This window comes from Larus michahellis, chromosome 14 (assembly GCF_964199755.1).
Source record: "Larus michahellis chromosome 14, bLarMic1.1, whole genome shotgun sequence".
NCBI classification, from domain to species: domain Eukaryota; kingdom Metazoa; phylum Chordata; class Aves; order Charadriiformes; family Laridae; genus Larus; species Larus michahellis.
Window position 1 is genome coordinate 6,313,386 of NC_133909.1, and position 122,453 is coordinate 6,435,838.

At 53.7% G+C, this 122,453-nt stretch overlaps 4 protein-coding genes across 7 annotated transcripts; 2 read left to right on the forward strand and 2 right to left on the reverse strand.

Moving 5' to 3' along the window:
- The first annotated feature begins 2,461 nt into the window (after positions 1 to 2,461).
- RHBDF2 (rhomboid 5 homolog 2) lies at positions 2,462 to 25,220 on the forward strand. Of its 3 annotated transcripts, XM_074607807.1 has the most exons (19): positions 2,462 to 2,564; positions 12,975 to 13,096; positions 15,361 to 15,510; positions 15,616 to 15,740; positions 16,282 to 16,474; positions 16,546 to 16,758; positions 17,384 to 17,512; positions 17,864 to 17,997; positions 18,254 to 18,466; positions 18,615 to 18,726; positions 19,668 to 19,742; positions 20,160 to 20,321; positions 20,473 to 20,573; positions 21,070 to 21,133; positions 21,271 to 21,365; positions 21,574 to 21,649; positions 22,145 to 22,245; positions 22,478 to 22,631; positions 23,302 to 25,220. In XM_074607807.1, exons 3-19 carry the CDS (start codon positions 15,385 to 15,387, stop codon positions 23,719 to 23,721), a joined length of 2,493 nt encoding a protein of 830 aa, XP_074463908.1. In that variant the 5' UTR covers positions 2,462 to 2,564; positions 12,975 to 13,096; positions 15,361 to 15,384; the 3' UTR covers positions 23,722 to 25,220. The 3 variants fall into 3 exon arrangements, with proteins under 3 accessions (XP_074463908.1, XP_074463906.1, XP_074463907.1); XM_074607805.1 differs by lacking the exon at positions 2,462 to 2,564 and having other exon boundaries at positions 15,361 to 15,740; XM_074607806.1 differs by lacking the exons at positions 2,462 to 2,564; positions 19,668 to 19,742 and having other exon boundaries at positions 15,361 to 15,740.
- A 453-nt stretch (positions 25,221 to 25,673) lies between these two features.
- On the reverse strand, positions 25,674 to 28,320 carry AANAT (aralkylamine N-acetyltransferase). The gene is made up of 3 exons (XM_074607216.1): positions 28,017 to 28,320; positions 27,103 to 27,257; positions 25,674 to 26,703 (listed from the first exon to the last, which is right to left on the reverse strand). Exons 1-3 carry the CDS (start codon positions 28,171 to 28,173, stop codon positions 26,398 to 26,400), a joined length of 618 nt encoding a protein of 205 aa, XP_074463317.1. The 5' UTR covers positions 28,174 to 28,320; the 3' UTR covers positions 25,674 to 26,397.
- An 11,557-nt stretch (positions 28,321 to 39,877) lies between these two features.
- On the forward strand, positions 39,878 to 106,896 carry UBE2O (ubiquitin conjugating enzyme E2 O). Of its 2 annotated transcripts, none has more exons than XM_074607217.1 (18): positions 39,878 to 40,328; positions 75,609 to 75,668; positions 80,861 to 80,971; positions 81,919 to 82,016; positions 83,530 to 83,593; positions 85,310 to 85,453; positions 86,111 to 86,220; positions 87,017 to 87,167; positions 87,977 to 88,479; positions 91,329 to 91,483; positions 92,959 to 93,071; positions 94,156 to 94,281; positions 95,484 to 95,573; positions 97,958 to 98,615; positions 99,567 to 99,703; positions 100,212 to 100,415; positions 101,137 to 101,194; positions 102,818 to 106,896. In XM_074607217.1, exons 1-18 carry the CDS (start codon positions 39,921 to 39,923, stop codon positions 103,579 to 103,581), a joined length of 3,954 nt encoding a protein of 1,317 aa, XP_074463318.1. In that variant the 5' UTR covers positions 39,878 to 39,920; the 3' UTR covers positions 103,582 to 106,896. The 2 variants fall into 2 exon arrangements, with proteins under 2 accessions (XP_074463318.1, XP_074463319.1); XM_074607218.1 differs by lacking the exon at positions 39,878 to 40,328 and adding an exon at positions 75,394 to 75,458.
- A 2,371-nt stretch (positions 106,897 to 109,267) lies between these two features.
- SPHK1 (sphingosine kinase 1) lies at positions 109,268 to 117,418 on the reverse strand. The gene is made up of 5 exons (XM_074607909.1): positions 116,908 to 117,418; positions 111,947 to 112,096; positions 111,481 to 111,575; positions 111,122 to 111,237; positions 109,268 to 110,554 (listed from the first exon to the last, which is right to left on the reverse strand). The coding sequence occupies exons 1-5, from the start codon at positions 117,323 to 117,325 to the stop codon at positions 109,771 to 109,773; spliced, it is 1,563 nt and encodes a 520-aa protein (XP_074464010.1). The 5' UTR covers positions 117,326 to 117,418; the 3' UTR covers positions 109,268 to 109,770.
- Between the last annotated feature and the right edge of the window lie 5,035 nt (positions 117,419 to 122,453).

Genomic DNA, 122,453 nt, shown 5'->3' on the forward strand with positions numbered 1-122,453 from the left:
CTCGCCTGTCCCCAAGGTGCCGGGGACAGATCCCACCCTGGAGGATTTTGTGGGATAACAGGGAGGGATGGTGCATGAGCCAGCATGGGCAGGACGCAGGAATAACCACAAAACCATGGAGGAAATGCAAAGAGTAAATTTAACCTCGATACCTGGTGAGCGGGAGGATCTCCGAAGCAGTGCCAGGGCAGACGCACGCAAGCAGGAGCGCAGGCACTGCAGGGCTCGGTCCTTGCTAGAGAGAGTTTGTCAGTGAGAGAGTCCGGACCCGCTGTTCTTCTCTGTATATGGGGGATTCAAGCAGGCGTAGTTTTCCACTGTGCCTTGATCTTTTCCGACAGCAGGGCAGGAATCTCAAGCATGTTCGATAAGGTGCCCCTGAGTCCGTCACAGGCCCGCGTTATCTGAGCACAGACGTTCCACTTGTCGAGCACACAAGACTAAACAACGCTTGGTGTGATATATGTGTTTTGCGACACCTCAGCTGCAGGTCGCTTCGGCATGTTTACAGTCCTCCTCGCCAATGTTCTGTTATTTTCCCACATCTCCTGCCGAGATGTCCCCAGGCCTTGCACATCGCACCGGGGGCTCCCACCAGGTCACACATTGCCACTGCTCCTGGGTGCCTCCTGCACAGGACGTGTCTCCTAATGCCGGGGTGCACAGCACTGTGTCCCCTCCCTGCTTCCTTTGGGGACAGGCCAGCCAGGACATTTCTGGCCAGGCCGGGCTGCGGGGTGGTTCGCACCGCAGAGGGAAGTGCTCTGCAGAGCATCTCCCTGCTGTGCTGATGCAACACCCTGATGCTGCTGCCTTGGGCGTTTTTTCGGTCATTTCTTTCGCTTCCTTATTGCCCAACGCTCCACAGGGTTTGCACAGGTGGCCGTCACCGTCCTCTCTTTCCTCCATAGAAGGACACATCCCGCAGGTTGGAGCCTTGGAGCGGGATGCAGGCAGAGCCGCGGCAGCGATGTCTTTTGTTGGCCGATGTTTGTCCCAGACAAAGACAGTCTCATCTGTCCCCACCCAGGGAGAAGTCAGTGCCTGGCATCTTGGCATGGATCCCCGCTTGCCACCTGCCCCAGCTTGCAGCAGGGGACACCCCCACCTCACCGCTCCCTCACCCCTGAGTCACGGGCAGAGAGCACCCGCCCTCCCCGTGGCACAGCCCACGTTGGGGCACCCGTGCCCAGCCACCCACCCCAGCACGCACTGGGCTCTCCCCTTCTCCACCCGCTTCAAAACACAACTTCAAAGGAGCTGGGAGGAACCGAAAGATTTTTCCAGCTTATTTTTTCAACCAGGAACAGGAGTGGATTTGCTGAGCAAGAACTCATGGAAGTGGAAGGCGGAGGGCCACCGCAAGCACGAGCTCAACACCCTACTAGATGTCAGCGAATCCAAGCTGGACCCAAGCCGGACCCAAGCCGCAGCACCCAGGGACAGCTTTAGCACAGCAGGGCAGTTCCCCGAGGCTCTGCCAGGCTCTGGACGAGTCACCGCTGGCAAAGCCAACAGGACCGGCTCTGCAGCCGCTGCCCCAGCCTCGCTATGCGTCACCTGGATTTGGCCTGGCCGGCGGGACGTGCCTGGGCCCACGGTGCCCTCTGGGCTGTGCCAGCCCACGCCGTGCCCACCACGTTGCCCAGCACACCAGGGTCCCCGCTGCTTGGAATGGGGTCCGGGGGGCCATGCCCTGGTGTCCTGATAGTCCTAACAGTGACTGGTCCTAATAGTAGCTGGTCCTAATGGTGACTAGTCCTAATGGTGACCAGTCCTAACAGTGATTTTTCCTAATAGTGCCCAATTCTAATAGAGCCTGGTCCTGACAGTGACAAGTCCTAATAGTGATTTTTCATAATAGTGCCCAGTCCTATTATGAAAAATAGGATAGTGTCCTATATCTATCCTGATAGTGCCCAGTCCTAATAGTGCCTGGTCCTAATAGTGACAAGTCCTAACAGTGACCGGTCCTAGTAGTAGCTGGTCCTAATGGTAACCAGTCCTAATTGTGACCCATCCTAATAGTAACCGGTCCTAATAGTGATTTTTCCTAATAGTAACCGGTCCTAATAGTGATTTTTCCTAATAGTGCCCAGTCCTGATAGTGCCCGGTCCTAATAGTGACTGGTCCTAACAGCGACAAGTGCTGTTAGTGCTCGGTCCTAACAGTGCCTGGTCCTCATAGTGCCTGGTCCTAATAGTGACCAGTCCTAGTAGTGACCAGTGCCGGCAGCGCCGGGCCCCGGCAGCGCCCGGTGCCGGCGGTGCGCAGCTCCCAGCCGCCAGTGCCGGGGCGCGGAGGCGGGGGCAGGCGGCAGAGCTCCCTCCCCGCCGGGGGCCGGCACCCCCAGGGGCCGCGGTGTCGCCGAGCGGGGCGGGGAGCGGCGGGGACACCCACGCGTGACGCGCCGGGCGGGGACCACGCCCCCTCGAGACCACGCCCCCCTCGAGACCACGCCCCCTGTAAGCCCCGCCCAGGCCCCGCCCGGCCCAGGTGGAGGCGGCGGCCGGTGCCGCCGGGAGCGGGACGGGAACGGAACTGGGAGCGGGACCACGCCGAGGTGAGCGGGGTCGAGGGTAGGAGCGCGGCGGGGGGTCCTGGTGCCTCCGCGCCGCTTCGCTTCCCGGCCGCCCGGTTCGTGGCTGCTTTGTGACCGGCCGCGTCCCGCCAGCTTCCTCCTCCGCCCCACGCCTCCCGCCTTGCGGCCGCCCGGCTCGGCCCGGCCCCGGGGTACCGGCCCCGCCGGCGATGGGCGCCTGCCGCTGCCCCCCCGGGGGGCTCTTTGCCGGGGTGGGGATGGCGGCGAGGGTCCCCTTGCTCGGGCTGCGGCCGTGCCCCGCACCTTCCCCGGAGCCGGCACCGCGAATGGATGGCGGGGAGGACCCTCCTCTTCCTCCTCTTCATCACGGAGGGAAGCGGGTGCGTGTCCCGGCGGGGTGACCCGGCCGTGCGGAGGGGAAACCGTGGGGCGGGGGGGCCCTGCCTTCTCCCCTGCCCGGGCCGGGGAGGAAAGCCCTAACCTACTTTCTGGAGCCGATGGCCCGATAAACAAGCGTGTGTGCGGTTTTATTTTTGTTTTGTGGGTTTTTCCCTTCCCAGGCGACCGGGGCTGGCAGTGTCCTTCGGAAGCGGCGGCAGGCTCGAAGCCACAGGCGAGGGCGGGCAGGCCAGGGTGCCCGGGTCCCTGCCCGCTCCCGCTCTGCCCCAGAGCATCCTCCTCCTCCTCCTCCCCTGCCCGTGCCGGGGCTTTGTTGTTGTTGCTGGTTTGAGGTTTGGTTTAAAGGCTCTGGCAGGCTCGCACGTGCTGCCTGAAGCAATGAGTGCTGCCGCCAGCCTTTCGCAAACAAAAGCCTTCGAGATCAGAAGGGTCCGGGTCATCCCACATCCGTACCTGCATCCCACAGGGGGATGCCGGGTGTGGATGTTTGAGCCAGTTGTTCTTTTAGTGTTGGCCCTCAGCCGTTTTGGGGCAGAGGGATGAGGCTGGGCTTTACCCCGGTCCTGCCCTGCCTCGCTGCCAGGCCAGCAGCACCAGGCAGAAGCCATCCCTCCAGGTTTGCCCACAATAGGCCGAGGGCTCTGCTTCTCCCCTCTGAGACCCCACAGCTCTCGCTCAGCTCCCCATGGCCGCGCTCTGCAGGGGGAAGGGGACCTGAGAGGCTGCGTTGTGGCCGCTGGGTCCCTGCAGCAAGAGGAAGTGCCTGCCCTCTTCCCCAGCGCGGCGTCATCCTTCCCGCCGCAGGGAGCTGGGACGTCCTCCTGCCTGCGCGCGCCCAGGTCCTGGATGGTCACTCCCTGGGATTTCCAGGGTGAGCTCATCGTATTGTCAGGGTTGCAGGACGTCAACCCAGCTGGAGGGTGTGGGAGTGCACCCCACCACTGTCCCATGGCTGTGCTGAGCGGGGAAATGCCACCCGGCTTGGCTCACTCCATTGTGCCCTCTGAACAAGGGTCCTTTGGCTCCTGCCTGTTTTCCAAGTGGAAAATCTCGCACAGCTTGAAAACATCCTACCTCCAAAATGAGTTGGAGGGTTCAACTCCACCTCTGCCCCAGGTGCCATGGGCTCTGCACCACAACTGGCTTCGCAAGGGGCTTTCTGGGCCCCTCAGCTGCCATCCTTGGGCTCTGCCATTCTGGGTTCGTTTGCAATTAATGGGGCGGTCAACACCTAGTCCTGCTTGCTCATTTGGAGGGTGGCTTCTGCCTGTTTTGCTCCTGCTTGCTGGTGACCAAAACAAACCTCGGTGGCCTCCCTCCATCCCCGGCTTGGGGGTTTCTTCAGCACCGCTGCAGCTGCGCTGGAGACTGCACCCGGAGGTGCTGCAAGCCACAGGGTGAGAAAGGATAAACCACAGCAGGCGGAGCGGGGTTTGACACCCAAACAGCTGCCCTAGTACAAATTTTGCAAGCCGGGGCCGAGGCTGGTGTTGCTCTGGGATGCGTGTGCGAGTGCTTGATGCATTTCGTGTGTGCCGGGAGAGAGCGGTGCTGCCGGAGCGTGTCCGTGGAGGCTGGCAGGAGGAACAATAGATGCCGGCGGGTGCTGGGGGAGCAGCTCAGAGGCTGGGGTTGTGGGGCCCGGGGGTGGGAATCTGGTGGGGAAGGGGGCTGGCTGGGCCATCTCTCCTTGGGGGAGCTGTAATCCCTTGGGATGCGCTGGGGGATTCGGGCGGCATTTGCGTTGTTTGGCTGCTCTGGGCTGGACGAGGAGCACATGGCTCTTCTGGTTACAGACCTTTTTGTCTTTGATACTGCTCCTATTTAACTCTTGTCGTGAACTTGAGGGATCCCCCAAATAAATCCGTATTCTTTCCCTTGGGTTGTTGGTCTCGATCCAAAAACAACCCTCAGGACTGGAGTCAAAACAGCTTTTTGTCACCAAAGAAAGCGGGGGCAGGTGATGGAGAACCGGCTGGTGGGGCATTCCGAAGGGGGCGGTGGTGGGAGCCCTGCTCCCACATCCTAAAGCATCCATGGCAGCGTGCCGTGCCCTGCGAGGAGGGGACTTGTCCTTCTCCTGCTGTCCCTCTCCTGCTCCGTGGGAGCTGCCCAGGTCGGCTCAGGACTCCCAAGACACTTCCACACTTCCCACAGGCACTGGGAGCCCTGCTGGGACTTGGTGCTGGCAGGGGCCCTGCACCAAAGGAGTCAATTAGTGAAGGCTAAAAACTAATTACTTAAATCTATATGAGCCCACAGGTGATGGGGATCATAAACTCCTCTCTTCTTGAAGAGGTTTTTATCTCATGGCCGCTGGTCCCTGCTGTCCTGCCAGGCTGGGAGATGTCTGGGAATGTGACAAGCCCCCGCTGGGGATGGGCACGGTGTCTTTTAATTACGAGGATCCAGGAGTTGTGGTCGTTTGGGAGCATGCGGTGCTTTGAGTTATGGTAGTTTCCCGGCTTCCGAGTGAGCACTGAAAGCCGTGTGTGTTCTTGCGAGTATGGAAGAAGCCCTTGGCGCTGGTACTCTTTTTCTCACTTAATCCCCATTTCTTAAAAAAACAAACCAAAAAGCAGTTGATCGGTGGCTGCTCTCTTAATGAGGCATTTTGCTGGGAGGGGGGGGAAATCGACTCGGGGGGATGCCTTGGGGAAGGTCCAAGTCCCGGGTGGCCCTGGGACCAACTCTGCCCTCTGCTTGGCCACCGTGCAGGACCCCTGTGTCCCCCTCGTCCTTGGGGACCTGCACCCTCAGGGCTGGCATTATGGGGTGCAGGTCACATTAGCTCAGTGAAGGCAGGGGAAGCCCCCGAATAACTGCCTTGGGAGGGCAGGGGGGCAGCCTGCACCCCTTGTGGAGATCAAGCACTTATGGGGTTTGCAAGTGAGGGCTTCCCCCCCCTCCTCTTTTGTCCTCCAGTAACTTAAATCTGAGAGAATTGTAAGGGTTTTATTGAAGTCCTTTCAAGCTGCCCAGGGAAGGGACCAGGTCTCTGCCTGTGGGGGCAGCGGGGGCGGTGGGAAGGCAGGGAGTCTTGTTCTGTTGCCGTGCCTCAGTTTCCCCACCTGTGAAATGCCACAAATGACTCAGTGTGAAGGTCTCCTGTGAAACCCACTGCTTATCGCCTCCAGGGCAGTTTGAGCAGCCCCTGGCTCAGGACTCACTGCTGTGGCCATACCCTGAGAGGGGGGAGCGTGGGTGCAAACCGACTCACTGGACACCTGCAGCGCCGGAGGCTGCGGCAGGGCACGGGGCAGGGGTGGAATTGGGCAAGTGCCCAGCGATGCTCCTCGGCCTTTTCCCAGGCTGCTGCCATCAGGCAGGAGGGAGAAATCTTCCAGTGTGGGAGGGACACGGTCCCTGTGCTGGATGTCCGGCCCTGTGGTGACCCGCTCAGCCGGGTGACACGTGGCCGGTCACTCCTCGGCGGGATACTCCTGCCCTCTGCTCCCACCCTGGGGATGTGCCCCGCCATCCCTCCCATCCACAGGTGCCTTTTTGGGGTGCTGCAGTTCCCAGGGTGATGGTCCCCTCCTTCCATCAGTCTGTGATTTGTTGGGTTTTTTTTAATTGGCCTTTTGTTTAAAAATAATAATTCCTGATGCATTTGTCTGGTCTGACAGACCTGCTCGGAGCAGGGGAGATGTGGCTGATGCCCCCCGAGATGCCTGATGTGCCGGTGCCCCCTCCCGCACCGCGGGGCTGCCTTCGCTCCCTGTGCGTCATGCGGCAGCTTGTGATGGGGATTTGATGTGGTTATCCCTGTAATTCGCCGGCCCGCAGGAATGCCGGGGCAGGGCTGGGAGTCACCTCCCGTTATGTGTAAGCCCGAAGGCTGCACGCCACGCTCACGGGCAGCCGGGGAGAATCCCCGATGCTCGGCGTTGGCGTGTTCTGCCCTTTCCCCGTCTCCTCGGCAGCGCGAGAGCCTTACTGGGACCGGCACAGGGCTTTTCCATGGGTGATGCTGGAACTGGGGCTAAGTTGGCTCATGCACATGGTGGCTTAACCCAGTCCGAGCGCTCCTGGGGCAGGCATGGAGATGGCTCCTTGAAAATCAGCATCTCCAGCCCCTGCAGTGAGCTGTGCATGCAGCATCCCTGGGGCGGGATGGTGGGCGGGATGGTGGGGGAGACCCCACCACCAGCTCTTGGCAGCTCAGAGGCTGCAAAGTGCGTTGCTGGCACAGGTCCACGGCGATGCCGCGGTGCGGGGAGAGCATCCCATGGTTTGCGTAGGCACCGGTGGGTGTAAGATCCCCCGTGCTGGGCTTGTGCTGTGTTGCAGGGGACGAGCTGCTCCTGGTCAGGCTTTCCTCTGCAGGGTGCAGACCTGGGTGCTTCTGGCCTCGTGGCAATCGGGAGTGAAGGGAACAAAGCCGAGGAATGGCCCGTGTTCGGCTGCTGGTCCTTGGGAGGAGGGAGAGGTGGGCATGGGAGCAACCTCCCTGGGTTGCCGCAGGGAGCCCTGAGGCTTTCGGGGGTGGTTAGCCTCTGGTTTTCCTATCCCCAGGGATGCCTGGAGGGCGGTGAATGGGGAGTGTCAAAGGGGCGGCCTCCAGCCCACTGCCAGCAGAGATGCCACCTTCATCCATGACACAAAGGGAGGCCGTGAAGTCCTTGTCCCCCCTCCTTAGGGGAAATCGGAGGCTGCTGGTGTCCATCCGCACCTCTCCCTTTGCACGGGGGACCAGTGGGGCGAGCAGCCGTGTTGCGTGAGCCTTGAAACGGCTGCGTTGAGATAAGGAGCCTGTCGCTGAAGATAGGGAGTTTTAGCCGAGGGGGATCATCTTGCTACCAGCCTAAGGCTCATCTCGTGGGGCTGAGCACCACCTTCCCGCTGCCGCATCCCCCATGGCACAGGGGTGCTCAGAGCTCACGGTGAGGGGACCCTCCACAAATACCGGGTGCTTCTCCTAGCCCAGTGCTGGTCCGGGTGGTTTGATGGTCTCCGAAACAGGCAGTGGAGGATTGGGGAAGTCTGCAAGTCCGGCCTGAGCCCTTGCACCAAGAGTTGTTTGTCAAAATGAGTGTTTTGCAGACGAACTGGGGGAAGCAGTGTGTCCCCATCACGCTCTTGCACCAAGAATTTTGCTTCGAAGAGGGAAGCGAGAATGAACTCGGTAACAACGGGCGGCGTCGGGATCGCGGGCAGATGGCCTGCAGGCAGGCTGCCCGCCCCTCGCCTCGGGGGAATAAGGACCTGGGACCCCTCAGCCCCTTCCAGAAGGCACAGGAGGAGCGGGAGCACTCCCACCATCATACTCATACACCTTGTGGTTAAGCCAAGATAACGAGGAATTGGAGTAGCTCTGAGTAATTGCGCAGCTCTTGGATAAAACCAAGTTAAATCAGTGCTGGTAGCCTGAGGAATCTGTGTGGCGCCTGGAAAAGAGCTTTCCTTGGGTCTGGAGAGTGCTGCAGTACTGCTGGGGAGCAGCCGATCCCTCCATGCTTTCACCGGTGGAGCTGCCCTTGCTTCCCTCGCTGCCGGCAGAGGCTTTTGCCCTTTGCTCTTCCCGAAGCCGTTGGGGTGACTCAAAGCCTCCACGTGCGCGTCCCCTGCTTGGCTTGGGCTGCAGCACGGGGCCAGGGCTGCCAGGCTGGGGGGAGTCCCCCCCCCCTGTGCTGCCACGGCCCCTCCAGCAGCACACACACCACCCTACCCCGGCCGGTGCGTCCCCACTGTGGGAAGTGGAGTGGGTTCGTGTGGCGTCGCCTGTTTGGGGTTAGTGTGATGTGAGGGAGCGGGGACCCCCCTGGAGGGTCCCCTGGGAAGGAGGTGCTCTCTTCCTGGAGAGCCCCCCAGGAGGGGGGGAGCAGGGATCCCCTGGAGCCCCCCAGGAAGGGGGGAGCAGGAACCCCCAGAGCCCTCTGGGAAGGGGGGGGTGCAGAGCCCCCACAGAGAGCCCCCCGGGAAGGGAGGAGCAGGGGCCCCCAGAGCCTTCCGGGAAGGGGATGCAGGGATGCCCCCTGAAGAGGCCCCCCCGCCCCAGGAAGGGGGGTTCAGGGACCCCCCTGGAGCTTCCTGGGAAGGGGGGAGCGAGGAGGTGCTGGGGTGGGTGGGCAGCAGCGCAGAGGGACCCCGGCTCACTGGGGCTCGCCGCCCACCCCAGCGGGTTGGGAAGCCTCTGGGTGCCGTCACTCGCTTTGCTGGGTGCTGGGGGGGGATCATTGTGCTGGTAAAAAATCAATGAGGGTGGGGAACGGGCTGTGGGTGAGACGTGGGAAATCCTCCATGTGGCTTTTTCCACCTGCTCCCACATCCCGCGGGCAAATCCTTCCCTTTCCGTGCAGCTACCGGTGGCGTCACCCAGGACTGATGGACACACCGGGGCCACGCGTGCTCCCGGCGATGGAGCCCTTGGCCGGGGGAAGCCCAGCACGTGGCCGCTTTGTGCAGCCATGCGAGTGGCCCTGCGCCCTCCCCGGCCCTCGCTTCCCCCCCCCGCCCCGCCGTGGGCAGGCAGGGCTCTGCCTTTATCGGCGGCACCCAGCGCAGCCCTGTGCTCTATCTCCCCTGGTAGTTTTGCTTCCTTCCAGGGTGTGCCGCCGGCTCCTGGCTGGCCCGGGCTGAACAAACCCGGCTGCAGTTGCCCAATGTCCTGCCCCGACACAGAAAATGGGAGAGGGATTTCCTCATGGCAGCACGGGCGAGGTGCGCGGCCGGGCTCTTGCCACCCATCGGTACCCCGTCTTGCCTACCCCAGCAGCCCTGACGGGGATTAAATCTCCTGTGGGTGTCGGTGCCGACCAAGTGGGTTAGTGATGATGGAGGGGGCAGCTTCGGAACCCCCAAAACACAGTGGTCCCCTCTCAAGACTCAGGGTGAAACCTGGCGTCTCGGAGGTTTGCCGTCCGGTGCCCTTGAGGAGGGGTTGGCACGCATTGGGGAAAAGATGGAGTTGCCTTCTCCGTGGTGGGGGTAGAAAAAAAAAAAAATCAACCTGATGTCGTGGTGCCAGAGCGTGAAATGGCCGTGGGGGGGGTGGGTGGTGGTGGTGTCTGTGCCATGGGCACGGGGCTGTACAGGGACATGGAAGTGCCCTAGGGACAGGAGGGTTCCTGCCGTGATGCTGTAAAGTGTATTTTGTCCTTTTGAAAAAAAGCCTAAATACTCAAAGCACAAAAAATAAGTGGAGGTTGAGAGGAGGGGGGCAGTGGATGGGGGTTTGCGGGGTCAGTGCTCTCCAGGTCTCCCTGTTTGAGTGGGTCCACGAGGGACACACGGGTCTGGGCTTTCCAAGAAGAAATATCCTAAGAGATTTAGTTCCCCACCCCAGAAGTATTTTTTCTTTTTTTTTTTTTTATAATATCTTTTCATTTCAAGAGCTGTTTGTCTTGGGCTGCTTCTCTCAGATCGGAAACTTGATACTGGAAAATGGTAAAAAAGCTTTTAGGAAGGGAGCGCAAAGGGGGGGGAAGGTGCCGGGCGGCCGCTCGGGGTCCTGTGCTGGGGTGTGAGCCTGCGGGGGCTCGACGCTCGGAGCGATTGGACCGATTGACTTTTCTATCCAGGGCTCTTTAATAACCGGGAGCACCTTTTAACGAGGCTCCGGCCTTGAGAGAGGTCTTTAACGCGCTCGTGAATCATTTATGGGCAGCAGCAGCAGGCTCTGCCTAATGGACTCTTGGGTGCGAGCTTCAGCGATGGCTGCGGGGGTGTTTCGGGGGTTCTATGGCATCGCTGGCCCCTTTCTCGCTCCCCTGCGGAGATGGAGAGGGAAGAGCAGGGGCTCGTCGTGCTCAGGGTGATGCTCGGAGGGGTCCCACTCCCGACCCCGCACCCTCGGGTGGCTCGGAGCTGCGTTCTCCTCCCGGCTTAATTGCACCAGCCTGATGCACTTTTGTTCTAGCGCTGGTAATGCTGCCTCCCCCCACGCCAACAGGCTCGGGAAGAGCGATCCTGATCCTTCTCTGAGCCTCTCTGGCACTGCATACATCCCCCTCGGCCAGGGCTGCTCTGCAGGGTTGTCTCCAGTGTCTTGTATGATGGTTGTGCTTGTTTGTCCCCAGCTCTGCCCAGCAGGTTGGTGCTTGGCGTTGCTGATGGTCCCTCTGCGTCACTCGGAGCATCCTGGCGTGTCCTATGGTGACGCCTTGTACAAGCCACATCACTTTTTCCATCGCTTTCCTCCTTGGGCGTGCTTCCTTGGGTCACGTCTGTCATGATTCACCCTGGGGCCGGAGCCAGCCCTGGTCGCCCTCCCCGTGCCTTGCCTGGGTGAAGACTAAAACCTCATCCCAGTTGCTCACCAGTGGTCCCGCACACGCTGCCCTCTTGGGAGGGGATGGGGCCTGGGACGCAGGCAGTGTCCCTCGCTGCTGGATGTCAGGCTTTGGCGAGCCTTCGGACAGCTTTGAGAGGGAAGATGGTGGGGGATCTCTTCTTATTGACCAGACCGGGTTACCCCCCTACACCCCCCAACCAATTCTTGCTCCCCCATGGGTGATGGCAGTATCCCCAGTGCATTTTTCTCTTTCCCTGGAGATCTTTTCCAGCCTGAAGTGACACCGTGCTGTCCTGGGGACCCCTCTTCCAGCTGGAAGCACAGCTCCTACCAAGCTCGGGACGTGGTCGTGGGTGCCGAGTCCCGTGTCCGTCACCCCTGCTGGGCTGCTGTCATCACAGAAGCCATCTCCTCCTGCCAGCTCAGCACGTTGCCTCTCACTTCCCTTTCCTGTCCGCAGGGCAGAGCCACCATGGCCACCCCAAGTGCCTGGGGACCCGCAGCCGGGCATGGGGCTGCTGGTGCCGGGGCTGCCAGGCAGAGAGCGATGATCCCGGTGGCAGAGCCCTCCATCTCGGGGCTGGGAGGGCGAAGGGGACCCGGAGGGCTGAGCTCACCGTGAGCTTGCTCTGGATGGAGGCACCAGCTCGCCTGTTCTCAGGCTGAGGGCGCTGGGCCAGAGCGGTGCCAGCGCCGCAGGGGTTGGGTGCCAGCGCTAAACACGTGGGGAGTTAGAAAATGCCTTCCCAGCACCATTCCCGGGGGGTTTTCTCTGGCTGGCATGGGGTAGAACAACTTGTGGATCAGGATACATGCTGGGGGGGTGACCGCTGCCCATGTAGCCGAGGGGACTTCAGCCCTCGGGGGCTGCTCCCTTCCTCCCCCCTCTCTCAATGCCAAATATTGCGTTAATGCACAGAGCCGTGAAAACTGCTCCGGCCGCGCCGCGTGACCGGGACGGCAGGTGCCTGCCGGGCTGTGCCAGCTCCCCCCGGGAGCCGCGTCACCGCGCCTGCCGCTCCGTCCCTCCACCCGTGCCGCACGGGCAGCCGGTGGGGACTGGCACCGGGGTCTTAAACCTGCCTAACTGGGAAGCACGGAGGCCCCTCACCAAGGGCTGCCTGGGGTGTGATGGGAGCAACTGGGGATGGGATTTCAGGATAGGGAGGTAAGAGCGGGGCCATGCAAGAGCACGGTGTCCTCTCGCACCTCGGGATAACACAGTTTGGCTCCGATTTCTGTGCTCCTGGGCTGTGTCGGCTCCCGCCGCTGAGAGCCATTGCCCGGGGCTGGAGGTGGATGCGGGTGTCCCGAGGCTTGCCCTGAGCCCAGCGTGTTCCCGTCCCTGGCTCTCTGGAGCAGCTGCCATCTCCAGATCATTGCTGGCTGCCCTGGGAGGAAAACAAACAGCGTCTCCAGCTTGGCAGCGGGACGGAAAGCTTGGCTTGCTGGGGCTGGACCGCCCGGCTGGTGTTCTCCCAGCTGACAGCTATTAAATACCTCGGCGAGGCACTCGCGGTTCCTGCCCGCTCTTTGCCGATGTCTCGCTTCCCGAGAGCTTCGGCTGGCAGCAGCGGGTGCAAACTCCCTGCCTGCCCTGTGCAGTTCCCCTGCCACGGAGCGAGGTGCATCGCTGCAAACAGCGGCTCTTTCTCCGTGTCCCCAGTGTCTGGCCACCGGTAGCCCTGTCCCCAAGGGAGCCACTGAGCTCAGCTCTCCCTCCATCCTGGATGCTCCTGCAGCCCTCGCCTGCTTTCCCACACGTGGCTTTTCATTGCAGTCTCTCTCCCCTCCAGGCGAGGCAGGAGTTCGGCCGTGCTCCCGGGCGTGAAGGACAGAGGAGGAGGAAGAAGAAGGCGGCCACCACGGGTGTTTGCCATCAAGACACGCTGCGCAGGATCCCTGACACTCTTATGAGGTAGGGAGACCCTGGCGGGGACCGGCACTGGCTGAGTCCCCAGCAGAAATTTGGGGGCTGGTTGCTCCCAGCTTTGGTGCTTAATGGCAGCGAGGGGTGAGGGAGCAGCTGAGCTGCTGGCAGCACCCAAGGGTCCCCATGAGACCAGCACCCAGGGGTGCTGCTTCCATGCCTCTGGGGAGGAGGGGAGGCAGGCAGCCTGCCGGGATGCTGCCTGCGATCACAGATGCTGCCTCCAGCAACATCTCCCCTAGTCCTAGCTGCATTTGTGTGATGGTTTCCTTGCATCTTCCCCACTGGATCCCCACCGTGAACTGATTTATTGCCAAGGCTGGAGAGGAGCAGGGTTAATTTGGGCATGAGGACCCTGCCCTGCCGCCAGCCGGTGCCCCTGGATGGAGGGGTCTCTGTGACAGTATTGCTTGGGCTGCATCTGGCATTCCCCCACCACACACGTGTCTCCTATCTCCAGCATCCAGCCCCGTCCCTGCCCCGCAGTACCCCAGCCGGCCCTGCTGGAAGGGAGCCCAGCACCCATTTTCATGCAGGAGCAGCAGGCCGTCACCTGGCCCCGGAGCTGACGGAGAGCAGCGATGCCCTCTAGTGACACTGGCCTCAGGATCCCATGTCCCCATGGAGGTGGTCCTGGACTCCTGCATCTCCAGGGAGCTGCTCCCATGGGGACCCCGCATGCCTAAAGCCAGGCTTTGCTTGTGGTGGGGTCTGAGGGGAGGGTTGTGCTGGGGGAGCTCCAAAAGTGCCCCTGTGCCCGACTCCCGCTTTGGGGACAGGCTGCCAAGGGGGACCCTGTCGCAGAGGGGGCTGGTGGGGTCCCAATAGCTCAGCTGGTTGCCCATTACCTCAGGAGAGCGGGGCCGTACGAGGCTGGTCGTTGAGATCCTGGGCAGAGAGAGGAGCCAGGGCTGTGGATTGAGCTGGGGTTTTGCAGCCAGTGGCACTGTTGGACCCTGAGCTCGACTTGGGGGCGGGGGGGGGGGGCAGCAGAGGAGCCCCAGCAGGATTCCTGGTCCCCCCAGGGGACTCTGCCATCCCTCGGGTGGAGAGGGCCAGCTCCCAGATCCCATGGGGATGCCAGTCCTTGTGGCCAGCCCGTGGCAGGGCTCGGTGCACGCCACAGGGGATGGATGCGGCAGGTGGCACCATCCCCATGGCCATGCCGGGAGGATGAGGGATGCTCACGAGACCTGTGCGAGTCCCCTGGGTCCTGGCACATGGCCGGGGGATGTGGAGAGGTCAGAGGGGGCCGTGCCTCCCTTCGAGAGCCCCCATAGCCCCTAATAGGATCTGGCACTCCCTTCCTTGCACTCGGATGGAATTACCTTTCCTGCGAGGTAGAGCCGGGCTGCAGGGACCCTCGGGAGGGGATTGCTCGAGGAATTAACCACCTCTTGGCCATTAAGCTTCCCCCTCCTTGCACGTGGTGCTGGGGAGGATTCAGTCTCCCAGCCCGGTGTGTGCACACACGTGCCGGAGGGGAGCATCCCGCATCTCCCCTCCCTCGGGCCACCCTGGTCCCAGCGCCGTGGCTGGAGGTGGCACGGGCTGCCCCAGCCCCTCTCGCTGCAGCAGGAGCCGTCCCCCGCTGTGGGGGCTGTGGTGCAGGTGGGGATGCGAAGAATTTACTGAGCATGGGGTGTTTTCAGGCTCTGTGTGTCCCCTGCCCGGCTGCGTCCCCTCCCTTCCCACCGCTCGCCCCTGCACGGGCAGCTCAAGCTCTTTGCAGACCCCCCAGGAGCATCAGTGATCCCCTTTCAGCTCCTGAACCCTGGGGGCCGGTCCCCCCGTGTCCAAGAGCCCCGGCTCTCTGTGTTCTGTCGGCCCAGCTGGGGCTCACAGGGGACACCCCCATATTTCCATGCATGTGCCAAGTGGGTCAGGCGCATCCCGATGGGATGGGGAGTGCAGCCTGGGCGTCCCACAGGCACGTGATGGGGATGCTCTGACCCTCTCTCCTGCCACCCCTCGCTCTGTTCCCAGTAGGTGAGGTTGGTGCCAGTGGTCCCAGGGGGCCTGGGAGTGAGTGGGAGATGGAACCCACTGTCCACCCAAACCCAGGGAGGGGGAACGGGCATCAGGGACGTGGTGGCTGGGCTGATGATGATGAGCTCGGCAGCATGGGGGGCTGAGGCTGGTGAGACCCCGCTGATGAGGCCCCATCTCCTGCTGGGACTCAGCCTCTCCCCGTGCGTGAGCTCCTGGGGGGATATTTCTTCTCATCTCACTAACTTCTTGTACCCTGCCAGCCTGCCGACCGCCGCCGGCCCGAGATGTCAGCCGGCGACAAGAACGGGGGCAGCCGCTCCAGCAGCAGCCGCCTGCAGAGCAAGAAGCCCCCCAACCTCTCCATCGTCATCCCCCCCCGGGAGGCAGAGGAGGATGGCGCCCGCAAGGAGGTGAGCGATGGGGAGCTGCATCCCATCGCTGGGCTTGGTGGCCTGCCGTCCATGGGGGACCCCCCATATGCCATCCCGTCCCTAATGCCCTGCTTTGTCTTCCAGCCCTCCAAAGTCCCCATCTACCGAAAGAGCAAGAGCCTGCAGGAGCCACGCTCAAAGGGATCCGATGGCTTGGAGCGCCGGCCCGGCTTCCGCCGGCAGACTTCCCTGTCCCAGAGCATCCGCAAGTGAGGGCCGGGCTGGGTCACCAGAGGGGTCCGTCGGTCCCCGTGGGGGTGTTGTGGCTGTGGGTACCGGCAGAGGACTTGGGATGGGGCTGGAGACTCCCAGCTTGGGAGGGAATGCCTTGGAGGGTTCCATGCGGCTCTGCTTTGGCTCACTAGTGTCTGCCTGGGGATAATCCTGCAGCAGAATTGTTTAGTGCTAATTCACACCATTGTTTTGTACGCTGGGGAAATTTCTCAGCCCCGTTTATGTAGGACTTTCACAAGCACCTTGAGCTGTTTGTCTGCTGCAGCCCAGAGCTGATGCACTGTCCTGTGCAAGGCGTGAGCCTTGATGGAGATACCTCTCCAGAGAGACCCGAAGGCCCGCAACCTTCTGCAGCATCCCTTCCCCGACCCATAGCCACGTCAAAACTTGCCCGGCTGCGGGCTGAGCTGAGACACCCCAACCCAATTCACCTGCTGGAGGGGATGCCCAGGCAGGATGGTGGTACCTGGGGTGGGGGGACCAGCTGGGTGACAAGCGTGCCCATCATGTGTCCAGAGGCACCGCGCAATGGTTCGGCGTCAGCAGCGACTGGGAGGGCAAGCGACAGCAATGGCAACGCAAGAGCTTGCAGCACTGCAGCATGAGATACGGCAAGCTGAAGCCTGCCTACCGCGACATGGAGCTGCCCAGCCAGGAGGTGCCCTCCTTCCAAGGCACCGAGTCCCCCAAGCCCACCAAGATGCCCAAGGTAGAGCTCGGGGCGCAGGGTCCTGCTCCCAGCCTTGCTCTCCCACCACCGACACCTCTTCCCTCCTCCAGATCGTGGACCCGCTGGCCAGGGGCCGTCCCTTCCGCCATCCCGATGAGACAGACCGTCCCCACACGCCCCACCACGTCCTGCCCCCGCTCACCCCTGGCGTTGTCTCCTTGGCGTCCTTCAACAGCATCCGCTCCGGCTACAGCCGCCTGCCACGCAGGAAGAGGGAGTCCGTCGCCCACATGAGCTTCAAGGCGGCCGCAGCCCTTCTCCGTGTGAGTTTTGGGGAGCTGGGGTGGGGGTGTCATCATCTTCCCGACTTGAGTTCCAGCTCTATCCCTCACCCGTCATCTTTCCTTCTTGGCTTTTTGCCTTGTACAAAGATCACTGTCTCCCCAGGGCAGGTTTGAGGGGGAGGGTGTGGGGTTTTTTTTTTTAGCCTGACTTCTGCTTAAAAAGAGAAGATTTGGTGAAAATTGGACCACCAAAGTGGTGGAACTTGCACGGCATCCCTATAAAAAAAGCAGCTTCCTGGTTTCACTGCTGAGGAGCCGGGAGACCTTTTATAGGAGACCTTTTTTGCTGCAGGGGAAGCTTCTCCGGCGGCATTCCAGCCCCCGGGGAGCCCTGGACGAGCTTCGGGTTTGGATTTGTGGGACCAAGACCGAACAGGGCATTCAGAGTTCCCTTGTCGTGCTGACTAACGTGGTGGTGGTCCGACGCTGGCTCTGAGGAGCTGAAGGCAGACACTGCTGCCAGCTGCTGCTGCCTGCCCTTCCCACACAGAGGGGAAAGGTGGCTCCTTGGGATTTAATCCTTGCCACCCAGCTTTGGGGAGGGAAGCCACAAGAAACTGGGGGTCTTCTGGTTGTTTACCCTCATTTGCTTCCCCTGCCAAAGGGACGCTCTGTCTTGGAGCCTCTGGCTCCCAAGCCAAGGATCAACAGGAGGACCTTCGTGTACCCCAGCTTCATGGACGAGGACATGGTGGATGCTGCCGATACCCTGGACTCATCCTTCTTCAGTAAGGCAAGCGCCGTTCCACGCTGGTTGCCGGAGCGGGGAGGGGTCCCGATGTCCCTGCATGGGGACTGGATGCAAAGCAGGGCTCTGATGGGGCATCGGTGGCTACTGTGCCCAGCGCTGCAGAGCCCTGGTCTCGGTGATGCTCCTTGGGGGTGGCAGGGAGCAACGCTGCCATCATGGGCACATTTTGCACCCTGTGACATGCAGTTAATGGGGTGTCGATGGGGATCACCCCCCTCGCCAGGCTCCGGGGCCAGGAGGAGCCAAGCTGCCCTGGTGATGGACATGCTTGGTCAGAGGGAGGTTTCTCACCCATTGCGCACATCCAAGAATGCGTCTCCATCCTCCTTCCAGATGGACATGCATGACGAGACGTACTCCATGCCCGATGATGTTTTCGAGTCGCCGCCTCTATCTGCCACATATTTGCGCATGCACCCGGTGGGGGAGGATGCCAGGATGTCCCCCGAGATGGAGCAGCCCACCCCGTGAGTACCAGCTCTCGGTGGGGACTGCCCAGGTCCTCTGCCACAGTCAGGACAATGTCCCCAGCTGTCACTGCCGTGTGGCACTGGGCACTTTTGGCATGCTCCTAGGAGGATGAAGCCAAGAGGTGTCCCTAGCCCTCATCCCAGGCATCCTCTGGCCTTCCCCAGCTCTGGGCTGTGGTGGTGAGGTTGCACCGGGGTTACTTCTCGGCTGGCTCCTTTCAGCAGATGTGAAGGGTTTCTCCTCTCTCTGCAGGCAGGAGGGTGTCCGGCTCGCTTCGGCCTCCACCGGTGCCGACTCCGCTCCCCAGCGGGGCAGGCGCATCGCTTCCAAAGTGAAGCACTTCGCCTTCGACCGCAAGAAACGTTACTATGGGCTGGGGGTGGTGGGGAAGTGGCTGAACAGGACGTACCGCCGCAGCCTGAGCAGCATCGTGCAGTCGCAGCTGGAGATCACCGACAGCCACCGGTGAGGGGGCTCTGGTGGGACAGGGATGGGCTCAGGGCTCCCCAGCTTGTAACTCAGATGTGTGTCCCCCTCAATGCTTGGGGGACTGCAGCATCCCATTGCCCAGCCAGCCTTGAGCTGGTCAAATCTGTGGTCTTTTCCTCCACAGGCCGTATTTCACGTACTGGATCACCTTTGTCCACATCCTCATCACCTTGCTGGTCATCGGCACCTACGGCATCGCCCCCATCGGCTTTGCCCAGCACGTGACGACAGAGTTAGTAAGTTTAAGAGCTGCCGGCTGGGGCTGTCCCCTCCCTGCTCTCCAGTGACATGTCTGGCTCTGAAATGGCAACCAGCTATCTGCTGAGGAAAGCAAGGGTGTCTGGGGGTGCCTTCAACACCCGTGTGGGTTGATCCTCCCTCTGGGATTAATCCTGGGAACCTGCAGCCGTTTGTGTTGCTCCCCCGGTCCCCTGGCTGGAGAGAAGAGCAGGCATCCATAGAATCATAGAATGGTTTGGGTTGGAAGGGACCTTAGAGATCACCCAGTGCCACCCCCTGCCCTGGGCAGGGACACCTCCCACCAGCCCAGGTTGCTCCAAGCCCCGTCCAGCCTGGCCTTGAACCCCTCCAGGGATGGGGCAGCCACAGCTTCTCCGGGCAACCTGGGCCAGGGGCTCACCACCCTCACAGCAAAGAATTTCTTCCTAATATCTAATCTAAATCTCCCCTCTTCCAGTTTAAAACTGCTACCCGTTGTCCTGTCATTACACTCCCTGATAAAGAGTCCCTGCCCATCTTTCCTGTAGCCCCTTTAGGTACTGGAAGGCTGCTATAAGGTGTCCTCGGAGCCTTCTCTTCTCCATCTTCCTGGGGGGACCGTGACCATCACTGTCCCATGCTATCATGCTCCCTGCGAGGGCTGGGAGCATCTTGGGGTGCTGCTGGCTCCTGCTGTTTGAGAGGCTCCATTAAATAGCCCAGGGAAGGGGTCCACGTCCGCTGGAGGAGCAGTGGCGTGTGGCAGCAGCGTGCGTGCCAGCGCAGAGCGTGCCGGCTTTGCAGCAGAGCTGCCCTCCCTCTCCTCCTGCATCGCTGGAGGCACCCCGCAGCCCTTCCCTGTGGATGAAGGGGGCTGCTCAGCCCCCCGTGAGCGGAGGGAGAGGGGGCTGCACCCCCACACATCGCCCCCCCAGCTGACCCTGGCCTGGCTTGGCAGGTGCTGAGGAACAAGGGTGTCTACGAGAGCGTCAAGTATATCCAGCAGGAAAACTTCTGGATCGGGCCCAGCTCGGTAAGGGCTTTGCTGGACCACTGAGGCTCTGCCCTCCGCCAGCCCCTGCTCCCCCTGCCCTGAGCCTACGGGGGTCCCTGGGGTGCTCCTTTCCCGGGGGGGCAGAGCTCAACCCTTCATCCCAGCCTTCTGTCCCGGGCTCTCGGTGCCCCAATCCCTCTGGGACATGCTGCCTGGTCCCAGCCCGGGCTGGGGGCTCAGCAGCGCGTCCTAGATCTGCGGCATCATGGTGGGATGGTCTGAAGAGCCCCCACCCCCTTCCCACCCGCCTTCCCCCCATGGGGGTAACGGAGACTCAGGGCTATCGCTTGTGGGGACCCCCTGCCCCTGCCGAGCTCTCCCCGGGCGCAGCTGGAGGGAGGAGAGGTGTTGAGGGTGGGCCACGGAGCATCCTCTGGACTGGTATCTCCCTCCCAGATCGACCTGATCCACCTGGGAGCCAAGTTCTCCCCCTGCATCCGCAAGGATCGGCAGGTGGAGCGGCTCATCCAGCGCGAGCGGGACCGGGAGCGCAGCTCCGGCTGCTGCGTCCAGAACGATAACTCGGGCTGCATCCAGACCCTGCCGCAGGACTGTTCGGTGGGTGCCACCACCCCCGCGGGCACCGCTGGGGATCCCTGGGGAAATGGGGGGGAGACCATGTCCGCCCTGCACAGCACCAGGGCGGGATGCGTGCGGGGTCAGGGCGGTGCATTCGCTGCCCCATCCTCAGTCTCTTTGTCCTCCCCAGGAGACGCTGGCGACGTTCATCAAGTGGCCGGGCACCAACGCGCCAGCCATGGGCCGGGGTGAGAAGCGGACATCGGGGGCTGTGTGTCACCAGGACCCCAGGTAGGAATGGCAGCTGGGGACAGGCACTGTGGTCACCCAGCTACATGCAGGGCACAGCAGAGGTGCTGCGTTTCCAGCTTGGATGCCTTGAATCCTCTTGTCCAAGGGGCTGGGGGGCTCTTACACACTGTAGGAGAGTGATAAGGAAAAGGGAATCGGTGGGGAAACTGAGGTGGGGCCTGTCCTAAATGTAGGCAGCAATGGGTGATGTCGTTGTCTTGCGCTGGCCCCTGCCTGCTGGCACGCTGCGAGGGGTCAGGGGAGGATGCTGCGAGGGAGAATCAATGGGGTTGTCCGACGGGTGGGAGTGTCCCAGGGTTCACCTGCAGTAGGTGCTGCGGTGGGGTGTTGTAGGACACCAATGTGCAGGATCCCTCCCAAGCCCAGGGAAGGGGCAGGTCCTGGGCATGTCTGTGCCCAAAGCGGATTACTAGTCTGACGGGAGGGATGTGTTGGGGGAACCTGCCCTGACCCCCAGTCCACCTCCTCCCTCCAGGACGTGCGAGGAGCCAGCGTCCAACCCACCCCACGTGTGGCCAGATGACATCACCAAGTGGCCAGTAAGAGCCGGGTGCCACCGCGGGCTGGGTGGCACCATGGTGGCAGCCTCCATGGGAGGCAACAGGCCAGGCTGGGGGGCTTCGGGGAGAGCTTGGGGCCAGACCCTGACCTTGGCTTCTTTCCCTCGTGCTTGTAGATCTGCACCTACGAGACCAAAACCAACCACACGGGCTTCGCCCACATGGACTGCCAGATCAAGGGCAGGCCCTGCTGCATCGGCACCAAGGGCAGGTGGGTCACAGCGATGGGGACACCCAGCCCGGGCTCGGCTCCCCCCTCTACCCTGCGTCCTGTGCCAAGGGGAGAGGGGGTTATGGATGCTTGGGGGGGTGGGAAGCATGGTGGCAGCAGGACCGGCTGCTGGGAGTGGAGAGGGATGCTCGGGGGAACGGGGAGCGAGCCCTGCCCCGAGTGAGCCCGCTGCCTGCCCTCTGCCCAGCTGCGAGATCACGACGCGGGAGTACTGCGAGTTCATGCACGGCTACTTCCATGAGGAGGCGACGCTCTGCTCGCAGGTGAGCGGGGCCCGGGACGCGGGAGGCGATGCTAGCAGCTGGGTCCCGCATCACCCTGCGGATCCCAAGGGGTTTAATGGTATCCTGGGATGTGGTTGGGATGGGTGTGAGCAGGGGGAATGCAGAAGGCAGGGACTTGCCCGAGCTATGGGCCGGGCTCCGGCTGCCGCTGCGTGCCCGCCTTGCCGGTGTGGGGCAGGAGGAAACGTAGGAGTTGAGCCAGCCTCACGCGGGCAGCACCGGTGTCCCTGGGAAAGGCACATCCTGGGCAGGAAAACGGCCCTTCAGCATCTCCTGGGGCACTGGGGGTGCTCGGTTGCTCCCTCCCCAGCACCCGGGCAGTGCGGGTACCCCACACCACCGAGGGTGTCCCCCACAACTGACACATGTCGTCATCATCAGCCCACGCATCCCTGTGACCCATCCTTTGCTCCCGGTGGCTCTGGGGTGTGGGCTGAGCCCCCGTCACCCTCCAAACCCCTCCTGCCCTTGCAGGTGCACTGCCTGGACGAGGTCTGCGGCCTCCTGCCCTTCCTCAACCCGGAGGTCCCCGACCAGTTCTACCGCCTGTGGCTGTCCCTGTTCCTGCATGCCGGGTGAGCCACGGCCCCCAGTGTTCCCAGGGGGTGGGGGGTGACACGGGAGCGGGGTATCCGTTGGGAAGGTCTGTGATCCCTGATGGCTTGGGAGAGAAGAGCGGAGGACACCGCCAGGCTACAGTGACACGTGCCATCGGTGGAGGGTGTCTTGTAAGACGTCTTGTGCCCCAAGGGCTGGGCAGGGGCTCCGGCAGGGCAGGGGTCTCTAACGCAGGGTCTCTTTCCCCAGCATCATCCACTGCCTGGTGTCGGTGACTTTCCAGATGACGGTGCTGAGGGACCTGGAGAAGCTGGCGGGCTGGCATCGCATCTCCATCATTTTCATCCTCAGCGGCATCACGGGCAATCTGGCCAGTGCCATCTTCCTGCCGTACAGGGCGGAGGTGAGGGCTGGGGGGGCGGGGCAGGGGGGGGCTCTGCCCACACCACCCTGACCCCAGCCAGCTCCCCAGGGACCAAGGGGAAGCTCATCCTTGTCCCAGCAGAGGTTTGGGGAGGGGGCTGCAGCCATCAGCGCAGATCTCTGAGCCCCCGGCAGGTTTTGCTGCGGGGGTGGTGGGAGGCTGGTGCCCCCGTGGTGGGGATGGCAGGGGGGTCTCTGCCCCACGTGCGGGGTTCACACATGCTGCGTGGGTCACGGGTGGCCACGTGTCGGTGTGCGTGTGGGGTCCCAGGGCGGGCAGATGGCTAATCTGCTGGCAGCGAAACCCTGCCAGGCTTTAAATGAGATCACACCAAGCACCCTAATCCCCCTGGGGGTGCGTCAGGACGGGGCCCGCGGTGGGGGCTGTGGCCTGGGAGGGGGTGATGCTGCCTGGCTGCTGAGTCACCAGAAGCGCTGGCTCTGCCAAAACAGCGCTGGTGGACTCGTTTCCTCTTCCTCCCATGCCGGGGCTCCCACCCCTGAGCCCTGGGCTGTGGAGTGCAGCCCTCAGAGGGTGGCAGGAGCCAAATGCGTTTTCCGATAGGAGGAGACAGTGCCTGGGGACATGGGGACATATCTGGGGTGACGTACGCAGGCTCTAGCCGTGACTTCTTCCCCTGTCCCCCCAGGTGGGCCCCGCTGGGTCCCAGTTTGGCTTGCTGGCCTGCCTCTTCGTGGAGCTCTTCCAGAGCTGGCAGGTGCTGGAGAAACCCTGGAAAGCCTTCCTCAACCTCTTCGGCATTGTCCTCTTCCTCTTTGTCTGCGGCCTCTTGCCGTGGATTGATAACATCGCTCACCTCTTCGGCTTCCTCAGCGGGCTCCTCCTCTCCTTCGCCTTCCTGCCCTACATCACTTTCGGCACGGTGGACAAGTACCGCAAGCGAGCCATGATCATCGTCTCCTTGCTGGTCTTCGTGGGGCTCTTCGCCTCGCTGGTGGTCTGGCTCTACGTCTACCCTGTGAACTGGCGCTGGATCGAGTATCTCACCTGCCTGCCCTTCACCAGCAAGTTCTGCGAGAAGTACGAGCTGGAGCAGGTCCTGCACTGACCCCGCCGGCGGGGACGGGGCTGGGAGAGGCGCCAGCAGTGATGCTTTCCATGGTTGGTCTTCGCCCTCCCTGCTGGGATGCGGCAGGTCCCGGTCACGGCTTCATCCCCGGGGCTGGTGGGTTTGGGCTCACCCCTGTTAAACGCCGGGGATGCAGTGGGGAGCGGGGCCGGAGCCACCCTGCCTTACACCCCTTTGGGGCTGCCTCTTGGCTTTTCAAGCCATAACTGGTTCGGGGACCGACCCAGGACCCCAGCTGCTGCCTCCGTGGGGAAAGGGACATGAAAGTGGGTTTTTGGTGCACCCTCGGCCAGGCTGGGCTCCCGGCCCCGGGGCTGAAGCTGCCCAGGTCTCCTGCCTGTGCCCCTGCCCCGTCCCACCTCGGTGCCCCTGGGCGCTGCAGCTCATACTGTGAACACGACCCCCTTTTTTGCAGGGGCAGTTTTTTGTTTTTTGTTTTTTATCCGCAGCTCTTTGGCCCGAGGGTTCCCCCAGCTTTGGGCTCCCTGGGGCCCCTGCCATGGCTCTGAGGTGTTCAGAGCTGAGCTTTGAAGGTATTTTTTGGCCGTGCTCTGGCATCTGATGCTCACCTGAGGCTGTTTAAGGAGGCTTGTGCTTCCCCACGTGGGCTTCTCACTGGATGGAGATGCAGGACTTGGTGCAGGGGGGCTCCTTTTCCCCTTATCTCAGTGAAATTCCCTTTTTGGAAGCCAAGAAGCGGCATGAACAGTCTTTGTAGTGCCATACTGGGAGGCAGGTATGGAGAAAAACACCCTGGGGGGCTTATGTGGCTGCTCCTGAAGCTCGCAGACCCCTTGGGAAGCCATCAGTGCTCCCACCTTTCACTTCTGCCTCAAGTCCCTGCTGTTACCCCTTTCCTTTTCTCAAAGCACAGAGACCCAGGTGGCCTCCCTGCCTCAAAGGAAATGCGCAGGACGGGGCCAGTTGCCTTCCCTGCCCGAGGCTGCGCATCCCTGCCTGCCACCAGCCCTGGGCTGCTGTTCCCAGCATCTCCTCCTCCCTCCCACCGGCCCCAGTGCAAAGGCAGGTCCTTCCTGGGGTCCGGGTGACTCCGCTGGGCTGGTTTGGAGCAGGGCTGGTGCCGGGCTGTCTCTCCCCTGGTATGTGTTGCTTTGGTGCTGGTGGGTCTCAGTGCTGTTAAATGGGGGAAGGTGTGAATCCCCCAGCTGGGATGTCCCGCGATGAGTATTCAAGGGCTGGGAGCTTCGCTCCCTCTGTTCACAACCATGCTCCGGCTGAGCTCCAGGAGCTCTGTGGTCCCTCCATCCTTCCCTCCATCCTTCCCTCCATCCTTCCCTCCATCCTTCCCTCCATCCTTCCCTCCAGCACGGGACCGTTTTCAGCCCTGTTCCATCCCTCTGGTCGCTGCTCCAGCCTTAAAACAGACACTTCACCTCATTTGTCTCTTTTTGATACTTTTTTTAAAAGCTGTGGGTTTTTTTCCCCTCTTAATAAATTTCTACTTGTATTTAATGAGACGCACGAGGCCTCTTCTCCCTTCTTAGGCATGGGGCTGTGGCACTTTTAGGGGATGCTGGTTGTTTTGAGGATGGTCGGTGTGGCAGGGAGGGAGGATGAGCTGGCAGTGCCTGGGGACAGTGCTCTGATGTGCAGGGCTGTACTGTCCCCCAGTACCTCTTAAAACCCCTCTGTGGGAGGGGGACAGGGTTTGGAGGGTCTCAAGCAGAAGGGGAAGCCGAATACCTGGAAGAAGATGACGCACGGAGCCTCCTGACCCTTCCCAAGGGCAGAGCCGCCCCTGCCTGCATCCCACCCTTCATCGAATAACCCAGGGCTGGATTTGTCCCCTCTCCCCCAAAGCTGGGATGTCCCAAGGGGTGTTGGATGGCTCCTGTCATCCTGGCTGGTGCCCTCCCTCCGGCTGTCGCGGTGAGGTGGCAGTGAGAGCGGGGCAGGAACACACGCGGGCTGCGTAGAAAACCACCACCATGTCTTTATTTGGTGCTTCACAACAGCCGGAGGCATTTTCAGAAGGCTTGTCCTGGCCTGGTCATGGATTTTGGGAGCTGGGGGGGAACTGGTTTGGACTGGCCCCCCAGGGAGGCTCTGCAATGTGTGGATGGGGGTGTGCTCCAAGGGGTCTGGAAAGATGTCTGCGGGCAGCAGGGGGGGCTGCCGGGACCCCTGCCTGGTCTGGGAGGTGCTGGGGGGGAGGGGGTTTGGCCGTGGTGTGGTTCACTCGTGGTGGTGGCGGTGGGAGGGGGCGCAGGGCTGGGGACACGTGTGTGTACGGGCTCTGCTGGGTGTCTCAGCAAAACGTGGCTGTGAGTGCCCTTAAATCAGCAGAGCCCCGCCAGCTGCTCCGAGGGGGCCATCCCGGGGCCATCCCGGGGCCGGGGGGGACATGTAGCCCTGCAGCCCACCCAGGCTTGCTGGCACAGCCGTGGTGGAGACCAGGGGGGGTCGGTGCTCCCAGTGGGGCCAGGCTAGAGATTTCTGTCCCCAGCCCCACGGGGATGGGACCGGGCTGGTCTGGCTGGAAGGCAGATGTGGCAGAGGGGACGGGTTGTAGCCAGGGCTAGCAGAGGAAGATGTATAGCCACGGCAGGGATGGAGAAGGGGTCACAGCCTCTTATCCCCTGCCCCGGCAGCCTCTCTCCAGCCCCCCCCGGCAGGGCCAGACCAGCGGGGGGCTCAGCAGCCACTGTTCCTGCGCATGAAGGCATGTCCTCGCACGGGATGCTGCATCTCGATGAAGGCCAGGTCCCCCACCGTCACCTCGCAGGGACCCAGCGCCTCGAAACCGCACTTCTGGTAGAAGGGCACGAGGAAATCTTCGCACATGAGCAGGGCGCGCCGGGCAAAGGGCAGGCACCGCAGGTACTGCAGGTACCGCCACATGAGGATGGAGCCCTTGCCCTGCTGCCGGAAGGTGCGGTGCACGGCCAGCACGTGGATGTGCACCACCGTGCCCTGCGGCTTGTGCAGGGTCAGCGCCGCCTGCCGAGGGGGGAACGGGGGGGGTTAGTGTGACCAGGGGGGGTCCCATCCTTCATGTGTCTTGGTTCCCCATCCCAATGAAACAGCATCCGCATCCTCCCCTGCCAAAGGGAGAAGGGTCCTGGTGCCGTCCCGCCCCCCACCCCATCATCCCTGCAGGCTTTTTAATTTTAAAATCAATGTTGTGGGGAATTACTGAGCGTATTTTTTTTTTTTAACAGCATCAGTAAAATTAATTAATGAGAAAGTTCGTTTCCACCAGAGCAGCCCTGCAGCAATGAGTCTTGGGAGAAGACTTGGTGAGTAGCCTCAGGGCCCTGGGGGGCTTCTCCTTGTCCCCAGGCCCTGGTGGTGCCTCTGCCAGGACACGAGCTGGGAAGAACCGGGGCTGGCTCTTACCTGGCTGAGCCTGTCCTGGTCCCAGAGGGAGCCAATGATGAACGCCACAAGCCGCCCTTCCTCAAACCAGCCGAGGGAGAGCTCCGGGCACAGGTTCAGAAAGTGACGGATCTCATCCAGGTGGAGGGGACAGTCCCCGGAGACAGATATAAAGGCTGGAGAGGGACGGCGGTGAGTACAGTAAGGGGGATCCTGTCCACCCCCCAGCATGGGATGTGATGGGGAGAGACGGCATGTGTGCTGCTGCCTGCTTGTTCTGAAGGAGCTCTAAGGGACGCGGATGATTCCAGGCAGCAGCTCTGCTCCTCCGGGGGCAGCCCTCCCCAGCCCAGGGACCGGCTCCCCGCTCTCCTCGCTGACTCCAGGGCTGCAGCAGCGGGTGCTGAGCTGAGCCCTCCCGCCTGCCCCTGCCCTTCGGAGAGGAGGGAGAAACGGGCTGGTGAGTCTGGGTGAGGGGCGCTGGGGGGTGCCTGGGGTGGATGGAGGGGCGGCGGGGGGTGTATGTTGCTGTGGGTGCATCTCAAAGTGCCCCTGTGCAACTGGAGGCTGAGCACGGTGTCCTTCCTCCCACCTTCCCCTTCTCCTGCCCGCTCGCCTCTGGCAGGGCTGTTTTGGGAGAGCTGCTCCCCACTCTCCTGGTCCGGGGTCACCTCCCATTCTCCCCACCCTGGGCAGCTGGGGGCTGTGGTTCTCCATCTCCTTAATTACGGCCTCCCCCACCTTGTTAAGGAGCCCATGGTGGCCTGGCCACGAGTCACAGCCGCTGTCTCCCTCCCTCATCGCCCACAAGAGCGTGCATGGGGGTTTTGCCACCCCGGTGTGCCCCCAAGGAGCACAAGGGATGGGTGGAGGGAAGAGATGGGGCATCTCCAGCTGATGCCACCAGGCAGGACCTCCCTGGGGCAGCCCCTTACCTTCCCGCTCGATCTCAAACACGCTGATGGCGTCCTCAGGGCTGAGGCAGCGAAACTCGCTAGCGGGCAGCGTGTGGCGGCGCTGGCCCCCGGGCGAGCTCCGGGGGGACCTCAGGTGAACGGGCTTCAGGAAAGGCAACGCGCTGAGTGCTGACATCCTCCTCCTCCTCCTCTTCCTCCTCCTGCTCGGCTTCCCACCGCTCCCTCCGTTTGTGGCAACCTCTGCCGGCTCCTGGCCCTGGCAGCGTCACGGCACCCTTTATTTCAGCCAATCTCCTCCAGCACTCTTAGCCGCCAAAAATACCTGTTGATCACACACAGGATTAGGCTGCTTGCCACTCTTTTCCTATGCATAGTGGTGTGCGTGTATATATATACATATATATATATACACACAGAGCAGATACCCGCCCACAGTGACCCCATTGCCCATCTGCTGTCGCTGTGAGCTGTGGCCAGTGGAGGAGCCTGGCACGGGCCGTGGGCTGTAGCAAACTTGGGGACACAGGGACATGGAGGACAAAAGTCTTGTGACCAGCTGCCAACATCCAGGCAGCGGGACAGAGCAGGGACAGGGGCTGTCAGAGCTGGAGCAGGGGGAACAGGCGTGGGGCTGAGCATCCCACCCTGGTACCCTGCCCCGCATCTCCCGCCCCAGCCCGTGGCAAAGCCAGGCAGCAGGACGGGCAGGAGAGCCCCGGGGAGAGTCCAGCCCCTGCCCTGGGGCGAGGCAGGGTGGGATGTGGCTGTGGGAAGCTGAGGGGCTGCAAAATAAGCATCTCTGGGTGAAAGCTCTGTGCGGTGCTGCATGGTTGTATGCGAGTCAGTGCTGGGCCACCATACGTGCACCGCGGTGTAGCCTGAGCTGCTGGGATTTACTCCCTTTTCCGGCTCACTCAGTGGGTAAGCGACACAGCTTAGCCCCTATTGGGCTCTTAGGTCATGTCCGTGCTCACAGACATAGCTGAGATGGGTCAGCGGCAGGACGAGCAGGTTCCTGCTGCCACAAGCCTCGAGCATCCCACTGGGTGAGGTGTCCCCAGGCTTTGCCTCCTGCCCCGGGAGCTTTGGGCAGTGTGATCCCCCCGGGCACAGCTCACCCCAGGCCATGCCACCGGCGATACAGAACCCCAGGCCCCTTGGTTCCCCCCAAGAGGGTCATTGGCCCCCAAGCTCATCCAGCAGCGCCCATCCTGCACAGCCCGGCCAAATCCCTCGATCTGGCTCACAGCCTCTGGCTTCAGTCTGCCTCCTGTTTCATGTGCGAGTAAACCAAGTTAATAAATCCAGAGAGAACCACAAACTGAGTTATTAACTTTGCTGAGCACACACCTCCCACAGGCAGAAATAGTGGGAAGAGCTCCCTGAGCCGTCCGTCTGTCCCTGCTCAGCCCAATATTCAAGCAATTTGCAGCAAAGCCAGTGCGAAGCCAGGTCATTTTTGATTATTGTTTGAGAGGTGCCGGCTTTCCCTGCTAATTATAGGCTTGCCTCCAGCTAATAGGATTTATAGAAACAAAAGCGTTACCAGCACAAGCATTGCGCAGGGCATAACCGGCGCAAGCTGGGAATTTTCCATCCTGAAATGCCAAGGGCTGGGCGCTTGAAATGCCTGTTTTATCCAGTGCGGGGTGAGATGGGGTGTCGTCGTGATTTATTTCCAATGAATTGCGGGTTTGGCAGTGGATGTGTATCCTAAGGGATCGGGTTCCATCAGGGAGAGGGGGTTTCTTTGGCGGGGGGATTATTTAGCATCCCCAATGCCGTTTCTGGTCACCAAGGGGTGAGTGCAAGGACTAACTGAAATGGTGATGGGAATCCTTCTGGGAACCACGTAGGAGAGAAGCGAAGGGGTGGCCAAGCTGGGGGGGAGAGCAGGGTTCTGGGGGGTTGTAGAGCTTCTTATCAAATCTTCTGGAACTCCTCATCCTGCTAATTGGATTAGGGGCTCATCCACCTGGATAAATCCCAGAGCAGGCAGGAGGGTAGGCTCTGGGCACCTAGAAAACGCAGGGATGGTTTGATCCTGGGTGGCGCTGAGCGCCTGGGGCAGGTTTTGGGGGTGCTGGGCAGGGATGGCCGGGCAGAGCGACCAGCCGAGCGCGGCCTGGAGCAGGGCTGGTGCTTTGGCTGCTGTTGGAATTATGGAGTGGGAATTATTGCTCACCGACAGCTGCTGTTAGCCAGGTCACTGTCCGAAAGCAAGTCTTTATCCCAGACAGTTTAAAGGCTGTAAAGTACTGAACACTGGAATGTCTCTACAGGGACATCCACAGAGCTCGGGGGGGCGGTTCAAGACCCCTTGTGCAAGTGGCTGCTCAGTTCCCCTTAGAGAAGACTGGGAAAGGAGAATCAGATCCCTCCAGCTATTTTTAGAAATTTCTTGAGACCCCCCCCCAACCAGCAGCATCCTGGAGCAGAAGGCGGTGATGGGAAAAGGCTGCTCCTTAGCTTGTTTTCCTTCTATTTTTTTTTCCCCTCCGGCACTTTATTCCTGGCAACACAGGTTATACAGCTGGAGGGCTGGTATATCTGCCTCTGTTTTCTGGAAATGAGCTTTTTGCTTTGCTTCTCAGCAGCCTGCAGATGCAAAAGTCTGCTGTGTGGGGGGTGGGGGCATACATGCAGCCTGCAGAGGGACCAGCCGCCCTCCCCAGACCGACCCTGGGCCCCGCGGGCCCACGGGGGTCTCAGCAGTGCAGTTACAGCTGGGCAGCATCCCACCCGCAGGGGTGAAGGGAACTCCCCCTAAGTCACAGAGTAAGAACCAGAGCGAGGAGGAAAATCCTCTCTCCCTGGCTTCAGGTATCTGCCTTCCAATGCTCCAACACAGCCTCCTGGATGTTGCTCATGTCACTTATACCCCAAGGTAAATTTTATGCTGTAGCTCCTTGACAAACCTGCCTGAGATGAGCCCGATATATTAGTGTGCATGTAGCAGCGTACCAAAAGCTCCCTCTGTAAATTTTTCCCCCCACTTGTGTTTGTGCGCTAGAGATCAAAGCATCCGCATGGCCCAGAGAGGTGCTCGCGTGTAAATAAACAGGCAAGTCTACAGTAACCCCCTAACAGCATCTTTTTATTATGGCTGCTTGGATTTGGAGCTTGAATTTTCAATTGAGTTGATAGTGAGGAGTTATTCACCCAGTTTTGAAGCCAAATATTCTCTGCAAAAAAGAGCCTGAGCTCTTCCCACACTCCGAACACGGAGGGTTTCAGTGAGAAGAATCCCTACACCCAGGTTTTGATAGAACGTGCTGGGACTGTAGGGATGGGACAGGGGCTGTGATGAGAGCCACGCTTTTACCTCCACCAAAGTCACTTTTCAGGCAAGCTAAGCTCCTCCGTGCACCAACCTCCCTCCCCTTTGGGGCAATTCCCCCCATCCTGGGATACTGGGGCTGGCAAGTCACGGTGGCCTCGGGACCACCGGTCGTCCCCAAGGCTGTCAGTACTGCCGGGATGCAACAGAAAGGTGGGTGCTTACCAGAGGGGACCCCGCGCCGCTCCTCTGCCCGCCTGGCTCCAGCGGTGCCGTCCCGGCAGGAGAGGAGGACCCGGGGTTTTGCCTCCCCTCCTCTTTGTCTGCCGCACCCTCCGCAGCCCCTGCTTATATATTTGTTATTTATGGAGCACGTGATGACACCCTAAGGAGTTTATAACCCCGATGAAAGACGGGGAGAGGTGAGAGGCTTTAAGGTGACAGGCCAGCAAAAGGATCCCATTAGGCTTTTATTATTTTCCCCCCCCCCGGCGTGACCGCCTGCAGAGGGATAAAGCATTTAGCTGATTGCTCTGCGCTGAGACCCCGCTGCAAGATGGGCAGGGAGAGCAGAGGACTTAGGGAGGAAAGGAGAGCAACGTATGGTGCCTGATCCAGACCTTTCTGACGACACCGGGAGCCCATAGGAAGCTGAAGGCAGCCCTGCCGAGCGTGGATTTGATTTCTTTGTGCCGAGGATGGGGAGGCTGCTGGCTGTGCAAGGTGTGATCACCCCTTGGGCTTGAGTGGTGGTGGGGGTTTTCAGGGGAGCTGGCTGGCTTCTTCTAGGATAGAGGGACAGATCTAAGGTTTTTGTCCCAAGGAGCTTGCTCCAAAGACCAAGCATCTCTTCCCTCCACAGCCCTCCATCCCCGGGAGCTATTACATAAAAACCTGGACAGGCAAAGCCAGCACGATTTGTCCCCAATCAGGACATGAGTAATAAAAGGGGGATTATCCCAGGCATGAGCTCCTAGAAAGGAAATGACTGGGAAGGTCAGCAAAAATAATAATTAAAAAATGTTGGCATCATCATTATCATCATGAACCAGACGCAGCCCTGGAAGAAGCCTGGAGCAGGAGGCAGAGCTGGCTTGCTCCACTGGAGACATTTCCAGGGGAGCTCAGGACCTGGTTTAGTTTCCAGCCATGGGCAAAGTGACCTGGGGCTACCCCCTTATCTCCCTCTTTTAAAGTTGTTTTTTTTCTCATGGAATCGAAAGAGAAATACAACCCAGCTCTTCAGAAACGGCATTTTAGAGCAAATCCCAGCCATTAAAACTGAGCCCAGCAGAGCAGAGGCTGGCCCGTGGCTGGAATAGTCAAGCAGGGATGCTGCTCTCGGTGGTTTTAGCTGGATCCGTCTCTCCCTGCTCCTACACAGCTGCAGAGGGTCAAAAACTCCATTAAATGAGAGCCACAGCAGCGTGCTGAGATTTACATATTTAGCAGCTCTCTCAGCATCTTCAAAGAGCCCCGAGCTGTCACTGCAGCCCCGCAGCCCGGCTGGTCCCTCCGCTGGGGTGCTCGCTCAGGAAGACGGCAATTATATCTGGGCAGGATTTGCATCGAGGGGCAGCACGTGGGAGGCAGATGAATCGGTATTTGTCCCCCACGCTCTGCCGGGACTTGGGAATGAAGCGACACACTCAGCCCAGGGGCTGCTCGGCTGTGCCGTGCTCTGCCGTTGTCCCCACCACAGCGCCGGGTTATCCCAGGGCTCAGGGGGATAAATCTGCTTTTGGTGGCTGCAGCCTTCGTAGTCCCTTGGCCTCAAGGGGCAGGGTCTGCCATCACAGGGGACGCAGGTGGCATTAGGGTCCTCCCCTGTATGGCACCATCTGAGGAGGTTTACCTCCCAAACTCACATAAATACCAAGCTGGACACCCTGCTTACATCCCTGTTTTACAGCTTCCCCTGGCTTAGCCGTGGGGACCCACATACCCAAAGAGGGTGACGCTTTTCTCCTGGCGATGGCATAACACAGGTGGCAGCAGGGCTCTGCAGTTTGGCATCGCTGCAAGGTCAGCCGCAGGCTCTTATTTCATTCTCCCTTGTCTCCTGCCTTTCTGTCAGCTGCCATCGAGTGGTAGCATGCAAGCGCTCGTGGTCACTGTAACTTCGCAGCAGGGTGCAGCTCTTTGGCCATACTCGGTATTCTCAGCACTTGCCAGGCTGGTTACTTGCTGCTTTTATCCCTTGATGCTCTCCCCTCTTGAGTTGCTAAGAGCAGTTTAAAATCACCAGCAGGCCCTGCAAAGTCAGGGTGCCTCCAGCCTCTCCGCTGGAGTGGGTATTTGGTGACTTAGGAACCTGCAAGATGATGCTTTTCCAAAATAGCAACACGGGGTTTCTATGGATGGTGCCCAGACCCCAGCCCCAGGCTCTAAATAGACCCTAGAGGGGCTGGTTCCACTCTGTACTCTGAAGTGTTAGTGTGTGTGTGTATGTATATATCTCTAAAAAAAATATGCAAATATGCACATATGTGCATTTCCTCTGGCATGTTCCTTTTGGCCCACCAGTGCATCCGAAGCCTCTTCTGCGAGGGCGCGGGGCTGATTCCCTCCACAGACAGTGGTGGGGAGCTGGGGAAGGGATGAAGGGATGCTGCTTCACAGCTGATTTGGGATCCCAGCGATGGTCTGGGGAAGCACCTTTGAACTCTGGCTTTGGCCTGCACTAGATCAACACATGCCTTTGCAGGGCTGGGGGTATCTTACTCCTCTGCGTGGGCCTTTGAGGAAAGAATGCAAGCAGAGAGGGAAGCAGTTTTGCCCATGTCTGCTTGGTCACAGCAATCTCAGCCAAAAGCAGGAGGTGGGGGGGCCAGAACCTGGCTGGGACCTCTTTTATCCCCTCCCTGGAACACAGGCACCAGTGGTGATTAGCCTCCTTTCCTTCTCTCTGCAGGGCTGTGGTAGTTTGTAACTAGGTCATGGCCACTCAGGACACAATCCCCGGGAAGATGGGTTTCTGCGGGGGCTCCTCTGGGAGGAGAGGGCCGGGCAGATGGGAAGGGGCTCAGCAGAGGCACCCACCACCCTCCAGTCCCAGACCTCCCGGCAGTTTAGCTCCAGTTCTGACTTTGGGAAGTGGCAGTTGGGTGATTGTCACTGGGGCATCCTGCTCCCTACAGCTTGGCAGGAGCTCTCCTGCCCTTGGTCCAGCCCCAGCCCACTGCTGGTGGGGAGCCAGGGTGACCCCATGGAGACGGTTGGGGACCAGATGCCACCGACGGGGAAGCCAAATCCTGCATCCCAGAGCAAGGCTGGGCCTGGACCAGCCCCATCAGGGAATTTGGTCTCAGTGAAGAGGATGAGAGAGTGTGGAGGAGGATTGTGTTTGCATAAAGTTATACATATACAAAGTGATGTCACTCTGAGGCCATTCTGGGGGGGGGACGACAGAAGTGTTTGATGAGTGCAGCACAAGCAACAAGGGAAGGGCCGGGTAATCTAGTGCAGGATGGGGGCATCAGGCACTGCTAGGGGCCCCTCTCGCAGGGGAGAGGCTTTCCCCTGCCTGCCCGGTCTCGGGAGATTTTCTGAGCTCACCAAGACAGGACGAAAGATTTCCATATGCTGCATCACTTGCTAATGTTTCTGTTCCCTGATGTGACCAGGACACAGCAATTCCCGCTAAGCTGTTTGTCTGCGCGACAGCGATAAACTCACAGCCTGTCCCTGTGGGAGGGTCTGGAGCCATTCCCTGGGACCCGAGCAGTGAGCTCGACTCCAAAGCACCTTTTCTGAAGGCACCAGCTGTTCTGAGAAGGTGGTGGAGGGACGCGTGTGCCCCTCGGAAGCAGCAAAAGGGAAAATTTTGGGAGGATTGGCCAAGGAGGATCTGCGCAGCAGAGCGGGGGGGGTGCTGAGAGCTCTCCTGCCTCTCACCCAGGAGCTCCACCAGCCGCCCCAGACCCTGTCTGCAGGCGCCGGGGCTGCCCAGCAAAGTTTCGCCCCCTCCGGACCAACGAACCGGCTTCGTGCTCTCCCCTCGCCGGGCCGGGCCCTGAGCGGCGGCGGGAGGCGACAGCCCACGAGGTGGCACCAGAGCCCCGCCGCAGCCCGGGTACCGGGCACCCTCCGGGCATCCCCGGCACCCTGTGAGCATCCCTTGGCACCCTGTGGACATCCTGGTACCCTCCAGGCGTCCCGGCACCCTGTGAGCATCCCTTGGCACCCTGTGGACATCCTGGTACCCTCCAGGCGTCCCGGCACCCTGTGAGCATCCCTTGGCACCCTGTGGACATCCTGGTACCCTCCAGGCGTCCCGGCACCCTGTGAGCATCCCTTGGCACCCTGTGGACATCCTGGTACCCTGTGAGCATCCCTGGCACCCTGTGGACATCCTGGTACCCTCCGGGCGTCCCGGCACCCTGTGAGCATCCCTTGGCACCCTGTGGACATCCTGGTACCCTCCAGGCGTCCCGGCACCCTGTGAGCATCCCTTGGCACCCTGTGGACATCCTGGTACCCTGTGAGCATCCCTGGCACCCTGTGGACATCCTGGTATCCTCCGGGCGTCCCGGCACCCTGTGAGCATCCCTGGCACCCTGTGGACATCCTGGTACCCTCTAAGCATCCCCAGCACCCTGCGCGCATCCAGCACCCTGCAGGCATTCTGGTACCCTCCAGGCATCCCAGTACTCTGTGAGCATCCCTGGCACCCTGTGGGCATCCCAGCACTCTGCAGGCACCCACTACCCTCCAACCATTCCCAGCACCCTGTGGGCACCCGGCACCCTCCGGACATCCCCATCACCCTGCAGGCACCCTGGCACCCTCTGGGCATTCCCAATACCCTGCAAGTATCCTGGCACCCTGTAGGCATCCCTAACACCTTGCAGGTATCCTGGCATCCTGCAGGCATCCCAAGCACCCTGTGGGCACCCGGCACCCTGTGAGCATCCCCGGCACCCTCTGGACATCCCAGCACCCTGCAGGCATCGCAGTACACTCTGGGCATCTCCAAAACCCCGTGGGCACCCAGTACCTTGTGAGCATCCCCAGTGAGCATCCCAGCATCTGACAGGCTTTCCAGTACCCTGTAGGCACCATGACACCAAGCAGACATCCCCGACACCCAGCAGGCATGCTGGTACCCTGCGGGCATCCCCAATACCTGGCAGGCACCCCAGCACCCTGCATCCCGGAACCCTGTGGGCATCCTGGCACCCAGTGGGCATCCCAGCACCTGCCCTGCAAGGCCTGTGCAACGATGGCCCATGAGAGATGCACCCGGCTCCATCCCGGTTCCAAGGAGGAAGGACGGGGATTGCTTTCCACCAGTATCTCGACAGGGAGATACTGGTGATCTAACTGCCATAACGGGGAGGAGCTGCTTGACATGTGTCACTTTGCAGGAGTCCTGGCTGTTCAGATCTCCTGCTGAATCAGTCTCATTCACCAAAAAAAATCATGCCCTGCAAAACGTTTCTTGGGTTTGCCTTAGTATTTTGCAGGGTGGTCTGACTTGCTGAGGTCCCTCAGTGGAGATGTGAACAGCTCGGCGTGTGGAATGGGAGATGATCTTTTTGACACCCAGGGACTGTAACATGCCCAAAGCACGTCGGTGTTGTGGCAGTCCAGGCCCCAGCCTGTTGTGTCCTGAAAAAGTGATGATTTCTCCTTCAGTGCCATGATGGAAGCATGGCAGAGCCCCAGCTGGGATCACAGTGCAAAAACACACCCGGCTCAAATCCTGCTAACGAGCAAACAGCCCTGACTTGTCCCCATTAAAATCCCCCTGCTGTGAGCCCGCCGGTTGTATAACGGGATTGTTTGCGTGGCTGTTTGTGGCTATCTGAAATCCCACCGCTGCTCTTCAGCATGTAATTGCTCCGAGGAGGGACAGTTTCCACCTACGCACCTGCTTATGCCCATTACGCGTATCTATATTTTATTAGCAGCCGTTATGATGTATGTTAAGGAGATGACGAGAAGCATCACCATGCTGGAAAAAGCTGTGCTTTGAAACCTTGAGAAGAACATGCCACCAGTTCCAGTGGAGCCAGAGGGCACCCTCTCCCCATCCCAAGACCTGATCCCCTTCCCACAAAGGCACAATTCTCCCTGGCTTCAGTGGGAGGGGGGGAGGCACTTCACCCCCAGTTCCAGGTGGGCTGGGAGATGCAGTGCACTCCCTGCTCCAGCACAGTGATGGTTGGAGGGTGAAATCCTCGTGCTGGTGGCATTCATGTGCTGCCTTTCCAGTCCCCACCTCCTCCGCTTTATGGAGGTCATGGCGTGCAGACGGAGGTCTGTACTCCCAGATGTGCTCATCCCTGTAAAAATCCGTATAACCACGTGGCACTGAATGGATATTTAAGTTGTGTTTCCCCAAGGGCTTGCTGCTATTTTCCCACCCAATGGTTCCTTTTAGCTCTATTCTCTTCCTTATCCCTGGGGTTGATGCCGAGAAATGCTCCGGCAGGGAACCATGTCAACACTCTACCCCTCTGATTAAAAGGATGCTGTAGCGAGGGATTAAATGCTGGCCTGGAGGTCGGGCTGGCCCGGGGGAAGGCTGGGAGTGCTTCCCCGCCTGATTTGGAGGCAGGACGGGAATAGTTCGCGCTTCCCCATCACTTAGAGCATCCCGCTGCCCTCCTGTCCGCACCTCGGGATAGCCAAGGAGCCGGGCAGAGCCGAAACACCATCCGGCACCCAGCGCATCCCTCACCCACGCACCCACCCGTCTGCCCCAGCCCATTCCCAGGGTTTTCGGGCAAGGTTGGAAAATCCCAGCAGGCCTGAAGAGAGTGTCCCTGCTCTCTCGTGGGGCGGTGAATCTTGGAGGTGGGCACAGGCAGACCTGTATCCCGGTTGCTTTTCCTGAAAGGAGAAACCCTGGAAGGAGCAATGATAGCCAGCTGGACGACCCAAGCCAGGCAGAGCAGCTCTGCGTTTTTGGGAGGGAGAGTGCGAGAGAGAAAACACTGTTCAGCTGCTCCTGGGGTCTGTCCTGCACCAAAACAAGGCAGACTGAGGATCTGGGGCATTTTCCTGATATTCCAGGCAGTGCTACACAGGTGGGGATATCTGTGGAGCAAAGAGACAGGATGACTTTGGGTAAAGGACAGGCAACGAGGGCTGGTTTGGAATCTTTTAGCCTTTTGCCCACTCAAGAAACCATTTTATTTCAAAAATCCCTGCAGATAGAGGGGGGAAACCCCAACATTCGAGTCACTGAAGCCACATCTTTGGCTCACTTGCCAAATGAGGGCTTCTACCAGCCATAAAATCAAGACTGGGTTTTGCTGTTGGCTGGAGGGCAGTGCGCAGTGCCAGGGTGGACCCTCACCCCGTGCCCAGGGCAGATGTTGGGGCAGGGCAGGGGGGGCCCAGGTGGGAGCAAGGGGTGGTGGGTGGGTTTTGTACCCCCTCCCCGTGAGAATACCCAGCACACAGGCTTCTGAGGTGAGACCCATCGGCCACTCCAGCTGGGGGCATTGGGACTGGGGACATCTCTGCCCCCCCATAACTGGGGATGCTGGGGATGATGCAGCGCAGCCCCCCCGTGACCGAGGACCTGGGGATGATGCAGCACAGCCCCTCCCAGGACCAGGGACCATGGTGATGATGCAGTAATGCCCCCCCCACATAACTGGGGGCACTGGGGGCGATGCAGCATAGCCCCCCCATGACCAGGGACCCGGGGACAATGCAGTAAGGCCCTCCCATAACTTGGGACACTGAGGATGATGCAGTGAAGCCCCCCCATGACCAGCGACCCCAGGGTGATGCAGTGCAGCCCCACCATGACTGGGGACCCGGGGAAGATGCAGTGCAGCCCCCCCATAATAGGGGACCCTGGGGATGATGCAGCGTAGCCCCCCCTCAGCCACGACCAGGGACCTGGGGACAATTCAGCTCAGCCCCCCAGGGCCAGGGATGACGCAGCGCAGCTGTCCCTGCCCATGACCGAGCACCCCGGGGATGATGCAGTGAAGCCCCTCCATAACAGGGGACACTGAGGATGATAGAGTGCAGCCCCCCCATGACTGGGGACTCAAGGGTGATGTAGCGCAGCCCCCCAAGACCGGGGACCCAGGGATGATGCAGTAAAGCCCCCTCATAACAGGGGATCCTGTGGATGATGGAGTAACACACACACCCCCCCTCAAAACTGGGGACACTGAGGATGATGCAGTGAAGCCCCCTCATAACAGGGGACCCTGCGGATGACGTAGTAAAGCCCCCAACCCCATAACTGGGGACACTGAGGATGATGCAGTAAAGCCCCCCCCATAACAGGGGACCCTGGGGATGACGCAGTGAAGCCCCCCCCCCCACCTCGGGACACTGTGGACGATGCAGCGCAGCCCCCCAAGACCGGGCACCCCGAGGACGACGCAGTAAAGCCCCCCCCATAACTGGGGACTCGGGGACGACGCACTGAAGCCCCCCCATAACCGGGAATACCGGACACGGTACAGCGCAGCCCCGCCGAACCCCCGGCTCCGGGCCCCGCCACCCCCCTGCCCCTCCCTCCCGGTGGGCGTGTCCCCGGCGGTGGGCGTGTCCCCCCGTGCCGGGCCCCGCCCCCGGGCCGTTACTTGCGCGCGGCCCGCGCCGCCCCTCCCCTCCCCCAGCCTGCGCCGGCGGCCGCGCGCTCTCCCGCTCAGCCCGGCGCCATGGCGGACCTGCCCGCTGAGGCGGCCCCGGCCCCCGCCGCCTCCCCGGCCCCGGCCCCCGCCGCCTCCCCGGCCCCGGCCCCCCCCGCCGCCCTGCCCCTGCCGGCCCCGCCGGGCGGCTCGCAGCGCCTCCTCTTCTCCCACGACCTGGTGTCGGGCCGCTACCGCGGCTCGGTGCGCTTCGGCCTGGTGCGCCTCATCCACGGCGAGGACTCGGACTCTGAGGAAGAGGAGGGCGGACGCGGGACCGGCGGCGGCGGCGGCGGTGCCGTCAGCTCGGGAGGCTCCGAGTCCGGAGGCCCCGGGGCCGGCGGGGCGGAGGAGGGCCGTGCCAGCCCGCTGCGGCGGGGCTATGTGCGGGTGCAGTGGTACCCGGAGGGCATCAAGCAGCACGTCAAGGAGACCAAGGTAACCGGGGCGGCCCCGGGCTCCCCCGCTTCCCTCAGGGTGGGGGCTACCCGCGGCCTGGCGGCCCTCTGTGTGTGTGTCCCAGGGGGGCCTGGCTCCGGCAGCAAGGCCTTGGAGGCCTCCCGGGGCAGGGGCCTGCGCGGCCCGCTGGCCCCCTCCCCTGTGGGCTGTGGGGTTTGGCCGTTCCGGAGGCACTCAAAAAGGGGTTTTTTTCTCCCTTTCTCCTATTCCCCCCACCCCCTTCGTGCGCCGTGCAGCAGTCTGAGCGTGGTGAAGGCGGACGGTGTCCTCCGGGGTTTGAAATCCCGTTCCCTTCCTCCATCACGCTCCTTCTGGAAGCTGCTGGTGGCAGAGCCCGGCTGTTCTGCTGGGATTTAATGGCCCAAGGCGAGGCCTGCCTGTGAAGGTGATTTGAGCCAGTTTCCAGACCCCTCTCCCTTGCTGGGGATGTGGGCCAGGATCTCTGCCTTTATTGGACAGTGTCGTCATCGCCTGGTTTAGGGGAGTCAACAGCCGAATAGGGAAACCTCGACTAGATAAAGATTTCAGGCGGCGAGTAACCATGGTTTGGCTCTGCCCTTGTTTACGTGAGCGTTTAGCCCCACCGCTGACGAGGCATACGTGAATCTGTGACCTCTTAATTATAACCGGCGAGCCACAAGGCGCAGGTCTGGATGAGGACGTTCCCACTTCCCAAAGTTGGTCTGGCGTGGGGTTTCCCCCCCACTGACTGACAGTAGGGAGACAAAAGCGAGCGAGGGGGCACTGTAATATAGCACAAAGGGGGCCTGCGAGGGATGGGCGTTGCACTGAACAAAACAGGCGGCCTGCGCTCTCCTTGCAGGTCCGAGGGCTCTGCTGGGGTGGCAGGCGAAAGCGGGAGACTTCTGGTATGGTGTCTGCTTTGCCATTTCAGAAATGGTCCTGCGCGCCCAAGGGGGGACATGGAGAAGAAGAAAGGTGTGTTGCAGTCCTGCAGGCAGCGGTAGGATTGCAAGTGCTAACAGAATGAGCTAAATTTAGGTGGTAGTGTCATTAGCCACGTGACCGGTTGGAGATAAGGAAAATGAAAACAGGTATGCAGAAAAGATACTGCTGTGTGATGTATTTCTACCTTAAAGAAAAAAAGCTTGCTTTCTCCAAAGAACCACAATTCAATCACTGCAGCCTTCCAGTGAAATCTTCGTGTGCTGTTGCAGTAAAAATTTGTCCCAAGTTCAGTGTGGTTTTCAGCATCTAAACAAAGCCGCCTTGATTTGGGTGAGTAAACACAGATTTAGGAGTTGTTATTGGGTTCCCAAATCCAGAGGTGTTAGCTCTGACTTTAGTCGCTTGGTAACTGTATCCTTTGCAGTGTTAGAAAAAGCTAGACTGGGGAGGACCAGCAATCAAAGACAGTTATGTAAATAAACGCTCTGTCTGTCTTTCCTTCTTGTTGTCCTCCTTCTCTGGTGTAGGCGTCTTTACCACTCGGGTGGTAATAGACCCTGGGGAGAAGTTTCCTAAGTGCTTGAGGAATTTAGGTGTACCTATCATATTGATTTTTCCATTTGAAAAGCTGCCCACTGACAAAATTGAGAGGCATTGTGTACAGTCTGCGCTGTAGCTCGGGGTTGCTAAAGACAAATCTGATGCCATTGGAAACATGTCGTGGGACTTACCATTTTGTGGTTATAAATCAGGGTTTTTTGCTGTCTGCTGACCCAGCCCTTTTTGGGTTACGCCAGTATGTGATAACCAGCCAGGTAAGCCCCTGACCTGCTTGTCATTATCCACGCTGGGAGGAGTATAAGCCATTGGCACCACAGAGTTGTCCTGGGCCTGAAGTTCGGTGGCTTTTGGATGCTGTTGCCTGCTGTTATCTGCAGATGCATCTTTTAACTGTGACTGTGACTCTCTAGCATCTTTGGCTGTGAGATTCTTGTTTGGCATCCTTAAAAATGTTAACCTGTTCTGGTCGCCGCCAGACCATGGATTAAAGAGGGTGCTTGTGGCACCCTTTTATTACCCTGAGCTCTTATTTCTGCAATGGGATGAGGATAAAGGTGCTCCTGGGGCCAGGGCTTTCGCATATTGTGCCATCATGTGCCTGTTTTGTATGTTAGATCCCATTTCCATGTAGAAGGCTATGTGCCTGTCTGTCTCCTGTTTGTCAGGCACTTTAAGATCTATGGACCCTGTCATGTGTATTGGATAAAGCGAATGTTGTAACCAAGGAAGTGGAGAAATAAAGTTGCTGCAAATTTTGAAGGTAGTGAAACATCACCTTTAGCTCCTAGTGCAAAGGTCAAAATCAGTTTTCTGTACCTATTTATAATCCTAGAGCTTTCCTGTCTTTTCTTTAAACTATGAGGGGGTTAAAATAATTTTTTTTCAGCTACGGAATAGATAGGCTGTTTGCTTTCACTGTTGCTTCCACAAGTCTAACACTTGCTGTTGCTCTTTCCTGTTGGAAACAGTAGGCAGAATGCCACCCAAGCACATGATTACTGATGTTAATAAGTAATAGAAACTTTCTCTTGAAATAGAGCTAGCATTTGGTACAAAACCCCGCTAGCTCCTCCAACCGAATAAATGGTTTATGCGAGTGCATTCCTGCCTTTGATTCCCCTGTTGATAGTCGTTAGCAGTATCATCCAATGATGTGAATAAAAGAAGAGCCAGGATTTCTTACCCTCTGGCTCAGTGTGCTCCTTTCCTGCCTTTCCACATTCAGAACTTTCCACATTCACCACTTTCCCCATTCAGAACACTGGGAAATCATTGTTGCTGTGTATTGTAAACCCCAAGCAGTCCTGTAAGCAGAAAGCTTTCCTTTTCCGAATATGCCATCCATGTCTTGCCCAACCCAGCAAACCCAAAGAGCAGTTCCTGTGACTGGCTAAAGCCATATTTCTTGTCTTCATGGTATCCTTTGAATGCTAGATGTAACTTGCAACTCAGGTTGTGAAAGTACCGTGAACTGGTGTGAGCACTTCATGCTTTTTCTAACAAATTAGCAGGAGTACTTGAGACCCAGCTGAATTTTAATTCCAGGATTTCTCAGCTGCAGGTCTGGTGCACACTTGAGCTGCCTTTGGGAACTTTATAAAAATGCTTGAATGTATTAGATAGTAGTAAGGCTCATAGAGCGCCTTAAAATGCTGCTACCCTTCCTCCTGCCTTTCATCTGAAAGCCTGAGAGTGCTCTGCCACCTTTAATTTTCATAAAGCCTGTGCAAGGCAGATATGCCGCTTCTGCAGCTGGGGGAGATGGGAAGCGCAGGTGTTGTGTTTCAGCACCTTATCTAAAGACCTTCAGCCGGCCGGGCTGCTGAGCTCCCTGCTCTGAGTTGTCTGCCTTGGGTACCAAATGGTTGCACTGGTGCCTTGGTGTGATGCTGTGGTACGCATGTGTGATGCTGATTAATTTACATGTAGGGGACCCTGTAGGGCCCCAGGATTGCTATAAGAGTCAAGGTGAATTATTTCTTTTTTGAAGCTTTTAGCAGCCTTTAGGTGCAGAATAGAACTTGGTTTGGGTGGCTCTCTTACTGCTTTGGAAACGGATTCAAATGATCAGGGCTCCTCAGACATAATCCAGTGGCTGATCAGCTTGTTAGCTGGAAATGATCTGATGTTATCTCTGCAAGTCTCTCTCTGAATTCAACTCTGCTTCATCCCACATGGCCCTTCTGTTCCTTCCCACCCTTCACTGCTATAATTTCTTGACCTCAAATATCGAGTCCTGAACATAAGGTTGCAGGAGAAGTCTGAAGATGTTCTACTCTCATCGTTTCAAACTTTTAATGAACACTTTGTATCTTGTCTGAATTCTGACATGTAGTTACTGCTGTGACCTAAACTTTTAAGTTGCAGTCTTTCTGTGCTTATACTTTGGAGGAAGGAAATATTTCCTTTTACAGAAGGTCTGTGTTTTCCCTCTGTCCCTTTACAGCCACTCCCAGCCCTTGCTGCTGGGATCCTAGCCCACCAGCCTGTGCTCTTCAGATGTTAATCCCAGCTAGTGACTCTGTGGAACCTATTTGCAGTTGAGGCGTGAAAACAGAGTGCCCTAAAAGTCTTTTGTCTTCCAACCTGGCAAGGCATTCGCCATCTGGAAGTGTGATGGTGTAGCGTAGGTACATTACAGCTGGTGGAGAGGGACAGCAAGGTCCTTTTCAGGAGCTGTGGGGAAAATGCTGGTCAGAGTGCAGAGCTCTGGTTTTGTTGCAGCACATAAATTCAGTGCCCATAAACTATTAATACTGGTGTTTATTGCGTGAGGAAGCTGTATCTAACCCTCTTCTTGCATCTGACATTTCAGTTATTCTCCTAGGGGGGTTCTTTGAAACTGCCTGATGTTTCTAGCTGTTAGAGACAGGACAAGAGAAAGGGCTTACTGGAATTTTTGCAGTTCTGTGTAAAATAGAACCATTTTAATGGGTGACCTTTCCATCCTGTGAGTATCCATTGCCAGGTTATGTACCATTGAGTTGATTCCCTGTTTTACTTTGACTTCTTTGGCTTTTGCAGTATAGACTTGGGGTTCATCATTAATATTTTACTGCAAAAGTGGAATCCGGCACAAGTCGCTGCATGGAAATCTCAGGAGTACTAAATAGTCTACGCTATTACTGTATGGAGAATTGCTTTGTGTACAGCTTGCAGAGTGAATTGATAATTCAGGAGTTGCAAGCGGCCACCTGGGCTAAGCAATTAATTGTAACTATTCCAAATCTAGACAGGAGTGTTATTTTTAAAATGGACGAAACCGCTCCCCAAGCAAGCAGTTTTTGTGATGTGCTCTCTTCCAAGGTGCACTCACTTTCAATGTGCTGGCATAGCTTAAAAAAAAAAAAACAACCCCAAACTAAATTAGTAATGCTCTTAGGACTAGTAAACAAACTAATGTGCACTAAAAGCTTTAGAAGGAATCAGTCAAAACCTGTGACAGGCCTTAAAATACCTGGATGAGTAAGGCATTGTGCTGCAATCTTCTTGTACAAGTTCTTCCTTTGCTGATGTGATGCAGCTCCAATGCAGACTTCTGCAGAGAAGCTGCTTTAAGCAATTTGGTAAAATTAGGTTTTTTTTGGCTGAAGATTCTTCACTGAAGTTAAATGGCAGAAGCTTTGACAGATGTTTTTTTGGGGTGAGGTCTTGCTTACTTATGGCAGCTCTCCTCTGCTCCCCTCCTCTCTTCAGAGGAAAGACACTATTTTTAATGTTCGGCATCTGTGTTGGTGCTGGGAAATAATTGGCATCTGTGAAGCTAAAAGCCTCCTCTCGTTTGAGTGTTTGATTGTTTAATTACTTGGGGGATTTCAAAGGCTCAGAAGGTGATGACACCTTCCTAAATGCTACTTAGGAAAAACCTGCCTTATTGTTTCCATTCTACTGTTACCTCCCACCATGTGCTGGGGTTTTGCCCAAATGGGTCATTGTAAGCACAGGAGCTGATACTTTCATCTGAAATCTTTGCATTTACTTTTGAGGTTGTCAGTCCTGAGTTTCCTGGAACTGAGAGATGTGAGATGATGGCTTGGGTTTCTTACTTCTTTTTAAGTTGTGCTCTGGAGCACTTGACCTTGTAATTCAGCTCAGGCTCTACCTTGTGTAGCCGGTGTGTCCCACTCTTGAGAGTTTTAGACCTGTGGCAAGTTAGGAGAATGCTAACTCATCTTCTGGAACAAAAAAAAAACATAGGGAGACTCCATGGTGATATTTGAGCTTTTTTCCATTTGCTGTTAGACTGCTAAATAGATGTGTGCATATATGTGGCTGAAACTAAAATATTCTGCTAACTTGAATTTGCAAAGCTACCAAACTTCAGCAATAGTCATTTTCTCTTAATGGTCCTGGGACTAGGCGGGGGATTTACCTTTGAGAAATCTAAAATGTTTATCAATATCTGTCAATGTGAAGCGTTTCTGTGAAGGGAACAGGAGACTACGTGGGGGGTATGGTGACAATGATTGTAAGGGGTAATTAGACACATCAATGAAAAACATGGGGTTTTGGCAGTAGAGGTGGTGGGGATTACTGCTAACTGTAATAGCTGCAGTGCTTTCAGATGTGCTAGAGTTTCAGTTAACAGGTGTCCTTTTAGTTTTATTGCTTTTTTTTGGTCTGTACTGAATGAATTGTGTGGAGGATCTTACAGCTACAGTGGTAACCCACAGCACACCTGGCATCATGCAGTTAGGTGTCCTGTGGGCTTGGCTGTGTTTCTTGATAAAAAGCATCTCTTACTGTGCATTTCAGGATTATTCTTGCCTACCTTGTGCATTGGACTGTGCGTATGGAGCCAGGTCTGCTGTGCTCTGCCCCAGCCTTTGGGGATGCTTGGAGCAGGCAATGGAAGTGGTCCCAGTGGAAACTGTGAATGTTTACTGGGCTGAAAGCTACAGAGCATGGTACGGATGGAAACAAAGATATTGATGGTGAATGTGGAATTGATAACTGTATCTTGGGAGAGGTAAGGGAAAGGGCAGGTGATGTTACGCTTGTCTTCTGCCCTTAATTGTGTAGGGTTTAAAGCAGCTTAATGAAGAGAGAGATCCAATAAGCACCTGCAGCTGGAATTCCTGCCTCTTACATAGTATGACATGTAGGTTGTGGTCAAAAACATGGGTTGAGAGTGGTCAGATTTTAAGACTAAGAAATCTGTACCTCTGTACGATAGTCTGTGCTTTTTTTGCTTGTTTTTAAAGAAATTACATCACCTTTATGCTTTGCTCATCCTTCTCCATTTGTCAGGTCCATGTTGCACCTGAGAAGCCCTGTGACTTTGGAGGGGGTTGCTGTTATGGGCAAGACGAGCTAAATAGCATTGCTGTGAGCTTAGGGCGTGCACCGTGTGTCTACTAACCTGCTGACTTAAACTCTAACAAATTAATAGTTAGAGACCTATGGAAGTGGTGTCTAGAGCAGTATCTTGGTAAGACTCTGTAGTTTCGGGTGGGTTTTTTTTTTGTCTTGCTTGCTCTATTAGCTTCTGGCGTGGCGTAGAAGGTTGCTTGGGTATATAAGGGGAGCAAGTGGAAGCCAAGATACAAAATGTTTTTTGTGCATATATGTTGAGATCTTGAAAGTGAGATGCATCAAGCTACATCTTAAATAATTTGCCCAGCTTTTCAAGGGGTAGCTCCCTGCTATAGAATAGGTTGGATGCTCTAGGTAGGTAGTTAGGCTTCTTTGTGATTACAAAGCTGCATTCGTTCCCTGCTTTTGCCATAGTTTTTAAAATCATGACCTCTGTTTCTTTCCTCAACAGCTGGTGCTGTAATTCGTTGTGAAATGAACGGGCAGCGTGAAGGCTGTTGGTAGGAGGTGAGACCAAGGACCTGCAAGAAAGCAGGGTAGGAGAGGACAGGAGCACTTGGTATCTTACTGTAGCTTCCAGGCCAGGAAAGAATTTAATTCATGGGAGTAAATTTGAAACAAGGAAACCCTGCTCAGCTTGCATTTGCGGTGGTATCACTTCACAGCCTCTGGTTACACTCTTGAGTTGAAGAGAAACTAGGTAGCTGTGCCCTTGGTCCATTAAGCAGCATTCGTTTTGTACCGTAAAATTGCAACAGCGGTACCATGTGGTTCTGTATTCAGCACACATCAAACACAGCCTCAGCGGTTTGTTCTTACCGCTGCCTGTAAAGCTATTAGCTTTTCTGCTTGTGAGGGAGGGGTTTGGAGACTGAAAAGTGAAGAGGGATATTTAATCACCAGCTGAAAAGAGGAGCTTAAGGCTTTTAACTGTGTTTCTTAGCCCAAAGCTGCGAGTTCCTGGTGCCTCATTCCTGTTGAAGTCACTGAATACAGTTTTCATTTGTCAGTGGACGATGAACCTTCTGCTCAGTGAAATACACTAATTCTGGGAGAGATGGAATTAGTTCCATCATGACAGATTTATTTTTTTACCAACTTTGAAAGGATATAACTTCTTTGAGAACAGAAGACTTTTGTGTATGAATCATTTTGCTTGTCCGAAAGGGTACTGCTTCTCTGCTGATAAGGATACTTAGCAGGTAAGTAGCACTTTTCATCTTCAAAGCGTTTTCTGGGCTCTGATGTGGCAGTGCCTGTTGGAAAGGTGACAAAAAACTTTCACCTCGGGTGACTCTGGGTAAGACAGCCTGCATCATTGCTGCCCGGCCCTGGGCCCTGGTGTGTGCTCCGTGCCTTCTCTGTTTGACCCTTTCTGATCAGGGATGGAGAGCACAAGCTGTCGGCTTGGTAGAGGGAAAACTTGTGATGTTGCTCAGTGCAGTTACAGCTAAAGAATTCTGTCTGGGCAAATTATTCTCACCCTGAACCATAATACATTGGTTATTCGGCATATGGGATGCTTGGAAACTAGATGGCATACTGTGTCTCTTGCTATTGAGGAACTTGTGTTTGGTTTGATTTTACTCATGTGAGTAGCTAAATCGAGTAACCTAGTCTCTTTAAAAGTTAGTAAGTTAGTTTAGGTATAAATCCAGTGAGCTGTGGGTTTTGCAGGGCTGGGTTAGAAATGTAGTTAGCGAAGGGCAGGCTAGGTATAGTTCATAGGGGTGTTTCTAGAATCAAGTGGGTGTTCCAGGCCTCTTGGCTCAAGATATGTTGTTAAATAACTGGTCCTTGATCTCAGTCCTCAGTGAAATTGTTGGCAGCAGCTATGCTGAAACACAGCTGGAGCTTGAGTAGCATCGATCACCAAGGAGCCTTGGTATTTTCCTTCATCCGGCTTTGCTCCGCATGGCACTAAAATGGCCACTTCTGCCCTATCTCCTGCTGCAGAGGGGTTGGAGGGTCTCAGCCCCTGCAGTGGGGGGGCTCAGCCCTTCCCAAGTGTCCAACGCTGCCACTGGCCTCTGCCCTCACACCTTTGCTTTTCTGTATTTGAGGTGAGTGTGCATAGAGCACTGCTTAATGTTTTTGTTCAGAGTTGATCAGATCATAGAATGGTTTGGGTTGGAAGGAACCTTTAAAGGTCATCTAGTCCAACCCCCCTGCCCTGGGCAGGGACACCTCCCACTAGACCAGGCTGCTCAGAGCACTGTCCAACCTGACCTCGAGTGTTTCCAGGGATGGGGCATCCACCACCTCTCTGGGCAACCTGGGCCAGGGTTTCATCACGCTCATTGCAAAAAAAATTCTTTGTTACATCTAGTCTAAAACTACCCCCTTTTAGCTTAAAACCATTACCCCTTGTCCTATTGCAACAGGCCCTGCTAAAAAGTCTGTCCCCATCTTTCTTATAAAACCCTTTTAAGCACTGGAAGGCCGTAATAAGGATTCCCTGGAGCCTTCTTTTCTCCAGGCTGAACACACCCCCAGTTCTCTCAGCCTGTCCTCACAGCAGAGGGGCTGCAGCCCTCTCATCATTTTTGTGGCCTCCTCTGGACCCGCTCCATGTCTTTCCTGTGCTGAGGACCCCAGAGCTGTACACAGCACTGCAAGGGGGGGTCTTACCAGAGCGGAATGGAGGGGCAGTGTCCCCTCCCTTGACCTTCACTTCACAAGCCTGTCCAGGTCCCTCTGGATGGCATCCTGTCCCTCATGCATGTCAACTGCACCACTCAGCTTGGTGTTGTCTGCAAACTTGCTGAGGGTACACTCCATCCCACTGTCTGTGTCATTGATTAAGATGTTAAACAGTACTGATTCCAATACAGACCCCTGAGGGACACCTCTTGTCACCAATTTCCATCTGGACATTGAGCTGTTGACCACTACCCTCTGGATGCAGCCATCCAACCAGTTCCTCATCCACCAGACAGTCTGCCCATCAAAGTCATAGCTTTCCAATTTCCAACAAGGCCCTATTTGTCCTTTGGCTTTGCCCTTCTGTCTGCTTTTGAAGATGAAAATTGTTTTTTTTCCTTGGAAGGTGTGTTACGTATCTAATCCAAGTGAATAATTCTCATGACTATTGCAAGAAATATTCATGCTTCTGTTCAGTGTCTGAGTCCAAGTTCCTTGAAACAGCATTAGTCTTGAGACAAAATAGCCACAATTTCTAAATTTAGAGTTACTACAGAGTTGTGTAACTGGCTGGAAATGGTACATAATGAACTGCCTCTTCATATTTGTTTTGTCCTTAACACATGTGACTTCTGCCAGAAGCCTCTTCTCTGTCCTTGTGCCACAGGTTGTGAAAGTTGCTCTGGTTTCCCATGCTGGAGTCCCATCTTGTCTTGGTGAATTGTCTGTGGGCTTCAGTTTAAAGCAGCAAATGGGAGCAGGGGAGAGGGAGGAATCTCCATCCTTCCTGGAAAACTTCTGGTTTTGTTTTTTTTTTTAAAGTCTGCAGATGTGGATGATTCATTTGCTTCCTGTAAGAGATAGGCTGGCCAACATCTCGGGTGTGTTCCAAAGAGCTTGGGAAGCTCTTCCTGAGGAGGTGTAGTAGTATATAATGTTTCCTCCGTGGGGTATATTTAATGCAGCTTGTGATTGATGGACATAGACCTGAATTATCCTGACTCTGGAAGCTTTCTGAACTGGAGCAAACTTCAGGGGATGAAGCAAGCTGCATCCTGGATGAAGCAAGTTGCTTCCTAGACTGTGCAGCTCTGTATATTCCTGAAACATGAGAAAGAAGAGAGCACCTTGCAGAATTACACAGTGGGGAAGGTGGCACTGCACAGAAAATACCAGGATTCCTGGCTGCTTAGATTAAAAAGATGAAAATCCTGAAATTTCTTCTTAATACATTAGTTGATATTTTTATCATCCAAATGTGCCAGCTGTCAATGTTTTGAGATCTCACTTTATATGTAGAAATTAGACAATCAGATTCGGAGTGTGTATTAGCTCGGTAACTACCTTTTAAACAGAACATCTGACCTGTGTAGCTGAATTGGCTTATTTGCCCTTCTGTCTCTCAGGCCAGAAACTTCCTCGATTTCGTTTTGTGTGGTGGTGGGGATTGTGCTGGTACGTGACACAGAAATGTCTCATTTGGTTCACGAACAAAATCTGCCCTGTAATGATAAAGCAAAGTGCTAAGTACAGGGTGACTTTAATAAAATACGTGCCAGGCAGGAAGGCCCTGTGATGACTCGTGAGCACTGCGGGCTAGCACTAGCCAGGGCATCCTGAGCCAGGCCCGCTATCACTGCAGCAGCTGTGTATCTCCCTCAGGGAAGGTCTGTCATAAAGAGTTAACTGTTTGCTTTGATTTCTTGAATTAGGAAGCTGTTCCCATCTGGATGAGAAAATTTGTAATTTCTAGCATAAATGTGCGAGCAGTTTACACCCATCTCTTCCTGTAAAAAGCAAACCTGACTCCTAAATAGCTTCTTGCCGTTCTAAATGTGCTATTATGTGGTGAAGCGCAATCATTTTCTCCCTTTTCACCCTCAGACTGTATATCACTAACTTCCTTCCCAGATAGGCTCTTTCCCTGCTCATCTTGCAGCCCCTGCTCCAGCTCGCACCGTGCTTTCTTCATCAGAATTGGCTCTGGCTGCCTCGATCAGCCTCGAGAACCTGCTTGAATGGTATTCATGTTTCTTTCCTGAGGCTGCTTTTATCTGAGCCCAAGTGTTAGATGAAAACTCAACGCTTCCCCTATCAAGCACTCTTTGTATTTCACAGGAGTATTAAGTGATCAGCTCTCATATGTCTTGTTTTGTTGGGGATCTTAGGAAAAGGCTAATAATTTTTAGGAAATAAATATCACAAATGCTGTAATTGATGTGGTTGCTGTAATGCATGTGTAAAATCTTTAATTGGAGGAGTCTATCTGGTTTTTTTCCAGTGTTGACACTTTGAACTTTGGAAGGAATCCAGGCTGAATTCCTGGCTTCCTCTTAATCATTCTGTCTGTATTTTTTTTTTCCTCTATTCTCAGTAACATAATTTAGTACCAGATTGCCACCCATAGATACTGGTTACCATTTGGAATCTACCTACTCTTGCACAATGGTTATGTTAGTGTAGTGACTGTGGCCTGAGTGTGTACACTAATTCTGTGTATTCTGCTGCTTAATTGGCATTCAGGTGCAAACACACAATGTGTATTCACACCTCCTGTCCTCTCTCCCAGGGATGCTTTGGCTGCTTTTGTTTCTGCCCCACGCAGTTGCTTTCTCTTCAGATTACGGCAGTCTTTCTGATTAGCATTTGTACAACCATGCAAGCCAGGCAGTTTTGTAGAGAAAACACTCTTATCTGAGAACTCCCTTAGCTGGCATACTTGCTGCAAAGCGAATACTCGCTGCAAAAGCTATTTTCTTTTCCCCCTAGTGGTTGTGGAGGTGGTTGGAAACTGATGGTGTGCCTGACCTGTTGGATTTGACAAGCTGCATTTGACCTTCTTGGCCATAGTTGGGTGGACCGCTCTCATCACCTACCCTACATCTGATAGTTACTGTTGTGTGTACTTTACTGCCCATGAACTGATGTGAACCTTAACTTTCTCTTGTGATAATTTAATTAATCTCTTCTAATCTGGCATTGATAAGTGTTTGCTGTCAGGAAAGCTGGGATGAGAAAGGAAGGGACTGAAAAGATCAGCTTTTAAAGGTGGTTGCAGGGCAGATTCCCGTCTCCGTACTCCTGTACCTGCTTCTCAAAGTGAGTGTTGTGCTCTTATGCTACTAAGGGTGGCAACAAACTCTTTTTTGCAAGAGTTCTTGATTTCCAGAGCTTGGATCTTTGACTGCTTTGTACCGTTTGGGCCAGCAAGCCATTTTGTAAAAGCACTTATGAGCAATCTTTGAAGTCTGCTCTGCGGCTCCTATCTGCATCTCCTGGGTGCTGGAAGAATCCTGTTGATGTGATGATGGCACCGAAGTGAGCACCCCAGGAGCGGGAGAGTCCGTGAGTCTTGTTCTGGAAAGCAGCTGAAGAAATCTTTGTGAAATGCTGTTTGTCCTCATTAGTGCTGCTAACTTAGCTCAGCTACAGTTCAGCTCGGATTGCCTGCCTCTGATCTACAGTGCTGGCAACGCTTGAATGAAGGCTTAAAACAAAAGATCAAGGATTAGACGCAGAATGACATTCCGAGCATCATTGTCCAACCTGTGTGTACTACTGAGCACGGTAGAAAAGACACCAAATTGCAGTTCTTAGGTATTTGCCAGCTTGGCTCTTGGCTGGTTCCTGCTGTGCTGTAAGAGGATCAGGTGTGTTACTGCTGCTGTAGACAAAAGTTTGTTGTGGTAGCAGGGCTTTTTTCATAGCCCTTTCTTTCATTTTTATAGCATTTCGCTGCTTCAGAGGCCCTTGAGTGTTCATGCTTTTTGATTAGGTTTAGCTTTCTCCCCGCACCAGGATCTCTGGTGCCTCAAAGACCCTTTCTCCTCACCCATTTATCCTCACATCCCTTATCTTTGCTATTTTCATTTTTCTCTGGGAATTAAGTTATCGAGGGCAATAGCAAATTTGTTACTCTTAAGTGAGTGGACCCTACCCTGCTCTGGAGGGTGGCAGACCTGTCCCATGCTTTGCCTTCCTGGCTGGTATGGCATCTATTTGCCCTTTTGTTTTTGCCAGTTTAATCAGAAAAAAAATCCCTGTATATTCTCAAAATCCTTAATTGGTTAAGTCTGACCTTCTAGCCTGGGAGCACTGCGTCTGAACTGAGGAGTGATGTTGAGCTGGGGTTTTAGGTTTTCCTGCTAATGAGCAATGCTGGCAGGTGAGCTAAAAGGGCTTCCCACCCCCACCCCCCCCCAAAATGAGGCAGGATTATCTGTGTTCTGAAGAAGAGTAAAACAAAAGATGTTTATTGTGTTCCCATGTGGAAGTGAGTCTCCGGTAGGAACATTACAAGGTCAGTACGTGCTCCGTGCATAGCTAGTACTGCTGCTGCCAGCTCAGCCTTGTCCAAACATTGCCTTTGAGTTTATCTCACGCTTTCAGGAAAAGCAGGTACCTGTCACGTTCAGCTATGCTGTGATTTAGCAAAGTGGCAAATCTCCATTAGAGCCCAGGAAAGGGAAGAGCTTTTAATCATAAATGACAACATGCGGTCTGTGATTTGCACCCAGGCCTCAAGTTGATGGGTGAAATTGCCCTTCTTGACACCCACCTTTCTATAAATAGCTATTTCTGACTGGGGGCAGGTGCTACTGAAATGTCAGTTGGGTGAAACCTGAGTGATCTGTTGGATGCATGTCTCTGAGCAGAGGGGCATTGTCTTGTTCGGTGGATGGATCATGAGCCGTGCATCTCTGCCGAGAGACGTTGTAATGGTGGGATAGCTTTTTTTCAGAGCTTCTCTTTGAAGTGGTTTGAAAGTCTAGTATTTTCTTGAATCATCTTGGTGCTCCATTCACAAAAACCTGCTGTTGTAAAAATGTCACACTGACAGATGCGTATTGTTTTATCCCACCTTACTTCCCCACCATAAGTGATTTATTTTTTTCAGGAAACACTACTCTTTCAGTTCCCTACTTTTGTGCACAAGAGTGTTTTTTTTCCCCATTATTATGAAAAGAAGTGTTGTTTGAGTGCCCAGACCATTGGTAACATCTAGCAATATGCTTTTTGGTGCAGTGTTCAAGTGTCTTCACAATTCTCTTTTTATAATTGTCCTCTGACAGAGTAAGCTATGGTGACTTCCCCATTGAAATATTTATCCGTCGCATGCTGTCTCTGCAGTATTGCTGTGGGACTGGCCTTCTGATGCTGAGGTTTTCCGCAAGAGGAAAATTGCAGTTTGTCCTGATGTATTCAGACCTGAAGTGTTACTTGAACTTTGTGGAGAGGTCTGTGAATGGTGCATGTGGTAGAAGAAAAATAGGATTCAATTGCAAATTTTACTTGCCTTTATCACGATCACTTTCTGAGATGATGAACTCTACCCATCATTGCTTACTCTTGAAATATGAGCAGCAGCTTCTTTTCAGACTTCATTGGCATCTGTGTTTTTTTTTTTTAAAGCTACTGTATCAAGATCAGATTGAAATAGATCCGGGACTCTTGAATTATAGGCTAAGTTTTAAGCCAAGCCTTCTAATCTTTAGGCTATTCCTGTTCAAGAGGTGTGTGACACTTAAATGCTTTAACACTGAGGTGCTTGGAGGCTTCAGGTGGCTGGATGGAGCACTTGACTGGAGAGTGCCTTTTTGCAGTTACCATTATTGCTTTAATTGAGCTAGTAAGGTATTGGCAAAAATCTCTTAACACCCAAAGCCTGTGGAAGTTATCTCTGCTTTGTGCTGCTTGTGACTGTCAAGGAGGCTTAGTGCTGATGCCTGTGGGTGGTGTAATTGTGGTGACAGTGTAATCCCGAAAAGGTTCTGGAACGTGGCTGTGCAGAGGACTCAAGCGCTGATGGAGGGACAAGCACGGACCACCACACTGCACTATAAATGATTTTTAGTAATTCCCATTTTTGTGTTACCATCTCAGCCTAGCTTACTGACCAGACTGAAAGCTAGGAAGAACTCATAATTTGGGGCTGAAACAACATGTATGCTTTTTCCATGAAAGACACAAGTATGGTAAGAATACAGTTGGAGACTCCATCCTCAGGCATGCAGAGATCAGGGTGGTAAGAGTTGGAGTTTCCTTACAGTCATTTCAGCCAGAAAGGTGGCATTTGCTTCTTCCCTTGGGTTGAAATTGCAGATTTCTGATAGCAGGCAACCATAGAGTTTTCCTATTCAATTAATAATTTACTAATTATTGCAGTACTTCAATACAAACAATCCATCAGTGCAACCTTTGCAGGCAGGGGATGGTTTCAGAGGTGACTTGTATTTCTGCTGGGACTCTGCCACAAATGGTATGTGTTACTGCTGATCAGGTACACAGAAGGGGAGACCCTTCTTGTTACATTTCAGCTTAAATACAAATGTTGGCCTAAATTTCCCTTAAAATCTGGGCTTAAAATTTGCTTCTAAAACAAGTAAATGTTCCTCTATTGGATCTTCATATTTTTAGGTAGTTGTGAAAAGTAACTTTATCTTTTTCTAAAGTCTGAACATGGACAAAAGTAAAGAGATGAGACTGGTTTACAGTGTGCTTAGTATATTCAGTGGCCCTTGAGGATGTCATACAACAGGCTCTGTAAAGTCTTCTGTATGGATTTGCAGTGAGATTGGTTAGTTCTTGTGCAGAGAGTAGTAGCAATGTGGGCAGGCAGTCCCTCATGGGTTGAAGCCTTCGGAAAATCTGCTTGTCCTGTCTCCAGGGCTCCAGGCCAGAAGCAGTTAGTTAATGGCTTTGTACTCCCAGGTTATGCTCCTCTGGCTGAGGTTTGAAAACAAAACACTTGAAAATGGCAAGGGAAATGACAGTTCCGCAAAGGGCTGCGTGAGGAGAGGGAGGAAAATGAGCAGATTTCACCTCTTCATCCCTTGCCTCCTTGCCGAGACCATCACGCTCTGGTAGAGTACAGCGTGAGAGTGCATGCTTCCACGCACCTGAGTTTGGGATCTTCCCTTCACTTCCTCAAGTCTGGCACGTGGGATGGAAAAATTTGAGAGAAGAAGCGATGCTGAGCGGCACCAGCAACTTCAGAGCTGCTGGTGTTGCATCGAGGGAGCGTGGTGCGGTAGGAACGGTGCCTGTGGTGGCGGTGGGTCCCGCTCGGGTCTGTCCTGTGGTATTTAGCCTGGATCTGGATGCGGTTTGGCTGCCAGCCCTGCCCAGGCCACTGGCTTGGGGCAAGAAAGGCCCTTTTCACGGACATCCCCAGCCTGTATCCCAGTATAGCTGCACTTGTGAAGAAAATGAGTTTATACCATAACAAAGAAGAGGGTGTGCTTGTTTCCCTCCAGCTGGAGGGAAGTTTAAGGCTGATCCTCTCCTTAGCTTGTTCTGTTTGGGATGATGTGAACAAAAGGGAAAATCGTGGGATTTTATCTGTGGCTTTCTTACCACGCCCCTGGTGATCTCATATCTGTTTAAATCTCAGACCTATTTCTGTGCAGTATAATCCTTGTCGTTTTGTGACAGCTTATTGTATGCACATTCTCCATACACCTCCCGATCTTAACTGCTTTAGTATACCGAAGCGGGAGTTATTTTTACTGCTGTCAGTATTGTGGAGCTTTGCAGCGTTGGGCGTATCCTGTTCTGCATCAACAAAGCTAACAGCCTTCGGAAGTATTGGGGATCTTTATTGCTGGTGGTGACGGAGAGGGCAGAAAAATAATGTGGGTTTGCCTGTAAAAAATGTTGGTCTTTTTTAAATCTCTAAAATTGATACGGGATTGAAAAAGTGTAAATCTGAAATGCTTCCTGATGGGAAGAAAGCACTGATCAAATTAGTGTTTTCCAAAGGCTGTGGCACTGAGGTGTGTTTATTCTGCCACTGCTTTTTCTAGCCCTTCCTGGTTCCTGACGCAGCCCTGACCCCTGGGCCATTGTCCCTGTAGCCGGATGCCCTGCAGGCAGCCTGTGGCCATGTCCTTGTGCCTGGAGGGACCCCGAGCAGCCCAGGCTCAAGCCCCAAGGGATGTGCCTGGCTCCCTGGACATCCTGCCCCAGAGCAGCTTTGCAGGAATTCCTTCTCTTTCGAGCCTTCTGTGGCTCCTTTCTGGTTTGGGGGGCGGGGGGTGTTTTAGGGGGTTCTTTTGTTGCTGGGTCTGCATTGGTAGAGGGGAGAAGCTGTATTGTGGAAGCAGTTTGAAATGACTGGTTTCAACATGGGAGAAGCTTTTGGACAAACAAAGGTAATATGTAATCCTTAGATGTGAGTTGCTGCTCCCTTTCTGTATTGCAGCCAGCGAATCTGCTTTTCTCTACATTCTTTTTACTAACGGCTCATGGGCTCCTTTCCTCTGGAGACAAGAGTTAAGGTTGCTGACCCACCCCGAAGACTTCTCCTAGTTTTGTCTTCCTCCTCAAACCTGATCTTGATGGCAGTTTCACCAGGAGACACTCCCTTGCACAAGATAAAGCAGCCGGCCAGGCTCGCTGGGGCATGTGGAGGCTTTGGTGCTCCTCCTTCCCAGGATTCAGATCAGGCTGCAGATACTGCCTGCCCTTATTTGAACTTGATGGCTTTTTCACCACTCTCTCCTGGAGCTTCGGTAAGCTGTGTGTTATCTGAAGAGACATGAGGCTGCTCCAGCCATCCCTGCTGAACTCCGAAAAAATGCTGGAGCTGATTAAACAGGCACATTCCCTCTGGAGATGGGCCTCCTTCGAGCAAAGGAATGTAGGTCATGGTTAAGTATATAAAATGAAAAAAGACTCCATTGTAATGGCAGCATTTCACCTAGATAATCCAGTGAGGTCCTCACACTAATGGAAAACCTGTTCTTACATATACTCTATTTAATATGACTCATTAAGCAAACCTAATTAAATAGCAGCTTCAGCCCTCCTAAACGCTGTGGCACGTGTGATTCTTAAGGCTTTAGAGCTGGCGTCGTGACCAGCGCATCCTCCTGTCGGCTGTGTTTTCTCTGTCCAAATCGGTATTCTCAGCCTTCAGAGCCCAAGGCAAGGGTAAAGGAGGAAAGCAGCGAGGTGTGAGGCACGGTTAAGTACCTGATAGGATAAAGGTAATGTTGCATACATGGCCGTCTGAGCCAGGCACGTAGTTTCGGGGTAATGAGAAATGAATCTGGACAGATGAATTAAGTGGGATGGAGGCCGGCTCTGTGTGGAGAGGGGGGGGCTCTGCGTTCACTGTGTGAATCTGTTGCGAAGGCGCATGTTGTAACATGCAGGAGATCTCCTAACCCACACCTGATAAGGGGTGTATTGAAAAAAAATCTGACAGAAAGACAACAAAAGCCTGCTGGCAGCGAGTCTAAGGCTGGTGGTTACATTATGCAGATGTTCATGGTTGAGGACTTTTCACTACAGGATTCTGCTGCGTCAGGTGCTGTCTGGACTTTTTAGTTTGGGGTAAGAACAGTGTGTCAATTCATAGTCACAGCACAAGTATCCCTTTTGCTGCTTTTTCTGTATACTCAACGTACTTTTTAATCTTGACAGTATCTTGAGTATATGCAGAGCGTACACCTTCAAATGGGGAAGTCCTGTGTTCTTGGCTTATTATTGTCTACTATTTAACGGTGCACCTGATTTTTTTCATAGCTGCCATGTTCAACCCCAGTGCATTTCAGTGGCTGATGACACAGTATGTTTGCATATGCATGGGCTGCAAAGCTGGGGAATCTTTTTCAAGTAAAAATCACTGTTGTAAGCGTAGGAGCATCCTGGTGGTGGCTGCTCTGACTTGATACGAGTTGCTGCTGGAGGTTACACATCCTATTAGGAGCCTGCCAAATCGGAGGAGCACACAGTAGCAATTAACGAGTGGGGGCAGTTTTAAGGAAGAACCTAGTTTGTATGTTTAATTAAGAACGACAGGCCATATGATGCAGCCTAAGGCTTATCAACCCATGGGCCCTTCCCAGCACCTTGGGGCGGTTCCACTTATGGCCGTGCTAATGCTGTTCAGTTCACGCCACGTGGCTTTTCAGTGCCTCTGAAATCTGCTGTCCGGTCATTCCTCAGTCACAGGCCTGCAGCTTTGTCCCACTTTCCAAGGGTTTACGGGACAGTCCTCACCGTGGTGTTTTGGCAGTGCTCCTTAGAGCTGGAGTTGAGTTAACCTCCATTTTTGCTGGGAGCAGGAAGGAGGAGGAGGTGGCAGAGCACAGCTCCAGCTGTCAGGGTAGCAGAGCGCTCTAAATCATCTTGCGAGGGGATTTTTATAGTGTTTGCAAACCTGCTCTAACTGTGTTTACGGCCCCATGTTTCACTGGGGTTGTGATGGGCTGAAATCCCTCTATTATAACTGAAGTCATTAAAGCAAAGAACATGTTATGTATATGGCACATAACAAAAGAGTCTGGTGTTAAAGAAAAAAAAAAACCACTTTCCTACTGCGTATGTGCATAGCAGTATATCCTCAAAAAAAGGTCATTTTAGGAAGTAGGCATCAAGTGAATTACAGTTCCAGGAAATATGGGGCTCCCTGTCAAGGATAACTGACTTGGTTTAAGAAGGTAAAATGTATTTTGCAGATGGAGCTATTGATTAGTTGTTCACCAGACTGTTTTTATGCTTTGGTGTGTAGATGTGAAGGCATCCAGATGTACAGAGCATACATTTGGAGTCATGATACTGTAGGGACCGGGATCGGTGGCTTTGTAATTGATTAGATGCATCATTTGTCCTTAGTATTTTTTCTTCTTGATATTCCCAAGAGACTGTTAGCACAGGTACAATGCAAGGCTCAGTGTCACATCTGTGCTAGGAAACAAGTGCCTTTCTGCTCTGAAAGGCGGATGCTTTTTTACAGGGAAAAAAAAAGAAAAAGCCTCTCACTGACTAGCTGTGTGTCTTTTTGGAGGCAGAACTGCTGACTTCAGGCAAACAGGCTTTTACTGCTTTTTGCTCACGCTGTCTGGAGTGAGGCACTTATTTCTCTAAGGGCATCCTCAGCAGCAGTACTTACAGCCAGTCAGGTTACACCTGAGAGAGTCCATGGAGGCAGTAAAGATGCTGAAGAAGAAAGACCTCAGCTTATCTCAGACCTTAGTCTGAGCTGGCAGGTCTGAAGGAGGGGTGGGAAGGACAGGAGGGGGAGGACAAATGCACGTTATAAGTGTGCAATATTGGACAGAGCTGCTGAGTCAAAAGTGACATCCTCCAGTGCCATTTTAGCATCTTTTCTAACCAGATCTGCACTGAAATATCCTGCAGGTGATGTAACTATCTGATGTTTGTCATATTAGGCCAGGAAGAGAATCAAGACATGTTACCATGTTCCTGCTAAAGGTGTACAAATTCAGAGAAGGCTTTCTTAAAAACCTGCTAGGAGCAGCCTGCTGATCTGTATGCAGAGATGAGGGATGCGGCAAAGTATCCCTTAAAACAGAGTTTAACCCCAGTTAGGAAAATTCTAAGACTTTAGTCTTTGATGTTTATGGGAAGGTAGTCAGCTCTGAGGTGAGTTCTGTTAACAGTCAATCTCCCCTTGCTTGCCTGTAAGAGGTGACCTATTAGAAATGTTTTTAGTGGAGGGGCAGTTCCAGGTTTCTCTGAGATTCTCCTCTTGTTAAAAATGGAAGGTTTCCTGGTTGGCCTGGAAGTGTGTCACTCCCCAGGGGACTCCTCTGATGCTGAGTCTCCTAAATGCCTAAGCCATTCTTGAAAACTGGATTTGAGCATCTTGGGAAATATTTTTTACCAGTAATTTGTGATCGCTGTACAGCTGTTGGGCTCTGTTGTGCCGTAGAACATGTGCGGACTTGAGGAGATTAAAGATGTTACTCCTGCAAGGAGTTTACTGTTGCCTGTGTGCTATGTCCAGAAGAAAATTAGGCTGTCAAGGATTAATGCAGGTATAAAGGATTTTGCCCTGAAAACCCGTGTACAGGGAGGTACTTAATAATCTAACTTCAGCAGGTTTAGAATGGCAACTGTGTATACTTAATACAAAACCAGGGAACATGTGGCTTTATCGGTCCTCTGGTTTCAATGCCATTATATTTACTTATACCAGTGGCTCAGTGACTTGTGTGAGCCATCTGTGTGTGTGCTTTTTGGTTGCTCAGTTGCCAAGGAAGGGATGGGGGGAGAAAAGAAGATTCCCGGAGCTATAATCCTGAATTATTGTCACATCAAACGTGCTGCTGAATAACTGAATGGATACCTGTGGAGTAATGCGGAGAGGAGAGTGGTGTTTCCACGCAGATGTTGGACGTTCTGCCGGGCAAATGCTGTGTTGTCTGAGGTTACTGGCACAAATCTGGAGAGCTTATGATAAACGGTTTAGAAGTCAGCCTGGAAAACACCTGAAGGGAAAAATGATATAGTAGCATTGTATGATCGCATTGATGGGTTTTAAATATGCTAAAGCTTTCTTTGTGCTCTGGGTGAGATGGTAAGGAAGAAAAAATGAGTCCACTAAACTTAGCTGTGCAAGGCGGGGGTGAAACAATGCTTTGCTGCAGGAGCATTAAGTCAGACTCTGAAGGGCTTTTACACTTCTGTCCCTGTTGCATCATTGCTGTCACCAGTCCTGGTGACATTTTCTCGGAGTTATTGAAGGTTGGTTGTTTTTCTATTATAGGATGTACAAACAGGAGGCAATGAATGAAACCTGCTTTGGCTGGGAGATGTTTTAGTCTTCCCCCAGGCATTCCGCAAGTGGTGAATTCACCCCTTGAATAAAAAGGCATGTAACAGTGCAGGGGTTGCAGAAATTCAGTCATTAAATAACTGGGCTTCGCTAGCCTGGTGTATGGATTCATTAGGGGCTGTTCCTCCTTTTTGTAATGGCCAATACAGCATTTATGTAGGGGGGGGATAATTGAAAGTCCTTCAGTGAATAGAAAATGCAGCTGAGGTTTTTTGGGCAGTGATGCAATTGTGCTGCATTGTCCCAGTAGCATTCACACACTTGTCTGCAGTGCGAGCGGGGGGAGTGGCTTTGCTGTTTATCAGGAATAAATGCATGCACAGGGTACCCACGCTGTCACTGAATTTTGGGTGGATTCTCTGTAGCATTCCAGAGGCTGCTTGAACTGGTTGTAAAGGCTTTGATTTTTTTTTTTTAAAGCAAAATCTGACGTAACTGTGGATACAGCTGGTTTGGAAGGCATTTTATTTAACAGAAAGCCTTTGCAGAACGCTTACTATGTCTTGCAGCTACCTTTAGCCATTGTACCTCTTAAAACAGCGCTTGCCTTTGCTCTGCGTGAGGAGGGACTGGAGAGATGCCCATAGCTGCGTTGTCATGAGGTGGCAGTGACACTGGTTTCCTTATGAGCTAAATGTCAGAGTTTCCCCTGAGCACATTTCATCGCTAGCTGTGGAAACTGCCCTCATCTCCATCCTAACCATCCTGTGTTTCCCAGCTAAGCTAGCAAATTTGCCCAGGTCCCGGTCCGCCTCGTTGAATTCCCTGCTCTGCCTCTTCTCCTTGGCTTCAACCAGCCCGTCTGCCCGTGCAGCGTTCCTCATCGCAGAGCACTGAGGCACAGTGGTACTGCGGTGTGTTTGGGGAGTGTGTTCTGCATCTCAGATCAACCAGGAATATTTCTCCAGGGCGATGCTCTCATTTCAGAGCAGGCATGAAGCTCGGAGAAGATACAAGAGAGAGCGGTCAGCTGGGTGTACTCGCTGCCCAGGACTGACTTGGGAGCGTAGCATGACACAGCATACGCCGTGCTTTCAGTTAGAGCTATTTATACATTGCTTTTCAGTGTTATTTTGTCTCCTCTAGGAGATTCTGTATCTGATAAAATAATCCCACTTAAGTTTATTAAATTTGCTATGGTTTCTAAAACCTAAATTAGCATTTTGGCTCTGTCAGTGCTGTACCTCTGTGTCCAAACATGGCTGAATGAGGGAATTTCATCATTAAGGTATGTCTGGATTCAGTCCCCTGAAGTGATTTAACCTGCAGGCTGGACTTGCATTGGGTCTTAAGTGTGAACCAAAACTGAAATGCTAGGGATTTAATGATAATAGGCTAATATCTTCCCTCTCTCCTAGGAGAGAAAATTGCAGCAATTGTGAAACATTACTGTCTGTGTTTGGGGGAAGGGACTCCTGTGAGGGTGGTGGTGGAGGCTCTGGGTGAAAGAAAGGGAAAGAAGAGTGGGCTGTATTACACTAACCATCCTGTGTCAGCCTCCTACGTTCGTTCGGGTGTCGCATGGCTGACATCCTATCAAAGAGCTCCGGCTGTGTCCAGAATTTTAAGCAGCTTTATAAATAGTGTTGCTCAAACTGCCTGTGTGTGCAGAGACTGTGAACGACTGGGGTAGACCAAAATATTATTGGTTTAATTTTTGAACCAGTCCAAAAACTGGAGCAAGAAAGAGTAGAAAGCTGAAGTGTGGAAACACCCGTGAGTTCTATTCCTCTGCAATGCAAAGCATGTATCTGGGGGGGCTGTTAGAGAGGCAGCATTGATGGAAATTGCAGGCTGGAAGACTCACAAAGCACGAATATATGAATCTCGTTAAGGCATCTTAAACCATTCTTCCTCTCCTACTTGCCTGTCGTCTTAAAGCTGCTTGCAGGTTTTGCTGTCTCTGAATAATTGTGAACAATTAGAAGCTAATTTAAATGGCTGGTTTGTATTCACAGCAGTAGCATATGAGCTAACCAGCTGGAAAGCAGACACGGTGATTTTCTGTTGATATGTCTCCCTCTTCTTGTTCCCTGGCAATTTTTGCAAGGTGGATTTTTTGCTGCGGGCTAATAATGAGTTCTTCCTGCGCACTGCTGACCTGATTGCCAGGGGAGAGGGGATGCTTCGTTCCCTAGCACAGAGATACCACCAACCCAGCAGAGTCCAGTTTTGGCTCAGCAGAAGAGCCCTCCCTGCTCTTCTGGAATGGAGCAGGGAATATTTCTCATGCCTATACTCTTTATTCCTAGTCCCAACGACGTAGAAAGGTGTGGTGGACTTATTGTGCCTCAGGAGTGGTCAGCAATAGTCATGCAGATTCACAGCATCCTTTTTATCCTCTGGAAAGGCAGATGGAGGTTCGAGCAGCCCCACTCTTTCCCTCCAGGCCTGGCAGCGTGCCCCAAATGCCACTCAGAGTGGCCAGTGACTCGTTTCTACAGCGCTAGTACTGTCCAGATGGCAACCCCAGAGTGGTCCAGCCAGAAGGTGGAAAACCTGTTGCATAATAACTGCCGTCTCCCTCCCAAGGCAACAATCTGAGGAATCCTTTTGCTTCAGGTAAATGAAAGAGCTACTGAACATACTCTTTTTTTGCACACAAGGAGGAATGTGACTTAATTGTCAAGCCAAAACAGCGGGCTGTTGGGAATCCCAGGAATCTAGACTGGTGGCTGAAATGGGCTTCTACTCTTCCGCTGTCAGACCGGTCGGTGTTAGCATCCAGGTGAGCTTCTCCTTAGGGAAGTCTCTTCTGTCAGTCCAATGCATCTCACTGAGACCTTGTTAGATACCACCAAAAAGCTCAGCACAACCGTCGCTTTCACCCTGGATGGTTAGGTGTTCACCGAGGCTTCCACAGCCATCCCCTTAGGTCCTGTTTGAACTGGGCATCTCTCGACAAGCTGAGCTTGGATGTCTGTGGAGGTGCTGTGCTCCTCAGGGCTGTTTTCCTCTTGGTGTGGGGATTGCAAGCTCTGACCTGTGTGTTCAGATGAGGCTTTACTGAGGGAGTGCAGAGACAGCCTGTCTGTGAGAAGTGTTGGCTGATGTATAGGCGAAATGTTGTCTGCTTTTCTGCTTACTCCTTCCAGCCAGCTTCTCCTGTCTCTTACCACAGTCTCATGTGGGTTTTTTCAGGTAACAGTGCCATCTGGTGCTAGAGCACTGCTCTTTGTCAAGCCTTTCTCACATTCTTAAGAGGTAGTAGGACAGTATTGCTTTTAATCAGCCATCTTACCATAAGAAAATGGAAGGGCGTGTGTGCTGTAATAATCTGCGTTGCTGGGACGTTGCACTTGGAGAACATCCTTTAGGCTCATCTTGTCTTTTCTATTAAGCAACTGATTTTCCTACAGCTGCTATACCCAGAAGACTGGGTACATGAAGCAAGAAGTGTAAACACTGAGAAAGGGGATCATATCTTTTACTATAAACTGCTGCTGAGAAGAAAAATCCTATGTTTACCTTAAATCATGTAATTGGGGACATCTTTGAAAGATGCCCCATAGGACTCTAAGTGGCTTACTGCTAGACTTACTAGTCAGTAAATCTTATAAGATCTTCCCATATTTTGTAGTCGTAGCCATCTATTTTTAAACTTCAGCCTTCCGGATCTTTGTGCTGAGCATCATTATCATGTTCATTCTTTCTGAACTATTTTTCGGGTCTTCTCTAAGGTTTTGTAGGCCTTTTTTGCACACACAGGGATTGCTTTGCATTCCCAAATGGAAAGACCTGGTTACTGGTTGGTGTGAGCGAGTATATGGGATGTAAGCCTGTTGGAACAAATAATCCAGCAGCACTTGATGACAAGGTTGGACAAAGTCAAACTTTTCTGTAACTTTTCCCAATTGCCCTGAAGATTGTTCTTGCCTGTTGAGTCTAGACGGCTCAGTAGGCTTTTAGAGACCCTCTTGCTTCAAGCCAGAGCTGGCACTTTAGGTCCCAGGTTGTCTAACCCAGGCTCACGTGTGAGTGGGTTCCCTGTTGCCGCATCCCTTTTGTGATGAGTGGTGGTGCTCAGCTTTTAGACACATGAGAGGGAAATGCGAGACGCAGGATGCTGAAAAGCTGCGAGTTGCTATCACTGGTTATAGGTGGGATTCACCTTCTGAGCAAAGTGGATTTGTGCAGCTCTCCTTGTTTTACTTCCAGGATCCTCCGTTTTCCCAGCTGTGTTGCTCCCTCTGCTGGGAAATGCTCCCAAACCTACTTCTCTTCCTTTAAATAATAACCTAGTAACCTTCCTGTCGCCTTGTCTTCTTTGCCTTGAATTACTGCCTTGTACTTTGTCTTTGTTTTCAGATTGGTATGTTCACCAGGCCAGGGAATGTGTCTTGCAGTGTTTTCCAAAATGTCATGTACATTTGCAGAGCTACAGAAGTGATTTGTTGGCAATATAATAAATAAATGCTTGTCAGTCTTGGACAAGGGAAATCCAAGTAAAAGATTTACTTTTGCTAAGCAAAAGATTTATGTTAAAGCCAGATTCCTCTGCTCCAAAGTACAGCATTTACCCACATTATAATTAAACTGAACTTTTGTTGCATACAATGATTTGTTCAGACTTTTTAGCCAAATTCCACTTTTTGGAGAAGGAAAGTAGAGCCTTTCAGTGTCTTTCTGATGGAAGGCTCAAAGGTGATATTTGCTGGGGGGTGGGGGGGAAGATGCATGTGGCTGTGAGTGGAGGACAAGAACTGTGTGGTGGAAGGAATTTTGTACCTACAGAGGATGGAAAGATATTCTGCCACCAAAGAACTCTACTATCCAAAAATAATGGGGGGCGGGGAACCTAAGAGGTAGGTTGATTAGAAATGTAGACAGGGACAAAAGCAGCTACAAGTCCATTGCAGGTAGGTGTGTAGATAGTGGAGGCTCAGGGAGCTTCAGCCTGAAGTTGGAAGGAACTCAGCTGAGTGGCACAACTTCAGGTTTCTGTGTCTCCGTAATATGTCATAAAGATAAATTAAAGAGCTGTCAGTTTGTCTTACAAGAGCTGCAGGTCCCCAGGGAGGCTTGCTCTGTTGGGAGATCCTAGGAACTAATGACACAGCTGGATTTTGAGGCTGCCTGCATAACAAGCCTTCCTGCACCACTAGCGGTGTTAAAAGGAAACAGGGATGCGGAACCAATGATTCAATTCTCATTTTTCAGCTTGCCTGATGGCCTGTGGGTGTTGCAAAGGCTTCCCCTCCTCTGCTGCCCTCCACGCAGTCACCTGCTGGGTTTCCTAAATGGCTCTTCAGAACATCGCAGGCATTGCCTGTCTCTGGCAGTCCAGGAGACAATTGGTCTGTAATTTAATAAAAATTCATGTCCCCTTAGTACAGCGGCTTTAAAGCTGTTGTAGCCATTCAGCTGGTGACTGGTAAGTTTATTTTAGAGCAGTGTGTGACGGCCTGAGGCTGGAAGTTGTGTGCTCATCCCTACCAGCAATGAGGTCTTAGTGAGGTAAATTAGGAAATCCTACTTTAGGTCATGCCTTTTGCTTGTTTTCTGAAAAAAGTGTGATGTCCACACCGTACAATTAAATCCACAGTAGTTTGCTGGTAACAGGCGCTGTTTGGGGTAGGCTGAGTGGTGAATCAGAGTTTGTGCTGGTAGTTGTGAATGTGCTGAGTGGCAGATGATGGGCAGATTCAGATCTGCTAGTTGCAAGAACAAAAGAATTGTAATATGTTATCAGGTAGTGCTGCACATGATGCAAAGCTGTCTTGATTTCATCTTAGCTTCTGTGAAGTCCTTTCAAGCATTTATTTCAGTTTTGAGGAGCATTTTAGCACCTCCCTACCTCATCCCTGCTCTGTTCTTTCTACAGATGAAGTTAATAGTCAACGTGACCTTTTGCAGGATGGTGTTTTGCGCTGCCCAGAGCAGCCTCATAAACAAGCTGTTGGACTGTTTTTTAGTGAATATGGGAAACAAAGATGCTGCTCGCTGTCCTTCCCCCACTTTGACCAATCCAAATGGGGAGCTGCATGTTCCTGAGTCACTCAAGGTTTTTGAGACTTAGTCTAACACAGGCCACATTGAACAATATTTTTAATCTCCTGGTGCAATTCCGAAGTAACTCTGAATGTTTCCTCCTTTTGTAATTCTTCGAGTGCTTTGAGATGACAAGTGATACCATGATATTATGAAAACACAGAATGATGTTAAAAAGCGAAATGATTTAAAAAGCTAAATGCATCTAAAGGCATTAGTTATGTGACAGAGCAGTGACCGACTCTGTTCTATGGTAGGGTGTTTGGAGCCACGTACCACTCTTGACATCTACTGCTTGATCAGGCAGAAGCCTAGACCTTGTTCCAGAAGGGCATATTCTTCTGTAAGTGACACGGGAGTCTCCACAACCTCCTGTCTCAAACAGATTTTGAACTTTTTGTCTGGAATAGCCACATGCTTTCCACATAGGAGTAACCAGGAGCTGTCACAGGCAGAACTTCTGTGCCAATCAGTGCAGACAACTTATACTTGTATTTTCACAGCTGCATCCCGCCAGGGTTGTTAAAACCCTCTGTATTGTCTAGCTCATTGTTCAACTCTTCTAGGTAGTAGAATTTGGGTTCTCATGAGTCTTTAGTTTCTTGTAGTCTTTCTTCTGCCCCATTCTCACATCTTGCTAACCCAGTGTGGTTGGAAACCTCCAGATGTTAAAAGTGAAGCAACATGTGCCACTTCAACTGTCGCAGTGTGAACCAAGCCGGAGCTTCCATGGGATTCTCTGCTCTTGCTGCTTTATCCCCTCTCCTCCTGCTTTTTAGACGGCTCGTGCGCAATGCAATATGATCAATGTAACAGAAGTCTTTCAAGGCAAGTGAACTTCGTATGAGAAACATATTTTCCCAAGAGTAGTATGCGATGCCACTGGTAGTGTGTTGATACTGAAATATTAAAAATGTCTTGGCTTCAGATCCTTCTGGGCCTTTGAATTTCTGAACCTTTGTCATGTAACTCTGTGTATCCATGCTATATTTGGACAGCTGACATGCTATTTTAAACACCTCATTTGGAGTTAAATAAAAGCAGCTTGTGTTGAGATGATTGCTACACTACTGTTTTAGCTGAAGTGAATTTGGGTGTGCAATCAGACCTTAGAGTTCAAAAAAAAAATAATAGAAATTGGGGGATGGTGACTTGGGTTGGGTGCTGCCAAGCCTGCTGCCAGTGGTCCTTCCTCCTGTCCCACCTCCATGAACATCGTCCCACAGCCACCCCTGTGCAGAGGCTGCTGTTGAGCGACTCCACCTTACAGCTGGACACCGTTTTGTCTTCTCTTAGTGCCGAGGACTAGAGCTGGAAGCGGGTCTGGAGCTGCTTCATGTGAGAAGGAAGTTTCCCCTTAACCTCCAGTAAGAGACCTGCAGTGGTCCCAGTCACAAACCAGTGTCATCTGGTGTAGGTTTCTGAATCACACCTTTACCATAGGAGAAAAGGACCTAATTGCTTTCAGGTTTAGAAACCAGGCACGGAAATATGGTGCACCATGTCCTGCTTCACGTGAACTTCAGGTGTTGAGAGGTCAGGTCACTCAAAAGACCTCTGAGGAGCACGGCTGTCGGCTGAATGAAGCGAGGTTGTATCTTTTCACAGCATTGGGCACTTTGATTTAGCTTTACTTGATTATGGAGCATTCTCTGAGTGCGTCTGGGGTTTGGAGAGCTCTGCGGTGCCTTGTTGCCTGTTGCTGCAGTAGACTGCCTTCCCTACGGTTTGCTCTTAACCCGTGGTTTTTCTTTTTCCTCTGAGCATTGATGCTACAAGTTTCCATGACAACTTCCAAGCTAACACATAGGTGCTCTCTCTCCAAAAACACTAACGTGGGAAGCGTAGGACACTGGCAGTCGGAGTTGATGACCTGGAGGGATGTCCCAGGGAGGGGATTAATTTTAACTCCAGAACAGATTCAGCCAGTTGACTTGCCAGGAGCACTCCCCAGTGCAGTTTAAAACAGTCGTAATATGTGTGAGAATAAAATCCTAACTGTTAAACTTGGACAGAAATCAGATATCTAGTTCATCTCTCCTCCGTCACAGCATTTGTCCATTGGCACAGGAGAGACAAAAGTGTGACATGTTTTCCATGTATAATACCTCGGCTTGACTAAAAAGGAGACCACAGCGTGGTAATAGATCCAAAAGGCATTATTCATTATTTTTTCCCTCACTCTTTCTTAGTGCTGCTGAGAGAGCTCACCATCCCTATTACAAGACAGGCTTTATAAAATTGCAAGTAATTTTTTTCTTTTTTTACTTTTTGTTTGCAAATGTAGGAGGAGAGCCTGGGAACAGTGGTTTAAATGAGACCAGTTACACAAGAAGCATAAGGAATATGCAGAGATGTGGAGAAATAGCCCAGAATGAATAGTGGTAGCAGGTCTGTGCAGGTCAAAGCCCTCGTGGTGGTGACCACTGCTAGCCAAGTCCTTGCTTAAATGGCAGAAGCAACTTCCATAATAGGTAGTTCATTTCTGAACTATCTTATCCACTTGTAGTTGGATAAACATCTCAACCATCATATAGCGGTTCAGGTAAATGCGTAGAGCTTCGTCTCCGGCATTATGCTTTCCTCAATTTTTTTTTTTTTGCAGTGCCTTGTATTCCCATTTTTATAAGCAGCTACCAAGGGAGGGTGGGTGTGTGCCTGATGCTTTTTCTCCTCCATCCTTCCTTATGTGCTTATTCCCAGAGCTCTTGTTTGGGAAGATAAAATCTGGAATGTGTCTGGGATAGAAACTGATGTTCTCACCACCACAGTGATTGCGTTGGAGGTAGAGGCTGTGGGATCATACTGGCACCCTTGAGCAAATCTTATTCTTTATTGGTCAGACATTGCAGTTGGGACAGCACTGACTGAGTGTGAACTTTAGCAGTTTAAGTTGTCATTGGCAAGCTTTATGCGGGATCAGGTGTCATTTCCATAGCCAGGGTGCACTCTGTGTTGCTGGGTAGCTGAGCAGAAATGCCGTTGTAAAACCATGGCTGATCCAGCTGAAAGGTGTGCTCCCAAGTCCACGTGTCGCTGGGTGTTGATAAATGAAGGAACTATGATCTGAAGTTCAGCCTTGGGCAATGATGAGTCAGAGTGGCAAGGTCTCCTGTCCTTCCTGGTGTCCAGGCGTGGGCTGAACCTGCAAGGTCCACTGAGCAGTCAGCTTCTCTGGAAGCTGGTAAGGAGCCTGTGCAAAAGGTGCATCCTGTCGTCTTTGAGGCTGAAAAACCAATGACCGCAAGTAAATGCGTTCTGCCTTTAAAACTATGGTTCCCTTCTGTGTTTAAGCTTGTCCCCCAGCTTCTGTTTTTGGGTTGTTCGGTGCAGGGGACACTTCGTAATTGTCTCCTGGGTCAACATTACCAACTTGGAGTAAAGTGGCGAAACAGAATGCTGCTATTTGCAGGCAGAATTACCTTCTTTTATTTCTCCTAAAGTAAAATATCAGGACTCCTGCCCCACACAGAAGAGAGACAGTACGGGAATAGGAAAGGACAAGGAGCTCTAGAAGTAAGTGTGTATGTATTGTCTTTTCCCCTTTGTTGGATAAAACACTGGGGGGGATGACACTGGTGGCTGGAGACTGTGGTTTTGTCCACTGTTGCGTACCAATAATGTTACAAGCAAACCCAAGCAGGTAATTAGTGAATTTAAGCTCTGCTTTTAAATATGTAGATAGTGACCAGGGATTTATGTCCCTACTGAGTACTTGCAGTACTGGTTTTGTTTGGATACACACCAACCGGGGCTAGTTATCCCTATATTAATCTCAGCAACTCCTCTGTTATTTGTCACTAAACTTCAGAAGTGGTTGCTACTTATTTACCTGCCACAATACTTGGCACTAGTGGCTGGTCCAGATCATCAAAACTCATTGCTCTGGTTTTGATCTCTTGTCAGAAGGTAACTGTTGGAGAGGAAAACTTGCCTTGCGTCTTCCATTCATTTTATGGGGTTTAACGGTTAAACCCAGCGAAGTTACAGTGTGAGTTTAACCCACCCTGCCCAAGGATGCTTATGCTTAGCTTCTGGAGCATTTGCTAAAGCGAGAATCCAATTTACTGTCACAGACACAGCTCCCAACCTTTGCAGTTAAAAAAGCATACAAAGATTTTACTTCAGATGACAAGTTTGTGATAAGAACTTAGGCAAATGGTTTGAAGCAAATGAGTTAAAGCTCAGCAGCTAGACAGGAATATCTTTCCATCTCTCCTTATCTGCCCAGTTTCAGGTGAGAGCTGTGATGGCTACCTTATTTTGTGGGAGGTGAGGGGACTCAGCTGAGAAGGGGAACATGCTCCTGTTGGTGCTTGTTCTCTATGCAAAAAATCAGAATTCTGTATCCCTCCTGCTGTGTTGGTATGAGAGCATCATCAGACCTGGTGAAGTATCAGATGTTCTCCGAGTTGCAGCTGGTGCCTTTTGACTAGTAGATCTGATGTGGAGCTCAGGCATTGATTCAGTGCTGAGCACTGAGAGCATCTAAATAGCAGAGGAAATAAATTGGGTGCCAGAGCTATTCTATCTCTTCTTTTTGCAGTCGGTGCAGTAACCAACGTAACTGACTGCTGGTGGGTGGGTGTTGGTCATCCCTTTTTGCCTGGCTTAAATGTGTGTGCAGTGATGAGTGTCTTTGGTTTGCCTTACTTAATATACATAAATGTGAATTTATTTTTTAAAAAGGCAACTCAAAACACGCCTTGCGTTTGAGGTGTTTGGAGAGCGTTGAGCCCAGCTTGGCATACAGGAGTGCAGGACTGGCTGAGAGCATCTCCGGGAAACTGGTATTTCTCATTCTTGGGGCTATTATGAAGACGCATCACTGGAATATAAAACTAGTCATGTTAATACTGACTTTCATAGAGCTAAATATAACAACTGAGCTGTAAGTACCTATTTTAAAAGTGCTTCTCCGGTATTGAGTTCCCTCGCTGCTGAGTGAGGGGGTTGGCCTTCAGCTGACGATCACGTTGGAGGAATGAGCTGTCATGTGTTCATCAACAGCCATTCTGGCTTCCTCTGGTCGGGTTTCTTCTGGGTTTTGACAGTCTTTTGTGTGATGACAGACCTGCTACGTATTTATTGTTGATGCTGGCATTCTGCCTACTACTTAGCTTGCTTATCCTAGCAACTGAGGCAGGTGCGTCTGGCACACGAAGCTGAAAATAGTTGGGCTGCCTTTAAAAATCAAGAGATGTCATAATAGGTTAAATGTAGTCCCCCTGCGGAGAAAGTTTTATGGGGAAGAATTTGTGTGATTATATCCTTCAGGAAGGATCCCAAAATGGGAAAGCTGCTCATTTACAACTTTTTATGATTTGCCAGAGTTGACTAACGCACAAATACTGCTGCTGCCAGGTAGCATTGGATCATCTTGTAAGTCTGAGTTCTTCAGATACTGTTTAATACAGACCAGAGAGGTATGGCTCAATGATATGTTGAAACATAATGCATCAATTTAAGCACCATGTGTTGGAGAATAAATTGCCCTAATGCATGTTGAAATGAAAGTATCGTTGTATATTTGGAGCTCTGCAGCAAGAGAACTCCAGTTGAAATACCCAAACAGCTGCTCGCGTGTGAGTGCTTACTGGAATGTGAATGTTGCTGCCTGGATGTTAAGGGGCTATCTATACAGTACTTATTTTAACAAATAATTTTAGAAAGCTGTATAAAAATTGATGTCTATCTACGTACCCTGGTGGGATGTGGGAGGCAATGAAAACACTTCCACAATCTGGAAATGGGCTGTGGGAGGCTTCAGGTTTCCTATTCTGGTGGAGTTCTGACTCCAGAAGTTGGGTCTAAAAGCCTAGCTGGCTGGTGCTCTTCCTCTCTTACTGAAACATGCCATCAAGAAGGCAATAAATACTCAGGTACTTTGGTTTGATTCCGGATCCTGTCCTTGAACTATAGATTTATGTCTAATTTAGTAAAGCAGGCTGTAAGCCAGGGTATGGATTAGGATGAAATGCTGACAAAGCACAGTGGGTTTTTGGGCTGGGGATCAACAAGGAAAAGCACCGAATGCAGCGTTGTTGGAGTCATGGATTCTGAAAGTGAGATGTGAAAAAATGCTGTCCCTGATACTGCGTTCACATGTCATTGGTGTATTTGCAGGGCTCAGAATGACGTACCAATGCAAATGTGTTCTCGACCGCTGAAATGCATATGAGGCTTCTCCCTGTTCAGCAGAAGGGAACCTGAACTGAGTTCCTGTGAGGCTGAGCAAGCCTGAAATTAGAGTTCAGTCTTGTGGCCTCCCTGTTAGCGTGCTTAGGACATTAGCCCTCCTGTAGCATCTCAACTGCACTTTGTAGTTTTGAGCTTGTTGATAACACTAACTGAAATAGCCTGCAGGTAGTCTTGAGATCACTGAAACAGCTTGATGAAGGACCACTTTTGGAAGGACATCACTTGGTTAACTGACCAGTAATCAGTGGAGATTCGTCAAGTGATACTCCTCTTACCACTAATGACTCCTGGTGCCCCACAACTCTGCGTGAACTAATGTAGAATATGCAATGATGGTCCAGCCGCATGTGTTGTTGCCAGCCCTAGCCCTTTGCCAGCAAGTTCTTTAGCAGGAGCTGGAGTATGAGCAGTGTTTTGACTTTATCCATGCTCTTAACGATGTTTTGTGTTGCCTGCATGGACCTGGGGGCTGATAAGTGCAGTGACAGCCATTTCTTTTCCTTTTTTTTCCAAGGCAGGTGCTTGCTGCAGTGAATTTAATACCAACTCCCCTGCCAGCTAAGACTTCTCAGTGTACAGTACCTTGCTTAAAATGGTCCAGGCCAACCAGGATTTCCACAGATATCTGGGCGTATCTTGAGTGACAGGCGTGCAGGATGAGACACGGAACTGTGGTGCTTCTTCCTGTACCTTCTGTCTTCTCTGGTACATAGACGGGCTGTGGGGAGGAGGTGATGCGTGATGCAGGCAGAGGAAGAGGAGAGGGAGACTTGAAGTGATGAACGAGTCAGAATGTCTGCACCCTTTTTTGATGTGTCTGTCGTGGACGGATCGGCCGGTTGCTCCATTTTGGATCTGTCAACTGGATTTTGCGAACGTGACAAGGGGGTTAACTCTGTGTATGGAAGTGCCTCAGCATGCTCTGCTGAAAACTGTCTCAGTCCAGAGGATTGGGATACTGTGCATTTGTATTTGTCGTGTTATTTCTGACTAAGTATCATCTGGGGTCACTAAATTCAGTGTCTCTCTCTCTCTCTCTCCCCCCTTAGCTGAAGCTCGAAGATCGTTCTGTGGTCCCTCGAGATGTGGTCAGACATATGAGCTCCAGCGTAAGTGCTTTTTTCTTTGTCCTTTTTTGATTGTGATACTGCTGCATGGATTTATAAGACTTGCCAGATTGCCTGAATGGAACTGAACGGTAATGCTTTGAGCGTGTTCTATTTTTAGTGTGTTTGATAGACCTCGCTGCATCCTTTGAAAATGAAATGCTGATAAGCCTGCCTCTCCACTGTTGCATATCTGCAAAGGTCTCCTGAGCCAGCGAGCCTGATAATGTCAGGTACTGAGACAAGAGGCTCGTCTGTCCTGTCATCCTTTAAGTTTTAAATCAATCCATTCTGAGATGTGGGGAGCATGGACCTGAACCTAACAGGGAGGCTGGAGTGGAAACAGATCACACTGCTGCTGTGTGCTTTTTGGTGTGCTGTGATAGAGAATCTGGAGGAAGTATTTTCAGGGAGACCTCTCAATCTGCAGTGAGACCCATCTTATCCAATTTCTCACAGAAATACAGCAAATCCCAGCACTGCTGAAGCATCCAACACAGCTAGGTCGGCAGAAAGCAAGCTGGTTTTTAATCAGCAGCCAATAATCATTACCTTTACTCTTCCCGGATGCTATTTTAAGTCCTCATCATTCTATTCTAGTTATACAGCATTTGTTGCTTATCAGAGATGTGTGGATTTGGGTTTTTTTTTGTAGGAAATACTGGGAATGTTATTCAGTATCAATGATCAGATGAGATGTGGTCTCTTCAGGAGCGTAGCTAGGCTGGCAATTTCTTGCTGTAGCTTACACCTCACCTATAACCCCGAGCCATATGGCCTGCCATGTGCACGCCTGTATCTTCTCTTGACTTGCTTCCAGCAATGTGGCTACCAAGGTTGTGGTGAAGCCGGCAGCTGGCCATTAACTGCTGCAGTTGCACCACATGGTGTGCAGCCTGGTGCAGGGCTGGGGAGGGCTCATCTCTGACCTTGGTGTTTCGGTTTTGTTTTTGTTTTTTTTTTTAAATAAAGCTTTTTTTCAATTGGTGGGGGGGAAGGCAGAGTAAACCCACCCCTTTTTCACAGAATGTTCCAAAGAGGAAAAAAGGGAGGAAAAACTTGGAAGGGTAATTTGAAAAATGCTGAAACAAAATATTTCCATAAGAAATGTACTTGTTGTTTGGATTGGAAATCTGGAGTCAACATATCTTACTAAAACTGCAGTTCTACAAAAGTCTTTCAATCCAAAACAAAGAACAGCTAGCAAATTGAATTATCAGCTGTTCACGCCATTGTACCTGGCACAGCTGGACTCTAGTGTATCCTCCTTGTTCAGAGGGATGCTTTGAGTCCTGCCTCTCAACCGTTTGTTCTCCAGTGCTTCTTAAAGTCATTTTTAGTTTTCAGGACAGCAAGGTGTTCTCCTCTTGGCAAGCATGGATGTGCTGCTTTTGTTTGCAATTTCCATACTCTTCTGAGCAGAAATTGGCTTCTCTGGCTTGCTGCACGTGTGTCAGTAGATATATTACCCAGCAGTTGGTTTGCTTCCTTGTTTATTATCTGTTTGCGTGTTTAAACACTGGCTTTCGCTTGACCATTTGTACTAGTGGCTGGTAACTTCTTTTTTTTGAATTGATTTTTTGGTGAGGGTATAACTCAATTTCTTCCCTCTATTCAAAAGCATAGCAAATCTGAAGATGACTTATATACTTCACCTTACCCTCAAGTATGTTTTGAATGTCAGTGGTAAATGAAAGAATAAACCGCTTCTATCCCAAAGCACACCTTCGCTTGCTAATCAGATATATTCCAAAAATTGCAAGAGCATTTAGAATAGAAAATCTGCAAGTGTCAGCCTGCCAAATTCAGGATGTGGGATGGTTGCCCTGCACCAGTTGGCCTGGCAAATGCACAATGTGGAACTTATTCTGTATTCACCACACTCTCTTAGGGCTCACTTTTAACCTTGAGCGGGAAGGACTCGAAATCCTCTTCCTCAAGAGAAGAGAGCTGACTCAAATTCATGTGCTTCTCATCAAGCACCGAGTGTGGGGAAAGACTGCTTCAGGGGGTAATGCATAAAATGAGATCATTTTCTCTGAATGCAGTTGGGCCTGTAAGTCTGTTCCAGCTGGATGAGAAGTGGTGAGAGTGGCAGAGTTCATTTTCCCAGGTGATATGCTCATTTGGGGGAAAGATTAGAAGTAGGTCTGTAATCTCCGGCACCTGGATTTTGTTGCTTCAAAGGGCACTGGGCTATGTTGTCCCTTCTAAATAAAGGAGTAAGAGGGGGGTGCTGTAAAGATCCCCTTATTAGAAAAGAGAGCATTGAGGGAAAGAGTAGAGGGATGGGAGGCAGAAGATATGGAAGTGAAGCCGATGCTTGCTGAGCTGCCGTTCCCTCAGGTGGGAGTTTGCTGGTCCGCCTTAAAGCTTTGTCTCTGGGGAAGGAAAAGAGCGACTTCTCCATCCATTTACTGCTTAAACATTCAGTATCTCTAGTGTGGCACATGCTGTCAGGGTGCCAGAAGCAGCAGGAAGAAAGTCTAGGGAGTGTGCTTAATTCTGGTGTGAGTAGGGTTTGAACCCAGTAACTCTTCTAATGAAGATCAGTCACCTCCCGTTTCCAGTTCTGCTGTTGGGGTTGATGGAAATTGATTTTTTTTGTAACAGAACTGTGAAATGTCAGCTCATTTCATTTGGCTCCTCCTTTAATGGGGACATCTAATGAACAGGCCGGGATGGCTGTATTCGAGCAGGCTGGTGCGGAGCCGTGCTCCGGCTGTCGACCTGCCCTGGAAGACGAAGAGGCAAGTTGGCGGCTTCTCACTGCGGGACTGCATTACTGAGCAAATCCCATGGAGTGATTCAGCAGAACCCCTCAGCCTGCAAATCTGCCTCCCCTGTTGCCAGCTAATGTTTCGTGTGACAGCGAGATAAATAAACTCATAATAAACAAGGTTCTGTGGCAGGTGAGGGAGGAGAGCTGTGACTCAACAACCCTGTAGCTTCTGGGGCTGCTCACAACGTTGATCTTTGCTTTCTTAAATATAATAGCACTCTGTGCTCACTCACGCATTCTGCAGTTGGAAGGAGAATCAAACCTGGTGCTCTTGCCCATGGCACCCTACTGTGCTGGATGGGAGACAAGCTTGTAGGGTGGTGAAGGCACCTTCTCCATGGGGAAGCTGTCACCTGGAGAATGGGCAAGAGGGTGTTGGTGTTATGTCAGTTGTTGCAGTCCTGGGTTTGTTACCTGTTATTCTTTCACCATCAATAAAAGAGGGGGTTTAGGCCCAGAGACAAGATGATCCACAGAAGCCACAGGTGTTGGATTGTATCATGTCTCAGAGCTGCTGTCATGTTGGCTATTGATAAAGGAACAATTAATTCTGAAATGCTCAGTGTAGGGCAAGGAATTTGCTTCTTGAGGTTTTTTTTTTTGTTCTGTTGACTAAGCAATCTAAAACACAGGGCCTGAACTGCAAAGCATGGGCAGAGGATGGACTGGGCATACTTAATTTAGCTTAATCTGGAGGAAAAGCAAGGTAGGTGGCTGTGCTGTAGCCTGCAGAAGCTGTGGGTTTGTTGAGCAGGTGCCATTTCTGAGCAAGCCTTGCTCATCTGACAGCTTGAATTGTGCTGGCAGCAGCTGTTGTGAATCTGGTGATCCAGCATAGTTCTGGCAAACCCTTTTCAGGTGAGTTATGGTACAGCTCTGCTGGGCTCTTTCTTGGCAGCCCGTGCAGGCTGGGAGCTACGTTGGGCTTAGCTGCTGTCTGTCGTGATGGAGCTGTAGCTGGGAAAGGCTCCTGTTGCTTCCCAGCCTTTCTAGAAAGAAATGGGAGTGATGTGGAGCCGCTGGAGGGAGTGAGCCCCTATTGCCTTGGGCTCTGCCAGCCTGGCTCTCCCAGTCCTCCTGGCCATGCTGGAGTGGCAGGACCCACTCTCCTCATCGCCACCTCCGTGGGGGCTGAGGAGCACAGGGTTTGCGTGATGTGAGGAAGACTATTTGCAGGAGGCAGGTGGAAGGCAAGCTCTGCCAAATGGGCTGAGCAGTCTGCCCAGGAATTATCCTGGACTGTGGGTGTCTGTAGGGTGTCTTTGCTCTGCTACCAGTCCCCAAGATGAGACTGGATGAGTTGAGCACCACTGAACTCCTGAACTCCCTGCCCAGGGCTCTGAGTGAAAGCCTTGAATAAATATTTAATGTGGTCAAAAGAACAGCATGTTTATAAGTGGACTGAGCAAACAAATCCACTTCTCACAGGGTATATGCCCTTCGAGTGTTACGCTCAAGTCCTGTTGGAGCAGAGACCTTGATGTTTGAGATAAGGACAGCTTCAGAAGTTGCTGATACCAGGGCATTTGTCATGCTGGCCCTCAGTCAACTTTTATAATGGACTTGTGGTCTTTAATAAATAAGAGTATCGATTGTCCCAGCTGTCAGGAGGCCAGGGCAGCTGCCATGTTTGACAGTGTTTGGGTTAGCAGCCCTTCCTTGCAGGCCTCCACCATATGTGTGAGCAACATGCATATTGTGTGCTCCCTGCCAAACTATCCCCAGAAGGCTCTTGACAGTATGCGTTATTTTCTTGGGGACAAAAAAGAATAAAACTTTGCTTAAAAAGTGAGGGAGGTAATGACAACCATCTCGTAATTGGACCAACTGCAAATTATCTGGCTTGAAACCTTGAAATCTGACTAAAGGTGCCAGATTTTTTTTTTTAGTATGGCAGCAAATGAAGAACATCTATAATGTCCTGCAAAATCAAGCTTTACATGAGAAGTCACAGATAGCTTTAAAGAATTTTTCTTTTGTTCTGGGGTTGATGATCTACCCCTTTCTGCTGACTCAGGGCAGTACCTGCAGGATGGTCCTGTGGAGTTGCAGAGATCTGCTCAGTTGAATAGACCAAGGAGCCACCCAGATTTTAAAGCAAGTAAATACTAATCACCTGATGTAGTGTGGTCTTATCTGACCAGATGCAGGAGTGTCTGGGCTGCTGCTTTAGCAGCCATTAAAACTTTAACTGGGAAGAAAGGATTGCAGGTCTTTAATAGTGATCTTGCCTTCTGAGTTGTCTTAGGGTCATGTGAAATGCCCCTTCAGAACGAGGACCTGGAGGGTAAGAGGGGGTTTAGTCCTGAAAGTTTACTTGTCTCTGCACTTTTGATCTGTACACAGAGCACGTGTGTGTGTATGTAGGGCCTTTCCCAGGTGATAAACCCTTTTTCCTCTTTTGCATTTTCAGGACAGCCAGTGTGGAACTGTAATTGATGTCAACATAGAGTGCGCTGTGAAGCTGGTAGGAACCAACTGCATCCTCTACCCTGTCAACAGCAAAGACCTGCAACATATCTGGGTAAGAACACAGCCAAAATACACATGGGAGCCAGGGCTCGGTGGTTTGAGGGGATGCTGCTGTGTTTCAAGTAACACATGCAAGGGAAGCATCCACATTGTACGAGATGCATCTGCGGTTTATTTTAAACTTACTGCAAGCATCCTCCCTGGAATGAGATGATGCAGTATCGCCTCATCTCCCCATCTGTTCTGTGTTTCTGATCACATTGCTGAGACCAAATTGACTTGGAGGGGCCAGGTTGACATTAAATTGTGTGAGAATTTCTGCATTGAGATGGGCTGGTGTGACAACCTGATTGGGACAGCCCTGTGGCAGTGGCACAGAGCTTTAGAGCTGCAATATTGGTATTGCTTAAACAGGCTATTAAAATGAGTTGAGCTGAGCATCTTTCTGTTGAGCTGGAACAGTCTGAAGCATACCTGGTTCTCCCTCTTGAGTGGGTGGGTGATTTCCAGAGACTGGGCAGGATAGGATTTCATCATTCTTTTTTCTCTGAGGAAAAGACTATTACATAGTGAAGAGCCAAGAGTGTCACAAGCTTTCTCAAGAAACGGCCTGTGGAAAGTGGTGGGATACAAGCTTCTCTGTGGTGGAAAATTAGTCTCAGTGATAAAAATTAATTGTTAATATTAACTGAATGCGGGTATGCTGCTACTTTGCAGAGCACCTCTTGAACAGAACAGGACACTTGAATTAAGTTTTAAGATCCAAGGAAAACCACCCCAGAGAAAACCTGAGCTGTTTAACTGGAGAATCCAGGCAATGTGCTGACTGTCAAGCAAACTCTTCAATGTGCCTTAATTCCTGTTTACAGGAATTTCTGCAGCTGCTGTCCTAAATCCCTTTGAGATTGCTATCTAGTCTGCATTGTGTGAGAACCTCTTTGATGTCTCAGAGTATGAGGGTTAATATTTATATGGTTTTGTTTCCTGTTTTCTTCATAGCCTTTCATGTATGGTGACTACATAGCCTATGACTGCTGGCTGGGCAAGGTCTATGATTTGAAGAATCAGGTCATCCTCAAGCTCTCCAATGGAGCCAGGTACTTTCTGTTGAGGACTGTTCCTCTTGGGTTTCATGGTCCTGATCTGTTTTAAGAGAACTAGGATCAGGCTGGGCTTCTCATTTGCACTAAGAAGTTTATCTGCTTGTGTTAACTTTATATGTAGAGTAAGAATACGTCTTTCTCTGAAAACGTTGAGATTCATTGGTCACTCTCTGGAAAAGCTGTTGTCTGAAAGGTGACAGTTTTTTTTTTTTCAATCTCAGCAGATCATTGCACCAGACCTGAAGCACGCTGGGCTTTAAACTGCACAGCTGCCCTGGAAAAATGGCATTAAAGATGGATCGCATATTCCAGACCTTTTCTCAGTAGGAGAGCATAACTTCACTGAGATGCAGGGAATGAGGGTTCTTACCTTAAAAAAAAAAAAAAAGCCCTGTGAAAGTGAAGAAACCTGCAGGCTAGTGGTTGTTATCAAAGACAAAAAAGCAGCCCAAAATTGAACAGCTTCGCTTTTTCATTGTTATTTGCAACTATATTAGGAACGTATTTTTTCAAGGAAGACATAATCCAAAGTTGTACCTCTGGAGAGATTTAACCAGAGATATTGAAAGAAATATCTGGTTAACTTACTTTGTAGTTCTGCAAACCCAGCAGAAGGATCTGAATTCTGTTCCTTGTGCGTGTCAGACAGTTACTTGTGAACTAAACCCCTCTGAATTCACCGTGTTCACTCTGTTACTGAGGCCTGGCTTGTCCAACAAACTTTTATTATTGATGCACAGGAAGGAAGGAACCAGCAAAGGGCCAAGAGGCTTGTGGGCCTGGCAGCTGGGGAATAACCCATCTGTCTTGTAAATTGAGTGTTGACACTGATGTTTAAAAAAAAAAAAAATAAAACTAACCCACAACCCCGCAGCTAGCTCTGAGTCTAAGAGAAGTCAGTAATGTGAGAGCTAGAACAGATGATTGGCGGATGTGTCTGAGATTTCGGTTGTTTTGGCTTCCGGTTAACCCAGGCTGGAAGGCTCTTGCGCATATGTTAAAACTGGGAGGAAAAAATAGCTACATTTCTCTATCGCCTGCAGTTACTGGTGTAATTCGAAACCTTCCTTGGTTTCTGTTACCAGCTCATGCATAGCTATGTAAAATGAGGTAACTGTTTTCAAAATCTCTTCCTAATGAATCATTTGAAATCCCACCAGAACTCGCTCTGGAAAGGAAGCTCTTACTGAAGCAAGTATACCAAATTGCCGTTGGGTTCCAGTGTCAGTGTGAATAACAAATGGGACTTTGCAGCAGACAAATCTTGTCCAGCATCCTGCAGATTACTTAATTATTTCTTTTTTACCTGCTGAAGGGAACCTTTAAATACCAGGCAGCACTTTTATAGCTTGTCTATAACCAGTTTTGCTGTGGATCGTAAAGGCTCAGTGAGCTACCGCTGGGTGTGTGGACAGACCCGCTCAGGCAGTGGCAGTTAGTTTGGTGCTGTTTGCTTTTGGGACGGATGGCTCTGGAAATGTGACCATGTCTTTTGTCTGTTTTCCAGGTGTTCTATGAGCACAGAAGATGGAGCCAAGCTGTATGACGTTTGTCCTCACGTCAGTGACTCGGTGAGCTTCTGGTTCTCCTGAGGGTCTTTTTGATCAACTTCATGTTGTAAGCTTTTTCGGCAGGAGGGAGGGGGAAGGCAAAACCATGGGCACTTATTAATCCTAAAAATTAAACGATGCATCACAGCTGAAAAACACTTCACTAGATCCTCACTTGAAGTAAGTGTAACAGGATATAGCTTAAAGGTGATGTTAGTAATGAGCAGGTTTTGAGGAGGTATTACAATTAGTATATCCAGCTGCTTTCTTTGCAAACAACTTGCATAACATGCAGTCAGATGGCTGATGTCAAGTTCACTCTCTGCTCATTATATCCGTACATGCTTGAAAAGGCTCTTATTCCATTTAGTGCTTTCAAAATTGTTCCCCTTCTGGAAAAGGGCATGTTGTTTAAAAGGTGTTCTGCTACAAGCACATTTCCAGACAATGTAAAATACTGTTTCTCTTGCAGTTGTAATCCATCGCATTCTCTGAATGGAGACCTGCCACAATACTGGCATTTTCCAAATCATGTGGTGGGGAAGGTTTTTCTAGCTTTTGGGTAAAACATAGTTCCCTGTGTGATGATGGGATCTAACTTCTCGCCTTCAAAGGCTGAGGACAGCTCGCTTGTTACTCCAGCGGTATTGGCAGTTGACTGAGAATGGCATGCAATTCTTAGGAACTAGCGATGCAGTCAGCTCTTATCCTTCCCAGCCTTCAAAGCAAAGGTCTGTTTGATCTAAAACTGCACTTCAGTTAAAATTTGCTGCCTATTTCTTGAAGAGTAAATGGAATATCAGTTTAATAGGATGTGCTGCTGTGGTTTTCTTCTTCTCCAGTGTCTTAGTCTCTGCCACTTTGGTTGTGCAATGTGTTTTCTGCTTGCTAAATGGATGCTGTAGCAGAATCCAGCTTCTGGGTGCCCTGTTCTGAGATACCTTGTTTTGAGTCAGGCTGCCTTTAAAGTGTACGTAGTCCTCTGGGGACTTGTGGTTTGGTTTGAAACATGAGTTGTCTCCAGTGTTACTCTTGATCCCGTACTCAGAATTGCTGTGTGTTAGATACTTACCTGACTTAGATCTTGTTGCACTGCTCTTATCCTTTCTGACAAATTACAAGACTCAATACAGTTTTGTGCTCAGTATTTTATCTACCCTAAACTGCTCTGTCCGCCCCCACACTTTGAATCTTCAACTCATCAAGTCACTCTAAATATCAGTGTGAAAGAGCTCTAGGGCAGCAATTGTTGTGTTTACTGTCCTGTTTTGTTTTCAAAGAACTGTCATTAACTAATCCACTTAAGACAGAAATAATACTTAGAAGCTTAATTTGACAAGCAGAGGAGTGAAGGTAGGAATCCTCTGGCTCTGAAAGCTGTAGGTGCTTGAATTAGAGCATGGAAAAGAGATGGGTGTCCTTGCCCTGGACTCAGCCCACCTTGGCTACCTTATTGCTGAGAACACTTGTGTGGAAATCCACATTTTTTGTTTCTTCCAGGTACCTTTGCTTCTCTCCCACTAAGTCGTAGTTGCCATACATGTGTGCCAGTGGGTTGCTATAGGAACTGCTGGGCTGTCTTCAGGAGAGGAATGAGCTTTGAGATGGGTGACTTGTGGACTTTTCCTGTATGGTTAATCGTACTGATCATGAATGAGAGAAGAGAAATGCTGGAATCTTAAATCTTAAGAGCAAGAATCCTTTATGCTGTCTTTTTCTCCTCCCTTTCCCCCACAGGGTCTCTTCTTTGATGATTCATATGGCTTTTATCCTGGGCAAGTCCTCATCGGGCCTTCTAAAGTCTTCTCCAGTGTGCAGTGGCTCTCGGGTGTGAAGCCTGTTCTGAGCACAAAGAGCAAGTTCAGAGTGGTGGTGGAAGAGGTAAGGACTGACAAGCTGACACACGGCTACCTTTTTCACAGAGCAGTCCCTGGCTGGCGTTTTGGAGCAGAGTCAGCTTGCCATGGTAACCTTCCAAGAGCAAATGCACGGTGGCTGTGGTGTTCTGAAGCGACAAAGTTCTCATTGCGGACTGACAGGACCTTTGAGCGTGGTTTGGCTTTTCCTCCCAGGGGTCCCTGCTAGCACCCTGTAAGGTGATGGTGTGCCAATACACTTGGAGGCCAGCACTGCTGATCGTTAGGGTAATAGAAGCACCTCTTCTATTGAAACTTAATGTTGCACGCTATCCAAAAAGGGAGAAAAGGTGCTGACTCTTTGGTGAAAGAGGGAACAGCTTCAAGTCCATTACCATGTCTCTTTGTGACATTGGACCGCTGATTTGTGCATCCTAGAGCTTCCTTCCCAAGCCCAGATGTCATCTTTCTTGAAGTTAAAAACTGTAGAAGCTCTTGGTGTTACCAAGAGCAATGCTATGGGAGCACTGTAGTGGTCCTGAATGTGGTGAAACTGCATTTGGCAATCTTAAATGATAAAAGCATGTTTGCTGCTTTCCTGTGTGTAAATGTTCAGATCCTAGACACTGGTCTAGGAAAGCCTCTGAAAAATTAAATTGCCTTCTCTCTCTTTACATTGTAGGTACAGGTGGTGGAACTAAAGGTTACTTGGATCACTAAAAGCTTCTGTCCTGGAGGTACTGACAGTGTGAGCCCTCCTCCCTCGGTAATCAGCCAGGAGAAACTGTCCAGGTGAGATCAGTTGAAAACCCCTTTTTACTCCCAGCACAGACTATGGGTGACATGCCTACCAACTGAGCAGACACAATGCTGCTGCTGCTGTTTCCAGTGGGTTTTTTGCCTTGCATGCCTGTATATTCCAAATTAGTTTAGCAGACGCTTGAGTTGACAAGTGCATAGAGGAAAGCGGTGTCTGGCAACAGCTCACTTCTTCCCTTGTCCTTCCACTTGTGTCTGGAGCAGGCTGCATCTCTTAACTGTGTGTGTGCAGTAGGCAGTGAAGGCGTCCTGCTCTGGACCCAGGCTGGTGCGGAGGGAGCATCTGGTGCCCTCTGCCGGCTGCAGGTGCAAAAATGGGCTGGACCAAACTGAAAGAAAAGTCAGATGAGTAATAATAGCACAATGCGGTCTGGTTCCTGCCTGGAGTTCTTTAGCTGGAAGAGAGCAGCTCTCGGATGACAGCAAAAAAAAAAAAAAAAAAAAAAAAAAAAAAAAAAAAAAAAAAAAAACAAATTTAAGAAATGCCAACTTCAAATGTCTCCTGGCAGCCGTCTCTGGGAGGGGGAGCTAGAGGCAGAGGAGTGACTGATGTCCCACCCAAACCCTTTGTATCCCCACCCGGTCCCTGGTGAGATTTCCCGCTTTAGAATTGTGTGTCTGGAAAAGATTTGGTGGGGTGTCGGCTTCTGCCACCCCAGAAGAAGTGCCATTGGCATGAGGTCATGCCAGCCTTATGAAGACCCTGGTCACTGCTAGGTTCTGTTACTGCGTTTGCACTTTGCTCATGGCTGTCCTCCTGTTCTACCAGGGTAAAGCGTCTGGGGTGCTTTGACCATGCCCAAAGGCAGCTCGGGGAAAGGTGCCTCTATGTGTTCCCGGACAAAGTGGAACCTGCAAAAATCACCTGTGAATGCCCAGAGAGGAACTGTGTCCTGGGTGAAGGATCAGTTGCCAAAAAGGTGAGTTGAGGGGTTGAGGGAGGCATTGACTTCAAGTGTTTCTGATCGCTGTGGCTTTTAAGGCAGAAATCTTCCTGGTAGTCATGTGGTCTGAAATGCGACTCCTGAAGTGATCGTTGTAAAGAGTAATGGCTTGATGTTGCCAGCAGCAAAGTAACCTTGTACAGCAGTCTGACTGCACTGAGTGAAGCGTGCAGCTAATACCATGAGAGAACGTGAACAGGACCTTGAACATAAAGGTGTCACTTTGCAGGGGGTCAAACTGTATCGGAGCTGGTGCGCTCTGACAGCCGGGGCTGTTAGACACATGTTGTTTTCATCAGCATAACCTCAGGTTTCTCATGGAGCCGAACTGTTCAGTTAAATCCTTGCTACAGTGAGACAAGAAAGAAGTCTCTGCTTCCTAGGCCAAATGAGTCATGCTATGGCTTCTGCATGCTGGCTGTAGAGCAGCGGTCTTCCTAGAATAACAGGATATCATCAGTGGGGATGGTGACCTCCCTGCATAGCTCTGTTATATAGATTAACTTCTGCAGCCTCTTGTGACCTTCTATAACAAAAAGTTCAGAACATGCTTAAAATAGCCTTAAGGAGCAAAGCTCGCTTTCCTTGGACTAGTCCAGTGCTGCTCGTGAATAGAGCAGCGGTGAGATGCTGGTTTGCAGAATACTCTGGAGCAGGTGGAATGCGCAGAGGCCCATGGGGTGCTGTTTTCCCCTGTGTACAAAGCTAACTAACCATTCCCCAGCTTGGCTGGCAGCTTGCTGAGTGTACAGGAGCGTGTCTTGACCCATGCTTGCTTTCTCTAGGTGAGGCGGCTGCTGAAGAAGCAGATAGTGAAGATCATGTCGTGCTCCCCGGAGTCTCAGGGTACCAGTGAAGCCCCTGACAAAGAGTCTGCTGCAGCTGCTGACCAAAAATCAGAAGAGCTTAAGCCTGGATCAAAGTGTGAGCTGGATGACTCTTCCAACAGTGCACCAAGTCCTGGGGAGAGAAAGGAGGAGCAGCCTGAAGAAACAGGGAAGGAGAAAGGGGGAGCAGCAGCACGGCAGCAGCAGCCTCCCTTTTTGCTGAAAGACGAAGGGTCATCTGACTACCGGCTTCAGTCCATGGAGCAAGATGCTGACGATGAGGCAGCTGATGACACTGATGACACTAGTTCTGTCACCTCTTCTGCTAGCTCCACTGCCTCGTCCCAGAGTGGCAGCGGCACTGGCCGCAAGAAAAGCATCCCTCTTTCCATCAAAAACTTGAAGCGGAAGCACAAGAAAAAGAAGACCAAGATTTCACGAGAGTTTAAGCCAGGAGACAGGTGAGTTGGATTTCCAAACCCAGGTATACTTGCCCCAATCTCCCTTATCAAAGTTCTCAGATGTAAAACCAACTCCTCAGCTTGGGTAGAGGGTGATGGTGTGCCTCATGCTAGGACACCGCCTGGTAGTAACCAACAGCGATTATCTTGTGATGACTGTGCAGTGGCCTGTGTGAAATCAGCTTGGTCTCAGCCCAGCTTCTGATGAAACTGGGGCCCCGTGACATGACACTGATGCTATTCTATTTCAGCTATGCCTCAGGGCATCGGCAGAATATCTGTGCTGCGCTAGACGCTGTACGCAGAGAAAGAGACAGGTGAATAAAGATCGTAGAGCTTAAACATGACACTAATTGGTTACCTCATTGGCAGCTTCTGCAGAGAGGCTGAGGGCAGACCATGGTAGCAGGAATGGGCAGCTCGTCCTCGGAGAGAGGTCTCCAGATCAGCACGGAGGTCTGGGCTGGCAGGGGGTCACCGCTGCGGTCATCTGTCATCCTTACCCTGCTCTGGAGAGAGATTGGCAACTTTTTGCCAGCAGTATACTTTTTATTGTTTTGGATTTTTTTTTTAATGAACAAAGTGCACTCCTTGAGAGCCATGGAGGAATTTATTTCAGTAGCTTGCGGGAGGGGGCATTGCATGTATCTCCCCATTTCTAGATAAAACGGGATCTCAGCAGCTTTTACCTAACTTGAGAATGTTTAAACTGTTTTCAAGGGATGCAAACACATCTGACAACTGGCCAGCCTCTCTTGCTGGCTTCCCTGGGCTACTTAGTTGTATGCAGATCCTAAATCAGAAATGCGCTAGTACAAGATAATGTGTGAGACACACAGAAAAGTGACATTAGGATTCAAGGGGTCAAGTAGTTTGAGAATGTTATGAACTTCACTCACATTTTAGGTATTTTAGCTTTGCCTGTGTGCAAGGAGAGCTGTTCCTTTAGACCTTGTGGGTTTTGGAGAAACTGGATTTGAAGGTCACAAACCTCAGCAGAGCAGTATTCGAGTGAAAGGAAAAACGGGAGTGTGTGGTAGAGTTCCTGGGAACTGATTCTCGCTTCACTTTTCACTTCTCATCATCCCCTTGCTGAGTGCCTCTACCTTCCTACAGGTTTTTTTCAGGAGAGCTTAGCTGGTAAACCTGGTAGCTTTCTGCCCATACAGGCAGTGGGAAGAAATCCCTGTGACCACACCGGGAGATTCCCATGCTGGATCTGGGCAGCTCCATACAAGGAAATGCTGTGTCAGATGTTGGGACACTTTAGAGATGACCGTGTTACAGCTAATAAGAAATAGAGGCTTTTTTAGCACTGAATGTGAAAACCCAGCTGATGGTTTGAAGGGCACGTGTGGCAGCTGGTCACAGCTCACTCTGAGCGGTCGTTGCTGTTTGAATATTCAGATGAAGCTGGTGAGACCATCAGTAGGTGTGCTGCCAAGCGCTGCTGAGAAATGCAAAGTGGATGGGCTTGCTGCAGTTAGTCACCAGATCTGATGTGTCAGCTCATGGGCATCTCTGACTGCAGGGGGCCAACTCAGCGTGTGGCTTTGCCATCGTTTAGAGACCTGCTGCAGCTCTCAAGGCAGCACATAGACCTCTGGTTATTTTTTAGTGAGGATACGCAGGGATTTTTATCAATGTCAAGTCGTGATTTTTGTTTGTGAAGCAGCATAAACTGCGCTGCAAACAGGGCAGTATCATTTCCTTGGGTGGCCTGCCTTTCTGCTCTCCCATCCTCAGCTCTGCGTGTCCCCACTTTCCCCAGGGAACCATCTGTTGGCACGTCACCCGCCGCACTGGACCCCTTACAGGCTTCCTTCTCTGATAGTTTCTGCCGTTGAGTGCTGGCCCTACTAGAAACTTCATATTATTTCCACTTGAAAATATTTCTCTGATGTTCATAAAAAACAGGGCTGGGGGAAAACAGTTGTATTTGCCTGTTGTGCCTTCTTTAGGGCTTGACTTGCAACCAACATAAATATGGCACTTGTGTTGTGTCTCAAAGGCCTGGCCAGCAAAATAAAGAGAAGATTTAAAATCAGCATGGGATTCAATTTGTTCTGTGCTGTAGGAGAGATGAAAATGGTGGAGGGCTCAGTAGAAGAGTCCGTCCAGCTTGGCTGCAGCTCTGTTCCTCCTGCCCCGAGCAACTCGCCTCTTCAAGCAGCTCTGTCAAGCTCCACAGCAGAGTAGCAGCATGTGGTCTATTGTTGCGTGTTTGGGTTTCATTTCTGGGCTGCAGAGACACACATGTATGTGTTTGAACAGCTGGGAAGGAGACTTTTCTCTCTTAAACAAAACCCTTTAGCTTTAGCCACAGTCAGTATGTTGCTCCTTTTTTTTTTTTTTTAAATTTCTGGAAGGGCTGAGGTGGATGTGGCTTTATCTTTCCTTTCCAGTCTCATGCTCCTCTAGCTTCAAAGACACCTCAGACTGCCAGGCTAGAAGGTGCTTCACTGGAGAAGATCTTAAGTTTCAAAGTATTTGAAGCTCCTGTCTTGCCTCTGCCGGGGTAGAAAGTGGGTGCTGGTAGATGCTAATTTGCTCCACTCAAAATAAAAGTGAGCTCAGCATCGGCTCCCTGGAAGGTAATTCTTCCTGCAGTATAGGCTTGCAGCAATGTAACACCTGCAGTGATTGAGAACCCGTCAAAACAAAGCCTGCTGTGTATCTGCTTCCACAGGGAGGACGAGATGGGGTTTCCTGACTTACTTCCCAGCCTGCTGATATGTGTACCTTTGTGTTCCCAAGATCCATCTAGATTCCTGATGTCGGCAGCATCACGTTCTGGTTGTGCTCATACACGTTCCCTCTGGTAACTCACTGCCTTTCTGTGTTGCCAGGGTTGCTGTAGAAGTGGTGACCACGATGACTTCGGCTGACGTGATGTGGCAGGATGGCACCGTGGAGACAAACATTCGCTCCAACGAGCTGATTCCAGTCCATCATCTGGACAACAACGAGTTCTGCCCTGGGGATTTTGTAGTGGACAAAAGAGGTATTGGGTGTCAAAACAATGCTCTCCTCAGGGAACAAACATGCTCTTAATTGCAAAGTATTCTTCAATCTGGATCTCCTAATGTACATTGTAGCCCTTTCACGGTAGCCGTTAGTAGTACTTGAGGTAGGCACAAGACCCTAACAAGGGACAGCAGTTCAGCTGATTTGATGTGAATGTCAGCAGAGAACCGTTATTTAAATACCAAAGTTGAACTATGACAACAGGCAAGATGTGGAAGGAATAAATGCCAAGGAGCAAAGCTATGATTCTCAGTATTTCTGTAGAGTAGAGGTGGCCCGTCTTCTTGAAAGTCCAAATGGCTCTGAGCTCTCCCGTGGAACGAGGGGAGAAGTGAACAGCTCACTGCAGGCTGCTTTCTCTGTATGGCTTATCTGTCACGACCCTCCTTTTTTTCTTGGAGGTTTTCGGGATCCAGAGGCATCTTTTTGCATCCCTTTTCTTCACCAAACCAATTGGTGACACTAGTGAGGGTCACAGTACAAGTTCAAGCAGACTTACGGCTTTTGGATATGAAATATTGATGGCACACCATCTGGCCCTCAGCTCCTCTTCTTTTCTAGCAGGGAATAGCCCTTCAACAGTGGGGAGCACAAGATATTGTCAGGTTGGGAAGAGGGAAAGCTAGCTTAGCAAAAATAGATGCTGTTTTGCGTGGCCATTTCTGATGACTAATAGTCTGACTGGTCTTGTGAGTTAGACGTAGTTTGTGGAAACTAAAGTTATCCATCAACTCAAGCTCTACCATTCTAGTTCGGTCTCTGGGAATCTGTATTCCTCTGCCTGTCAAACGTACTCCCCAAGCAGTCTGGGATGCCCACAGTTCCTTGCATTCCCCCACTAAGGATGTGGGAGGTAGATCCTTGTCAGCCAAATAAACCTGAAAGATGTCTGGCTACCAGTGTGCTGGGTAACAGCCCAGGCCTGGAGAGGTGGTCCAGCTTTGATGCTGTTGATCCCCGATGCATGCTTACGCACACGTATACCTGCCTGCCTTCCACCTTTGTCCAGTCCATTTTTCCAGAGAAGCAAAGCTGTTCTGGGTGATGCATATCTAAATGAGGACCTTGGCAGGCAGAGCTGCTCTCAAGGAGCTCTTGGCCAAGCATGTCCAGAAACTCTGGCAGTCTTGGTGTAGAGCTAATTTGGAGAGCAGAGCGCTAAGGTGACAGTGTGTTTTCTCTTGGTGATGGAGCTCCAAAGTGGTCCCAAAGTGAATGTGTTCACCCAGTCCAATGCAACATAACCTTACTTTGTCATCACTCCATGCCCCATTAAAATGCAACTTGTTAGCCAAGTACAATTTTGACTGTGTAGGAAGAACTAGTTCTTCTCATGCCGTCTACAAATGGAAGGTTTCAGCTGTGGGGGCTTGGGAGCTGACAGTTGCTGTGTGAAGCCTGTGCTCCTCCACTTAACTTGTTTATTTTCTTCCCTACCGTTATGACCAAAAGCTCAGAGCTCCCAGGACCCTGGGTTATATGGAGTCGTGCAGTCTGGTGACCATATCGGCCGTACCTGTGTGGTGAAGTGGTTCAAGTTGAAATCCAGTGGAGATGATGTGGAGGTAAGTGCAGGAGCCAGTGCCTGTTGGAACCAGCTCAGAGAAAGCAGATGCAAAACAGCATAAACTTCACACATAAACACAGATAAGCTGGGAGTCAGCGCTGCAGTGGAGTTTGTCCTTGAGGATGGGAACAGCAGTGTGCTTTTGGGCCTGGGAGGCTTAGCTCAAGGTGATGTTGCTTCATATTTGTAGATGCCCGCAAGGCAGCGAAGGCCAGGCAGAGGGTTTACATCCCATAGTCAACATCAGGCTCTGGTATAGATGAAGATTTTTGCTGAAGTTGTCACAGAGAGTTGATTTCTTGAGTTCACTATAAGAATTTTTCCTTCCCGTGTCTTTGCTAGTTCATGGAAAGAGAATCTATTGCATGTTGTCCTGCTTGCCTCTGCCAGACATTATTACCTTTTTCCCGGGGCTTGTGAGAACGCTGTACTCTGCAGCGTCCTGACAGACTCCAGTCTAGTTGGAGATGAGAGGGGGACTCAGTCCACACAAATCTGTTGTGCTGCTTTCTGCCTTAGGATGGGAGACTGCATTGCCATAGCTGAGCAGGGCCCTTTATATCCAGAAGCAGAACATCAGTCTGACCTGGGGGCATGCTCCTCTGTACCCATTTCTCGTTATTTGTGGGCTCCTGGTTCTCTTCCTCCAGGAGAAATCAAAGGAAAGATGTTTCCCATTAATTGGCAAGTTTTTTGTCAGACGCTTCCTGTTGCCTTAGATCATTTCAAAAGTAAACTCTAACCCTTTGCGCCCCAATGAACTGCTTTGAGAAATCTGGGTGTTCAGAAGGGAATAAAATGTTGTTCTTGCATGTCTCACGATCATAGTGACGTGGAACCTGAAGTAAAGGTGAGGGGGAGCAGATGACACAGAATATCTGCTTTCTTTCATTGTTGTGCCTTGATGGATGTGCTACAGGATGAGGTGACAAGAAGGGACATTAGCAGCTCCTTGCAGGCTGTTGGAGCAACTGAAAATTGACAAAAATATAACACAAAGTACTTTTGCTTGTTGAAGGGGTGCTCTGAAGGTCAGCGCAGCATCCTGGGGCTGACATGTTCACATTCTGTCTCCAATGCAGCTGATCGGGGAGGAGGAGGATGTGAGTGTGTATGATATTGCTGATCATCCAGACTTTCGCTTCCGCACTACTGACATTGTGATTCGCATTGGCAACTCGGACGGAGCCACAGCTAAGGAAGATGAGGTAGGTTCTGGGCACAGTTTATGTGACCGTATTGTCACCAGGTATTAATGGAGACCCTTGAAAGAGTCAATAGGAGGCCCTAAGCCCCACATGGGCATCCTAAACTCCCGAGCTTGCTAGCTTTGTATCAGTGTCCCCTGCTGTCCTGAGTAAGATACCGCATTTCTAAGTCTGGTGGAGATGTAACTTTGAAACCCTTTGACCTTGGTGATGGAGTCCATAGCAGAGCAAGAACAAAGTTGAGACAAGAATCAAACGTATGCCTGAGGGCTTTTAATAAAACTCTTGCTTAGGATTTCAGAGTAACTTCTAATATGGGGATATTCTGTGGGCTCCTGAGCCAAGAGTGAAGGTGGATTTGTCATGAAACCAGTTTCACTTGGCAACAGAAGACTTGGGCTTCTGGTTTTTATCTGAGTTATTATGTGCATGTTAATTTTGTTGAGCTGATTGATCTCCTGGGGAGGAGGGAGGAACAATTTCTATTGTAGAGGATGCACTCTTTGCTAGGAAACAGGCTTCCTTACTGTGCAGGGAAGACCTCCAGCTTTTGAGACTGCTGCCCTAAAAGGGTTAAAAGGTGTTGTGTGGCTCCTATTGTGGTTCTAGTTTCAGCAGCATGAAACACATCTGAGCTTGCTCAGCTGACCTAAATAACCTTCCAGTGCAAGATGCTACTTATTGTGCACACCCTGTGCCAACGGTGACTTGTCTGTTCTCGCCTCCCCCCTCTCTGCTGGGAGAAGCTTCTGGGAGCCCCTGATGCTGGGTGTCGGAGTGCAGGGACAGCCGCTGGCACCCCAGTAGAGGGCAGCCCGATTCAGAGAAAGGTCCTGTTCCCTTGTTGGCACAACCCCAGCTGTGCTGCCTTTGGGAAGGCCACAGCCCTGCAATGGCCCTGGTCCTGATCAGAAGTCAGGATCTGCTGCCAGACCAGCCCTCCTGCTCCTCTCCTTGCCAGGGGGAATTTCCCCCATCTCCGTGGCAGTGTTGTGGGGTTTCTCATGGAAACCCTCTTTGTAGGATTCTTCTCCCCCTTGGCATGGGACCTCCGGACTCCTGTCACTTCTGCAACAGGCTGCAAGCATTGCTTTAGGTGGGTCTCCAGCCTGGGGAATGTCTTGCTTCTCGAAACCTTCCTGGCTCTGCACTGAAATGCCTGGGAAAGAAAAGGGACTGACAAACTGCTCTTGTTTCCCCAGCCTTCAGTCGGACAGGTGGCTCGTGTGGATGTCAGCAGTAAAGTGGAAGTGGTGTGGGCTGATAACTCGAAGACTATCATTCTGCCACAGGTGAGGTCCTGTTCCAGCTCGTGGTATCCCTGTAATTCTTAACTGAGTGACAGTTTTGGTTTTAAATCCTGGGTGCAGAGAGATTCATTGGGTAAGGGAATCTTGCTGTATTTATTGCTGCCTTCCCGTACGGTAGGGTGGCTTCCCAATTCTGTTAGCACAAGGAAATCCTTTCTTTGTCAGGAGGACCGGGCAACTAACTGATCATCACTGCTCTTGAATGTAGAGAATAGGAAGGTATGGGCAGACTGTTGCTCCCTTCGCATGCTGCACTGCATGTTCGTGGCTCTGAGCGTGGCCCCGCTCCTGGCCTCCAGCACCCGCTGCTTTGCAGAGGGGGTTGCAGGCCGCAGGGATCATCAGTTCTGACTTGAGACCAGGTTCACTGTGTTGCCCAACTAAGGCACAGCTGAAAGAAGATTGTTTGTTCTGTCTTGCTTGTGAAATGGCACTGTAGTGTTTTTCTTGGCTGAAGAAGCTCCTCCAGAAGCTGGGCTAGAGCCACAGGTTGTGACCTTAGCTAACCTAGGCATCACACCCAATTCTTTTCCCAGGGCAGGGAGGGAAAGGAGTTGAGTATGAACTTAAAAATATAGATGTAGTTACACTAATCCACTTAACCCCATTGGTTTGTCTTCTGCATTGTTCTAAGGCTTTTGTTGCACTGTCTTGTAATCTTATTCGCTACTCCATGTACAGTTTCATCCCATGTCTCTTCTCCTTGTTGCCTCAAATGAAGGCAGACAGCCTAAAGATAAGAGAAGACCTGTTCTGTAGGGTCCCATCTCCATCACTGTGGCAGAGAACACCACTGCCTCCACTGCGCAGATGCATTTGCAAGTAGAAAGCACTCGATCAAGATTTCTTTTTAAACCAAGCAGCTCTGCATTAATTACAGTAGAATAGTCAATGCCTGCACTATGACAGTGGACTAGAGCCTTACAAAGCAGGCTGCTGTCGCCCTTCCCCCTGTTGTCACATGTGCTTGGATCACAGGCACAATCGGAGGTCTGATGTGTGCTCCACAAAGGGCTGTTCTCTCACTGCGGTGCTGGGGCTCTGCAGCAGCTCCTGCTGTGTCACGCCAGTCCCTTCGATTCTGCTCGTCTGCGTAATTATGGGAGTTGGGGAAATGTCAGGAGCGTGAATTATCAGTTGGTAAAACCGTGATGTATCAATGCCTGTCCATGTGCCCAGAGACGAGTTGTCTGGGCGCTTTTTCTCAGCTCTAAAAATAAAGATGGCATAACTGGCTAATTAACTTTCCAACTCAGATTTGGATTAGCTTGGAGGGCAGTGAGTTTTGATGGCTTTTCCTGCCTCCAGTCGCTTGTGTTGAACCCAACTAACCTCTGCTGGCTGCTTGTCTCTGGGTGGCACAGGACTAGCTGAACATCGCTGGTTCAGTTCAAGGCTTTGACAAGATGACTGAGTGTCCATGCGCTTTAGCCTCTGGGGTCATATCTTTCAAGATTAAGAGGATTCTTGGGCTGTCATTCAAGTGTCAGAAGCCTGTGGATAAAATGCCCCATCTTGTAACTCCTAACACAGCCCTATAAAGTTGTTCTTGCTCCCCTGCTTCTGTGTTGGAGCCTGTAGCTGGAATATATCTATAAGCCTCTGCAGTGGGACCTTATGAGAGATACAGCATGTGCAAAAGCAGAATTATAAGAGGTCAGGCTAGATGGAGCGTGGATGGGTTCAGCCTCCAGTAGGGAAGGGGAAGAGAATGTTTTAAATAAGAACTTATTCAGCAGCTTGGGTTAGGCTTCATTGTCACAGCTGAATTTTAGGCAGTAGTGACATAAAACAGCTAAAGCAGCATTGGAGAGCTATGATGGCAAGTAGTGCGGACCACAGCAGAAGAAAGCTGGTATGGGAGTGTTTTCCTGGTTCCAGCATTGTCTCTGTGGAAGGATGGAGTGCGGAGGCAGCCAAACCAGGGCTCTGTGCCAACACAGTTGCTGGTGCAGAAGCAGGACCAGAAATACTAACTCTGCAGACGATACCCAATACCTCTGAAGTAGCTCTGCGTTCAGAAACCCTGGGGCGTCCAGGTAGCTGTTTGGTGCCTGTGTGCTCTCCTTGGCTGAATTCCAGCCACTGGGATGGCTGCAGCCCTCCTAGAACTTGCCCTAATTTTCCCCCAATGCCCTGCTTTGAAAACTGGAGGATGGGGCTATGCTCATTCATAATCTGTGCCAGTCATTGAGAGTAGTATTTGGATCAAACACAGTCCACCCTGTGTAGATGGTAAGGGTTGAAACAGCCCCACCGATCCTAGATGGAAGCTCCCTTTTCATGGGGAGAACTGACTTGCATTTAAAAAACTAATAAAACTCTGTGCTTCAGCCTAAGTCTCTTGTAACTCTGCTCTCCTTTAGCACTTATACAATATTGAATCAGAAATTGAGGAGTCAGACTACGATTCTGTCGACGGCAGCACCAGCGGGGCATCCTCTGAGTGGGAGGATGAAAGCGACAGCTGGGAGACAGACAATGGCCTCATGGAAGATGACCACCCAAAAATTGAGGAGTTAGAGCCTGAGGAGCCGCCGGCAGAGGAGGTGAAAAAAGTAGAGGAACAAGTCCAGGGAGCTGTGGCTATGGCAGTTGCAGATCTTGCTGCAGAGAAAGCTGGCAAGGACGGAGCCCCAAAGAGCTTCCGGGAACTAAAGGAGGCCATCAAGATCTTGGAAAGCCTGAAAAATATGACTGTGGAGCAGCTGCTGACTGGCTCTCCTACCTCCCCAACTGTGGAGCTGGAAAAACCCACTCGGGAGAAGAAGTTCTTGGACGATATTAAAAAGCTGCAGGAAAATCTAAAGAAGACCTTGGATAATGTGGCTATTGCAGAGGAGGAAAAGATGGAAGCCATGGTGGAGACAGAGAAGAAAGAAGAAAAAGCAGAGGCACAGACACCAGTGAGGTCGGAGTGGCCCAGTGAGACACCAGTGCTCTGCCAGCAGAGTGGAGGCAAGCCTGGAGTCACCTTCACCAGTGCCAAGGGAGAAGTCTTCTCTGTGTTGGAGTATGCTCCAGGTGAGTGTGTCAGGTCAGGCCAGTGTGGGATACTCTGTCTTTCACTGCTAGTCCTGCAGTGTTTCTTTCACCAAAGCCTTTGCTTCCGGGCCTTTTGGATTGTGTATTCTCTCTTATTCCTAGTCCTTTTCACAGCTCATTTAATTGGGGAGGAGAAATGAAAACGACTTCTGTAGCACAATCTGTTCTAGGACCTAAACCTGGCTTTTAGATGGCATCTCTAGGCACTACCGTAATTTCTCAAGCCACAGAAGTGGGCTTTCCCTTTGTCCATGGTGGTAACTAACTTTGGAGGGCTGTGGAGATCAGTCGCTTTCCATTACAGATAAATACTTTCTTGAAAGCTGCAGGGTTTGTTCAGGCTTTTTTGCAGGAATGGATTGGTTGAGAAGCAGAGCAGGAACAGCTGGTGTTCTTGTGCTGAGTGTCCTTGGTGGGTGAGTGTCCTTGTTCACTTATGCCAATGTTAATCAGCCAAAAATAAAAAAGAGCATCTGGTTGTGTGAAATAGTGGTGACAGTGGAGCCCAAGGTGCTCGGCGAGCCAGGCAGCCGGGCCAGACTGAGAAGGAAAGGTGGCCAAACTGTTCTGAACATCCAGGTGGGTATAAATAAAGATGAGGAGCTATGCTTAGGTTTTGCAGAGAAAGGGTCATCACTTTGTGCGATGCATCGTTGTCCCAGCTGTGGGACGGGGCTCCTTGTGGGGCACAGGGACAATGTTGTGTGAGACCATGAGAACCGGAGACGCAGGTTGTGGCCGCTGTACGGTGAGGGGGGGCAGGGGAGTGAATCAAATAATGTCTGGGCTGGCTCCAGGCTCAGCCCAAAGCAAGTAAACTCTTTTCTTCCAAATGGTAGGTTTAACACATTGGATAGATTTGCCTTCACGAGGAACCTGTGGCAGTTTCCAAAGCCAGACTTTAATCCCATTCTCCTCTTTGCCCCGCAGATACTCATGCCTTCAAGAAAATGGAGTTCCAGCCCCCAGAAGCAAAGAAGTTCTTTAGCACCGTGCGGAAAGAGATGGCTCTCCTGGCCACCTCCCTGCCTGATGGCATCATGGTTAAAACCTTCGAGGATCGAATGGCAAGTGTCTGCTCTCAAATGCCTGTGTGTTAGTGCTGGGCTCAGCATCCGGATTGCTTTCTTTGGAATTCCCTGCTTAGCCTTAATCCTTTGAATTAGAGCTGCAGGAATGTGTGCAGCATGTGAAATATGGCTGTAATTACCGTAACCAGCTGCTTTCATATTTCCCAAGTCAGGGTGACAAACAGTAGGGAGCTCCTCATCGCAGGGAGCCTATCTCGGGTGCTTTGCCCGCTGGGCTGCCTGTCCCACTGATGAGGAAAGGCAGGCAGGCAGCGAGGGGCTGATGGAACCACTGAGCACGTTGGGGGTTTCTGGGTGTCCTCTGAAGCCCTGATTCAGATCCGAAGGCCTGGTCTGCCATCAGGCCATGGTAGAAGCTCAGCTTCTAGGGGGAAGGTGACTCTTGCAGGGGTCAGTTGCATCCCCTCTCTCTCTGTGTAAATACAACGCTGCCAGGGTAAGAGGACATTCTGTAGCGCCTGGCTTATATTGCCTTTCTCCACAGGATCTCTTCTCAGCACTTATCAAAGGGCCCACGCGCACGCCCTATGAAGATGGCCTCTTTCTCTTCGATATCCAGCTCCCCAACATCTACCCTGCTGTGCCGCCTCTCTTCCGCTACCTCTCCCAGTGCAGTGGGAGACTGAATCCCAACCTCTACGACAATGGCAAAGTGTGTGTCAGCCTTTTGGGGACGTGGATAGGCAAGGTAATGCTTTCATCTGCCCATGTGTGGGGAGCGGTGGTTGTGCTAGGCTGCTTTTGGAACAAGCCACTTCTTACCAGGCCAAGAGTCCTGGGTGGCTTCTGGTCTCAGGTGGCACTTGAGCTGCAGATAGCTCTGGCTTTGGGCTCTGTTTTAGATGTTTGGAGCGGGTAACTGGTGTAGTTTGGCTTCTCCTGGGACTGTATTTGGCTCTTGTCTGTCCTTCGTTGATGAGAAGCCCGTGGTCAGACCAGCTGGGCTGTGTCACAGTTGGATAGAGCAGAGATGCCAACAGGCCAACACCAGCATGGGGTGTTCTCCTGTGGTTTGGGTCCCTGTCTCCCACACTGCAGACAAATCGTGTAGTGTGGCACAGAGTCCAGCTGGAGACTTGGAATAAACAGAGCCAGGGAAATGCTGTGTTTTGGGCAGGTAGATGGACAGGATGGCTGAGGGGGGGTGTCTGGTGTGTAGGGTTACAGCGTTCCAGGCAGAACTGCCCTGATGGGGTGCAGTGCTGGCAAAAAGTAATGGAGAGATGGATTGGTACAACAGGACACTAGCTCGTCACGTGTTTATTGAGTCAGTCCCTTGTTCCTGCTGCGAGCCACAGGACCTTAGCGATAAGAATACAGAGAAGCTGGGGCCTCGCTTCATCTAACAGTTATCACAGAGCAAACTGATGGTGCTTCAGCCCTTTAACACGTTTGTATGTGCATTTCAGGGGACAGAAAGGTGGACCAGTAAATCCAGTCTCCTTCAAGTACTCATCTCCATCCAAGGTAAATGCTCCCACAGAGCCTGTGGGACAGGAAAAGGCAGGGGGAGGAGGGGAGGCAGGCTTGTTGGGGGGGACACACAATTGGAATCTGCCTCCCCAGTTGGGTTAGTGGTGCCTTTTGCTCTCACCTTGCTGGACAAAGCAATGTCCTTATCTCTCCAGTTCATATGTCGAAGCAGGTGCAAGCTTTTCTCATGCCCTGATTTTTGGCTGCATCCCAGGTCTCTGACACAATGCTTTCTCTTCTTCTCACTGCGGCAGCTAAGCACAGAGCAGTTTTCCTTATTATTCTGAGATGATAAAGGCTGAACCACTGTGTCCTCAGCCAGTAACTGAAGTTAGTTGAAGTTGCTAAACTGGGCTGCATTCGCAGGACTGTTTTTTATCCCCACTGAGTCACCCGCCCATCCTACACTGGGCATGTTTTTGCACACGATGGTGGTGTTTATGCTCCTTCCAAAGCAGAGAATAATCAGGGGTGTGTCTAGACCAGCCCTAGGGCTTCCTGCCATAGGGCTTTGCCCTGCCATATCTAATATGAGAGCAGACTAAATCAAATTTCTTCCTCAAGGCCAACTTTCTGTGCGGGGAGCCCAGGCATGTGACTTGAGGAACCTTTGACACAGAGCAAAGGCTCCCGTCTTGAGTCCACAAGCGACTCGTGCTCCTCTGAAGTCTCACAGTCCACCTGCATCTTCCTGTGGGGGAACGACACCGCGAGAAAAGCCTTTTCTCATTTACAAAGCTGAGGATCCAAATTTAGAAAATGAAATACTAAATGTTTAAGTGGAGCTACTCAGTGCTAGTGGAAAAATCTCCTCTCCCCCTCCTGCTGCCTGGGCTTTGGGAGACATGATCTTGCCTCCACCAGCTCTAATGCAGTTGGTGGCAGGCTGCCAGCAGCCTGGCAGTACTGGTGCCATTGCTCCATACGTGTAATTACATTAGAGCAGAAGCAAGCAGGAGAAAGCTTGGTACGGGTGACTTGTCGCAGTATGCACTGTCTCAGAACTGCGCTGTCTGATGGGACTGTGCTGGATAGGGTAGGACCCAGCCAGCTCAAAGCCTGTTACTGGAGATCGGCCTTTGTTCTGATTAAGAGGAGGGGAAAAAAAACAACAAAACCTATTTAAGAAAAAAAGCTTTGGGTGTGTTTGTGGGTTTTTTACTAGTGGGAGGAGGAAGGGATAGGAGCTGTGAAACCTTTCCCCTTCTGCCCTTTTGACCTACTCTGCTGTTGTGTGCCCTCTGCATCCCACTGGTGGAAGGCTACTCTTGCCAGCCAAGGATCTTGAGTGCTGCTCTTGGTAGCAGACATCTGAGATCCCCACTGCCCTTGTGATACCAGTCCAGTGCATCTTGCAGATTCCTGGTTGTCTAACTGGCCTCTGCTACCTGCCTGAACTCAAGGCATGGCTTCCCTGGAATGTGTTCCAGGGAATGTGAACCCTGTGGTTCTTTGAGGGCTGGGGGTGAAGCTGACATGGTGCCTCTGCGAAGCCATGCTGTGACCCTCGAACCTCAACCACCTGGGCAGAAATCAGAGCCCAGCAGTGTCTGCTTTGGATGAGGATTCACAGTAAATTTCCTCCCTTAACCCCTTGGTCTCCTCTTCTCTTGGCAGGTCTCATCCTAGTGAATGAGCCCTACTACAACGAGGCAGGCTTTGACAGTGACCGGGGCCTCCAGGAGGGCTATGAGAATAGTCGCTGCTACAATGAGATGACCCTGATCCGGGTGGTGCAGTCCATGATGCAGCTGCTGCGTAGGCCAGTGGAAGTCTTTGAGCATGAAATCCGTGAGCATTTTCGCTGCAACGGCTGGCGTCTGGTGTCCCGCATCGAGTCCTGGCTGGAGACAAACGAGCTGGTGGAGCGGAGCCACGAACAGGCCAACGGGGCAGATTCTGCCTCTCTTCTCTCCGCCTGCGGCACCCTGGCTGAGAGCCCAGGAGACAATGTGGGATCGCTGGGGGAATACGGCAGCAGCTCAGAGCAGGGGGCAGCCGCCGAGCTTTCCGACTCTGCACTTGATGGGAAAGAGGAGCTGGACGAGTCGGAATTCACAACCTCGACGTCCAACGTCGGTGATCTCCAACAGTACTCAGACTCGGAGAGCACAGGCCAAGCCAGGGGGGTAGACCTGGCCAGAGACCGAACGGACGAGGGGAAGGCTGCCCAGGACTCTGCCTTGCAGCCTAGTGTGAAACCAAAGAAAAGGAGAAAGAGCTACAGGAGTTTCCTTCCGGAGAAGAGCGGTTACCCTGATATCGGGTTCCCCCTCTTCCCCTTGTCCAAGGGGTTCATTAAAAGCATCCGCGGTGTCTTGCAGCAGTACCGGGCTGCCTTAGCAGGGGCCAATATCCCAGAGTGGACAGAGGACAAATAAAACGGTGAGGTTAGGGACAGGCAGGTGCAGGGGAGAAGGGAAAGCAGCAGAAAGGAAATTGGCAAACGCTGTTACCAGTAAACTGGCTTCTCCTTCCAGCTTTTCTTCCTCAGCTTGGTTTGTTCCAAAGAAGGTGGTAGGCCTGATTGCGCCTCTCTGGAAAGGTTGTCTAAGCATGAATAACTCTTTGCCCCCAGCCCTTCTTCCTTCCCCCTGTCCCACGTATGTGCTCCTCTTGTGAGTTTGACCCTGCAATGGTAAGATTTGAGACCTGCACAGAAGCAGTCTTGCAGCCACGTTCCCTCTGCACTTTCATCTTGGGGCACCTTCCCACACAAGGACTCTTCCCACCCAGCACTACACCCAGCAGTTTGTTCTGGTGGGGTTCAAGCCAGAAGAAGTGATTGCTGTAGTATCTGGAAGTGAAGGGCGATGCCCTCCCAGTCTTTCATTTTTCTCTGTGTTACCATGGGTTTTATGAAGTCTACCCCAGCTTATATGTACTTAGACATTGGATTGTGTTTGCATTGAAGTTGTCTACACCATACGGAGTTGCTCTAGTCTTAGTTGTTCACCGAAAGATACAAGGTTCTTCTGATCAGGACTTGGTAGGCAGAAGCAGAGCTCTGCGCTAGCACTTGTGCTGCCCTGCGGTTTCCATCCAGTTCTGCAACTTCTGGTCAGTCTTCTGGAAGCAATTCTAGCCATGCACACTTTATCTCCAGAGTAAGGTGAATCTCCCTTTCCCCACCATGCATGCCTGTCTTCTAGAAATACATGGGATTCAGGGTTCTGCCCTTATTACTTAGGTATCCGCATCTTTGGTTGCCAGCCATCCTGGCTGTCACACAGCACTACACCTACCCCGGATCTCCGCCTCGGCAGGTGGCAGTGGCTGATCTTGGGGCATATTGTAGACCTAGTCAGGATGGTGAACCTGGCATGGCTGCTGCTTCTCCATCGCTTGGCCATAGATGGGTATTTCGGAGCTGTTTGAGCCAGGGTCACCTAAGGGAAAGGAGCTGTGGTGTCATTACGAGGTCCTGTTGTAGCAGCAGTTTGTCACCGTTCCTTTGCTGTTACTCAGCCAGCAACTGGAGCGCATCAGACACTGGTGTGGACTGTTATCAGTTCCTTCCCTCGCCAGCCGTTTCCCGTGGTGGCCTGGGGCCACTGTGGTCGGCAGCGTTGTGGGCACAGCACATACTATCCCTAATCTCAACTGCAGCGCTGGGAAACGGCTGGCGAGGTCAGCCCGTGTTTCGGCAGCAGAGAGCTGGCTGAGCCGGTGACCGTGAGCACTTTGAAGCCGTGACTTGCCGGAGTCTCCTGCTCAAGACACCTTCCTCAAGCCTCTTCTTCTGTGTGCGCGCACTTAATTTCACTTCTGCAGCTGGGAGATCGCACTCCAGCACTACTGCGTTTGCCCAATGGTTAGGCATTGGAGAAGCACCCGCTTAGCACAGTCTGTCGGGGAGAGTCCGTAGGTCCTTGGAGCCAGCGGTGCCAGGCTTCCCGGGGAGGAGTCGGGCTGAGCAGATGGCTCTGCCAGAAGTAAGGATGGAGAGACAAAACTCTCCTTTGCTCTTGCTCAGCATGGCTGCGTTCCCTTCCCTCCACCTCAGGCTAGGATGTGGCTGCCTGGTTTTGAAACGGAGAACAGCAGGGGCATCTCAGCACGTTTGCACAGAGCTTTCTGCTCCTTGAAACACCGGGATCTGCACCCGCTGGCCCAAATCCCCCCACCCGGCGCCTGCTATTTCCAGCTGCCCCCGTGATGGTCCGGAGCTGGGGCTGGCTGTGCAAAGCCCTTCTCATGTCACCACCCACTACTGGGATTTTGGAAGGCATGTCCCAGTGCTCTGGAGGAAGCAGAGCTTGGCTGTGAAGGAAGACCTGGGCATGCAGGGCTCTCCAAGCCCTGGGCTGTGGGTGGATCGCCCGCTCTGCGGCTCCGGCAGCGGGAGCCCTCCCTGCCCGGCAGCAGGGGGTCTGGCAGCACAGCGGACACCCCCATCAGGGTGCAGAGAGATGCTGGGAGCCACAGGCAGGGCAGTGCCAACTGCACGAGTAACTCGCGGCCGCTTTCTGGCTGTGGCTGGTGCTCAGTGAATGGATCCCTTTGAGCCAGGAGCGTCTCCAAAACATAAAGGGCCGACTGGGGCAGAGGGGTGAGGCTGCTGCTTCAGGGCAGGGGAAGGGCAGGCGGAGAGGCTTGTTCCACAAATAATTAAACCGCTTACTCACCAGACAAAATTGCGGTTCGTGATCTGCAAATGCTGACTTCCTCTGTCCCCTCTGCCGGGTGGCCTTAGCCCCACCGGCCAGGGAGGGAGGGAGAAAACCCTTTTAGGGCTGAGCCGTGGTTTTAAAAGTCCATCAGAGGGATGGAGGAGCTCTGGGGTTCCCTGCTTTGCCCACCCTTGGCTCTCTGCAGCTCCCGGCTCACGGGGAAGGCGGTTGGCAGGGGCTGCTCGGGCCCGGGGAGGGGGGGGGCAGGCTGCTGGCGTGAGCTCCTCAGACCCTTCAAGTCCTCCCCTTCGCTCAAGAAATCTCTTTATTTCTTCTGACGCTAATCAAGAGCTTTTGCACAGGTTCCTGGGGCTTCCTGCCTGGGAGGTGTGTATTGGTCTGTATTGGCCTTCTGGAAAGGGGATGCTGCTCCCTGGCTGCTGCCCCCTGGCATCGCTCGCTCTCTGTAGCCGGCTGTCCCAAACTCAAGCGTGCACAGAGGTTTACAAATTTTCTAAAGCTTTTGATAATGTGAAGCTCCTGGGTGATGAGGTTGGTGGTGAGCACACTGCAGCTATGTAATTTTTTTGTGTATGTATGTAATATTTAAGGGTAACAAAATTTAAAAGGCTAAAACCTTAAAAAATAATTAAAAAAAAAAAAAACCACACAAAAAAAAAAGCCAAAGCATGATGCATATTGTTAGCCTTAAAACTGGCTACACGACTGTGTGATGTACAAATGAGAGCAGCCTGTAACTGTTTTAAGTGCTGGGGTTGGGGGAAGAAGCATTACAAAAATCAGTTTGTAGCCTTGATTCTGTACAGTATTTAATGAAAAAAAAAAAAAAAAGAGAAAAAAAAAAAAAAAGACCTGACTATTGAGGCCATGCTTAGAGGTGTGTCGTTCACGTGCAGATGTGGATGCTTGGTTGCTTACGATATATGTATAAAGTGCTGTGTGACCATTAAAACTTTTTTTACCTGCAGAATTTTTTTTTTTGTTTGTTTTGTTTTGTTTGGCTAACCAAGGTGTAATAAAGGAGGGAAGATGACTTGCCATTAAATTTTGCCTCTGTGAGTAGTTCCGACTGTTGTCTCATTCTTTTCCCCATCCCTGCTGCCGCCCTTGGCACCGGCCGGCTCCCCGGCGGGCAGCGCTGTGCCAGGGGCTGGGCTGGACGGGGTCCCGCTGGCTGGAGGTGACGGTGCGCCCGCAGGGAGCCAGGCGGATCTGGCAGCCCCCAGGGCTCCGTATAAACCCCAGTTCACAGGACATCTGTCAAGGCTGTCTTTATTTTCCGTGCTCTTTCCCTGGTGCGTGCAGGCTGCCCGGCGTGTGCCACGGCTCGACGGGCTGCTGTTGTGGCTGGAGGGGGGCATGGAATGGCATCCAGGGACGGCTGGTGCTGCCTCCCCCAGCCCCTTGCTGGAGCATGCAGGTGAGTGCGGAGACGTGCCAGCCCTGCAGACACAGCCACGACCAGGCTCACTCTGGGCTGCTGGAGCCAAGGGATTCCTGTCCCCAGGGATTCCCACACCTCCTGGGTGCTCACTGATGCGTGCCCACGTGGCTTTGCTGGAGTTAGAATCATTTAGGTTGGAAAAGACCCTTAAGATAGAATCACAGCATGGTTTGGGTTGGAAGGGACCTTAAAGGCCACCCAGTGCCACCCCCTGCCCTGGGCAGGGACACCTCCCACCAGCCCAGGTTGCTCCAAGCCCCGTCCAGCCTGGCCTTGAACCCCTCCAGGGATGGGGCAGCCACAGCTTCTCTGGGCAACCCGGGCCAGGGGCTCACCACCCTCACAGGAGAGAATTTCTTCCACGATCGTAAGGTCCAACCATAAACCGAACACTGCCAAGTCCACTGCTAAACCATGTCCCTAAGGAGTCCTGCTGGTGAGGAAGAGGAGGGTGACAGCAGCTCTCTAGGGGTCCTGCTTGTCCCTGCTGGGACCGGGCTGGGTTTAAACACCTGCTTACCTACAACACCATTTTACCGTGTCCTTTATTTCTTGGCAACTTCAGCGCAGTCTTTTCATAGCACAAGAATAACAGAGATAATTGAACTCTTCTCTTTGAAAATGAAGATTTTTTTTTTTCTTTTTCTGCAGCAGAATAACGTTAATGATGCTTGGATTCCTCAGGGTCATTCCTAGGAAGGTGGCTGAACGCGTGGGCCTTGAGCTGCAAAGGAGTGGGAGCAGCGAGTTCCTAAACCCTTCTGTTGAGGTTTGTCCTTGTTCAAAACCAGCAAGAACCTGCCTCTGGAGGGGTGGGTGGCCGCTGCTGCCCCCTCCCTGGGGTGCCAGGAGCGAGGGGCTGCACAGGACGAGCCGGGGGCTCCCCTGGGAGACCCGATGGCTCGTAGGTTTTTGCAGCAAAACCTGGGAAAGGGAAGGGCGAGGGAGATCCCAACCTACCTGCTGCTGTGAACAACCCAGCTGTCCCCGGGAGATGGGGGACGGCACCTTTTGGGTGCTGCCAAGCCCAACAGCTCGGCTCCAGTGACCGACCTCCCCTGCCCCGGCCTCTCCCTGCAGCACCCACAGCCCTTCCACAGGGTCGGAGAAGTTCAGCAAAGCATCGCCCCGTCCCTTTTTCCCCCTGGCCCGATGCCACGGAGGGGGAAATAACTTCATTTTGAGAGGTGCTTCCCAGCTGCTGCCCCCTTTACTGGTCCGGGAACATGAGCTCAGCTCCCGGCGAGGGAGCGGGGCTGGGCGGGGGGACACGGAACAATCGTGCTCTTCTTTCCCAGCTCCGCGATGCTAATTGCATAGTTTGCAGATGAATAAATGCAAACAGCCACCACTGTTTGCTCTTCTACTTTTGTACTCGAGCGCTGTAAATGAGGTTTAATTACTGCAATTTTATACCAAACAGGCTCAGGCATTCCCCCCCCTTCCCCGCCTCCCTCAGGCGCAAACCCCCGGGCAGGGACCTGTTGCAGGGTTCCAGCTGGTCCCGGGCTGCCTGGGAAAGGGGACGTGTGAGCTCCCCGAAGGGCCCCCGATCCCGGTGGAAAGCCAAACCCCTCTGCTCCAAACAACCCCCCCTTGAACCTCTTCTGCCACCCCTCCCCTCGCTCGCAGGCCCTGACCCTTCCGCAGGGTGTCCCAAAGCATCGCTGCGGGGCTGAGCTCTCCCATTCTCCATGCTGGGCCAGGAGGCACCAGCGCACCCCAAAAATGGGGGTTGGTGGCCGCGATGCCCCGTGACCTGCCTCCGGGACACCTCCCCTGGGAGCATCTCCTGGGATCATGGCTCCATCCTGGTCCTGGCCCCAGGGCGACGGTGGCCTGGCAGCAGGGACAGGCTGCTGCGAGGGGCCGCGGTGCTGAGCTAAACCGGTCCTGACAGCTGCCACGGCCGGGCTGTGTGTGACAGCTCAGGGTGACAGCACCCCAGCCCTGAGCTCCGATTTAAAACCCGGGGGTGGGATTTTTTTTGCAAACGCTAGATATTTATTGCATTTCTCACAAGAATAAACTCCGCTTCTACAGGAAGCTTTGGGTAGAAACATTCTTTAAAAAAGTCGAGTTCTTGTATTAGATATCTTGGTCCTGACCATCCCTGGGGGGGGGGCACTGGCTCCGCGGTGGGGATGCGAGCGGTGCCCCCCTGTGCGTCCAAGCTAGGGAGGGGACGGGGCTGTGCCGGCGCAGCCGCCCTGGGGCCGGGACCTTGTACCGCGATAAAACATGCCGGCATCTCGCCGGCACAGGGTACCTGATCGGACTCTTGGCTCATTTTTGGGACAGCGCTGGTGGCTGTCCCAAGGAAGGGGGTAAAGCTAAGCATGGGGGCACGCGAGGGGATGAGCACCCGCGGCCCCCGAGAGCTATTGCTACGGGAGGAGGAGGTGGTTCCTGAGTGGGAGGAAGACGGTGCCGGGCCGTGCCGGCGGCTCAGCGCTGTGGGGAGCAGGGGCGGGGGGGTGGCACCCCTCTGCTCAGGAGCCGCTGAGGACACGGCAGAGGCGGCTGTGGATCTGGCCCTGCACCGGCTCACAGGCCAGCGCCTCGCCGTCCACCGTCATGATGCCCGTGGCCACCCGCGGCTCCAGGCGGAAAGCCCGGACAGGGACGTAGCGCAGGTGGGGACAGTTCAAGTCCAGGTGGGTCCCCCTGGCCATGGCCAGGAAGAGCTTCAGCAGCGCCACGCGGCTGATGCCAGCCTTCAGGTAGAAGAGATGGATGCAGCCGTCGTGCAGCCGGGCCGCCGGTGCCAGCAGCAGGTTGGTGCCCAGGTGGGACTGGTAGATGGCGTAGACGGTGACAAACTCCTCCTCGGGGACCACCGTCCAGTGCGCCGGCACCGGCTGGCCGAGCGGCACCAGCAGGGAGTCGGCGGGCAGAGCCCCGGCCGCCTCCGTCCCCGCCGGCGGCAGGACGTGGCCAACCTGGCCGTTGGTGATGGGCACGGGGGGGTCCCTGTGTGGCGGGAGGGTGCCCTGCCCGGGGACGGCGGGCAGGTAGGAGAGGCGGCCCTGGTAGACCCGCAGCTTGGCCAGGCACTGCAGGGTGCCCAGGGTGAAGCGGGCATTGCCCAGGCGCCGGTACTTCTCGCTGTCGATGTCCACGTCCGAGATGAAGCCCCAGCCGAAGCCGAGGAAGGAGAAGAGGCGCTTGCCCGAGGCCGTGCTCAGCGAGACCAGGTCCATCTGCGTGTGCAGCCCCTTGCACAGGATGAAGGCGCAGTTCGTCAGCAGCTTCTTCTTGGCGACATGATCGTTGCTGCGAGGGACGGAGAGGGTGAGTTTGCACTGGACCCAGCTCGGGGTCTCTCCTCCCGTCCCACCGTCCACGTGCAACCCTCACCCCTGCGTCGTGGTTGGCACCCAGGGTGCCAGCTGGGTGACAGCATCCCTCAGGGCCAGCTGCTGGGAGAGGTTTTGCTGGGGCTGGGAGGGATAAACTAGTTTGTAAGAGAGGGAATGGAGTTGGGGCTGCTGGGACAGGGCAATCCCCGTCCCCGCGCCGTGCAGCGGCATCGGCTGTGCCCCGGGGTGGATCCTTTGGGGTAAAGCTGTGCCAGACTTAAAGCGTGGAGAAGAAAAAGGCCATGGGGGGAGCTGGGGACACAGGGCTGCAAGCTGAGGCTCGCAGGGACTGGCTGGAGCTGGGCAGCACCAGCCTGCGGGGAGGTGGGGACGCAGGTGGGCACCCCCGTGCTGGGCATCCCAGCGCCCTTTCCCAGGGCTGGAGCCATTCTCAGCCCTTCCCTTCCCTCGTCGCCCCCGCCTGGGTGCCAGCGCAGCCCCACGTGCCAGCAGTAGGTGCCTCCCCGGGGCCGGGGCTCACCCTGCGTAGTGGTTGATGGAGGCGGCCAGGGCGTTCCCGGAGCCCCCCGGCAGGATGCACAGTGGCTTCTTCATGGTGTCCTCCCAGTCCGGCCGCTCCATGAGCCCGTTCACCACCTGTACGGATGGAGGACGCTGGTGGCACCCAGGGCCATGCAAAGACCCCAGAGGCCCCCACACGGTTCGGGGGGAGCAGAGCCCGTGGTGCCCCCATCCAGGGCAGCACCAAGCTGGGGGTCACGTCTCCCTTGCCGTTCCCTGCCTGCCTTCGTGTCTCAGCGCTTGGCTCCTGCCCCAGGCATCCCTCTCCTCCCGGCCCTGTGCCCATCCCGGGGGGGTGCCCCGTGGTGCCCCTCTCACCTCGTACAGCAGCCCATCCCCGGCCATGACCACCAGTGTGTCCCACTGCGACAGGTCCTCGTCCCGTACCTTCTCGTGAGCATGGTGGGGTCTCTCTGCAGGGCAAAGCAGAAAGTCGAGCATCGCCCCCCAGCCCTCTGCCCTGCCTGCTGCCACCCCCCCCATACAGTGACCCCAGCCCCCTGTCCCTGTGAGGGTCCCAGCTGGGGGTGCAGGGGGTGAGGCAGTCGCCCCTATGGAGTGCAACCATGTCCCTTGCACCCTTTGCCACTCCACCTGTGACAGCCCACCCACTGTGTTGGCCAATCCAACCCCGCAGGAGCCAGAGCCGTGGTGATGCCGGGGGGTACGAGACCCTCGAAGGAGCCCATCCCGGGGCGGCAGCACCCAGGTAGGATCCTGGGAAGAGGGGAGGGAGGGGAGGAAGAAGAGGAGGAGGAGGTGAGGGAGCCGCTCGTGGACTCACCGGTGATGAAGACGGTGGTGGCGATGTCGGCCTCCGCCAGCATGGGCTGCACCACCGCCTGGAAGTCCTCCAGCGCCCGGCCGGCACCGCTCTGCGGGTTCAGCAGCACCAGCGCGCGGCAGGGCCGGGGCAGCACCCCATAGCTGTCACCTGGACAGGGGGGAGAGGGGGGATCAGGGTCAGGGGGAGGGAAGCTGCCCCCAATCCCCACAATCTCCCCAGGCTGCATCCCTACACACCCCACGGGAGGTGACCAGGGGTGGAGGGTCCCTGCCGGGAAAGCAGGGGAGGTGGCAGAGATGGGGACACAGGGGGTCCTGCAGTAAATAAATTCTCTCCTGTGAGGGCAGTGAGCCCCTGGCCCAGGTTGCCCAGAGAAGCTGTGGCTGCCCCATCCCTGGAGGGGTTCAAGGCCAGGCTGGACGGGGCTTGGAGCAACCTGGGCTGGTGGGAGGTGTCCCTGCCCAGGGCAGGGGGTGGCACTGGGTGGGCTTCAAGGTCCCTTCCAACCCGAACCATTCTGTGATTCTATGACTCATCTTGAGCTCTCCTGCACTCAGCAGAGGTGTTTTATACCCAGCCCAGCGTCCTGCAGCAGCGACGGGGCTCTGCGTCACCGAGCACCCCCGTGCATCCCAGCAGGGTGCTGCCGGCTGCGCTTTCGGACGTGCCGAGGAAAGAAAGGCGGAAGCAAAGGGGAGATTTGCAACCCAACCTCCCCAGGGCCCCGCCACCCTCGGTGGTGAGTTTTCCCTGCTGAACCCCACAGCTCACCACATGGCTCAGCCCCACATCGCACAGCGAGCCAAGGACGGAGGGACTCAAGATCCTGACTCCTCACATCCACCCCAGATGGAGCAGGGCCAGGACAGACACCTGCGCCAGCAGACGGACGCTTCTGCTTCCCCTGCTCCCCACGGGGCTCAGGTTTCACGCGTGAGGGCTGTAATTACAAGCCTGGCAGGGGTCTGCGTCCCCCTGCCCGAGCCCCCAGCGCCATGGTCCCCGTGCAGGGGGATGGGGTGAGATGGGGCTGCAGCTGCCCTGCGAGGGAGGCACAGGGAGGAGGAGTGACACAATGGCACCCGGGGGAGCTGGTGGCAGCCTGCCTGAGGGCAGGGAACCCCCGGGTGCTGCTTGGGCACCCCCAGTGCTGAAATGAGCAGGCCACTGTGCCTCGAGCTCCCGCAGCGCCTCTGGAACACCCTGGCCCTGCAGGGTGAAGACAGTTTTTGGGGGGCAGGGGGTGTCCCCACCAGCTCTGGGCCCTTGAGCCATGATCTGGCCCCCGGGGGGGGGATCGGGTGCCCCTCTGGGTGCGTGGGCTCTGCCGGACAGTGCGGGGGCTGCGTTTGCTGGCTCAGCAGAAGGAGCTGCTCCGTCAGGAGCTGAGTCACCAAAGCATCCCGCGATTCCCAGCACTGCCCCGGGGTTGGGAATCCCCCTTCTAACCCGGGACGGGGGAGGGCTAGGACATCTGCCTGCCCCCCGCCTTGTCTGCCACTTTGATTCCAGCTGTTTGAACACACAGACAGCGTTTTTACAGCTAAAGCCCCTCCTGCTGCCACCCCGGGGATGCAGGCGGGGAGGGGGGAGCCTGGGGCAATGGAGGTGCCTAAAGGTGCCATCTCCCTGGGGTGACACCCAGCATCACACCGCTCAGGGCCTCGCCAGGGCTTCCCCGGCGGCTGGCAGAGTCCACAAGCTGCCCTGTGGGGAGACGTGCCTGGAGCATCCCATCTCCGTGCCCGTCCCAGCCCCGGGAGCACACCGAGCCCTGCTGATTTTGACACCATCAGGTTGATTTTCTGCCCCTGGGAACGACCCGCTGAGGCTGTCACCCTCCAGGACACCTCCTTGTCCCCAAGCCGGCTGCTTGGGACCTGCCACCGAGTCCCCAGCAAAGGTCCACCCGTGAGCCAGGGCTGAGCCTGGGGATGGGCGCTGGCTGTCCCTGGCTGCCCCCCCCTCCCCGGCCCCTTATCAGTGGGTGCCAGAAGCGAGGGGACCAGCTGCCCTCGGGGACAGTGGTGGAACGCGGCGAGCGGAGGCCACCCCAGCTCTGGTCAAGGACAAGGGGCAGCGACCCCGGGGCTGGGCTGGTCCCCCTCCCTCCCCTCCGGAGCCTTCCCTGGTGACTAAAATCCCCCGCGGACAAACACAGCCGAGCCCACGGGCAGGGGGTTCGTGCTCAAGCCCCAGCGGCCGGAGGCAGGTGATGGGGGGCTTTTCTCTCTCTCCCACCTCGTGCTCTCTCCCACCTCTGCACGAGGTACTTCAAGCACCTAAATACAGTTTTTAAACACACAAACTTTCTTATCAGCCGCACCGTTTCTGACACGCACATGGAGCCGCAGCCGGGTCTTGCCTGGACCCGTGGCTGCCCCATGGCCTGCGCTGGGCAGCGGGGTACGGCCGGGACCCCCAGGACCCGCTCCTCGGCTGGAGGGGGAAAGGCAAACCCTCCTCAGCGCACCGAGGGGTGCCGTGACTCTGCCACCAGGGACAGATTGCTGGTACCAGGGCGTGAATAGGGAAGGGGATGCGATCCCAGTGTGGGACCAGTGCCACCAGCAGCGCGGGGCTCAGCCCAGCTCCCGCAGCAGGAGCGAGGGGCGCTGGTTCGGAGCTGGAGCCCAGCAGCAGCGGCCCATGCTCAGGCCGGGGACGGGGGGGCTAGATTTCAGCAGCATCCCTTCTCCCTTGCGCAACACCGGCCGGCCCCTGGCATCTCGGCGAGGCTTGGCCACTTCCCGGCACCGCGCGGCTGCTTTCAACCTCCAGCGGCGAGCGGAGCAGACACTGAGTCAGCAGGAGGAAGGGGCTCCAGCTGCTGCCACTGCACAAACTCTGCTCTCCGCCCACGTCCCCCCATGGGACACGTGTCCCAGCCGCGCTCACGTGGGGACCGCGCTGCCACGGCTCCATCAGCAGCCCCAGATGCTCTGTCGTGTCCCTGCATCCTCCTGGAAACTCTCTGGGCAGAAGGAACAAGCGTGCCAGGCTGGTGGGGGGACAGGGCTGTCCTGCCTGGTGACCCAGCTGGCATGAGGCTGGGATGGACTGGGACATGCCCGCTGCGTCCCCTCTCCACAGAGTGTCACCTCCTCCGCGTGGCGAGGGGCCGAGCACGACGAGGTCCCCTAAAATGGGGACTTGCGGCAAGGCCATGTCCTGCTCGCTGATGACACACCGCTCTGCCGTGGCTGCTGCCAGCAGCTCGCCAGCAGCTTCCGACCACAGCCAGGGGCTGGATTTCCCCATCAGGACACAAGCCCGGGGGCGGTTTGCTCCGTCCCAGCCAGCTGCAGGGTGGGACACGTCCCTGTGCGCTGCGGGCAGCCCCAGCTCTGGGGTCAGCCACTGCGGAGGGATTCGGTTTTCCCCCTGGGGGTGATATAAGGAGGGTGAAGCTTCCCCTCCGCTGTAGCTCTCCATAGGGCTTTTATCCCAGAGGATGCTGGAACGGAGACGCCACCAGGATGGGATCGCTGGTGGCTCCCCGGTCCCCTCCCCACAGGGATGGGGTGACAGGATTGCTCTGCACGGACTCACACGCAGCTGCCCGGCACGGCCTTATCTGTCCCGTGCAGGCAGCGATGGCGGCACGTGAGGCCACGGGCGAGCGCAGGGTGTGGTGAGAGGCATTTTTAGCTCCGGCTCAAACTTGGCGGGGGAGAAGTTTGCAAATCCTGCTGGCTCTCAGCTCGAGAAATAACTGCAAAAATATCCCGCACCACCTTCTCCCCTGTCCTCCTTCCTCGGCCTTCCCCCGAGGCCCCCGCCATGCAATGGAGCTGCTCCTGCCCCAGCGCCCTCGCTCCGCCCGCTGAAAGGGCGAAGGTTTTAAATCGCTCGGAGACTTGCAGCTGCGGAGTTCAGGCTGGAAACGGAGCCAGGGAACTGGTTTCGCCCTCACCCCTTTCCACTGGGTTTGTTTTTATTCCTTAGGAAGAGTAGCAGAAAGTTGTTTTGTAGCTGCAGGTCATGTAAAAAAGCTGCATTTTAAAATCCGAAGGGGGAGAGCTGGGCTAAATGCGATTTGACAGGATCCCTCTAACCGCATGCCTCTTAATTTCCAAGTCTGATCAGTGCGACTGGACAGCTAAATAAATGAAGTAGTGCATATAATTGAATCTCTGCTCAGATGTTCAAATATATGCCAGCCTGCCCTGCCCTGACTGCGGGAGCTGGGGGACCTGGCCCCCGAGCCAGCCGCTCCCCTTCCAGCTGGTGGCAGCTCCCGGAGGGAGCGGGAAGTGACACCCCGGCCCCTCCTGGCTGCCACCCTGGGACCCCGCTGGGCCCGGGGGTGTCCCGCAGGGATGCGCCTTCTCCCAAGTGATGGATGGGACCTGCCGGGGACAGTGCCTGGCTCCCATCCTGCCTGCGTCAGCAACGATGACTTTATTATTTTTTTTTCTTGGTTCATGCTGCCCTTTGGAGCTTTGCTATTGAACCGACGTGATGCGAGGGGAGGGGGGACCCGTGCAAAGGGCCCCCGTGGTGTGACCACGTCCCTGCTGCCCCTTACGATTTAAGGGAGAAAGGGGGGAGACAAGCCACCCCCGGCCCCGGGGCTGTGCACAGGGATGTCCCCGTCCCCCGCGGGCTCGGGGCGGGGGGGCGCGGATCCAGGTGACCCTGTGGGGTTGCAGATCGCCCCCTGTCCGTCCCGTGTCCCCCCCCCGACCCCGACCTGTTCCTTCGGAGCCCGACCAGGGCGCAGCGCTCCCGGCAGGGCGCCAGCCGCGTCCCCACGGGGGGACAGCCGGGCCGCCTGGGGACAGGCGACGGAGAGCTGGCGGTCCCCACGCCCTCGGGGGGTTGCTGGCTCCGGTCCCGGCAAACGCCAACACACCCCGCACCCCCCGCTCCTGCCCGGTCCCGGGGCTCGCCCCGTCGGGCCCCGCAGCGGGGACGCGGAGGGGGTGTCCCCCGAGCGTGGGGCGACCACTCACCGTCCTGCGCGGGCACGGCGGGCACCGAGAGCTCCCGGATCCTGCGGCTCCAGGCCTGGGCGATGCGCAGGTTGCCCTCGGCGTCGGGTCCCAGGCAGACGCGGAAGGTGCGCTCCAGGCGCTGGCGGGCGGGCGAGCCCCAGCGCGGCCCGCGGAAGGGGTAGCAGACCAGGGAGAAGCAGGCGGCGGCGGCGGCGGCGGGGAAGGCGGCGGAGCCCACGCAGTCGGCCAGGCGGAGCGCGGCGTCGGGACCGGCCGAGCCCCCGGAGGAACCGCCGGGACGCCGCACCTGCAACTCCCGGGGGGTGAGAGCCAAGGAGCAGGCGGCGGCACCGGCGGTGGGTCCCGCACCGAAGATGCCTTGAAGTAACACCGGGCCCCCACCGGGCTCCGGGGGAGCGCGGCGGCCGGCGGCCATCGGGCGGCGGAACGGGAGCGGGACGCACCGGGGAGCGCCGCCCGCCGCTGCTCGCTGCTGACACCCGCCGCGCCGCCCGGCAATGGCAGGCGGGGCGGCCCCATTCATAAAAATTTAACCCACCCACATCCCCCTCCCAGCCCGGGGGGGCCTGTCCCGGGGCTGCCCCGAGCCCCCCCCCCCCGCCCCGCCCCGCAGCCCGCCTCAGTTTCCCCAACCTGCCTCAGTTTCCCCAAGCGCCACGCACGCTCCGGGCAGGGCTCCCGGGGGGGTGGGCGGGGGGGGGGCACCCGGGCCACCCGGCTGGAGCAAAGGTCTGCAAACACGCGAGGGCAAGGCGATGCTGTGGGTTTGCTGTGGGTGGCTCTACCGTGTGGGGTGGGTGGCCATCGTGGGTGCTCCCATGGTCCACAGTCACGGGGCTGGCACAGCACGGACCCACGGTCACACCAGGAGAGTGGCAGCAAAGTTCTGGGCAGTCACAGCAGCCACAGCTCGTATGCATCGTGTCCAGCAGCACACGGACCAGCGCTGGCAGGGCCATGGTGCCTGCTCAAGCATTTAACACCGTTTCTGCATCTCTCCAGCTGGGACAGGGCGAGAGGAGCAGAGCCTGGAGGAACCAAGGCACTGCGAGGGATGAGGAGGACAGCGCGCAGCTGGCGGGGGACACCTCCAGGAGAGAGGATGGAGGGGGACGACGTCCAGCCCATGACTGGTGGTTTGCCACCAGGTATCCATGCGGGTTGGAGGTGCCATGGGCATGGAGCCCCATAGAGGGGGTGGGCTGTGCCGTGAACCCCACCTCAGGGCACACAGCGCTGGGGATGGAGCCCAGGGGACCTGCCAGAGGTGCCAGCACAGCTGGGAGCCACTCCGTCCCCACGGCGGCTGGCAAGTGTCACCGACAGCAGCTTCTGATGGTGACAGGACTGACCTCACCCTCCCGAGGGGCTGCTGGGCTTGGAGGGTCTGGCCCAGCTCAACAAGGATTTCTTTTGCTAGCCAATTCCCCATGGATGCATCTCTGCTCCACAGGCTGCAGCTGGCCCTTTGCTCCCCTGAGGCTCTAACCAAAGCAGAGCTGAGCCTCTGCACGGGGAAGCAGGCGACAGGCACTCGGACACGCACCGTGGGAATGGTAAGGCAGGCAGAGATGTGCCCCAGTCCCTCCCTCCTCCTCTTCCTCTGGCCTTTCCTTGCCACCTCCTCATCCTCGAACCACCCTTCGTGGCAATGCTCATGTGGGTTTCGCACTCTGCATGCGGCGGGGCTGGCAGCAGCCGGAGACCCCGTAACCTTGAGCTCGCACCCTGGGGAGGCATCGCTCTTCACACCTACTGCAGTTTAATTAGCGGTGAGCCCTCAGCCCTCTGTCCCCGCTTAAACCCACGGGGACTGGCCAAAAATTACAGGGAGGGCACGGGATGACCAGCTGGGCAGATAAGGCAGTTAAGCCTTGCTTTCCCAGTGACCTAAGGCGAGGTGCCATGATTTGGAGCATCACCAAAGACTTCCCTGGGCGCTCTGGGTTCAAAGAGATGCTTAGAGGGGGAGGTGGGGCAGAACCCACTCCCAGGGACTTGCTGGCTGCTGCTTTTGGCTGAGGAACCGCAGCACCTGCGGCCGATTCAGGGTGAGATTTGGGCTTGGCTGCTTCCCCAGCTGTGACCATGCTGTGGTCCGGTGTTTGTAAAGAGCCCCGAGGTCCTCAGCAAGGTGTCACGGGAGGAAACAGCTGGATGCTGGGGAGCGTGGTGTCCTGACCTGCCCCTCACCCTTCCCGGTGACTAACCCACACCCCATTTCCGCACAGGAAGGCACGGGACCTGGTGGGAGGATGTGACAGCAGCTGTGGCACTGCTCCTGACAGGTGCCATGGGGCGATGGGTCTGCTTTGGGCTCTGGCCTCACCGCGCTACATCCATCCGTGGCCCCATGCCGCGGGGATTCCCCTCACCCTGCCTGCCTGCGCTTTAAATAGGGGTTGAATGCCCGGCCGGGCTCTGCTGGGTGTGGGCTGGGGAAAGGGGCTGAGAGCGGCTTCATGGCGAGCTGTGGAAGCCGGCAATGCGCTCGGGCACAGGAAGGGTTAGGGCAAGCCTGCCCCTGGGGTGGATGCCCAGAACAGGGAGAGGAGGGGGCTGCAGCCAGGATTTTCTCCGATAGGGAATGGGACCAGCACAAACTCAGCCTCTGTGATGGCAGGGGACAGCCAGGCAGAGCTTTTCCGTCTTAGTGCTGGTCTACGGGGACTTCACGTGACCCCATTCCGATGTTTGGCAGATGCCCGCTTCATGCCACAGTCAGCCCGGTGCCCGCCACCAGCCCTGCGTGGGTCCCTTTGCTCCGGTCCCGCACGGACTGATTTGCCCCGGTCCCGCACGGACACCACTTGTTTGCCTCCAGATGCGATGTCTAATGCGGAAGCGGGATTGTTTCTGCCACTGCTCAGTGCTGATAAACAGTCGTTTGGGGCTATCCTAATTACGAGAGCCTTAACGAGCTCCCTTGACCCAGCCGGCAGCCCAAAGGGTGCTCGGCAGCCAGGGCTCCCGCACCGTGGGCAGGCGTCTGCCCGTCATGTTTGTCCTGATCGGCTCCATTCCTGCCCGCCCGGTGCTGCAGAGGCCACGCGTGTGGGAGGGCGGCATGGAGCTGGCGAGCCGAGCCGGTGGGGACAGCTGGTGGTGAATCCCCCACCTCCTTTCTCATTGCAGAGGGGGCTCACCCAGGGCACGGGGAATCCGGTCCATCCGTGACCACGGAGGCCACCAGGCTCCCTTCAAGAGGAAACACTCCTCAGAGTCCTGTCCTGGGAGGGCTGGTGGGGTGCCCCAGGCCCCACAGAAGTTTTTTTGGGGAGAAGGCTCATATGGGAACCCTCCCCAGAGGAGGCCACAAAGATGCTGGGAGGGCTGGAGCCCCTCTGCTGTGAGGACAGGCTGAGAGAGCTGTGGGGGTTCAGCCTGGAGAAGAGAAGGCTCTGGGGAGACCTTAGAGCCCCTTCCAGTCCCTAAAGGGGCTCCAGGAGAGATGGGGAAGGACTCTGGATCAAGGAGCACAGTGATAGGACAAGGGGTAACGGTTTTAAACTGAAAGAGGGGAGATTTAGGTTAGACATTAAGGAGAAATTTTTCACTGAGGGTGGTGAGCCCCTGGCCCAGGTTGCCCAGAGAAGCTGTGGCTGCCCCATCCCTGGAGGGGTTCAAGGCCAGGCTGGACGGGGCTTGGAGCAACCTGGTCTGGTGGGAGGTGTCCCTGCCCACGGCAGGCGGTGGCACTGGGTGATCTCTAAGGTCCCTTCCAACCCGAACCATTCTGTGATTCTATGTCTGGAGCACCATGCCCTGGGCTCGCTGGAGAATGTGATGGATGCTCTGTGCTTGGGGAAACTGAGGCAGAAGCAGCAGACAAAGATTAAATATGGCAATTAAACACCCCCTCAGCTCGATCCTACCCCCAGGCTCTTCCTGCTCTTGCCCCCAGCTGCCAGAGGAGATGCTCCTCCCCAGGGAGCTTGTCCTGGGGGAAGAAAGCAGAGAGACTGGGGGCTCCCCAGCCGCGCTGTAACCCTTTCCCCCCGCCAGCTGATGCACCCCGGCTCAGCATGGACCCAAGGCTCTCTGTGCCGGGGCAGGCCCGGATCCTGGGCTCCTGCTGCCCAGCCCGCAGCGGCAGCTCCGGGGGAGGCGAGCAGAGGACACGGCTCTGCTGCAGGATGAACCGCAGCCTTTCGCTTCGAGGCACGCGGCTCCTCCAGATCCCTGCCCGCTCTGCCGCGTCCGCCCCGGGGACGGTGACGGGAAGGGGATGCGCTCATCCCAGATCCGTCTCTTTTAGCATCGTTCCCACTGCTGAAGGTACATGTCTCAAGGTGGAGCCAGAAATAGCGCAGCTCTGTGCTGCGTCGGGGCTGGCAGGGCTGCAGGGTTTGGCAGGGGGACAGGCACCGACTGCAGCAGTGGGAACTTTCCAGCCAGCGCTTGCGGGAGCAGCCGGTGCGGAGACGGAGCCTTTTTGGGACAGACCCAGCCCCGGGGACTGCGGCTCAGCCCCTCTCAGCCCCCAGCCGTGGGGGCTCGCGGGGAACGGTCCCCTTGTGCCCACCGGGGAGATGCTGGTGCCGATGCAGGGGACCAGCACCAAGCAGGAGGGGACAGAAATAACAGAGGTGTCCTCCGGAGGTGAGCGATTGGGATTGCATCCCACCTGAGGCACACAAGACGGGACACAGGTTTTGGGTCTGCCACCCATTTGCTGCAAGACTCTGGCAAGTGACTGCACCATCGGTCTCTGCCTCCGTGACCCGTGGGCAGCAGGGATCACCCACAACCCCAGCTTCACGTGGGGCCCAGGGCTTGACCCAGGAGGTTTCTCAGTCTCCGAGGAGCTGGGGATTACGGCAGCTCCTAAATCACAGCCAAGCTCTGCAGCCCGCAATGGGCTGCTACCCCTCAGCTGAGCTCTCAGCGGCCACTGGCACATCCCGGGACCACAGGGCTTGCCGGGAAGCCCTGGGCAATGCCGACAAGCTGAGCTCCTTCCTCCCAGCTGATGATTGACTCAAAAATATTTCTGAGGTCACTCCTGCTCTGGGGAAACACTCCCAAATGCCCCACGAGAAGCTGCTGAGTCTGGAGTAACCACCCGCACCGCTCGCTCAGCCGAAAAGTCACCCCGATGACTAGCCCTGGCGTCAGAGGGACTGAGGCCAAAGTGCTGCCGTTTGATCTCCCCCTTTGCTGGGAGAAGACGAATTTCAGGCTGTTGCAGGGTTTTCACCACTTCCCGGTAGCGGTTTCCTGCCATGATGTGAGCGCAGGCATTTTTGGGAGGTGAGTCAGAGGCTGCAATGAGAACCACCTGGCCGGGATGCCACCAGCTGGGCTGGGAGCCACGATCCCGATCCTGGGAGGAGCATGATTCCCACCACAATGCTCGGCGCCTGTGGGTAGCATCCCCCGGGGCAGAAATACTTATGGGGGACACAGCGTCCCACCACAGCCTCCCGTTTCTGGCCTGGAAAGAAGAAGAGGGATTTGCTGCCACAGTTCCCACGGCTTCTTGCCGGGCTGGGATCGGCGTGCTTTGGCCACCCCACCCGGGCTCCAGGGAGAAATTTGGT

What these genes read in the sequence shown, in the direction of transcription:
- RHBDF2 (XM_074607805.1), top strand. Translation starts at nt 15,385, where the DNA reads ATGTCAGCCGGCGACAAGAACGGGGGCAGCCGCTCCAGCAGCAGCCGC. An exon ending in CGGCCGCAGCCCTTCTCCGT is followed by an intron (nt 16,759 to 17,383) that starts GTGAGTTTTGGG and finishes CCCCTGCCAAAG; the next exon opens with GGACGCTCTGTCTTGGAGCC. An exon ending in AGCACGTGACGACAGAGTTA is followed by an intron (nt 18,727 to 19,667) that starts GTAAGTTTAAGA and finishes CTGGCTTGGCAG; the next exon opens with GTGCTGAGGAACAAGGGTGT.
- AANAT (XM_074607216.1), bottom strand. Translation starts at nt 28,173, where the DNA reads ATGTCAGCACTCAGCGCGTTGCCTTTCCTGAAGCCCGTTCACCTGAGG. An exon ending in GTTTGAGATCGAGCGGGAAG is followed by an intron (nt 27,258 to 28,016) that starts GTAAGGGGCTGC and finishes GTCCCTCTCCAG; the next exon opens with CCTTTATATCTGTCTCCGGG. An exon ending in ACCAGGACAGGCTCAGCCAG is followed by an intron (nt 26,704 to 27,102) that starts GTAAGAGCCAGC and finishes CCCCCTCGGCAG; the next exon opens with GCGGCGCTGACCCTGCACAA.
- UBE2O (XM_074607217.1), top strand. Translation starts at nt 39,921, where the DNA reads ATGGCGGACCTGCCCGCTGAGGCGGCCCCGGCCCCCGCCGCCTCCCCG. An exon ending in CCACAGCTAAGGAAGATGAG is followed by an intron (nt 94,282 to 95,483) that starts GTAGGTTCTGGG and finishes TTGTTTCCCCAG; the next exon opens with CCTTCAGTCGGACAGGTGGC. An exon ending in TGGGGACGTGGATAGGCAAG is followed by an intron (nt 100,416 to 101,136) that starts GTAATGCTTTCA and finishes TGTGCATTTCAG; the next exon opens with GGGACAGAAAGGTGGACCAG.
- SPHK1 (XM_074607909.1), bottom strand. Translation starts at nt 117,325, where the DNA reads ATGGCCGCCGGCCGCCGCGCTCCCCCGGAGCCCGGTGGGGGCCCGGTG. An exon ending in GGGATGGGCTGCTGTACGAG is followed by an intron (nt 111,238 to 111,480) that starts GTGAGAGGGGCA and finishes CCATCCGTACAG; the next exon opens with GTGGTGAACGGGCTCATGGA. An exon ending in TCCATCAACCACTACGCAGG is followed by an intron (nt 110,555 to 111,121) that starts GTGAGCCCCGGC and finishes CGTCCCTCGCAG; the next exon opens with CAACGATCATGTCGCCAAGA.